A 137,942-nucleotide genomic window follows, 5' to 3' on the forward strand; every position below is an offset into this window, starting at 1 on the left:
AAAAGGCAAGACTAATGACATTTTGCTTGAGTCTTTGGTTTATTCTCAGAGTCGTGACACGATACTTGGCAATATTCACCTGAGATCACACACGGATTTTTTATTCTTTAGAAGCTCACGTGGTCCCAGGTGGAGGGGGGATCTCTTGAAGCTGGCTCCTTATTCCTTCCCTCTGCCCCAATAACTTACTATGAAATGTGAAAACATACAGAGAAGTTGAAAGAACCTCACAGGGGCCAGTTAACAAACCTACCACAATTCTACGGTGATCAGTTTTCTTTGATCAGCATCTTCAGTGCTACTTGCCTTCTCAGAGCCTGTTTTCAGTTTATGTGTCTCCTTCTAGGTCTTTCTCTGGGTACTATATGCATTTCCCTATTGTGCTAGTCTGCTAGGGCTGCCATAACAGAATACCATGGAACGGGTCTCATGATTCTGCAGCCTGGACATCCAAGGTCAAGGTGTGAGTGGGTCTGGTTTCTCTTGGGACAGGGGCAGGGGCTGTGGGTCCCACCCCCATTTCTCCTGTTGGACAACCCAGAGCTGATGCCTGGAGCTGATGTCGGTGGGGAGTCCTGTTGCTCCCGATCCAGGGCCCCTGCCACAGACTGCTTGAGTATCCCTAGGGCACGCGGTGGCTAGCTTAGTTCAGAGCCAGCAAGCCGAGAGAAGAGACAGAGCTCCGGGTGGAGGCCCATCACTTTTAGGACGTAGACTTAGAGGGGACGTATTGTCACTTTGCTATGTTCTGTTCCTTAGATTGATTAAGTGCACCCGCTCTGGAGGGGAGCAGGGTCTGGCTTGGGATTGATGAATGCATCACAGATTATGAACACAGATGCCAACTTCCAGGATGCTTTGATTCCTGCATGCTGTCTCTCTTAACGCCATAATTCTAAGGTGGCAAGAATCGTGCATTCCTTGCTCACCACCATACCCTCAACAGAGCACACCCCACTTGGGCCCCTCACACACTTGGAACTGCTTCTGTGGGATGCTTCAGACTTTTGGGGATGTGGGATAGCAGATGGTCTTGGGGTGCTCTCTACAACACGAAGAGATGTCTCATTTTGCATCGGGGGGCACATTCCCATCACCTGCGTTAAAGGACATGACGAGGCTGGGGTGCTGGGCTGGTTCCTTTTGAAGAACATGGGACTCTTGATCTCCGGATTGTAAGTTCAAGACCCAGGTTGGGCACTTAAAAAATACATACATATATATTTGTGTGTATGTGTATATATATATATATATATACCGGGCTGTCCGCCCTGGAAAACTGAGGAAGAAAGGCCGCACAACTTAAGTAGGACGGCAAGAATTCGAACCCAGTGTCATAAGTCAGGTCGAGAACCTTCTGTTGAAAACAAGCCCCCGTGTTGTTCCGACTGAGGGAAAGTACATCTGCGCAAGTACAGTCTGAGCCTCGGTACCCAGTACACACCGACCCCCACCGTACCCCGCTCCGACCGCGGCGGGGCCGGCGCTGGACACGTCCGGGCGCACCTGCCAGCGCCGGCCCCGCCCCGCGGCGGCAGGTCCCGCCTCAGAAGCGGCAGGCCACGCCCACCACGTGATGCGCTCCCCTCCCACTCGCGCGCGGCTCTTCTGAGGGCTGAGTCCTCCGCGGGCGGAACCATGGTGCCCCCTGAATGGGGGAAGACGGAATTACCGCCGCCGCCGTGGGCTTGGGAGTATGATTCATTCGACTCTCCTTCATGGTGCTCTGACGCCGGACAGGCGTCTTTCCAGCAGTGCTGGCCATCTCTGGGCCGCCGGGAGGACCTTTTCTATTTTGGAATCGTCCATTCCTTTGCCCAGTCAGTAGACGAGTCTAAAAGCGCACGCGAAGAGGGGGGAGCTTACTCGTGTAAGCGAGGGTACCTGTCTAGCGAAAGGCTGTGTCACGACCAAGAGCGTTCGTCGAGTTCGTAGCTTTTTCTAGGGTGTCCTGTAGGGCTCTGTGCTCATGCAATTTCAGTTACTAAGCCGGTCGCTCGCTCCTCCCTTGGCGTGGTCAGTGGTTTGGCCCCGCTGCGCAGCGCCCGCCGGGAGAAGCCGGGAGCGGCTGCCATGTTGGACGGAACCACCCGGCAGCACAGACGGGGGGAGCCGCAGCCCCCTCGTGAGTCTGCGGACTGAGCCCCGCAAGGGTGGTGCGAGGCTCCGAGCGCGCGCGTGTCATGGGCGCGCTGCTATCGCCGCCAATGCACACGCTTGCGCCTCCGGGGCCCCTCTGGGCAAGCTGCGAACATCAGGGCGTGGGCGCCCCCCCTTCTCGAGCCCCGTGGGACGGCCCGCCGCACGCACATGGCCCGGCGGCAGGCGCCGCGCGGTGCGACCTGGGAGAGTCGGAAGCGCGGCGAGGCCGGGCGAGGCGGCAGCGGCGGGCCCATGCAGGACGCGGAGAACGTGGCGGCGCCCGAGGCGGCCGAGCCCGGGGAGCAGCAGCAGCCGGCCGCAGAGCCGCCGCCGGGGGAGGAGCCGCCGCGGCCCGCGGGGTCCGGCGCGCAGGAGGCGGCGGGCGGCGAGGACGCGGAGGCCGGGTCGGAGCCCGACGTGCTGGCCAAGCCGGCCGAGCCCGCGGCCGACGGGGAGGAGAAGGCCGCCTCGGCCCCCGGCTCGTCCCCGCCGCCGCCGCCTGAAGAGACCCCCGCCCCGGCCGCGGGTGAGGCACCGGCGGAGCAGGCCGGGGACGCGGCGGCCGAGGCCCGGTCCGAGGGGGCGGGCGGGGACGACGGCGGCGCAGCCGACGAGCCCTCTTTCAGCGACCCCGAGGACTTCGTAGACGACGTGAGCGAGGAAGGTGAGGCGGCGTGCGGGTGGAGGGGGTGTCAGGGGCGTCCCCGCGCTGCAGCTGTCCTCCCGCGCGTAGGGACGGCCTTCTGTGGGGGTCTGGGTCCCCTTCCCTGTTTCCTCTCTCCGAAAGAAGGCGGGGCGGGCCTTTTGGGCACAACTTGGGAGCCTCTGATGGACACCGGCACCAGGACTTTGGAGGGTGGTGATGGGGGACAGCGCGCAAGCTGGAGCCGCGACCGTGCGTGGCAATTAGGATCGAGCAAAGCGGGACGCTCCACGTGCCTCACTATCGCGGGTGACAGTTCGTTATGTGCAGGCCCCGGGTGCCCCGAGGGACGAGCCACACTTGTCAAACGCTTGGGACCAAGTTCGTGTGGACACTTTCCCGGGTTCATGCGGTGCTGTTCCTTAAACAGGTTGGGGCAGAGTCGGGTTCCTCTCTGCCCCTGCTGCATGGAAGCTTCTGCCTCCAGAGAGTTCCTTCGCAGGACTGCTGAGTCTCCTCCCACATTCCTGTTTAGTCTGTTAGGTCTGTAGGTAGATCACTCTCCTCTTTTTGGCAGATAATCTTTTCTGAATTTAGTGTCACTCACATAGCTTGCTTTGGTTTCCTGTTTACCTTGATTCAGTTTACAGGTGTTACGTTTGCTTTTGTCCCAAGAGCTTGTCTCCCAACGACTTCTCTAGGTGGCTAAGCTCATTTGTTTTTATTCATTTATGTTTTGTTTTTAGCTGTTTGAGTCCTCTGAGCTCTGAGGACATCAGTGAATTCCTCTACATTATAGTAAGTTAGGAAAGATGAACCATCAGCAAAATAGCTCAGGCCACACCAAGAAAATCAGATGTCACATTAAGATACGTTTTTTGGGGGGCGCCTGGGTGGCTCAGTGAGTTAAGCCTCTGCCTGTGGCCCGGGTCATGATCGCATGGTCCTGGGATTGAGCCTTGTGAGCCCTGAATCAGGCTCTCTGCTCCGCGGGGAGTCTGCTTTTCCCCCACCTTGCTTGTCTGCCTACTTGTGATCTGTCAAATAAATAAATGAGATCTTTAAAAAAAAAAAAGGTACTTTTTTTTGAGGTATTGTGTCTGATCACACTGAGACTGAGTCAGAATCAATTTCAAGTAAAACAAAAAAAAATGTAGGGAACCAACAGCATCATCTACTTTTTTTTTTTTTTTTTAAGATTTTATTCATTTATTTGACAGAGAGATCACAAGTAGGCAGAGAGGCAGACAGAGAGAGAGAGAGGGAAGCAGGCTCCCTGCCGAGCAGAGAGCCCGACGCGGGGCTCCATCCCAGGACCCTGAGATCATGACCCGAGCTGAAGGCAGAGGCCCAACCCACTGAGCCACCCAGGTGCCCCCATCATTTACTTTTAAACATACTGGTAAAGAGCTCGCTGCTGTTGTCACTATCCTTATAGTCTGTTTCGTAAGCGACAGCATGGTATGAACAGCAAGGAAGGCTGCACAGCTCAGGAACACTTGGGCCACTGGTCCTGCTGCGGTCCCCTACCTGCGAGAAAAGGTGCTCCTTGTGTGGGAGAATTTAGAAGGAGGCTGTGTCGCTGGGATGCCCACCACACTCTCCCACCCTGCTCAACTTTCATTTTTATTGCATCAGTTTTTCTTACATTTTAAAATCTTAAGTTTTGGGTTGAAAGTTCGTTTTGAGCCCCTGAATGTTTACTCTGCCGTTGGTTTTTTAAAAAGCAATTGTTTGGGCGCCTGGATAGCTCAGTGGGTTAAGCTGCTGCCTTCAGCTCAGGTCATGATCTCCGGGTCCCAGGATCGAGTCCCACATCCGGCTCTCTGCTCAGCGGGGAGCCTGCTTCCTCCTCTCTCTCTCTGCCTCTCTGCCTACTTGTGATCTCTGTCTGTCAAATAAATAAATAAAATCTTTAAAAAAAAAAATAAAAAAAATAAAAAGCAATTGCTTGAGCACAAGATTACTACCATGTGAATTATTCCCAGAACTGAGCTGTGTGACAGTCAGGATGCTAATGTGGGCAGAAGCCAGCCAGGCCAAGTGTCTGCTGGGAGGGCCTTTGGGGGCCGTTGTGATCCTGATACTTTAGCAGAATGCCCCAAAAGGCCCCTTCCCTGGTCATGGGGCTCTGAAACTGAGCACATCGCTATCTGGTTGTGGTCAGTGGCCTAAGGACATTTTGTGTTTAACGAGACCTGCCCTGCGGGGTCAGAGTGAGATGCAGAGGGTATGGGTGGGTTCTTTTGAAAGTGGACAGGGTCTCACGAAGAGGCCTCTTTAGGTGCCAGCAGCTCCAACGTAGTCATCCTGATTCCTGATTCTGAGATATTAGACTGTTGTCCCGTTGCCTTGTTCCTGTGGTCATCGGTCATCCTTTTAAATTTTCAGCTGCCTTTGATGATCAGCCAGACAAATAAATAACAAATTTTTTTAAAAAAAAGATTTTTATTTATTTGAGAGAGTGAGCAAGCAGAAGGAGAAACAGACCACCCCCCCCCTCCACTGAGCAGAGAGCCCAACACAGGGCTCCATCCCAGGACCCTGAGATCATGACTTGAACTAAAGGCAGATGCTTCGCCGACTGAACCCCCCAGGTGCCCCCATGACCAAGCTCTTAACTCAAGATGGTTTCTTTTGCTGCCAAATATTATTTATCTTTACATTTGGTATTTAGTTTAGAGAATTGCCTCTTCCTGTTTCTCCTGGAGCCAGGTTGGGAATCCATTCGGCAAGAATAACCTGGCACATGGGTTGGTGACGATGAAGGACACGCGTCTCTCCGTCGTGCAGTTGCTGTGTTTCTTCACTTACCGAATGTGGGCACAGTCTTACAAACTAGACACTTAAAAGATTGTGGGAAGGAGGCCACTCTTTGTGTAAAAGCTGAACTTTTTATTGTAAACCTTGTAAATTCAGATCAGGCTAAACAGGCCACTTAATTGTATGGCAAGTGAGCTTTAAAAATGACCCAAGGAGCTGCATCCAGCCTCACCGGGAGGGCGTAGCTGGGACTCTGGTTGGCCTCTTTCCTTCTTTTTTCTCTTTGCTTGCTCTCAATTTTAGCCTTTTTGCAGTTTATGAGGCAATTCTTTTAATGTTTTCGGTATCATTTATGAAAGTATTTGAAATTAATTAGAGAGTTATAACAGGGCCAGCTTCTTGAAATTAAAAGAATTTTTTCCTTTCTGAAAGACCTTTTAAACTTTCTATTAAGGGAAATTTCTAGCACAAAAGTGTAGAAAATTCGTCTTAACTTGTGGGAATGAAATGCAGCAAAGGTTATTTTCAGACGTGTATCCTGTTTAGCATGTTGGAATTAAGAGTAGAATTCAAAACTTGGAGTCATAATTAGGTTCCGGGACACACGGTACAGAAGTAAAAGCCACCACCAGTGCTGCTGTTTTAGTTTAGGGACTCTGGGGTACCTGGACTGAGGCAGCTTCATCTGACCTTGTGCTTTAATCTGCTTGAGCTCCTCGTGTAGCCAGTGCTTTGTAACTTTATAGCTTTCCAGAGGAGCTAACTGGGTTGAAGGTTTGTGCAGAGCAGATAATGAGACGACCTCCCCTGACACACCATTTGACCTCGGAATGTTGGTCCCTGTCTCCAGCAGCGGGTCGGGAGTTCATTGGTGCTGGAGCTTCATGGTCCTGGAAGACTTCAAGGCCAGCAGTGGGCTGCGGATCAGACTGCCATGGGCCAGCGCCCAGGTGGCATCGCATCTCCTGGACAGAAGGCGGTCCTGTCCACTCCCACGCCTGCGGACTGTTCCCCCAGGCGGCTTCTGGTGTTCCTCTTTCTCCCATCCAGCCAGTTGTCTTATGGAAATGAAGCAAACCTAAGACATTTGAGTATTTAAGATTTGGATTTTATGATCTTAATTTTTAGGTGACATGAACATAATTTTCAGTTTTGTGTTTGGATTTTCAGTTTTTGAGTATAGTTACCAACATAATGGTTATCATGTACTGCTTACTGTGTCCCAGGCACACTCCTGAGCATTTGTGGGTTTACAGTCTGAATGGCTGGGGCCTCCCCCGCTCTCCGGGAGGCTCTTCATGGAACGAGGACACCGGCAGTAGGAAGGGGCATCACTCTGCTCTCAGGCGCTTGTGGGCTGTCTCATCTCATTGCTTGCAAAGGCTGTTGTACATAGTGTTGGGTCCTGTTGGGTTTGAGCTGTTTTGTCTTAACCTGAATGAGGAGAAAGTGCCTGCTTATGCATTTGATTCTGGGTGGGTCAGAGAAGGCTCCCTGCAGGAGGCTGTGGCCCTGCTTTTCCTGGAGAAAGGCCCCGTCCTCTTTGTTGGCATTTGGTATTATTACATCTCCAAAAAATTTCATTTGAAGTCTTCCATTATTTTCAGGAATGAATGGATGTATCAGTGGATAGAAGGGGCATGCAGAGTTAAAGTCTTCCTCACTTGTTTAAATTTTGATTCAGTTCAGGGCCATGATTTCTTTTTGCTCACAGTGAAAGCATTTATTCATTTTTTTTTACTTCTTGGAAATTTGTTCAACGTGCTAAACTAACATAGTAATATTTTGCTTGGTCCAAAAAAGTTCATTTGTCCAATTTCCTGTCCATACAGAGCTGCTGGGGGACATTCTCAAGGACCGGCCCCAGGAGGCCGACGGGATCGACTCGGTGATCGTGGTGGACAACGTCCCTCAGGTGGGGCCCGACCGCCTGGAGAAGCTCAAAAATGTCATCCATAAGATCTTCTCCAAGTTTGGGAAAATCACAAATGATTTTTACCCGGAGGAGGATGGGAAGACAAAAGGGTGAGTGGTGGCGGTCCGGTGGCTGAGGTCCCCGTGGATGCACACGGTGCACATCTCCCCCAGTGGTTCTGCTCTTTTTTGATTCCCCACCCTTAGCTTAGGGCTTCATACCCTTGGCAGGAGAGCCCGTGGTTCTGGAATTCGGGCGTTGTGGGTGGGCTGCTGAACTCTTTTTTTTTTTTTTTTTTTTAAAGATTTTATTTATTTATTTGACAGACAGAGATCACAAGTAGGCAGAGAGGCAGGCAGAGAGAGAGAGAGAGAGAGAGAAGCAGGCTCCCTGCTGAGCAGAGAGCCCGACGCGGGGCTCAATCCCAGGACCCTGAGATCGTGACCCAAGCCGAAGGCAGCGGCTTTAACCCACTGAGCCACCCAGGCACCCCAGGCTGCTGAACTCTTAAGAAATCAGCTTTTTCTTTAAATCTTGTGTCATCAGAGCGGTAATTGACATAAGATGCCTCCTGGATAAGGGGACCAGCAGACTGGAAGCTGGCAGGATTTCAGGAAAGTTCTGTATGTGGTATCTTACTGATTCTAAAATGAGCTTTTCGCCCCTCTGACATTTCCACATCTCTGAAATGGGTGGGGATGCTTCTTACAGTAAAGGCGAAAGCTGTAGTCACGGCTTCATTAGCAACTTCTCCCCTGCTGTTACCTCAAGTAGCGCATCAGTTAAAATTGGTAGTGTGAGGTCCGTGTCCTAGAATTTGCTTTTTTTTTTTTTTTAAAGATTTTATTTATTTGACAGAGAGAGAGATCACAAGCAGGCAGAGGGGGAGGGGGAGGCAGTCTCCCTGCTGAGCAGAGAGCCAGATGCGGGGCTGGATCCCAGGACCCTGAGATCATGACAGCCGAAGGCAGAGGCTTAACCCACTGAGCCACCCAGGCGCCCCTAGAATTTGCTTTTTAAAATCAGTGTGAGGTTTTTGTAAACATGACTCTGGGTTTTTTTATTTTCGGTGCTGTGTCGTACTCTCATATCACGAGGCTGTTCCATCAGTTGACGTTGCCAGTGTCGTTGTTACCCCTTTTACCCCTTTCGAACACCCTGAGACAACATGGGATTGTGCTCGGGCGGTTCTAACTGGTCCACGTGACCAGCAGAACATGAGTTTTCTTTGCTGTGCTGAAAGCCCTTGGGATGTTTTTCCGGGAGAGTGTTATGTGATACTGGTCTCTATACAGATCATCTTTTATGGGACAGGAATTAGAAGATGATAACGTTGATGCTTTATTTATTTATTTATTTATTTATTTTCAGCATGACAGAATTCATTGTTTTTGCACCACACCCAGTGCTCCATGCAATCCGTGCCCTCTCTAATACCCACCACCTGGTTCCCCCAACCTCCCACCCCCAGCCCCTTCAAAACCCTTGATTGTTTTTCAGAGTCCATAGTCTCCCCTTCCAATTTACCCCAACTCCCTTCTCTCCATCTCCCCATGTCCTCCATGCTATTTGTTATGCTCCACAAATAAGTGAAACCATATGATAATTGACTCTCTCTGCTTGACTTAATTTCACTCAGCATAATCTCTTCCAGTCCCATCCATGTTGCTACAAAAGTTGGGTATTCTGATGGAGGCATAATACATAATACTCCATAGTGTATATGGACCACATCTTCCTTATTCATTCGTCCCTTGAAGGGCATCTTGGTTCTTTCCACAGTTTGGCGAATGTGGCAATTGCTGCTGTGAACATTGGGGTACAGATGGCCCTTCTTTTCACTACATCTGTATCTTTGGGGTAAATACCCAGTAGTGCAATTGCAGGATCATAGGGAAGCTCTATTTTTAATTTCTTAAGGAATCTCCACACTGTTCTCTAAAGTGGCTGCACCAGCTTACATTCGATGGTTTTTTAATTCAGATTTGAAACCACCTAGGGTAGAAACCATTTTGTATTAAAAAAAAAAAAAAAAACTGCCAAATGCTGGTTATGATTCTTACGTTTTCTGTCTTAGAAATCAGGTGGAAGGATAACTTCTTTTTGACCAGCGGTTTCTTGTGTTTGTTACTCTGAAGCATCCTCTGAAAGCCTTTATGATTTTGCTTTTTATAAAAGATTTATTTGTGGGGGGGAGGACCAGAGGGAGAAGGGGTCCCAAGCAGATGCTGTGCTGAGGGTTCGGAGCCCAACATGGGGCTCAATCCCACAACCCCAAGATCATAACCTAAGCCAAACCAGGAGTCTGGCGCTTAGCTGACTGTACCACCCAGGTGCCCCTATAAATTTGCTTTTAATAGGCAATATCAGACTTCAAATGTTCTCAGATTTTCTAATGGCTTTATTTGAAAGCTGCCATGTGATACACTTGTGTAGTCTTAAAGTGCATAATTGTGTAGGTTTTGACATGTATATATCCATGAAACTGCTACCACAGTCAAGATAGTAAACATTTCATTAGTCATCTGTTGTCTGATTTGTGATTGTGGCATTAGGGACTTTGGGTCTTCTGTTAGGATTTTGTGTGTGTTTAGGGAACTGCTCCACCAGTGACTTGACTCTTGGGGATGTGACAGTAGATGGGTCACAGGCCTTAATGGTGCTTACAAGTCACATGCATGGTTTTGTTGTGTTGAGCACAGCCTGCCTGGTCTTACAGTTTGCACTTGAACTCTGTCTTGATTCAGGTATACGTTCCTGGAATATGCATCTCCTGCCCATGCCTTGGACGCTGTGAAGAATGCTGATGGCTATAAGCTGGACAAGCAGCACACGTTCAGGGTCAACCTCTTCACGGACTTTGACAAGTAAGTGCCAATGGGTGAGAGTCTGGGCCTTCACTGGGCAGGAGAGGCTCCGCATCTCTGGGACTATGCTGGTGACCCTTTGGGGAACTCTCTTCTCCAGGCCCGCCACCGCGGGCCCCTGTTCCCCTCCAGCCCCTGACACTCCTGGCCACCAGCACCCCAAGCCTACTCTTCCCTCCCCTGTACCTTCCCCTGAGGGGTTAAGGGGCAGCACCACACAGCCTATGGCCAAGAGTCTCCAATGTCGTCGTGTATGTGTCTCTTCCAGCCTCCCTGCTGTAGTTATGCTGTGTGTTGCTGATTAGTTTGTTTTTCTCTTGCAGGTATATGACCATCAGTGATGAGTGGGATATTCCAGAGAAACAGCCCTTCAAAGACCTGGTACGTGCGTGGGACCTGTATGTGCTTGAAAGGAAAGCTGGGCAGCCCTGTGGCTTGCAGGCTGAGCTCCTTAGGAGTTGCTGCTGCCGGCCCAAGTCGCTCGGACCTCCAGGAGCACAAGGCAGGAATATGGCTTCTTGGATGGAAATTGATGGGATGTCTTCTATCCCTTGCCTTTGGTTCTTTTTCCAGGGAAATTTACGGTACTGGCTTGAAGAGGCAGAATGCAGAGATCAGTACAGTGTCATTTTTGAGAGTGGAGACCGTACTTCCATATTCTGGAACGACGTGAAGGATCCTGTCTCCATCGAAGAGAGAGCGGTGGGTGTTTGCTGCCACATGGGGGCTTACTGTGTATTTCCGCAGCGAGGTGGGTACCCGAGCAGGTGAAGTGTTGTGTTCTTCCAGAACGCATCCCTGAGAATGACGTCCTTCGTTCTGGCTTTGAAATAAGCCACAAGATATGGGAAGGCTTCTTGTATTTTCTGGTTAAGAGGGAGGAGTTGATGCCTTGCAGAAGGAGGAGGCTTTGTGCTGTGTGCTGGGGTCACGTTCACACGGGCTCTGACTTCTCCCACAGAGGTGGACAGAGACGTACGTGCGATGGTCCCCCAAGGGCACCTACCTGGCCACGTTCCATCAACGAGGCATTGCTCTCTGGGGCGGAGAGAAGTTCAAGCAAATCCAGAGATTCAGCCACCAAGGGGTTCAGCTCATTGACTTCTCGCCTTGTGAGAGGTAAGCAGGGAGGAGAGGCAGGTGGGGTCTGTGCTCGCTTCGTGCCGGCCTCTGTGCTAACGGTACAGCTCGGATTTTGCAGTAATTTCAAACCTAACGGAAGTATCCCAGGAGACATAGGAGGGGCTCGTGTGTACCCTTTGGTGATGTTCCCCGCTTAGCGCTTAGTGGGTTTTGCTTTATTGTTTCTCCACCAGACACACGTGACTTGGTCCTGAGCCACTGGGAATTAGTGGAAGCATGGTGTCCCCACCTCTCCGTGCATTTCCAGTGGCAGGGAGAGCCCTTCACCTGTCCGCAGTGCTGGGTGAGGGTCCGACGTCATCTGCTGCTTCTACTTGAGTGTTACCTCGTTCCCGCATCTCACTTGGTCTAGTATCGGCCTCTGGAAAGCTTTCGTCCCCTCAGTTCCAGGTCTAGTCCGAGCATGTGTCCTGTGCCTGTAACTTCATTCAATGGCATTTTCTTGCGCGTGGGAGCGCAGAGGTCTGTGGCAGCAGGTGCCGTTATCAGGAGCTTGAAAGAGCACTTCTGGGGCCCAGCAAGGTCCTCCTTCCTGGGCGCTCACAGATGGCCTCAGGGCCCAGCATGCCCTGTGGGGCCCCTGCTCTTTGTGTCCCCTGCTCAGGGCTGTCCCCAAGCCTTCCCTGTTGTGTCCCCTCCTCTGTCCAGAAGCGGTCGGCCTCCGACCACGTGGCCTGACTTCATCTTAAGGTTGTGATAGCCCCCTGCGTCCCCAGGCTCTTGAGACATGGCTCTCCTACATCTGCTCTGCTTTTGAGTTTTTTGGTATAAGAATCTCCTGACACCAGGAAAACTAGAGAGAGGACTTTTGTAAGGTTTATATGGTAAATATCTAGCTTTAATGATTTCTCATTTTGCCATTTTTAATTCAAAACGGTTTAGGGCAGGGGTGCTTTGGTGGCTTAGTCGGTTAAGCATCTGCTTTCAGCTCAGGTCTTGATTCTGGGGTCTTGGGATTGAGTCCCGTGTCAGGCTCCCTGCTCAGTAAGGGGCCTGCTTTTCTCTCTCCTCCTCCCTCCTGCTCTCCTCTCCCTTGCTAGCTTTCTCAAATGAACAAATAAAATCTTAAAAGAAACCCTATCTGTTGGGGCGCCTGGGTGGCTCAGTGGGTTAAAGCCTCTGCCTTTGGCTCAGGTCATGATCCCAGGGTCCTGGGATCGAGCCCTGCATCAGGCTCTGCACTCAGCGGGGAGCCTGCTTCCCTTCCTCTCTCTGCCTGCCTCTCTGCCTACTTGTGATCTCTGTCTGTCAAATAAATAAAATCCTTAAAAAAACAAACAAACAAAAAAAAAACCCTACCTGTTTTGGGCATTTTGGACAAGTGCTAGGTTCCTCTAGGAAACAGGCATTGGACCAGGTGAAGGCGTGTGTTCTCTCTGGTCATGGTTCTTTCTTCCCGGCCGGCAGCCCTGACCGGTCCCCTCAGCATCTTCTGATGTGCACGTGCACCCACGTCCGGCCCTAGCACCCGTGTGTGCAGTCCGTCTGTCGTCCTGTGTGGCCCGCCCTTCCCATGTGGCGCTTCGGTGGTGGCTTGTGAGGAAGATGGGGCCGCTGGGCGTGCGTGTCTGATGCTTCCTCAGGGCAGCCCATAACTGGCTCCTTCCATCCTTGTGTTTCAGTGAACTGTGACTTCTCCATGATGGACGGTTCTTAGTTCTGATGAACTCATTTTTCTGGCATGTCTTCTTGGAGTTCTCACGACTTCACAGGCACTGGCACCTTCTGGGGACAGGACACCTGAGGTGCTCCTTACAGTGGCCATGTGCTGGGACCCGGTGTGCGTGGAGACTCCCAGGCCCTGTGTGCGGATGGCGAGTATGGGGAGGAGCCCCCTCTGGCCGGCCGGCAGCTGCTTTCAGCTGCGTCCCAGACTCCTGTGGTGTCTTTGGTGTGCATAGACCTCTCTTTGCTCCAGGCCAGCCCCCCTGGGCCGTCTTCCTTAATGTCTGTCCCTGGTGCTCTCAGGAAGCCCTTGTGTGAGGCAGCAGCGCCTGCTTCGTCCTGCAAAGGGGTGTGAAAGGACTGTTTTCCAGATAAGCAGTGAATCAAGCTGTTTCTGTCATTCCGCGTAGCCATGTCACATTGATGTAGACGTCAGGGATAGGTCTCTAGGGGGAACTTCGTAACTTGGGGGTGCGGGTGACTCCAGCCCATCGGGAGGCCCTCGGGGCACCTGGACAGCGCCCATCCTCGGCCTTTTCTCCTTGAGTTTGCCTCTCCCTTTTCCTGAGTCCTGTTTCGAGGGGGCCCTCTGGCTTAAATGGTTGTGCTGTGTGTCAGCAGAGTGAATGGGGGCCCTGGGCATAGACAAGCCAGCGTTGGGAGAGTTAGAAGCTCCAGGCACAGGGTTGGCCTCTCTGGATGAGTGCTGGCTTTTGAAATGCATGTGGCCAATCTGTTTCCTTCCTTGGGCCAACTAAACATTGACGAAAATCAAGAATTGCACCCCAGTCCGTCTGGAACACACACAGACTTCAGTTTGGTATCTGCTGGGTCTGCCAGTGTCCTGATTTTGTGGAGAAAGCCTTCAAGGGGGCCGCCCCTGGAGTGCCCTGGTGCCTCGCAGATGGTCTGCTCCATGGTTAGAGCGGTTTGTAGGGGGAGAGCCTTCCCGGAAGACAAGGTTTGGAGACTGTGCTGAGTCTGACAGCCGCTCCTAGGCCTGGCGCCATCTGCGGTGGAGGCTTGGTGGGCACCGGTGCTCACCTCACCCACACACAGTGTGACGTGTGGGGAGGAGAAGGTGGGATGGGGAGCGGGATCGTCAACAGTGTTCCCTTTGTGACAGGTATCTAGTGACATTCAGCCCCCTGATGGACACTCCGGATGACCCTCAAGCCATCATCATCTGGGACATCCTGACCGGACAGAAGAAGAGGGGTTTCCACTGCGAGAGTTCAGCCCACTGGCCGATCTTTAAGTGAGTAAATGCCGTGGCCCGTGGCAAGCATGTGGGAGCCTTCTCTGCTCACAACAGGGCCTGACACTTCTCTCCTCTCTCAGGTGGAGCCACGATGGTAAATTCTTCGCCAGAATGACCCTCGACACTCTTAGCATTTATGAAACTCCTGTAAGTGACACGGTTTCCTGGGGGCATGGTCTTTCCCTTGTCTCGCGGGCGAGAGGACGGGTAGAGCAGTGAATGTCTGCAGAATGAGGGGAGCCCAGCCTTTCTGCAGTTGCCCCTTTCCTGTGGCTGCCCTGATGTGCCTGTGCTGTTGCCATCAGTCTGGGATAGGAGGAAACAAACAGAAGGGCCTTTGGAGATGGGTACTTTGCTGCTGCAGGTGAACTGTTCCCTTGCTGTTTGTCTCCCGCTGGGCTTACTTGCTGGGCTCATTCCAGAAACTCTTGTTTCCTTTTCGAGAAAATGCAGGTGTGTTATGGAGAGAGTGGCGTGATTTAACTCCGTTGTAACCCTTGCTTTTCCGCAGTCTATGGGCCTGTTGGACAAGAAGAGCTTGAAGATCTCCGGCATAAAGTGAGTGAGTGTTGTCGCAGGTGGGCGGTAGGAGCGGGCGTCCCCTGCTCTGGCACTCCGTGCTTCCTCAGCTGGAGAGGACACTGTGTCCTCATTCTGGTCCCCAAGGGCGGCATGGCAGGCCCACCACCACTGACCTGCTTGTTGTGACTCTGTGGGGCTCACGGCCCACATTCCCTTCTGCATGTAGACCCTTTGTGCAGTCACAGGCTCTATTTTGTGTCCTACTGCTTCCTTGGGACTAGAGACTTGGGCTGCAGTCTTTGGGGAAGACGGGTGGAGGGTGAAGGGCTCCACGTCGCTGACAGGCTTCTGCGAGGTTTGCTGAGTGAGCAGGGGGCTTGGGTGGTCCTTGGTGAATGGCCCAACGCAGGCACACTCAGCTCATATGCCCCCTTGAGAGGGGCCTGTCTCTGCGGAGAGCTGTCAGCCATGCAGGGACATGAACGGTTCTCTTCGGGTTGAGTTCTCGGGTGCAAGGGTGGCTCATGATACGAGCTGCACCAGGAATTGGTTCCCCGTTACCATCACAGTAGAGGGAGTCTGGTTTGTGAGGGCACCTGCTCTTCCCTGAGCGCTGGGGGGTGTTGGGCATCCACTGGGGCCCAGCAGCTGCAGGGTGAGGTGGGGGTGGCTCCCAGGGAAGGTGGCTGTTGCTGTGTGGCAGCAGAGCGCCGGGCTGGTTTCTGGCCAGTGAGTCCCGTCTCCACTACTCTGCTCCCTTCCTGGCAGCGTCCTAGCCACTCCTCAGTTGACGCTGTGTTCTCTTTGTTTTGCAGGGACTTTTCGTGGTCTCCTGGGGGTAACATCATAGCCTTTTGGGTGCCTGAGGACAAAGATATCCCGGCCAGGGTCACCCTGATGCAGCTGCCCACCAGACAAGAGATCAGGGTTCGGAATTTGTTCAACGTGGTGGACTGCAAGCTGCATTGGCAGAAAAACGGGGATTATTTGTGTGTCAAAGTGGATAGGACCCCCAAAGGGACCCAGGTGAGTGGATATCCCCGAGCAGAGGCCCCTCCTTCCAGCTCCACGCCCACCTCCTGTTTAAAGGGTGTCAGTGGCTTGTTTGTTTGCACCTGTGGCTGTTCTTCAGCCCGACTGGCTTCTTGGTACCCTCACAGGCCCGTGCGGCCCTTGCCACATTCTTTTTTTCTTTTTTTTTTTTAATTTATTTGACAGAGAACACAAGTAGGCAGAGAGGCAGGCAGAGAGAGAGAGAAGCAGAGAGCCCGATGCGGGGCTCGATCCCAGGGTCCTGGGATTATGACCTGGGCTGAAGGCAGAGGCTTTAACCCGCTGAGCAAACCAGGCGCCCCTCTTGCCACATTCTTAACTGGAGAGTGTTTTCATCCTCTAGAAAAGCCTACATCCGTCAGCACCCCAGTGCCCCATCCCCTGGGCTCCCGAAACCTGCCGCTCCACCTTCTTCCCACACAGAAGTGTCGAGACACTTGGTGGGAATGAAGGCATGCATCGTGCGGCCTGGCCTCCCTCACCGAGCATGTTTTCAGGGCTCCTGTGCGCTGTGGCATGTGTCTGTGCCTCGTTTGGGGTCAGTGCTGATTGGTGCTCTGCTAGGTGGCTGTGCTGGCCCACGTGCACGTGCCTGTGGATGGACCCGCCTGTAATATGCACCGTCAGGCTGTCCGGGATGAGGCAGCCTCCTGGCTTCTGTTTAATGCCCGTGTCCAGAAGATCGCTGCAGGGTGTCTCTCTCTCTCTCTCTCTCACACACACACACACACACACACATGCACACACAAACACACATACCCCGGTGCTGGGCCTCTGGGGCGCTGCGGAGTTTGGCAGACAAGCTGCAGTGCGTAGCCCTGAGCCTCCGTGCAGGGTGTGGCAGGAAGGCCGAGGGACCCTGCTGTCCTGCACCGGGATGGCACCTGTGGGTGCCTCTGGTTGTGCAGGGTGCTGACTGGAACCTCCTGGGCCGAGTTCCGTCACGTAGATACTCACACACCTTTACTGACTGTGCATGTGTCCCCTTCCGTCCTGTTCTGTTGTCGTCGGGGTACGTTTTTCTCACGCTTTCAGTTTCCACAGTATCACCTCCATGTTTTCTCTCCCTAACAGGGTGTTGTCACAAATTTTGAAATTTTCCGAATGAGGGAAAAACAGGTGCCTGTCGACGTGGTAGAAATGAAAGGCAAGTTCCATGTGGTCCCTGTGGTCGGTGGTCCCCGTGTGCGGCCCTCTGGGCCCTGGTGCTCTGGGCTGTCCACCTGCACAGGTGGCTGCAGCCCTGACTGCGCGCACCGTCCCGGGCCTCAACACAAGCGTTTCCATTCGGGCTGCCATGCGGCTTGCTCTCTCTCTCTTCACACCCCTGTCGGGTTGCGGAGCAAGGGTCCTGGCCAGTTTCCTGCTGAGAGATGCACGGGGAGTGGGTTTTCCTGATGTTTACAGTGAGCGGCAGTAGAAGGGCTTTTCTCGGGTGATGAGAGCTTTGTTTTGGTCCTAAAACCGAGTGGGCGCTCTGGTGCCTCAGGTGGGAAGTGGAGCCTGCGTCTTTGGGGGGTTTTATGTCTTAGTTGTGTTTTGGTCTGGAAGGGAGAGGAGGACAGAGCAAGAGGGTATGGCCTGGGTGCTCTGTGCTGTCAGCCGCAGGGGACCGTGGGGTCCTGTATGGAGAATAGAGGCGAGCGCCAGCAAGCGGGGTGCACTTAGGCGGCATTCCTGCCTGGCCAGGCTGGTCTCACCCAAGTCCCCGCGCCCTCGTTCCTAGGTCTCCTGTTTGGTTTAACAAACTTAAGGATTTTTAGTGTTTTCTTTGGTTGAGGGGAAGGCTGTGCAGGAACATTGATTGGGAACGTTACTTTGTTACATGACCAAAAAAACCATGAGACTTAACTCTTTCTTGATTGCAGAAACCATCATAGCCTTTGCCTGGGAGCCAAACGGGAGTAAGTTTGCCGTGCTGCACGGGGAAGCTCCGCGGATATCCGTTTCCTTCTACCACGTGAAGAACAACGGGAAGATCGAGCTCATCAGTGAGTAACCTTGCCCCGTTGATGGGCGCATGGGAGGGAGGACCGACGGACGGGCCCTCTGGAGGGCCACTGCACACACTTTTTCTGCTGGCTGGGGGCGCTGCTCAGGCTGTCCCGCAGCCAAGAGGGCCCTGTGGCTCTGGCTTTCCTCGTGGTGGCTGCACAGGCTGTGGCCCCTCAGGGAGCTCCCACCAGGCTCTCCAAGAGAGGGTTTCTGAGCAGATACACTCTCCTTCTCGTGGCCACAGCTGTTGTCTCTTTCCTGGGGACCCCGTCTTGCTGTGCTCTGCTCCGCTTGCGAGGGGTCCCGCCCTCATTCCTTGGCCTTCCTCGATGACCCACAAATGCCTGCCGCAGGCCCTTCCAGGGCGTTGCATACCGTGGGGTGAACAGCTGTTTTTGTCATGTGGGGACCTCAGCAGTGGAAACGGGCTGTGTCCCCATACCCAGCGGCTTGGGTGCTGAGCTTGTCCTGAGGGAATTCTGGGAGCTCAGCGGTGTTTCCAGGAGACAGGGAGGCTGTCCCCACACCGACTGGACTGTTAATTCCCTGTGACGTAGAAGGAAAGAGGGGCCGTTCTAGGCTGCCAGGAGGTTGGCACTGTCTCTGATTAGAAAGCAGGTTTGTGAATAGCCAGTGTAGACACGCCTTTCTCTCCTGAGGGCTCAGGTTGCCCACTTGGAAGGGTGACCATGTGGGGCCTGCTGACACGTCCGTGGCCGTTCAAAGACATCTTACGGCTTTCTCTACCACCTTTATCTCGGTCTGAGAGTCCTGCCTGGTGGGCTGTGCTGCCGTTCCCCATCTCCCTGTCACTCTTCGGCCCCGGTCTGTGGATCCGCTGCAGGCCCAGGTCGGGCTGGGGTTCACTTTGTGCCCTTGACTGGAGGCCCGAGGGTAAAGGCTGAGTGCTGTCTGCTGTCCAGAGGCTCTGTGGGGTCCTTGTTGGATGGAGGCAGGCTGCGCGTTGGGAGAGATGGTGGCTTTCACGTTTTTGACCGCAGCATTTGAGAAAGGTGGTTTGAGTCACGGGATGGATGGATCGTAGGCTTTTTTGGGTCCCGTGTCTCTGCACTGGGTGAGAGGGGGAGTTCCTTGCCCTCGCGGAGACCCTGCGACCGTGTTTATAGTGACTCCTCTGTCCAACTTCCCTGGGAAGTTTTTGAACGCGAAACGTTAACTACAAACAGGAACGTAGCTTTAGAATGCTTCCTCTCTTCTTGAAGTGTATTTTGTGACAAAGTGAACTCGGCCCAGGGTTTTCCAAAATCATGCTCCTGGGCACCGGGCTGGTGTGGTGTACACGTGAGAACGTACTGCACAGGGCAGCGTGAGCCTGTCGCCTGTGCCAGCCACACCCTGCTTTTGGCACCTTGACAGACACTTAACAGATGCCCTTCTTGTTTTCAGAAATGTTTGACAAGCAGCAGGCAAATACCATCTTCTGGAGCCCCCAGGGACAGTTCGTGGTGTTGGCTGGCCTGAGGAGGTGGGTTTCTGCAGCCTGATGCCTTGTGCTTGTGGTGCCCAGTGCTCTGTGGGCCACTATGGGGCCTGATTTGGGTCCCTGTGGGTCACGGCAGTGCCTCCACACGGTGATGGAGCGTCCTCGTGTGAGAGGGCTGTCCCGTACTTTTGGTGGATGGGTTTATTGTGTTTCCATGTTGCCCAGACTTGGGTCGAAAGCAGGTCATGAAAGCAGTGCGAGTGTTTTCTGTCTGGAAGATGTGGGAGTGTTGCGATGTCCTCATGGTTGAACAAGATGTCTTCCTGGCCGGGCAGTGAGCTCAGTGGGAAACCCGCATCATCTCGCGGGAAGGCTGTTTGAGCAGACGGATGGGTGCGAAGCTGTCTCTGCGGCGTGAGCATGAGTGTGGTGGTGTTTACCCTCCATGCCCGTGCTCACCCGCTGTCCAGCTCTACGGGAGCCTGAGGCGCCCCTGTCCGTGGATGCGTCAGCAGAACGCACTCAGAGTTCCTGCTTTCCTGACCTTGTGGGAGGCACCTGCTGTGTTTTTAGATAATCTGGGGCACACACAGGGGGCTTCCACGTGCATTCCCCACGGAGCACTTCCTCCTCAACGGCGGGGCTCCGAGTCCACACCTGAGGAGCCTGAGGAGTAGGACGCCCGGAGGCTGTGGGCGCGCTGACTACTCTGTCTCCCCAGCATGAATGGTGCCTTGGCTTTCGTTGACACGTCGGACTGTACAGTCATGAACATCGCAGAGCACTACATGGCCTCCGACGTGGAGTGGGACCCCACTGGGCGCTACGTTGTCACCTCTGTGTCCTGGTGGAGCCATAAGGTATGGGGCCCTGTGTGGCCTGTGTGGTGTGGGACCCTGCTGTGCTGGGCCTTGTGTGTCCCTGCCCCCTGCCACACTGGGTCTCCGTGAGGTGGGTACTGTTAGTCACGCTTTGCTGCCCTGCGTGGTGGCTCCGGAAAGCTCTTCGGCATCACCCCTGAGATGGCTAGCTTTTCCACGAGCTGGTCGGCATTCCTTGATTTCCCTTTCCTGAGTTGGACCGCGTCTCAGGCCGGTTGCAGCCCGAGTCCAGCCCCCTTCCTCTGTAGCAGGAGCTGGGGGCTTTTTCGGATGTGCTTTCTCCCCACAGCCGGGAGCTCACCCACACGGGCCTCGGAGGCTCAGAGGCGGGGGAGGATGGGCCGTGCTGTATGTGCACTTTCCCAGTAAGATCATTTTCCCCTTAAGAAGTCCACGGTTTTGGACCCCCTTTATCTGGCGCCCAGCTTGCCAGGCCCTCTGCGGCCTCTGCTCGCCTCTGCTCACCTCTGCTCATTCGGCATGACTGTGCGGCCCATGCTTGCGCCTCTCCTGCCCAAGTTGCGGTTCCCTTGTGTGTGTGGGGTTTCTGCCTCAGGGATCCACTCCCCCGCCCTGCTCTGTTTTCCGGGTGCTTGAGGAGCACCAGGTCCCCTGAGGCCACTGTTTACAGTGTGTTTCTTCCTTTTTCCTGTGAGAGTGTGGTGTCATGTGGGCTGGGCCTTCTCTGGTTCTGCGTGGCACGTGGTCATTCAGTCGGGCTGGCTGGGGGGACGAGTGCCACGTGGGAGCCACTGGAGAGAGCTGCTTGCCTGAGGTCTGGGACTCCCTGAAAGGACATGAAAATGTGTGTGTGCACGTGTCATCAGTCTCAAACATCTGTAACTTGAAAAACTTCAAAAATGCCACACTCATGAGTGTGAGAAGCTGTGTCCAAGGTGGTTCTGTGTAGTATGCACGTGCTGGCGGGTCTGCAGCCGTGTTCCCATGCTCAGTGCTCCTGGGCTGCTGGTGAGCTCCGCCAAGCCTTTTTTTTCAGCCGAGTCTTTCTTGCCGGTAGATGTGCTGAGACTTGAACCAGCTCATGCACATGTGCAGAGCCTGAGCAATCAAGTCAGCGTGATTCTGTGTGACGAAGCACAAATGTGCGGGAGCTCAGACCCCACAGCCATCCCTGAACACTGTGTCTTGGAAAGAGTCTGTGTGTTGGGACCAGTGTGTAGACCGTGCCCGTGTGTGCAGTGCTGTCTGGTGCTGAGATCCTGTAGACCGTGGGCCAGTGTCTGGCACCCCAGGCTCCTGAAGGGCCCGTCCGCAGCAAGACGGTCCCGGTGCCATTCCCTTTGTCAGGAAAGACACCCGCTGAGCGGGACAGCGCGTCTGCTAACGCAGTAGCTGGGTTCTGGCAGGAGCACCCATGCTGGTGGCTATGGGGCTGCACTCCATGTCACCTCCCGTCGGGCCTGTGGACCGTGTTCCCGGGCTGCGGGCGGGCGCACCTCTCCACGGTCTCCTGGGTGCCGACGGCGTAGCTACGTGAGGGCTCCCAGACCATGTGGACGAGATGCTTGGTGTGCTGGGCTCTGGGAGGGCGCAGGGCCAGGAGCACGTCCTGCGGGAGTCACAGCGTGAGCAACACAAGGGCCTCTGCCCCCTGCAGGTGGACAACGCTTACTGGCTGTGGACGTTCCAAGGACGCCTTTTGCAGAAGAACAACAAGGACCGCTTTTGCCAGCTGCTGTGGAGACCGCGGCCCCCCACACTCCTGAGCCAGGATCAGATAAAGGTCTGGGACCCCCAGGGCCAGGGGAACGTGGACGCCCTCATGGCACTGACAGAGTCTTCTGTCAGTGTTCGGGTGGTCATGCCTGAGGAATGGAAGCGGGACGTTTGGGGCGCCCTTTGAAGACATGCAAGAGCCCTAGGGGCCCCATAGGAAGGAGTAGTTGCAGGGTCATATACATGGGTTTGTAGGTCGTGGCCAGCCGTGTCCTTGCCCTTCGAGGACACTTGCACTGAGCGGAGGGGAGAGGGTGTCCACGTGTGTGTGGTCACGGTGAAGTGTGCTGCCGGCGTCAGGGCCAAGCTTGCTGGACGTGGCTCCCGTGAGAGGCAGACGCTCCTGCAGTGAGACCTGCAGGCGGGCGCCGGTGCGTGTGCTCGAGGGCGCCTCTGTGCTTGTGATCCTGAGGCTGTCGCATGTTGACAACTCTGGAGATCCTTTGAACGTTTCAATCTTGAGTGTCTTGTCTTTGTTTTTGTTTCAGCAAATTAAAAAGGATCTGAAGAAATACTCAAAGATCTTTGAACAGAAGGATCGTCTGAGCCAGTCCAAAGCCTCAAAGGTTAGTCCTCCCGGACTGAGGGAGGAGCCAGTGTCAGGCCTTGTGGGGACGGCGGCATGTGCCACAGACGCTCGCTGTGCCGCTTCTGTGGGCAGACTGGTGGGCCCGGGCACACTTCCCTCCAGATGTGGGGGACGCGGGGTTGGTCCGGGTGAGGGGAAGGAGGAGGAGAGCACGTGTCCCCATTCCTGTCCCAAGAGCCTCTCTGAGTAGAGTGGTGCTCACGGCACCCAGGGCTGGCCACGGTGAGGGGTCTGTCAGCTTCCCCCAACTCCATGCACAGGAACTGGTGGAGAGAAGACGCACCATGATGGAAGACTTCCGAAAGTACCGGAAAATGGCCCAAGAACTTTATATGGAGCAGAAGAGTGAACGTCTGGAATTGCGAGGAGGTAACTATGAGCGGAAGACCCATGTTTTTAGAGCGTGCGTTAGCGGAGACGTTTTTCTACCCTGTCGTGTGAGTGTTCTAGTTAAATGTCGAGTGTTGTAAAGATCCTTAAGTTGTCAGGGACTAGAGTTTCCCATGGCCCCAGTCATCTGCAGGGAACCTTCCCGTGTTCAGACTGGGCTCTCCGCTAATGCGGGTATGTGGACGTGGGTGTGAGTGTGTGTGCACGCAGCTCACCCTCCTCGCCTGCTCACAGGTGTGGACACGGACGAGCTGGACAGCAATGTGGAGGACTGGGAGGAGGAGACCATCGAGTTCTTTGTTACTGAGGAGATCATTCCCTTGGGAAATCAGGAGTGACCCGAGCACTGTGGTAAGATCTCGTCAGGTGGGGATGAGCAGGACCCTGATATGTTGTGTGGTCCCTCAAGTGAGGAAATTCCCAGGGTCACATCCTTGGGGTCAGGATGTCCCTTGTGTAGCAGCTGCAGGGGGCCCCTTGCTCATCCTGGCTGTCAGAGCTGGAGCTCTCCTCTGAGGGCAGCAGGGCCTCGAGTCCCAGATTTATGGCAGGGCGCCTTGTGAGTGGGGTCTGGTTGTGGATGAGGACACAGGCTGGGGAGGAGAAAGGAGGCCGGCCATGGACCATCTCCAGATGTGTAGCTGGGAGATGGCCTCCGTGTGCCTCGCAGAGCCAGGAGCCTGCAGAACTTGGTTAGTCAGGTGAGGCAGGGTGCTTCTCAGTCACCTACGGGGCGGGTCCTCAGGCGAGGCTCTCGCTGTGGAGGTTGCCCCCTGTGGCATCTGCTCCTGCTCGTCTTGGGCATCAGGTTGACACAGACCTCCAGAGTCCCTTCCAGATGCCTTCTGAAACTATGTAGTCAGCAACAGCCCATCAGGGCGCGCTGTCGGGGGTCGCTATTGCTAACGTGCCTCTTGTCAAGGTGCAGAGCAGAGAGTGAACGCCTGCTCCCTTCTTGCAGCATCCCTGCGTCGCGTGCTGGAACCAGGTCGTCCTTCTGCAGGAAGCCTGCACGATGCCTGAATTCTTACCTGTGCTTTCTCTTGCTCTAGACTGTGTGCCCGGATGACCCCATCTCCACACATTACTGTGCCTTTAGCCCCTGGTCTCCATCGCAGGGGAGGATCAAAGGCACTGCTTTAAAGTTTTTCTTGTTTGGGATTTTTAGAATCACACCACCAGTGTTTGTTCCTCACACTTGTGCGCCGCTGCGGGGGCCCTTCCCGTCCTCCTGAGGTGCACAGCCAAGCGACCTCCCCTCGAGGACTGGTCCTGCCCTGCGCGCAGGCCTGCGTGGCTGTGTCCCAGCTGCGTCCCAGGCGCCGCAGGGAAGCTGCGCCTTGCAGGCGCCGTTCAGGTTGTGCCGGCTTCTCAACGGGCTGAGCGTGGAAATAAAAGCAAACCTGTACGAAAACGCTGTCTTTCTCCTGTTTGTACATGTAGATAGCGGCCTTGAATCTGGTGCCTGTCCCCCTGCCCCCGGCCATGGCAGCAGTCTGGGCTCAGCATGCCCACTGCTGCTGGCCCCCGAGGCTGACTTGGCGAGGAGGGAGGCCTTCATCCTCCTGTGGCTGTGTTTTTCCAGCTGAGCTCTGTAAAGTACAATAGGGGCCCCGTCCCTGCAGAAGACGGGCTTGTCAGCTGTTGTTTTCTATGCTTATTTCACCTGGTGAGAAAAACCCCTCTAGACTTTTTCTTGGAGTCGTGCACGTCTGAAGTTGTCTGTGAGAATTGTCACTTCAGCCACTGTTGTGTGGTGCTCTGAATATCTAACTTCACATTCCTCCTGGAACGGGGGCAGACGAGGACGTGTAACCTTGGCCCTTGTTTATTTGCAACATCTGCTATGGTCAGTGCCTTTCGGCTGCCGTGGTTGCACTTCTTTCTGTCTGTCCGGGAGTCCGATGCTTGACATGGGCAACAGTGAAGCATGGAATGGGCATGCCACAGACGCCCAACCAGGGCTCACATGGACCTGAAAGGTTCTGGGATTGGAGGCTAAGCTGTCATCTGCAGGGCCCGGGCAGTCCCTGACCCATGGGGGCTGCGCTGGAGGAGCAGGTGGGCAGCCTGCCATGACCCCGGGCCCGGCTGCGAGGCACAGTTGGTGTGCCGTTCCCGGTTCCAGCCGTTGCCATCCTGGCTCCCGTCAACACGTGGGTGCCCCGTGTTCGTGCTCACGTCCTTTAAACCTCAGCCTGCTGAGCCCTAGGCTTTACATTTGATGGTGGTAAGAAAGAAAAGTTCCAGGCTTTGGTCGTTTTCCCAGATTTTTAACAGAGCTTTCAAAAAATTTACTTTTGATTGTTTTAAACTTGTTAGTTGTAATTGTTTTACATAATTTGTTAATAAAAGAATTTCCGAAACACGTGTGCTTGTTTTGTTCTGTTCTGCTCTAGAAACAGGTTTCCCAGGCCAGGCCCAGGCAGAATGGCCTGACCTGTCCTGTGTGTCAGGGGCGGCCTCTGCTCTGGCTTTTGGCTGGGGCATCAGGGTGGGTGCAGCCCCAGCTCCCCCAGCATGGACCAGCCATCCTGGTCCTGTTTCCAGAGGAGACCTTTGCTCTCTTGCGGGAACTAGAGCCTTGGGCTCTCCGGCATCTGCCTGTGGGTCACAGGTTGGAGCCTTCGTGGAAGGGAAATGTGGGCATCACCCTGGGCAGTGCTCTCTGTTCCCCTTGCGTCGGTGGTGGGGCGGGGACATCCTGGTGCTCAGCGCTGACCTGCCGCCCGGAAGAGAACAGGGCCAGGCTGGGACAGCTGTGCTGACCTGGGGGGAATCACTTGAGCTCAGGCCTGGCCCCCACTGCTCCACTGACCTCTGCACCTAGCACGCGGCTGCAGTCTCCCAAGCCAGATTTCTCAGGTGCAAACTTACTGGATCTGGCCTCTGAGCGACTTTCATCCAACGCAGGAGTGGCTTGTTCATGCCAGTCGTTCTCCCCATGAGGGCACACCGCCCCAGAGGCTGTAGGGAAAAGCGGGGCACAGTCCGGTGCACCTGCACAGATGCCTGATGGTCAATGCCAGTCCGGCCCAGGGTGTGGTGGAGATGAAATGCAGCTAGAAAGATGTCCTGAGCAGAAACCAGAAGGTCACTTCAAGGTTGTTCTAGAAATGCATTCATGGGGAGAAGCATTTGTAGTCGAGATTACTTTTGTTAAATAACTGGTGGGATTGGTTCCCCGTTGGTGGAAACGCTCCAAGGCCAAGCCTCTGGCTCTCAGGCTTCCCTATAGAGTAGGTGAAGCAACCCAGGAGCCCTGGGGTTTGGCAGTGAGTGAGGGCAGAGACATGAAGTCTGGGCCAAGGTCTGGAGCCCGACCCCGCATGCCCAGCATGCAGCTGGCTTGTGTCCTCCGGGGCCCAGGCCACCCAGCTGCTCGGGGCCTCCCGAACCACGTGTGCAGTCCCATGTGTGCGACAGTTAAGGACTGGCTGGGCTCCTGGGGCTTGCTGATGTCACTGAGAGAGGGCGGGTGGGGGAGTGGGGGCTCTGGGCAGACAGGTAGCCTTGCCTTGCCTGCCAGGAGAGCAGGGAGCACGCCATGCCTGCCGGCCCCACTGCTGGCCCCGCGGCTGGCCCTTCCCCCAGCCCGGCCATGAGAGAGGTGGAGCCCAAGGACCAGCCCCTCATGGTGAGCATCCCCCCTTGTGTTCCCAGGCTGCCACCTCCTGACCCTCTTGGTGCCTTGTTGGCACGGGTCAGTGTGCAGGACTGTGGGTTCCCTTCCAGGGCCTTGCCTCTACTCCCCTGTCTCTGCCTCTCCCCCCACCCCCTGCCAGCCCTATGATTCCCCCAACAAGCTCCAGGCCCTGCGGGGGGCTTCAGCCTACTTGGTGGTTGGTGAGCTGAGGTCAGTTACAGGGAGACCCTTGTGGAGCAGGGTGCGGGGCCCTGGTGCATTGGGAGGATGGGGAGCAGCCTCTGGGGGTGGGGGGATTCTGGATGGCAGCCGCCACGGTGTTCTGCCCACAGGTAGCGCTTCGGATCCGTCCGCTCAGTGACACAGAACTGGAGGAAGGGGCCGCTGTCATTGCCCACAAGGTGGGGGATCAGGTGAGACCACAGGGGCACAGGGCGGGGGCAGGCACGGGGCGTGTGTTCACGGGGTTGCGATGCTCACTTACATGTGCTTTGCCAGCTCAGCTGTTCCCAGCTATTCCCCACACCAGGCAGAGCTAAGAGGAACACAGGACCGTCCCTATCCTGCTTGCTGTCACAGAGGATCAAGCAGGGCAAAGGGGTCACTCTCAGACCTGGAGCAGTTCCCAGAGGAGGCGAGAGGGGGCAGTCCTGGCAGAAGGGAAGTCAGCCCCCAAGGTTGAGGGCGGGGGGGGGGGGTGCGAGTGTGGCTGCTCTGAGGACACAGGGCAGGAGAGGCAGAGGGGACCAGAGCCCTTTGGCAGGTCTAGCTAAGGGTCTAGGGCCCTCGTTTGAAAAGGGCCCCAGGTAACAACGGTAATAGCGGGTTCTGCCGGGACCCCGCTGTCCCTGAGCTGTCCCTGCAGGTGACATGTGTCGCATCGCAGAATGAATGCCAAGTATGGGCTAAGACAGATTTTGTCAGATGAATTGGATTTTTCCATTTGTCATTAGCAAGGCAGTTGTAATGAGGGATTGAATGTCGTGCCTAGGAGAAGGTTTGCACGTCAGAGGCAAAGTACCAGGATGTTGGGGAGCCCTGGCTGCCACCCCCCCTACCAGGTCGGGCGCCCCGTGCTGACCTGGCAGCTGGGGAGCTGTAGAGGACGCTGTGGGACAAGGAAATGGACAGCCGTCTCGGTGGTGCGGACACCTCAGGGTGCGCAGGGCAGAGGCTGCGGTGAATTTAGATCCATGAGCAGCCCATGGTGACAGTCATTACACTGGGGGGAGCAGAGTCGTGCAGGGACAAATCTGGCTCAGGTGTGAAGAATGTAGGTGTTCTTTCTATGGAAGCAGCATTGCTTCTGCTGAGTTCATGTGCTAAGTGAGCTGGGGGTCAGGGATGCGGCGGGAGACCCAGCCGGGCTGCTGTCACTTGGGGACCGGTGACCGCCCGGAGCAGGGACTGCCTTGTGCATGGTCAGAGGAGGAAGGGAAGGCCCTGTCACATAACTCTGAAGGCAGAATAACAATTTCCTGGGACCGATAGTGGTTCTCAGGGTAGTGTCATTAGTCCCCAGACCTTGGTGCTGGCCTATCTGGAAACGACGGATGTCCTCCCGGGGAGCGCCCCCACTGTCCATGGTACCTCCTGTTTTCCCTGATACTGGAAGTCATAGGCCCCCTTTTCGTCCTGGCGGTCACACACCTGGGAGGTGACCGGCCCCCAAGCGAGAAGTGTCCCCTGCTGGCCCTGGTCCCGGGCAGCTCCGTGGGCATGAACGCTGCCCAGGGGTTCCCGCAGGTCATGATGAGACTTTCTCCCACTCCTCTGGCTTTGGGGATCTGGTGACTTGAGGGAAACAGGACACCTCTGGAGGGCAGGGAAGGAAGTGGCCTTTGTGAGTTGAAGCTTCATGTTTCCCGGGGCCATTGTCCTTCTGAAGCCTTGGAACTCGGGACCTGGCTGGTCTGCTTGGCACAGGGGGAGCTGTGTGTGCGAGGTCCCCGAGGCCCTCTCTGCCCTCCCTTCCCCCCCAGGCCGCCTGCTCTGCTGTTCCTTCCATCGCAGGGTCCTTTCAGAGCCCACCTGGGGCCTGGCTCCAAGGTCCCCTTGCTCCGGAGTGCACGAAACACAGCTGGGTTTTTAAGAACTGGAGGGAGACCCCTGTAACTTACAGGTCACCATTTTAAGCTGAGCAAGTCAGTGGCTGTGAGGACACGCAGCCCTGGGCAGACCTCTGTCCAGTTCAAAACATTTCCGTCTCCCGGGAAGGGTCCCTTGCCCACTCTGAGCTGCCCCCCACCCTCCCCTGGCCCCCGCTGGCCAGCTTGCTGACCGAGGCCCACGGGGTGTGGCCTGGTCCTACACAGGCTGGTGGTTCTGAGGCTCATCTGTGTGGTGGCACATCCACGTTTCTGTGTAACACCATGTTCTGATGGGACCTCAGGCCAGCCAGAGGCAGAGAGACCCGGGCGAGAGCCCCCGTATTGTCTGCCGACCCGTTTCCCCCGCAGGGGCACCTGGCCTCTTCTCCCGGTGTGTACGCGCTCCCTTTGACTGGGCAGCTAGAGACGTTGCGCCCCTCCGCCCCCAGAGATGTCCCTGCGTGTTCCCTAAAAACACAGATATTCTGCGACCATGGGACAGCGACCAAAATCACGAAGTTGATACTGATGATACCTCACCAGCACGTGTGTTTATGGCTGGCTCTTTTCTCTCAATCGTGTTATTTTATAGCAAATTTTAAAAAGGTTTGTTTTTCACGTATGAGAGCCATTGCAACTGATACTTCTTGGATACTGAGCATGTGATCGCTTGTGCCCCTTACGGCTGTGGGTTCTGCTCCCAAGTCCACCTTATACATGGGAAAACAGCACCCAGGTTGGTGGGGAAACTTGCCCGAGGACTTCCGCTGGTGAGAGCCTGTTCTGAACCTACCTGGTCCCCCAACATTCTGGCCTGGCTGACAGCGCGCTCACCTGGCGGGAACTGTGTGGATGGGAGCTGCCCCCACCAGATCCCTTTCCTGAGATCCTCTCCACAAAGTTTGAAAGTGGTTAGCTTATGTCATGGAAAACTTGTTGGCCCGAAGCCGGGGCAGGCCCCGGGGGCTCCCAGCCCTGCCTGACTCCCCAGGAGCCTCTGGGCAGCCCTTGCCTCCTGAGGCCTCTGTTTCCAAAGCTGTGGACAGAGGGAGGGGTTGACCGGGTGGCCAGTGGGGGTACGGGTACACAGGTTGGCCAGGCTCTTGGTCTGCCCAGTTGTGCATGCAGGATTCACCCAGCGCCCATGCTCCCCACCAGCCCAGGAGCTCCTCCCGCAGTAAACAGAGCTGGTTGGTCTCTAATTGCTCTGCCCCCATCCCCAGAGGCCCTCCTACACCGTGCTTCATAATTATGTATTTGTATGAGATGGAAGAGGCCCGGGGGAGGGGGCCACCTTGCACTGGCTTGGAGCAGCAGAGGGGACTGCAGAGCTTGGGGGTGGGCAGGAGGGGCATGGGCGCACACTTGGGTACCCCGGGGTTGGGGGGGTATGGAGCGCCCCTTCTTCCTTTAATTCACCAAAGGGCCCCATCCCTATTGAATGGGTGCTGGGGTACAGAGCTCAACAGGCCCGGGGCAGGGGTGCAGGAATATGGATGGGAGGTGGAGAGGATAGGAGGACCAGACCCCCACCCCCGTGCCCCGGCTGAGCAAAGAGGCCTGCAGCCCTCCTGGGATATAGACTAAGTCCCGGGCGTTCCCAGGCAAGGACCAGTCCTGGGGTCCTTCCGGGCACATGGAGCCCACCCTGATTCTGTGAACAGCCTCTCCTCTGATGCCTCCCTCCCCCGCCACAGACGGTGGTGCTCATGGGCCCCAGCGAAGATCCCGAGGACACGCTGCGCACACACCGGTCGCGGGAGAAGACCTTCATCTTCGACGCTGTTCTGGACCAGCATGCGTCACAGGTACTCTGCGGCCCACCGGCCCCTGTGAGCTCCCACGGGGGCTCACCAGACCCTGGAGCCCTCCTGGGGAGGACTCAGTGGCCAGGTGGTCCCGTCCACCACTTGTCACAGGAGTCTCCCTGCTGAATAAGGAAGGGGCTGGCACTTGGGCTGTCCTGAGGCAGGGAGCGGGAGGCACCACACACGGGGCCCTGGGTTCATGCAGGTTCTCATTCGTCCATCCAGACAGGGCGGGGTCCCCTCCGCCCTGTGGCTGGAGCATGCTCCCCACCCACATGGGCCCCCATCCAGCGAGGGAGGCAGGTGCTGAGTCAGCACTGTCGTGGGCACCAGCAAGGCACGCGGCGGTGAGCCGGGATCCAGAGGAGGGGCAAGCCAGCGGGGACAGCTGCAGGGGACCAAGGGTCCTGGCGTGAGCCTTAGCTGGCCCCTTCTGCAGACCGGGCGCGGGAGCTCTCACCTACACCCTCCCCCAAGGACGAAAGGCTGTCTGGCTCATCCCCTGACCCCCACCTGTGAGAGGGATCTCATTGCCCCACGCCATAGAGGGGAGCCTGGGGAGCCCGGCAGAGCAGGATTGGCACCTGGGCTTCTGGAGATGGGGATGTCCGCCAGGGAGAGGACATCTAGGGGATGTTTGGTCCCGAGACCTGTCCAACCCTGCCCACCCTGTCCCTGCCCTCTGGGCCCCGGCATGGCTTGTCTCGGATGCACCGGCCGCCTGGGGGCCCCGGAGTGGCCCCCCACTTCAGGACACAGCTGTAGTTCTATTGATAACGGATTTGCTCCACGTGGCCGAGCCGGGTGTTGTCCGAGCGGACATGTGCTCTTACTCCCAAGATCTTCATGGGGCTGGAAGTAGGAGGGAGTTGAACAGTGGCCCCTGCGGAGGGCTGTCTCACGTGCATGGTCCTGCCAGCCTCTCGGAAGCTCTCCACGCTGTCCTGAGATGGGGCCCCATTGTACAGATGGGGAAACCAAGGCTGGACGCTAGAGAGTTGCAGGCCAGGTCCCAGCCCCTGATGATGGAAGTCCAGAGTTGGGGAAAGCAGTACCCATGCCCAGATGCTATGAGCTGTGTTGCCAGCCAGGGCTACTGGGACAGTTCTGTGATGTGGGGAGCAGGGTCCAGACGGGCACCCAGGAAGGGCAGCAGATACGGCATTGTCATTTCTGTCAGGTCTAGCCATACATACACACCTGGAGGTGTCCTTCCTTGAATACCCCTGTGGGCAGGGAGCTCACTACCACACTTGTTGCTCGGTGTTGCTACCTTATGTGGGGTTTTGTGGGCCTGAGATTTGTCAGGCCCATCCCGGTTTTATCCCATGATGTGGAGTCCTGATGCCCTTGCAAGTCCTGTGCTGCCTTCTAGTCCCAGGCACTGTGTCTGACTTCTCTCGGCTCCTGAGAAGCCCGGAGTGGCCCCATCCGTGTCCATCGCCAGACATGTGACAGGCCTCATGACGGGAGCTGTCATGCACGCTTGTGTGTAATCCTCCCCGATGGCTTCTCCAGGAGCCCGGCCCTGTCTCACGCCCTGGGGTGGCAAAGCAGCAGGATGGGGACTGGAGCCCATGCCGTATCTAGACTGGCCCCTCCCGACAGTCCCTGGCCATGGGCAGACACCACACACCGGTCCAACTCTGGCCGGGTCACATGTCCCATGGTCTGTCCTTCCGTCCGTCCACAGGAAGATGTGTATCGTGCCACCACCCAGCACCTCGTGGAAGGTGTCGTGTCTGGGTACAACGTGACGGTGTTTGCCTATGGCCCCTCAGGTACCGCTAAGGGCCCGGCCCCCAGAGGGGGCGGGGCTGACAGCCACAGTGCTCTCCCTCCCAGCACAGAGCACCACCCTGCACCAGTGTGTGTTGCTCTCTCTGCGCCCACTGGCTCCTTCCATCCTCGTTGCGGCCCCCATGGGCAGTGAGTGCCACCCCCTTGGCACACACGAGGAAGCTGAGACTCAGAGAGCACACATGGCTGGTAGGCGTGCACGTAGGTGTCCAGCCACCTCTGCCCCTTGCTGCCCACGAGAACCCACAGACATCTCCACAACTAGCAGTTGGGCTCCACAATGGTCCCCAAAGCTTAGCCACCTCTCACGTCCTGAAAGCCAGGATGGCAGAGGTTGGAGCAGATGGGAAGATGGAGGCCTGGGAAGCCCTTGGCCCAGGGTCATGGCCTGGGGACGTCACTCACGCCGTGGATATTAACACACACCTACTGCCTGCCAGGATCTGGCGGGGGGGGGGGGTCTTTGGGGAGCAGGGGCAGGGGGCAGGTGGCATTCCTGTTGATAGACACGAGCCCGGCCCCCGTGTCCGGGGTTTCTTGTGCAGGGGAGCCATCAGACTTCCACGGGCTTCCCTTTGCCCCCGTTTCCGAAACAGAAAACGAGCATGTCTGAGTGTTCAGGACCATTTGCCTAAGGTGGCGGAGGTGTGGACCGTCAACTGGTGGCACGTGTCCGGGCAAGGTAGGAGCCCGCCTCAGGAGTCCCCGCCCTGGCGGCTGTCCACCTGCCCACAGGCGCGGGGAAGACCTACACCATGCTGGGCATGGACACGGAGCCCGGCATCTACCTGCGGACCCTCACCGACCTCTTCCGGGCCATTGAGGAGGCCCGCGACCATGCGGACTGCAGTGTGTCCATGTCTTACCTGGAGGTGAGCCTGCCCGCTGGCCTCCTGGGAGACCTCCGCCCTTGGGGCGTCGGAGTTCTGCTGAGATGTACCTACTGTGCTGTTCTTGCCCCACAGCTGCTGCATTTCCCCCTTGTGTCTCTCCTCCCAGATTTATAACGAAGTGATCCGGGATCTCCTGAACCCATCCTCGGGGTTCTTGGACCTGAGGGAGGATTCTCGGGGCAACATCCAGATCGCAGGCATCATGGAGGTCTCCACCTCAAACGCCCAGGAGGTGAGGGTCACCGGGGCCCATGGAGGGAAGGGGGCCTCGGCCTCAGCCGCCACGCTCGCCAGAGCTCAGATAATGCAGCCCCACGTTGTTTCCCTGCTAATGGGGCAGCACACGGTGCGTTCAGGGCAGACATCGCTGACCACTGTTCCCTCTGCGCCCAGATGTGGGTGAGGAGCCCGTTCCCACACAGCACCCCAGCCAGTCCCAGCCCGTCTGAAATCCCCCATGTGCTCTGTGGTCCTAGCACCTCCTGGCACACAGTGGGCACCCCGCCGAGGCTGGCTTGCCTGGTTCCTGCAGCGGCTTGCACACAGATGGGTTCCAGCCTACCTGCCAACCTCAGCGAGCCCGTATGCCTGTGGGGTTCTGTGGCAGAAGGTTCTAGAACTGGTCCTGGCTGTGTGGGGAAGATGTGGGTGACCCAGTGACGGGGTCTGCCATGGGTAGAGGAGGGGGAGGGTGACACCAGTGTCTGCCCTCTGCCATCCCGGCTGGATTGGTTAGCTCGATCAATGGGTCACTCCGAGGCATAACCGAGACACTGCTTCCGCCAGACAAGGTTCTGCAAAGAGCTGCCCGATGGGGGCCGGGGGACCAGCCCTCCGGTGGGCCCCACGTGGTGTTGGGGGAGTGTGTGGCCCCCTTGCCCAACTCTGCCTGTGTCCTCAGATCATGCAGCTCCTCACCAAAGGCAACCGGCAGCGCACGCAGGAGCCCACGGCCGCCAACAAGACCTCCTCTCGCTCCCACGCAGTGCTACAGGTCACTGTGCGCCGGCGGAGCCGCGGGGCAGACTCGCTGGAAGAAGTGCGCGTCGGGAGGCTCTTCATGGTGGACCTGGCGGGCTCGGAGCGGGCGTCACAGGTTCTCTGACCACCCCCCACCCAACATACCTGTGGTTACCCCCACCTAACATCCCTGCAGTTACTCCTCGCAGTCTATGAGCGGGGCCCTGCCCCTCCTCGTCCGCCAGCGTCCGCAACTCCCAGTGTGGCGCCTGCTCATGACCTGCTTACCGCGCACATGGAGTCTCAAATGTTGCGAGGCAGAGCCCGCAGGGCTGGTACCTGCAGGCTTGTAGGTCTTGAGTGGCATGCTGTCCTGACAATGAACCACATCCAGACCCACCCCAGTGCCAAGCCTCTGGGGGGAAGACAGATGCTTGAGCCGATGAAGAAGGCCTGAGGAGGCCTGTGTTTAGAGATTGGGGTCCATGCAGAGGCTGTGTGATCCCAGAGGAGGGCAGGGTGCTGGCATGCAGTCTCGGGGCTGAGCCTGAGGGCGTCCTTAGGAGTTTGGTGGGATGCAAGGAAGGGCATGTCAGGTAGAGGGAACAGTGTGTGCAAAGCGTGGCTGTTAGGAGGACGGCACCCAGTTTACTCCAGCCCAATGTGGATGTAAGCCTGACAGTCTTTCTGAGTGTCCCACCTGCCTGCCCCTGAGCCCTTGGTTCGCCTGTCCTTAGAGGTACTTGTCACTCGAAGCGGGGGCTGTGCTTACCTTCTGCCTAGCCCAGGGCCAGGCACAGAGTATGTGCTGGATGGAGGCCGTGCTCACAAAGTAGTGCTGTCACCAAATGCCCAGGCCTTTAGCAGGTGTAATCCATGTAATCCCCCCAGCAGAGGATAAGGTGGGCCACAGATGTGGAGGCTGGGCCCCAGGCAGTGTGGTGGCTTGGCGGTGCACAAGATATTCAGTGTTAGATCCAAGCTTTGGACCCGGGGGCATCTTGCCCAAATCTGTGCCATCTGCTGCTGTGTTAGCTGGCCCCCGGTTTGCACTGACACTCTCTGTTTGGGGTTTTATCATGGGGTCGTCACATCTGTTCATGCCCTGCCCTTGGTGTGCCTGTAGCTGAAGTGAGCAGGGCCAGCGGCCAGGGGCAGACTGCTTTGAAATGCCATGTGTTCATAGACCATTTGATGCACAGTAGGGCCAGGAGACCCGGAGATGACTGCCATTGGGAAGATAGTCCTACTCACAGTTCGCAGAGGAGGGCGTGTGGGACTTCACGCGGGGAGGCAGCAGGGCCGGTCAGCAGGCAGAGGAAGGCCGCACTGTGGGCGAGAGCCTTCTTGTGGTTGCCCCAGGAGGAGCAGGTGTGGCGGGGTGAGCAGGCTCAGGATGGCTAGTTAGAGTAATTTCCATGACTCTGGGGCACAATGGCTATTTGTCTGGTTCCCGATCCTGGGGGATTCATGTGGGGTGACAGTGGCCCAGAGCGAGGTGGCAGAGGTGTGGGCTCTGGGTTGGTGGTCTGGATTTGAAAAGCTTGTTCTATATCACTGGGAATTGGCTAATGCTGAGAGGGGCAGTCCCTCCAGGATCAGGAAGGAGCCCAGTTGTCAGAGCATTAGAGCACCGAGGGAAGGGCATGGCTGACCCATGGACAGATGTGGGTACAGACAAGATCACATAAAGGGGCCTCGTGTGACAGAGGTCTGGGACTCTGGCCTGTTCTAGCTGGGCCCAGCTGTGTCCTCGGGGCAAGATAGAGAGGGTTGCCAAGAGGGGTCCAGGGTCTGGCTCTTTGCTCTCACTCTGCTCCGACTTGCTGTGTGCCTTTGGGTAAACCACTGTCCCTCTCTGGGCCTTGGTTTGGGTTTAGGTGTATATTCAAGTGGCCTACGTGGGTTACTTTAACAATCTGCTTGGCTCTCACGAGCTGTTGTTTCTTCATAGAAAATCATTTGTGAAAGCCTTCGTTCCAGGGCACGAGGTCTCAGAGAAAGCCCCCTAACTCTATGACAGACATGTGACATGAGCAGCCGCCCTGGCTCTGGCCACACTAGCAGCTGTGGTCCCGCCCTGCACCGGCTCCCCCATAACAAACGTAGTAGCTGGCATTTACCTCTCGCCTCTGGGGGCCTAGCCTGACCTGGCCTGTTGCACATGTTACACACTAAATCCTCCCCATTACCCCATGAGGTTGGGAGAGTGAGGAAGCTGGGGCAGACTGGGAGATCTGTCCGAGATTCTCAAACCATGTTCTAGGTTGCCTCCCAAACCCACACCCTTAATGAGAAAAACATTTTTTTTTTTTCTGATTTCAAATGTATTAGAAGCACAGTGCAGAAAATGTGGAAACTACAGATAAGGGGAAGAAAGTAAGAGACCGTGCCGTGCTTGCACTCAGAGGTGTTTATCCTAAGGGCATTTTGGCTTATCTGTGCAGCCCACACCACGGGCTGGGTGCTGCCAGGGTCCTGGGCTCTGGGGACACTTGGCTACCAAGGAGCCTGGGGTCCATCAGGGAGTGAGTGGGCAGACGTGGAAGGCAGCAGAGAGCAAGGCGGTTGCCGGGCAAGTGAAATGGTGGAAGAAATAGGATGGGGGGCCGGCTGCTACCGTCCCTGCTTCGGAGAGCCAGGTGGGGTTGCCCCTGCAGGAGGGGACGCCGAGCCACGGCCAAAGGATGGGCAAGTTCCGGTGTGGGGAGTGCTGTCAGCATGAATCCCGGTCTGTGTCTCATGAAGGTGGGGCTCCTGTGCACAGACAGCCCCCACCCCTAGTTCTCATCTCACTTAACGAAAGCTTATAGTCCCGGTGAGCGTAAGCATGCGGCACTGCCTCGTCCCCTCCTGTAGCCATCTGAGCCATCCAAGCGTGCCATCGGAGCCGTGCAGGCCCGGGAGGGATGGGCCAGCACACGGCCCGGACCGGACCTCTCTTCTCCAGACCCAGAACCGCGGCAAGAGGATGAAGGAGGGAGCCCACATCAACCGCTCCCTGCTGGCTCTGGGCAACTGCATCAGTGCACTCAGCGAGAAAGGCGGCAGCCGGGCGCAGTATGTGAACTTCCGAGACAGCAAGCTCACAAGACTGCTGAAGGTACAGCCCATCCGCCTCGTAGGGGGCGTCCCTGCCAGGAGGGAGGCCCGGACCTGGGTCTCAGGGCCCTTCCAGGGACCCCTGAAGGCACGAGAACCCTGTAGGAACCATGACTGGTCACTGCCTGACTCCCGCCCCATCCGTCTGAGGAGGGGTCAGCCTGGGCTTGCACACTCCCAGTCACAGGGAGCTCACTACCTTCCTGATGCTGCCTGTCCTATCTTGGATAGTCTAACAGTGAGACTTTCCCCTCTTTTCTGAGCTGGACACTGTCCCCACTATTTATATAGCAACGGTATAGGTGAACAGGCCAGCAGAGCAGTACACAGACGTTCCCGTAGACTTGGGTTCTCAATCTACTCTGTTCTCATTAGAGCAGAAGTCTGCGGGGGTGGGCCAGGTACAGATCTCACTTTGTCCTGGCGTCCCCTCCCTGAGCACCAAACCCTCGGGCCTGGCATTGCCTGCCTTTCTCAGGGTTTGGAGCAGGAACCGCAGAGGGCTGGTCCAGAGGGGCCTGGGACAGGAGGTGGGGTCCCGTTCCCCTCACCTCCACCAGGGCCTTCTGCTGAGCAGGACGCCCTGGGGGGGAACAGCCGCACAGTGATGATCACACACATCAGCCCGGCCAGCACATCCTTCGAGGAGTCTCGGACCACCCTGCTGTACGCCTACAGGGCCAAGAACATCAAGACGCGGGTGAGGCCCCCATGTGCCGAGTTCTCACTCCACGCCCCCTCTGGAACCTCTGGGGGTGGTCCCCCTTCCACTCCGGCTCCTGGCAGTGCTGGGTGTGTGGCGCCTGACTTCTCTGTTCGTCCCTTCTCTTCTCTGATGAGGACGCAGGCCTTGGGTTTCGGGCGCCCCAAATTCAGGACGGTCTTGTATTGAGATCCCTAATTACACCAGCAAAGACCCTTTCTTCACATGAGGCCCCAGTCACGGGGCTTGGGATGTTTCCGACACGGACTTAGCCATCCTCCAGGTGCACTGTGAGCTCCAGATGTCCCTGGAAGGTGGGGCCTGTTATCCTGTTCTGCATCCTGGGCAGCCAAGGCATGGAAAGAGAAAGAAAGCCACTTGAGCAGAGAGGCTCAAGAGAGAGAGAAAGCCACTTGAGCAGAGCAGGCTCACAGCGCAGGGTGGCCCGGCTCTGGAGACAGTGCTGCAAGCACCGGCTTCTCTGGCTCTGGCTGCTGTGCTCAGTGCAGAGGGCTCGCGTCAGGAGGCTGGGCGTGGGTTTCGGGATGCATGTGGGTTTGGGGTGCACGGCCGGCGGCCAGCGAGGAGAGCTGTGATCCCCACCAGCAAACCTGGGTCGAGCCCTCCCTGCCGCACAGCCCTGAGCTCAGTGGCGGCACGGCCTCTGCTCTCAGCCAAATTGTGAGCTTCGCTGCGGGTATGGGGGGACAGATCAGTATGTCACTTCCGACTGTGCTCAGTGCTCTAAATGGCAGCCACGGGATGCTACAAGGGCGAGTGGCTGGGGAGACAGAGCTGAGAGGCTGGGTCGAGGACGCTAGGCCTCAAATGTAGGAGGGCAGGGTGTGCAGATGGCAACCAGCCCTTCCACCCTCCAGACCCGCCAGAGAGAGACTCGGGCCCAGGTGCTCGAAAGCTCCAAAGTGCCTACAGAAGGGGACGGCGTGTGCAGACGGGTGCATCCTGCCGTGGACTGCTGTGCGGCTTTGGAGGGAATGGGCTAGGCCTCCCAGCCACAGCGCAGGATGAGGAAAGCAAAGTTAGAGAAGAGCTCTGGGGGGTGCCGGACTGGCCCAGTAGGTGGAGCTGACGAGTCTCAATCTCAAGGTCATGGGTTTGAGCCCCATGTGGTGCTGGAGCCCTGGTCTGATGTAATTTACATAAAAACCCGAAGCCAAGCCTCTACTGAGAAGCCCCGTGTGTGTCTGCAGATGTGTACGTCTGCAGAGAACCCCAGAGGGGACGGTCCAGAGGGTGCCGATCAGAGTGATCGCAGCGCTTACCCAAGCAAAGGGGCTTTCAACAACTCTTGACAGATCATGGGAAATTTCTTGACTATGGCAAAATATGCATGACATAAAATTTGCCATCTTCACCATTTCTCAGCGTCCAGTTCAGGGGCACCGTCCAGCTACAGAATGTTCCATTCCCATACATGGAGACCCTGTCCCTGTGATGCACGGACCCCCAATCACTCCCCCAGTCCCGGTCCCACCATTTGCTCTCTGTGTCTGTGAGGCTGACAACGCCGGGTCCTCGTGTGCGTGGGGCTCCCGGCGTGTCCTTCTGTGTCTGGCTGGTGTCCTCAGGGCTCGTCCCCACAGGGTAGGAGTCCGGTTCCCTCTGTCTTTAAGGTTAAGTTGCATCAATCTGAATTTTCCTAACCCAATGTGCCGTCGATCTTGTGGCATCATGAGCACGTCACGTGGCGGGGCAGTTTCCGCAAGTGCTGACCTCAGCTGTGGGTCTCCCCCCGCCCCCCAACCAGGTGAAGCGTAACCTGCTGAACGCGTCCTCGCGTATCGCGCAGTACACGGACGTCATCTCTGATCTGCGCCGGGAGATCGAGCGCCTCAAGTCCAAAACTGAGACTCCGGAGGAGGAGAGGAGAGGTGACCCCGGCACCCGGGATACGCAAGGTAGAGCCGAGCTCCTGGGGTCCCTGTGGTTTTGCTGCTGCCTCCCCCCCACCCCCGAGCTCGTGGCTGTGGCCATGGGCTTCAGTCCTCACCTGCCACGCACTGCCTTCTGTTTCCGGCCCATGTAGGGGGAGCGGCCGCCTTCCCTGCCTTCTCCTGAGCACCTCCTTTCTACCTTCCTGTCCTTCCCACCCTCCCACTTTTTTGTTTCTTTCTTCCTCCCAGATCAGTTGCTCTTTAAAAACACAGTCTTCCCTTCCAGAATAGTTTTAGATTTACAGAAGAGCTGCAGGGATAGTACAGAGAGTTCTCCACGCCCCTCAATGTCAGCATCTAAACTTGTATTTATTTACTGAGGCAAAGCTCACACAACTTAGAGTTCACCATCTTCGCGTGCACAGCTCCGTGGCGTTCGTGGCTTGTCTGCGGTGCCCTGTGGCCACCGCCTCCACCTGGTCCCAGAGCAGACCCTGTGCCCGTCACGCAGTTTCTCTCCATTCCCCCCTTCTTCCCAAACCAGCCTTCTGTAGACCTCCCGTATGGGTCAGCCTATCATAACTTTTCCAAAAATTATAAAGCTAACCGGTAGGTAAAAAAAAAATGTGTCCTTAAAAACACCAGGAGAAAAGTCAGGTATAGGTCAGTGTATGAATATATACTTTCCTTGCCACTCTCACTCGCTCTGCCCTCCCACGTGGCCCCTTCCCATCATCTCGAATGGAATTCCAGACATCGTGTATCACTGTATTCAGAAATAGGTCAGGATGTAATCCCCAAGATACAAGGACTTGGCCAGCACAAAACAGCGGTGCCTTTCCCACACCTGAGAAGATACTCCCGCATTTGCTGGTGTTAGGCTGGGTAGGCAAGCCCAGCCGTGTCACCGGGCCACACCTTGAATATGGTCTCTTCTGTTCAGTGGCCGTCCACTGAATTCTCTTCGTGGTTTTCCTTTCGATTCTTGCTCAAGAACCTGAGTCGTTTGTCCTGTGGATTTGCCGCCTGCTCTGTGCTCTGAGGTCCTATAAGTCAGACATTGTGTCTAAGCACTGGGAAAAGGGGGCGTTCTCTGAGGTCACTGCTGTCATTTTGATGTGAGCCTGTCGTGTTCTGTGCGGCATCATGGACACTGGCGTCCAGAGAGGGCCATGTGGTTTGTGTGTGTGTGTGTGTGTGTGCGTGTGTGTGTGTGTTTGTGCGTGATGCAGGGCGTCGGCTTTGGGCTTTTCTATAAGTGACACCAGCCTGCGTGTCCTGGGGGCCGTCCACCTGTGCGGTGGATCTGCCACATTCTTTCTAACAGCTGCAGAGCATTCTATTGGAGTCTATCTCATCCCATCTGATGGGTACTTTGGGGCTTTCTAGCTACTCAGCCTCCTTGGGCCCTTGTCTTAGGTGACTTGGAGGGCTCAGGGTTCTGTTGGAGCAAGAGGGTGAAGGAAGTATTCAAAGGGAAGGGGCTGTGGTTAATGGAAGACCGAGGCCCATGGGCCAGTGGAGGGTTGGGAGGCCAGTGGGGAGGAAGATGGGGTGGTTGTAGAGAATTTGCAAAGCTGGGTGGTGACCAGGATGTTCGGGGTTGGGGGTCAACAGGGATGCGTGCCGCAAGGGCTTTCACCCGGACGGGCTCTTAATTATTGGGACGGGTCCTAGGTGTTCTGGGGAGACAGGCAACGTCGTGAGGGGTGGTAGTCTCCTGGTGAGCTCTGAGGGGATGAAAGGCCCCCTTGGGTCCTGCTGTGGTGTGCCTGGGGCGGCAGTGGTACCCGGGTGTGTACGCCTCTGTCAGGAACATTTTGAGCATTTCCAGATCTTGTTTGTTTTTTTTTTTTTTTAAGATTTTATCTATTTATTTGATAGAGATCACGAGTAGACAGAGACGGGGGAGGGAAAGCAGACTCCCTACTGAGCAGAGAGCCCAATGGATCATGACCCTAGGATCATGACTTGAGCCAAAGGCAGAGGCTTTAACCCACTGAACCACCCAGGTGCCCCAAGATCTTGTTTTATTTTTTTAAAAAAGATTTTAATTATTTATTTGACAGAGAGAGACACAACAAGAGAGGAAATACAAGCAAGGGAAGAGGGAGAGGGAGAAGCAGGCTTCCCGCCAAACTGGGAGCCTGATGCGGGGCTTGATCCTAGGACCCTGGAATTGTGACCTGAGCCGAAGGCAGATGCTTAACTCCTGAGCCACCCAGGCGCCCCAAGATCTTGTTTTAATGACTAAGTAGTCTAGTCTCTGGATGCAGTGCTCGTTTTGCCCATCTCAGATCACTTGGTGTTTGAGGAAAACGTGCTCCTTGATCACTGCCCTCCAGGTCAGGGGAACAGACCGTGTGTGGCCAGAGTGGAGCTGCAGTGGGGCAGCCAGGGAGTACTGTCCGTGAATCACGGACAACTAATAGGTAGGAACTTACATGGGAAACAAAAAGAACTAGTTTGCTCTGTGGAGCTGACATTCTGGCAGGAAACGGGTGTCAGATATATCACAAAATGTTTATCACTTATCGATATGCAGCCGACTATGACAGAGAAAGCAGGGTGTTACCAGCACAAGTGGCAGGTGGACCCAGACTAAGAATCTGAGAGGGTTTCTCTGAGGAAGCGAGGTCTGAGCTCAGATGTCTGGCCCAGCCACACCCCTCCTTGGGTGTGAGACTCCAATCCTGAGCCTGAGAGTGAGACTCAATCCTTGAGCCTGAGACTGAGACTCAAATCCACGGTAATCTGACCCCAAGCCCGGGAAAGAGAACATCTAATCCATCCATTTGATTATTTATCCATCCACCCACCCATCTCTCTAAACATGTATAGAGTTCCTTGGTGCAGACCCTGTGTTGGCGGGCAAGCAAGGCGTTCAAGCTGGGCTTAGGTGGCACTGCTCCTGGGGCAGCTGGCTCTCTTCCCGCCCCCAGTCATGATCCCTGCCCACGATGGAGAGGAGGATAGCCGCCTGCAGATGAACAAGATCCGGGCGCAGCTCATCGGGGCCTTCAAGGAGCAGCTGGAGATGCGGCGCAGCCTGGTGGAGCTGGAGAACACCAACATCGAGCTGCACGTTGACGTGTCCCGCCACCTGCTGACCATTGCAGAGTGAGTGTGCTCACATGCCAGCCCCACGGGGCGGGGAGGCCAGCCAGGACACCACGGGCCGCTGAGGGGAGCGTCTTTGTGCTACAGCCTGCAGGGGATTTTAGTGGGGGCACCCTGTGTTCCTGGGCAGGACTCCTGGCCCAATCCCCTCTTGCTGTCCTTCCCCTGTAGCCAAGCTGGGCCCAGTGGGAGATCCAGGTGGGAGATCCGGGCCCCTGCGATCTCTCTGTCCCAGTCTGGGGTCCAGAGCCAGCCCTGGCAGGTTAGGATCAACCCTAATCTTCTAGATTCACAGAAGAGGACACTGAGGTTCAGAGGGGATGTGGGTTTGCCCACCCACCAGGCCAGGACCCTTCTGCTGTTCTCACATCCTTGCTATTTGTACGTACCTTGAATAGACTGACCACATACGGAGGGACTGTGCCGTTTGTCACCTGGAGCGGGACGCTTTTGAGCGGGGGAGGGGTGCTAGTTGCAGTCACACCAGGAGTGGGGTTGCCCGGCCCTGCCCTGCTCAGACAGGGACGCCTGGGTCTGCTGCTTGCGGTCACCTACGCTGGGTGCTTTCTTGTCCCATCCTCCCCGCATTTCTCCTTCTCCTGCCACTTCCTCCTTTCTGTGTATTTTCTGAGTTATACACAGAGCGTGATACCTGCACCAGAGGAATTCTTCCACCCGGAGATCCACTCCATCCACGCACTGCCCCCAGCCCTGCTCCTTCTGTCCTCCCTTCCCGCTGTCCCCCCCGAACGGTGCCCACGGTGGTTCACAGCCTGCCGGTGGCCCTCTGAGGTTTTGCCCTGAGTGGAGGTCATCAGACTAATCCTTAGAGCCCCAGTGTGCTCTTGCTCCCCAAGGCGGCCCGCCGTCCCCGGGGCAGAGCTGAGGCCGGAGGCAGCAGATACCTGTGTTTCATCGTCCGACAATCCTGTGTAGTGTTCACTGCTTCTGTTTCCTTCTGCTTTTTGTTCGTGAGTTTTTGTGTTTTACAAGATCGGAAAGACAAGGCAGCAGACCTGTTTCTGCCCAGGCCTTTGGGTACACCAGCCCGGGCACGGCTTGCACCCTGATCTCTGGCCTCTCTGTTGTGGCTGCAGCTGGGAGCAGGAGAAGACCCACGAGCACGTGCACAGGGACAGGACACCAGAGAGGGACGAGGAGCCAGCAGAGGCCGACGTGGATGGGGATGAGGGCGAATCCTCGGAGCCCCACGAGGTGGCTCTGGCCAGAGAGGAGGTCAACATGCTTTTGGCCGAGCAGCGGAAGACCGCGGCCCTCAAGGTCGGGGAGGGGGCTATGTGTGCAAGGTCATGGCAGTGGTGTGACCACGGTACACCAAATGGGGCCTGCCACTGCTGTCCTGTAGATGGGGACCAGGCTCAGGGAGCTGAGATGAACTGTTCCACGTCCCCGGGGACAGGGGAAGCCGACGGCGGAGTCCCTGCCCTTCATGCTGGTGATGGCCGAAGGGGGTAGCAGGGGTCAGGGCGCAGGAGGGGCTGCCTGGGGGACAGAGGAACCAGTGGCTGTGGAGACGGGGCAGCTCCTGCCTATCTGCACAGACAGCCGCTCTCTCTGTCCAGAGTGGCAGAGCCTCCAGCTCGAGGGGTCCTGTTGGCAGGTGCTCCCCACGGGCCCGTGCTTGCTTCGGCCTCTTGCTCCGTCTTCCCCAAGTCAGGTCTTGGGCACAGGCTGGAGGGACACGGTCAGAGGAAGTCAGTCCGGCTCCTCCCTGCAGAAAGGAGCCTCTTGCCCAACCATGAGTTGTGACACGGTAGCTCATCGTCTCGTGGTCCCTATTCTGGCATGGCTGGAGAGCCCCGGTGTCTGTGCGGTGGTCACCATGCACACTGTCTGTTCGGAGAGCCCTGTGGAGGAGGGGTTGGGGTGCAGGCTTTGGGTTGGTTGGTCTGCCCTGGAGACCTGTGCTCCTGGGTGAGTGGTTTAAGCCCTTGGGAACCAGCTCACCTTGGGAGGGGCAGTCCCTCCAGGGTGGGTAAGAGCCCAGATGTGAAATCATCAGAACACAAGAGATAAAGGGTGTGGTTAGTGCAGGGTGATGGGCACATGTCCTCGGAACCCATAGTTCCCCCCGTGTTCTTGTGAGCATGGTTTGCAAAGCTGAGCCCCCTGGCATGCACCCGCATGGGAGCACAGACCGCAGGCACCGGCCCTGAGTGCTCCGTCTCCCTGGCAGGCCGGGCTGGAGCGGCGGCTGGCCAACGCCAAGAGGAAGGTGTCGCAGCTGGAGAGGCTGCTGCCCACGCAGGCCGTCAGCGAGGACCAGCGGGAGGTACTGCGGCTGCTCTGCCGGGCGCACGAGCTGGAGGTGGAGAACACGGAGCTGTGGGCTGACAAGCTCTGCCGGGGGAGCCTGCTGCGTCAGAAGGACCTGGTGATCCAGCGCCACCACCAGCACCGGCTGCTGTGCGAGCGGCTCATCCAGGACCTGTGGCAGCTGGTGCAGGGTGAGGCTGCCGCCCTGGTCCCGGTCAAGCAGAGTCCTGGTCTCCCAGGGCGTAGAGGCAGACCCCCGTTGGCCTTCACCCCGGCCCTGTCCCCTCACCCTATACCCCATCCCTATCTCCCACCATGTCCCCAGCCCCTGGCTCTGTCCCCCTGCCCTGTCCCCTGCCCTGCCTCCTGCCCCTGTCCCCTGCTCCTCTCCCCTGCCCTGGCCCTGGCCCTGTCCCGAGCCCCTGTCCCCCACCTTCTTCCCCATCCCTGTCTGCTACCCTGTCCCCGGCCCCTGCCTCCTGCCCTGTCCCCCACCTTGTCCCCTGCCCCTGTCCCCTCCCCTTGTCTCTTGCCCCGTCCCCTGCACCTGTCCCCCACCTTGTCCCCCGCCCTGTCCCCAGCCCCTGTCCCTGGGTGTGAAACACTCTCCGTGATGTAATCTAGGGAAGGCCAAGCACAGCATGTCAGAAATCCGCTTACATGGGGCACCGACTGTCCACAGGGAAATGTGTGTAGCCCCCCGCCCCCAGAAAATCCTCCTCCATCAGGTCGGAACATCAGCCTGCAAACTTCCATAAAAAGAAGATGCTGTCTTTTGCATAAGTAGGGGCGTCTCACCCATCCGCCTGTTTTCCCGGGTCCCGCAGGTGGCGGCGTCGAGGTGCCAGAGGCCCTGGACCAGCGCTTCCGCCTGTACTCGCGGGAGCTGGGCGCGGGCTCGCTGAACCACCTGCTGCTGCTGCACTCGGTCCTATCCAGCTCCCTGCAGGTGAGTCCGTCCAGGGTTCTCCCCCAACCAGCCCCGCAAGGGAACCAACCCTCACACGGGGGGAGGAAGCTCAGCCTCCACCAGGAGCCGGTGCAGACAGCGCTGGGTCAGCTGAGCTCGTGGCCGGGCTTTGGGGAGGTTTTGGGGGTGCCTTGAAGGTTTGCGGGGAGGTGGTCTGGGTCCAATGCGCCATTCACACCGTGGGCCCGTGCCCCGTGGCAGCTGCAGACTCTGTGCGGGAGACAGAGGGCTGAGGGGAAGGATGCCAGAGCGTGGGGCGGACTGGGGTGCCTCGGGGATCCTGGGAGAGACATCTTCTGGGGAACCTCAGTGGGTTTTAGCTCTCCTCCGGGGCATGCCGGCAATCCACTGTGTGGTTTGGGGCATCAGGGGCTGATTCCGGGGTCACCCTGGGGAAGAGGCCGGGGGACGGCTCTGCATGCACTCTGCCAATGCTGCTGTTGTCACCAGCTCCACCCCGCCTGCCGCTCGGGCCCCTGCCCCCCTGCTTCATCTTCTCAGGAGAGAAAATAGGGAGCCCCCAGGCTTCCAGTGGGCGAGGGGCAGTAGCCCAGAAGTGTAGCACGGGGCCTGGTCCAGGGATGCGAAGGTGTGTAAAGCCACTTCCCACCCCTGGTTAGGCATCCCTGGTACCTGCATCATCTGTGGCTTTGGGCGCCATGCAATCTGAGAGCTTTTTGCGCGATCACAGAATGCGGCCTCTGGGGGCTCTCCTCCCCTCTGCCCGTGTGTCCTGTAGTGTGTGCCAGGGTCCCCAAAACCACCCTCAGGCTCACTTCTCTAGACTCGCTCCCGGGAGCTCAGAAAGGGTGTTACACTGAACCGCAAGTCTGTCCCCAGGGACCATGCGGCCCCTGGGACCACCATCTACTCTCTCTCTGTGGGTTTAATGACCCGGGGGCCTGACAGTCCTTGTCCTCCTGGGACTGGCTTTCTTCACCAAGCACAATGCTGCCCTCCAGGTCTGTACCTGGGGAAGCCGGTGTCAGAACATCCTTTCTTAGGCCCAGGGATGTTCCATGGTATGGCTGGGCCACCTCGCGTCTGTCCTGCCATCTGCTGATGGACATGGGTGCCTCTGCCACGTGGCTGTTGGGAGTGATGCTCCGTGAACATGAGTGTCAAGCACCTGCTTGAGTCCCTGATCCCAGTTCTTCGGGTGTATGTCCCGGGGGTGGGGGGTGCTGGGTCACGTGGTGACTCTGTGTGGCTTCTTGAGGGCCTGTGGGCTCTGAGGCTGCTCTGACAGTGTCTGTCTGTGTGCCACCTTTGCTCAAGGGTCAAGGCTGTGCCCTGGCACTCCCTGGCTCTCGCCCTTGCACAGAGTGTCCTTTCTGTCCCCAGGATGGCTCGGCTCTGAACATATCCACCCCGCCACCGGAGGAGGCCAGCCAAGACCAGCCGGACGACAGGAAGGACCTCCCGTGGGGTGCCCACTTTGAGCTGCCGCTGATGCCGCTGGAGACAGACAGGTACCCGTACTCTCCCCTCTGCCTTCTGGGCATCGCCGTGCTCTCGGCAGGCACAGTGCGGCCCCAGGGAGCATGGTCCCAGGATCTCGTCTCGGGAAGTCTGCCTGAGGTTCTCTGAGGCCTATTTCAGACAAACGAATGGGTCCGGGAGACCCTCGTGGTGCAGGGTAGTTACAAGGTTGGGAGGCTGGCCACCAGAAAGGCTGTTTTCACTTTGTGTGTGTTTTGTTCCCTCGTGGCCACTGTGCTCCACTGTTGCTGCTTTCCCCCTCTCTTCCGCTGACTTTAGCATCAGTGCCTTTCACACCAGAGCAGACCTGTAAAGCAATCGCTCACAGCCTCAGCCCCCGGTTTTTACATTAGTGTTGGTCGGTGCCTGTCCTGTCTTAGCCGCCCGTCTGCCTGATAGTGTGACCTGGGCGAGGGGCTTATACCGGGTGCCTACGTCTCACAGTGTGGAGGCAGGGCAGTTGCAGGGGGAGGAGGGTGGCGGCGCACCCTTCTGTCAAAAAGCCTCTTCCTGGCCTGCACACCCCAGTCTGTGCCATGCGCCTGCGTGCCAAAGGGACCCCCCCCTTCCTCTCTGGAAGGCCACGGTCCTCTGCACTCAGGGCCCCTGCTGACCTCCCAAAGGCCCTTTTCCAGAATGGTCACGTCAGGGGCTTCAGCACAGGAGCTCTGGGGGGACCCAGTTCAGGTCACCGCTGTCCCCTGGGCCCCAGGCGTCGTGACCTGTCCCCCCCAGAGTGTCTGTATGCAGCTCTACAGCTGGGACGCCTCCGTCCGTGACCACGGTGTCGTTAGCATCCCCAGGAAAAACAGTGGGATGTCTTCATTGTCGTCTCTGATCCTCGCCAGGGACCCATTTCCCCAGTTTGGCCCCCAAATCCCTCTGCCGCTGGCTCGTCTCATTCAGGGGCAGCGAGGGCCCCATATCCTTGTCTTGCTCCATGCCCTTCAGGGGAACAAGAACAGCAGGGCTCCAGCCTTGGGGCATGTGTGCATATGTGTGTGTGCACGTGTGTGCGCATGTGTGTGTTTCTTGGGGCCAGGTATCTCCCATGTGTGCAAGTGTGTGCATGTTTGCAGTGTCTCATGGGGGTGCGTGTGTAGGTTTGGGAATGCGTGTGCGTGTGCATAGGAGAACAAAGCACCTGTCCCCCCCAGTCAGGACTAGATGCCTCTTCCACCTGCTCCTGGGCCCACACCTGCTTGAACTTGCCACTGACTTGTGGGTGAGGAAAGACGAGCATCGGCCCCATGCTGACATTGGGCTGATTGCAGGCTGGTTGCAAAGTGAGCCCCTCATCTCCAGTCCTCAGTGTAGAGAGGAAGGGTCTGCCCTACAGTAGCCCAGACCATGGGGACACAGCTGGTGAAGCCCCCTGCCTGCCGTGAGCTGGAATGCGGGTTCCATGTTCCAGACGGCACGAGAGGAGCTGTGTTTCCTGGCAGCCAGGCTGGGTGGTTGATGCCCATGGCCTAACCCAGGGCAGCCAAGCCAGTTCCCATGCAACAGCTGAGGCCCAGCACAGGGGCCCTAACTGGGCAGAGTCCCTGGGATCCAGCCCATGGCCCGTGGGCAGCCAGCCCTTGAGCCATGCTGACCAGGGTTGAGTCCCGGCTATGTGGGTCACCTGCCCCATGGTCCCGTCCAGCGGCTGGTGGGATCACCAAGCCTCCCTGCAGGGCCATGCATGCTGACATGGTGGGGCCACATGATGCAGGGCTGCCATTACACGGACCACCTAACGGGAGGGGTGCAGGAAGGAAGCCCGTCAGCCTGCCTCACATGCAAGCTGGGCTCCCGTCCTGGACTTGGGCCTCTGCCCCAGATCCCCTCTAGTTTTCGGTTGCTCTTGGTCCTGACTCAGAGTGCTTTTGGCTGCAGAATTCTCAGTGCGGTGATCTAACCAACACAGGTGTGTACACAGGAAGAGTGGACTTGGGGCTGTGGTTTACATGACTTGATGATGCCCATGTGTCTACATGGGAATAACGTCTCCCCTTAGGGTCAAAGAGGCTGCCACAGCTCCACAGATCATACCTCCAAGAGGAAGGGAGGGCTGGGCTCTCTTTTTCATCTGGGAGAAAAATCCCTTCCATCAGCTTCCCCCGTAGATGTCCCTAAGTCAGTGAATCAAGTGCTCTGCTATGCCAGTTGCCTACAGAGAAGGGAACGGAGGACTATGACAGGCCAAGTCTGACCATGTCTCAGGGCTGGCCATGTCGTCACACAGAGTTGCTCTGGCGCTCTTTACCAGCACAAAATGTTGGCTGCTGCAGGGGCAAGCAGGGCATCTGCACACCTCACCACGTGTTCATTGAACACTGGTGCCAAACAGTGCAAGTCGAACAAGATGGACACGACCCCAGTCCTCGACCTGCTGTCTCTGCAGCTGCAAGAGGCAGGCAAGGGGAGGGTGCTCTCTGCTCCTGGGCCATGTCCTGAGTCTGGGGCTGGCAGAGGAAATGTTCCTGCCCATGTCAGGTGCTGCCCTTGGCGGGAGGAAGCTGGGGCGCTCTGACGGGTATAGCGGGCCCCCTGCACCAAGCACACATGCTGTCTCACTCTATGGGTGCAGAGGGGGCTGGAGAGTCTCCAGAGCTTGCTTGAGGTTTGCCATGAGGAAATGCAGGCCAGGCGTCTGTCTCTAGTTTGGAGCACTGGCCACGGGGCATCGGCCTGTGCTCTCCTGACAGTGTGCAGAGGCCTCCGCGGTGCACACGGTGCTCAGAGCTCAGACACCCGCTGTCGTCCAGCCAGCGGTGAGTTGGCAGTCTTCCCAGCAGCTCGGCTTGTCACCACTCGGATTTCGTAGATGAGAGAGCAGAGCTCAGGGACGTGAGTCCACTGGTCAGGGAGCCTGGGTATGACGCGTGACGCTTTGTTCTTGCAGTTGCTGATGACCTGCCTCAACAGGATGCTGCTAGCAAACCCCGTTCTTGCAGAGTAATTCTTTCTGGAAGTTCTGGCTGGAAAGTTGTCACCATCCCTCCCCCTTCCAACGGCCAAAGTCTTCCACACACAGGGTCCTGGGCCAAGTCCATGTCTTTGTTCCTCCTCTCCTTGCTGTGCCTTGGATGTGCCAAGCTGGTCCCTGCCCCAGGGCCTTTGCCCATGCTGTCCCATGCCCAGCAAGTTCTTCTAAGCACTCAGCACAGGTCTTCCATTGCTGTTCTTTGGGCCTCTGCTTAGACATTTTGCTCCTGTTGCATTTGTCCCATGGTTGATTGAATGCCTGCTCGGTGTGCTGCAGCCCAGTTCTGACACTGACCACCCAGAGCTGGCATAGACCCCACCAGTTAGGGCCTCTGTCCTCTACACGATTGCCCCCATGGCAGAGGCCAGCTGCAGGTGGAGTCCCCGGGCCACCCATGCTTCTGATCTGCTGACCACCTCTTCTGGGGATTCTGCAGCCCCCTCAAGTCTGATAAGGACACTGAGCTCACGCACCCAGTGTGTCTCCTGGCCTTGCTATGGCCTGACATAGGCCACAGTGTCCTGGGGTTCAGGCCCTGCTGTCCCTGGCTGGATGAAGGGCCGCAGGCCCCGGCAGCTAGCTCAGCAGGTGCATCGCGTGTCCCCCACTGCAGTGGCTACAGGTCCTTGGAAGCCACACCATCGAGAACGCTGGACAAGCAAGATTCCCTTCTCCCTCCACCATCCCTCCATGTCCTGCCGACCCCTCCAGCTCACGAGGTTGGTGTGCGGCCCTAAGTGGGGCCTGGGCTCTGGGGAGGCCTCCCCTGCTCCTGCGAAGCAGTGGGGGTGGCTATGAATATTCACGTCTTTCCTACAAACTACCTTTAAGGAGCTGCTAGTTTCATGACCAGTGAGCACATGCACTCTGGGTCACCCTGCTCCACGGGGAGCCCTCTGGCCTAACGGGGGTGCTGGGCATCTCAGATCCATTGGGAGAAGCCACGTCCATGGCTCCCCGTGTGAGATGCCCTGGGCCCCTCGGCCCTTGGGAGCAGTGACCTGTGCCTCCAGGGTGTCCTGGTCCCGGGGATTGCTTCTTCACACACCTGCCTTGGCCCTCCTTCCACCCCACTGACCTGGAGTCACTGGCCCTGAGTTGGTTTCCGGGGCGTAGGCAGGGGCAGACCAACCAGGTGGCCTGGTGACATCTGACCATCGCTGGCGCTTGTTCCTACAGCCATCGAACTCCCTGAGTGTGAAGAATTTGGTCTCCAAGCTGTGCTCCATGACCAGCCCAGACCTGGGCACCTCGCGGGCAACAGCGGAGGCCAGCAGCCCGGCCCTGAGCGCCCAGGCCCTCGAGGACATGGCCGTGAGCACCAAAAGCATCGCTCTCATCGCGGCTGCCCGGCGCTTCAAGGCACAGGACCGTGGTTGGGGCAGCGGCCACTCCTCCCTCCACCTTCCGGAGGAAGTGGCCCTGGACTCCAGGGACCTGAAGGCCAATGTCACCCCAGCCCCGAGCCCAGCAGACCGGAGGTGGCCCCTCGCCAGCCCGGGCAGGGACCACTCTCTGGAGAGGAAGTCCAGGAGGAAGCGGTCCCCATCCCTCACCTGGAGTGTGCAGCCGGTAGGTGGACATTGGTGGGCCTTCTAGCCCAGTCCCGGGGTTCAGTGGAGCTGGCAGAGAGGGAGGGTCCCCCAGGCATGCCCACCCCTTCAACCGGAAGCCAGGTGCGGGTGTGTTCCCCACAGCCACGCCACAGTGCAGGCAACAGCTTCCCATCTCGGGTCCTTCCCTAACGTTCTGCCGTAAGTGTTCATGTGTGCACATGGTGTTGGCATTTTAGCCCTAAAGTGCCCTGCTAGGTTCTAGCGCATGTCGGCCACATAGCAGCTGTCCCCACATGGTGTCCTGTTCCCACGGGAGCTTGGCACTGAGTGCGGCACACGTGGCCCCCCCACTGCCGGGGCTGAGCTCCACACGCGGTCCCGTTGCACGGCTACTGACGGTCATCTGCTCCCTATTCATGGCCAAGTAGGTCGTCTTTCACTTCTGACCCTGTGGGCCTCCCTCTGTGGGATGTTCTTCGTTTCTAGTTACCTTCCAGGGACGCTGGATGGTGTCGACCTGTGGAAGTCTCTTCAGCATTTAAGCAAAATCCCACACATGGCAGAGTGCCACACTGACCACTCACTGGCCACACTGACCACTCCCTGACCACACTGACCACTCCCTGACCGCAGTGATTGTGGTGGTGTGAAGTTACGGTTGCGTGATGGGGAGGATGGGTTTGCCACGGGTTCTAGTCCATACGGAAATGGCGAGGTTTCTTTCCATCCTACACTTAGTTAAATAAACTGGAGGAAGTGAGCAGGCTTCACTCTGGGCACGCTGGCTGGTCGCCGGGGGCCTGGCAGACGTCATTCCGCCTCTGCCAGCCACACAGTGGACATTTGCTAACTCAATCTGAAGCCACCCCGCAATCACTAGATGGGATTAAAGGTGGGATCATAGCAGGGGTCAGAAGGTGAGCGTACCTGTCACAGCTCTCCGAACAGAACCAGTAGAATGTGTATGTACACACATGACACAGATGCTCGCACACTCAGACATGTACACACACGCTCATACTTACACACTCATGCACGTGCACACACGCACACACACATATATGTTCACACACGTGCACACACACACACACACACACACACACAGGAAGGTTTACTATAAGCAATTGGCTCATGTGATTTATGAAGGCTGACAGATCCCAGAGCCATGGCTGGCAAGCTGGAGACCAGTTTAAGTCCAAAGCCAAGAAAACCCAAAGCCCCAGCTCAAGACAATCAGGCGGGAGCTGTATCTCTCACTCCCAGAACAGTCAACAATTTTGTTCTATCCGGGCCTTCAACTGATTTGACGAGGCCCACCCACACTTGGCCAGCAATGTGCTTTACTCAGTCGATCTATTTAAATGTTAACCATTTAACCGCCCCCCATTGTGGGGGGGCACAGAGAGGAGAGGATGGTAGGGGGGACAACCAGCAGCCAGAAGAGGATCATGGATTTGTTCACTCATTCATTCCTCTCTGGCGGTCTGAGGGGAACACTAGCAGTGATCCTGCTGCTCTCTGTGTGTGTGGCTTTGGCTCAAAGTGACCTTGGCAGGTCACCCCTTCCACGCCCACTCCCCATGCCCTGGCCTAAATGTGCTTGTCCCTGCAGGTGCCGGACCCTGCCGCTGACAGCCAGCCGCCCCCAGCACTCCCACAGCTGACAAAGCCGTCTGGGAAGAGCTTCTTCCCCGCAGTCCCCACGGCCTCCAAGATAAAGCCCAGTCTTAGCGTCCACACAGGTACAGGATCAGGAAGCTAAGCTAGCAGGCTGGGGCTTTGTTGGCTCCTCCTGCCCAGGGCAAGTCATTGGGAAGCGTGACGGTGTGGGCTGCTGTCAGTTGTCTGTGCCTTGCTGTTAGTTTCAGGTTTTCAGGGCCAGGTGTGGGCCAAGGCCACCGGGCCCATGAGATGCCACGTTCCCAGAGGCGCTCAGTTTTGCTTCTGGGCCACCTGGCAACCTGACGGAGTTTGAAACACTCTGGGTGGCCAGCGCGGTCCGTGTTGGCTCAGGTTTGAGTGCTGGCTCCTGTGGTTATATGCCCAAGACGTGCTTGTGGCAAGGGCTTGGGAATGCAGACAAAACCATTGACAAGAGAAAGCCACCTGTGTACTCGGCCGAGAGGTGACCCCCATCCCCCACCCCGGGCGGGTAGGACGCGAACCCTGGCCCCTGTGTGGGCCACTGGGTGTGGCTGGTGGACACTGGTGAGGGTATCAGTGCTCCCACAAGGGTGCCCACAGGCTGTGCCCAACCTGCACCAGAAGGACGTCAAGACCCAGCTTCTAGAAGTACCACCATTTGGGATAAACGGTCTGCATCCTGTCTTTCTAAAATCTCTCCACTGATCTTTTCAGTGATGCGTCTTTGTCATATTTGCCAAAGTATCCATCCCATAGAGGCTGGGAAAAACCCACAAGCAGGCCAGTCCTGGCCATGGAGGAGCCTGTTTCACTGGCCACATGATCAGAGCTCACAGTGACGCCACACTTACTCTGTGCCAGGCGCTTGGTGGGTGTTAGCCCACTCGTCCCCGTGGCCCAGAGAAGAAAACTGAGGCACAGAGGTTCAGGGCATTGCACGAGGTCCCACGCTGGGAGTGCAGACCCACTCCCTAGTACCCAACCACACTCCTGTGCCTTCCCTCGTGCCTTGTTTCTATGTCAGAGTATGTGTGGGTCAAGGAGGGAGTGTGTCTTACGGCCATGGCCATGGTGTGACAGCCACATTCTGTCTTGCTCTGGGTGTACACCTTGCACCACCCGGTTCGCATCCGCGCTCTCAAACTCTTCAGAAATCTCTGGCCTAGGGACGGAGTTTGGACACCCCCCCCCCACCAACCCCATGATTTCTCGGTTCTGCTCCTGGGACTGTGGGCAGTGACACAGGCCCATGATAGGACAGCAAAACCTTGGAAGCTCTTCAAGGGTTCTTCATCCGTATGAAAGCTTTGCCACTTTCAGAAGCTTTTATTCACTCGTCTTCCTGTTTCCACTGTGCTCATAAACAGTCACCCAGTCCCGGAGAGGCCAGCAGCGCCAGGCGTGGGAGCTCTGTGGTGCAGGGTTGGGCGCGTGCTCACCATCATCCTCCTAGCAGGCCCTCACCTGGAGAGGCACCGGAGGGGGCACACCTGCCTAGGGCAGCTTGGGAGAAGCCTGGCTGTCCCCACGTAGCCAAAGCCTCACAGCCCTGTGATCTCCCGTCTCCTGCAGACAAGCCCCTTGGAACCTGTCTCTACAGCTGATTTACAAAGGAGCTTGCTTTGCCTCCCATTTTATGATGAAATTACTCATGCACCCAGACGTCGGGACAACAGCACACAGACCTCCGGTGGGAGCTTCCCAGCATAAGCAGCGGCCATCCTCTGCCGACTCTGCTCCTGCGTTCCTGCGACACTTTTCCATCCACTCATGTGCTGTTTGCTTTCCTGGAGTGCTCTCCAGAAAATCCCCGAGCGGGCTGCCTCCCCCGTGCGTCTTCGGAGCACTTTCTGTCTGTAATGACTGACTGTTGCGCATCACGGCTAGACAGGTTCAGTGGCTTCCCGACGTCTGCGTACAAAAGAAACCAGCGTTTTCTAGTAAACCAGAGTGGGCTGAACTTGGCCCCATCAGTGGGCAAGAAAGGGGCACAGGCGGAGCCCCCAGCTCATGGGAGGTGCTGAGCCCTGCTCTGTGGGCTCCCAAGCAAAGGCTGGGCTTCTTGCACAGGGTGTGGCTTCTTGAGCAGGGCGTCCCGGGGCCATGGGATCATCGGGGCTCAGACCCTTACAGCTGAGTACTAGTCCATCTCCCACAGGCCCCATGCTTGCACTGTTGCCGGTGGTTTGCTCCTCCCAGCTGTGGTGAATCTCTGTTTCCGGGTCTTTGGCTAACTCTGGGCATGGGTCTGTGTATCCTGAGGCAATTCTCTGCTGAATTTCCTGGGATACCACAGCCACGACCCCCACTAGGGCCAAACCATGGTGCATCACCACCAGCACTCCTGAGTCTCTGTCCTGTTCTGCAGGCTCAGCCCTGTCACCTCTCCTGGGCCCAGACCTCTGACTCCCCGTTCCTTCCCCGATCCCCCAGCAGCAGTGGGCCCAGCTCTGGTTAAGTGTCAGGAGAGCTCTGGCCTGTGAGGGGATGGCAGCCCGAGAACAGAACAGCCCCCTCTCTCATGGGGACATGTGCGCCAGGAGGAGGCAGGTGCTGGGATGAAAACAAAATGACCAGGGTGGACCGCAGGGCCGGGGATCTGAGCTCAGGCCATCAGGCGGCCTCTGCACGGGGTGCCCAGCTGTGTCTTGGGGAGACACCCTCTTCCTCACTGCATCCTCCTCCACTCAGTAACCCCAGGATACCCACCCCACAGCCGGGTCATGGCCAGCTCAGAGCAAACAAGGGAAGGAGAGGGAAGGGAACCAAAGCCAGAGGAGGGAATGTTCCAGAAAGGGCTGGGCTGTGGGAGTACACACCAAGAGCCCAGTGGGCATGAGATAGGCACTCAACACGCTGCATTGATCGTGATGTCCCCTTGTCCCCAGGACTCACAGGGTGGCCCTAAACTAACGTCCTCTCCTCTCCCGTTCGCTGTGTAGACGAGAAGAGGCCCCCAGTGCCCGAGGTCAGCTTCACCTTCCCCAGTGCCACGTGGCAGAGCAGCCCAGGCCCGAGCAAGGTCCCGCTCCGGCCCCGGGACATCCGAGGTCAGTGCCTGCACCATCCCACAGCTCCTGTGCCCCTGTCTGCCCCACCCCCCAACACACCCATGCTGTGCCCACAGCAGCCATACCTCCCCAGTGGCTCCCTGGTGGGGGCTCGGGTCCTGAACGGGAGCAGGAGTACCGTGCCAGCCGGGTGCTCATATTCAGGAACAGTGATGCCTGTCCCGTGACTGACGGTTAGAACAGCCCCCAGGAGGGCTGTTAACTTTGCACATCGGCCCATGGTGTTGTAGAAGCACCAGTTTGCCCGTGACACCGCTGGGCCTGGGTGCTAACCTGGAAACCCCAAGGGCACACCCCATTCCTCTCTGCCTGTGTCTCAGAGACACTGAGGCTGCAACCCAGAGACGGTTTAAGCATGTCAGCTTCTGAGTGCATATGACCCTCTCCCCAGCCTGGGAGGCAGGTTCTGCCAGAGTCCTCTCTGGGGGTGGGACACGCCATCTGGCAATGTTTTCCACCCCCCACACCCCCAAAATCAACACATAGCCGAGTCGTCGGGAAGGATGGATATAAATCATCAGTAGGCCTAAAACCCACCAGGGTGGGAAGTTCTTCCTTATGTCTAACTTCAGTCCCTATTGCTGTGCCTTTAACAGTCGCCTTCCTGTTACTGTTTCAGAACAGGTCAAGAACTCGTTATTAGGCTCTATTTCCAAGGGTTCTTGGGGAAAGGGTCTCAAAGGGGTTTGCTGGCCGTGCCCTTGGGGGCAGTGGCACCAGCCAGTTTAAACAGCATGGGGGATGGGAAGCGCTCCACGAGGGTGCCCCCACCCTAATTGCATGCATCCTTTGTCGTGGAGAAAGTGGCTAAGGGGGGGTCTCAGGACAGGCCTGTATCACTAGTGTATGGGGAAGTGGGGTCCCAGGCTGGGGAGGCACAGTTCCACAGGGGCACGGGCAGAGCTGGAAGAGGGAGGCGTGCCCATGCAGGTCCTGAACCCAGTGGGACCGGCGGCTTGGGCCAGGCCCGGGACATCCGCACCAGGGACCTGGCAGTGGGGACTCTGGCTTTGCGGGAGTCGGCCTTGACCACGAACTAGAGTCTCCCTACCCCTCCAGGGTCCACAGATAGTGGAGGCCGACACCACAGTCCATTGCCCCCCAGTGCCCCCCGCAAGCCCCGGGGCAGCGCCAAGCGACCACGAAGGCCACAGTGAAGATGCCAGCCAGTGGACCAGTCACTTGGGGGCAGGCGGAGAGCGGCTGCAGGAACAGGGCTCTCTCCCTGGAGCTGAGTTCAAGAGATGGGGTCCTGCCGGGGACCCTTTGGGGGCAGCTAGCCAGCTTTCGACAGCCTTTTGTGCCGGCGGCTGCCTCGCTAACCCCCTCCAGAGGGAAGGCCGTTGACAGGATGTCAGAGCCCTTCTGAAGGATCGTCAGGAGGAGGCAGGCCTTGTTGGTGTCATTCCTTCCTGGTCATGGGTATTCCTCCCAGGATCACTCCACCCTGCTGGTTCTACGGCGGGAGAACGTTTTCACTCTTCACCTGATGGGGCGAGGCCCACCCACGCTAAAGAGGGTCCTCTGTCCAACGGAAGTCTCCTCGCTGACTGGAATGTTAATCTCATCTGCAGAACACCTAGGCAGCATCACTTACCCTGGTGTTTGACCAAACACCCAGGTGTGGTGACCTGGCTGAGTTGATGCTCCAGTGAACCCCCACTTTCCACAAGCCTTGGCCAGCCAAGGGTCAGCATCCCATCCCCGTGTGTCTACAGGCTCCAGAACAAGCCAGCATCGGGAATGAGAACACCCTCCACTCCTGTGACCTCCCCACCCCCTCACTATGTTCTCACGTCCCTCCCCATGTGCCCCCGTGCAGAAGACACCATGGCCAGCCATCGGGAGCCAGTGTGTTGGCCGCGAACCCAGGAACTGAGGCTCTAAGGTTGCATCAGGATAGAAGAGTCTGGGAAACCTGGAGCACCATCCGCGGAGTGCCAAGCCGTCACCTTATCTGGCTCTGCTTTCAGCACTTCTGTGGCTTTCAATCCACTGCCTGTATGATGGGCTCTCACAGGCATCCCGTGTGTGGGCCGTGGGGACCGGAACCGTCTCCCTAGCAGCAGGATCCCTGCCGGCTGGGGCATCCGGTGGAAGCAAGGGGCTCTGGGAAGCCACTTGTAGCACTTTGGGGCTTGGGGCCGAAAGGAGGTGGTGGTGGGGCCTCACAGCCCACCTGGGAAGTGGGCTGTCTTGGACGCATGGGTGCCTAGCACAGGGGGACAGCTCATATGTGTTGTGCAAACGCCACAGCTGGACGCCACAGCCTGCCTCTCCTCTCGTCGTAAGACCCACTGTCAGGGAAGGCCTGCAGGGGGCTTGTCCTTCCTGGGCCTTCTGGAGGAGTGTGTGGAGGGGAGGTCTGTCCCACATTATCTTTGGGGGCTTTGCTGCCTGCTCTGAGCAGACCTGCTGGGGACACCCTCTGATGCCCACCTCCCCTTCCCTGGGGGGCAATGCTGAGCCTGGAGGCAGATATAACTCCTTCTTTTTCACCCTGGCCCCAGATCCTGGGTAGGGCAAAAATTGCTTGTTGCCCCCCATTTCTGCTCGCTTTCTTCTGGGATAATAGAACCCCCAATTTTTAGTTGGTTACATGGTTTCCCAAATAAGGACTGGATGTTCCACCCTCCTTTGCAGCTGCATACGGCTGTGTGACTAAGTTCTTACAGATGGGGTACGAGCCAGAAGCAGCTGCTTCCAGGAAATTTGAGCACAAAGGATCATTAGCACGTTCTTCATGCCTCTTGCCTTCTTTACTTCCTCAGTCCTACTACCTGGAATTTGCATGTGATGGCTGGAACTCTAGCCACCATTTTGAGGCCTTGAGGACAAAGGCCAAGCCCTCAGGAGGATGGAGCAGGCAGCTGGAAGGAGCAGAGTTGCCTCTCAGCATTGTTACATCCCATCCCCCAGATGCGGACTTGATAGAGGAACAAGTGCACCTCATCTTAACTGATCAGGGAAGGGAAGCCCAGGCAATTGCCAGTTGTGGGTGGAGAAGTCCCTGGTACTTCTGGGGAGTGACATCAGCAGATTAGAAATGACAGGATGGCGGGACGAGGCTTGGGGTCAGGCACAGACCCCAAGAGGTTCCTAGGCTGGCATAAGTGTGCAGAAGAAACTCCTGCTCTTCCTACACTGCATCTGGAGCTGAGCTGAAAAGAGAGCTGTGGCCTGGCCCACGCACCTGAGAAAGGGCTGAGAAGGCACTTACATTTGGGGGACGGGGGATGGGGATCCCAGATGGGTATTAATGTTCTCCAGCCAAACAGAACTGCCAGGGGGTGCGTGTGTGGAGGTATTTAGTTTAGGGAACTGGCTGGTGCAACTGTGCAGGCTTGGCCAGTCCACCATCTGCGAGGTGAGTCAGCAGGGGACAGCTGGGGCAGTGCCCTCTTCTCAGGACAGGTCAGCCTTCTTTTCTGCTCAGGCCCTGGGTTGATGGGACCAGACCCACACACTTTACGGAGGGCCATCTGCTTTATTCAATGTCTGCTGATTTACATGTTAATCTCACCACAAAACACCCCCACAGAAACATCCAGAATAACACCTGACTTGTGTGAGCACCACGGCCCAGCCAGGTGGACACATGAAATTCGCCATCATGGGAGGTGACACAAGACCGGGAAGAGCCAGGCTGGAGAGGGTCACCTGCTCTGTGCTGGTCTATGACAGCCAGGGAGACCCCTGAGCTCAGGGTCAATCCGGGGGACAGAGGCTGGGGGCAGATCTTGAATTTGGCCCAGTTTGAACCCAAATGACCAAGGAAAATTGTATAAGTGTCTGAATGTCCCCAGGGGTTGTCTGTGGGTACATGGGAGTTCAGGTGATTGCAGATTTGCACCTGTGACATGAGGGTCACACTGTGATCTCACCACTTTAAAAAGACAGAAAGTTATATAAAGGGAGCGATAATACATCCTCTCCCACCTCCTGCCTTCTCGGAGGTAAGTCCTCTTCAATGACTGGGGGCATGTGCTTCCCAGTTTTCCCACAGAATAACCCAAATTCAGAAGTGTCTCCACTTAGGTCTCCACCGTGGCAGAGGCTGCCACAATAGGGCACGGGTGGCTTCTGGGGGAGGTGATGCCAGGGGGCGGGGAGAGAGGAAAAGACACCACGCATGGGCATCACCGTGGAGCTGCTGCCAGCAGTGGGAGGGGGAGGCTGCCGGGACCTGGGCTTATAGGCAAGCCTCTGGAGTGGACGCCCGAGCATCAGGGGACGGGATCCAGGGGGGCACTGGCTCTGCATTAGGCTGTGTTCGCAAGTGGCCAGGGCGTCTCGCCCTGTCCCCAGCAGTAGAGGAGCCCCAGGGCAGAGAATGGAAACTCTGGTTCAAAACTTAGAGCAAAGTGCATTTCGGCACTGTCCACAGGCTGCAGGTGAAGGCCAAGATGAGGTCTGAGGGCCAAAGTCATCCGGGACAAAGAAATCCCTTGCACACACACTCACTCATACACTCACGTGCACACACACTCATGCACGCACGCGCGTACACGCCCACACACGCACACCCACGCACCTGTCTCCCGCCTCCCTCACTGCTGTTGCTCATCCTGTTCTGTCGGCTTGGAAGCCCTCCCCACCCTTCCCTGCCAGCCTCTGGTCCTTACCCAGGAGGCCGCTACCTCTTGCCTACTGGGCAGGGGACTCAGAGCCTCTTCCGTCACTGAGTGTACGCACATGTGATGACTGTCTTTCTGCGAGTGTCCCCGCCACCGCACCTTCAGCACCACAGGCCAGGCCCTGCCTTACGTCTCTGCATCCTCCCTGGCCCGGAGCAGGTACCTGGGATGGCTGTGGAATGAAAGGGTGAGTGAATGAGCGGGTGCGGGCAGGCACGGCGCTCAGAGCTGGGGGTGCAGGGCCGGGGCCCTGGCCTGGGACATCTGTGTGTGCGGGGAGGATGGTCCCCTCCGCAGCAGTGTGATGGGCTGGGAGATGTGCAGAGGGGCACACAGACAGAGCAGCCATCTGGGGGCTTTGCTGTACCCGTGCTGGGACCCAGGTGAGGCAAGGAAACACAGGCACTGAAACAAACCCTGTCAAAGAAGGGGGAGGGTAGACCATTACCCAGCCCCTCACCTCACTGCAAGCCTCTGGGGGGTGTCATCTGCCTGTGGCCCAGGGACCTAGAGCACTGCCTTGGTTACTCATGACTAGGTGACTGGGCTGGGATTTGAACCAGGGTGGGTGGCCTCTTCCCTGTCACCCCTGGAAGCCAGGCCAGATATGCTGGGCAATAGGGAGCCACAGCATGTTCACAAGCAAGGGAGAAACCTGAGTGTGTGTCTCTCTCTTGCATGGAACCTGGTGCTTCCTGTGCCGCAGCTGGACGAGGAATGGGAATGTTTGCGAGTCCTTTAACACTTGCCAACTGGGTGAGATCCTGCAGGGGCTGGGATGTGCAGTAGACACGACCCTGTGAGCCTATAGTCACCTGAGTGTGCCAGGGGGACAGCCGTGGAAGGAGATCCTAGAAACGGGTCACAATGCGGAGCTTGGGGGTACATGGGCAGCAGATCCCTTTTCACTGCATCCGTTTTCTACCTATTTCAATCTTTACTGTGTTCCTGCATGACTTCATGTGGGAAAAAAAAGGAATTATTTTAAAAAAACAGCTGTGATTCCATTATCTGCTGGTGTGGGCAGCTCTCTCAAATATACCAACTGAAAAAAAAATAGAGGCTCCGAACAGTATGTATGAAATGCTTTTATGTCTATATGATGACAATTATATAACATATGCCAATGTGGTGGATGTGAATTATTTCTCAAAGAATTCCCAAGCCACAGAGACAGAAACCCGTGTTGCAAGGCCCAAGCTGCTACTGAGAGAGCCGGTGGGGCTGGGACAAAGGGGTAGGACTCAGCCCTTGACAAGGAGTCTTTGTTCTACAGAAGGATTCTGTTCTACAGAAGGATTATCCAAGTTTCTAGGGCTGCTACGTCCCTGATTAGAACCCCTGTCACTGGGGCGCCTGGGTGGCTCAGTGGGTTAAAGCCTCTGCCTTCGGCTCAGGTCATGATCCCAGGGTCCTGGGATCGAGCCCCACATCCAGCTCTCTGCTCAGCGGGTAGCCTGCTTCCTCCTCTCTCTGCCTGCTTCTCTGTGTTCTTGTGATCTCTGTCTGTCAAATAAATAAATAAAATTAAAAAAAAAAAAAAAGAACTCCTGTCATAGCTGTGTGTGTGCCTATGTGATTGTGCATGCTTCGAGCCCCGATCCGGTCCACGGGGCCCCTTCCAGGAAGGGAGGGAGTTTTGCGCCGCCCTTGACCTGGTCAGAGGTCTTCCTGGAAGGTTTGCTCTGAGGCTTGGAGGGTCAGCTTTCTCCTCTACCTGTGACCCGAGGTCCAGGTGGTACAAAGGTACCAGGCGGGTCAGGGAGGGAAACAGGATCCAGGGAGGCCCAAGGCGGGGCCAACAGCTCCCCCCGCTGGCACTAAGTGCCGAGGACGCAGCCACTCCTGGGCAGCCACACACTGTGGAGCCCACGTTCTAGAGAAGGTGGGGAAAGAGAATGAGTGGGGAGAGCTGTGATGAAAACAAGCTACAGGGACAGAGTGCTGGGCAGGCTACTTTAGAGAGGCAAGTCAAGGAAGGCCTCCGGGAAGAAGTACAACCCAGGTCGGGGGCAGAGCAAGGGGCAGGGGGCAGACGGGTGATGTTGGCTCTGATGAGGTAACGCAGTAAACACAGAAGCCCTGAGCGAGACTCGGGAGGTGCAGTGGCCTCGGTGTTTGTGTCCCCCCCAAATTCCTATTTTGAAATGCTGACCCCCAGCAATGATGGCATTAGAATGTGGGGCCTGGGGGGGGGGGTCTTGAGTCATGAGGGAGGAGCCCTCATGAATGGGACCAGTGCCCTCCCTGGACCCCTTCACCACATGAGGACACAACAAGAAGGTGCTGGCAATGGACCAGGAGGAGGGCTGTCCCCAGAATGTGGCCGTGTGGCCCCTTGATCTTGGACTTCCAGCCTGAAGGACCGTGAGCAATAAATGTGTATTGTTTCTAAGCGTCCCTGTCCATGGGATCTTGTTCCAGCAGCTGGAAAGGACTGAGATAGGAAAGCAGTGAAAGGCTCCCGAGGGAGGTGTGGGCACTGCAGCAGGAGAACCAGCAGGTCCTATGGGGGACTGGAGCTTTGACAGAGAACACGTAAAGTCTTGTGAATTGCCCCTGCCTGCCTGCAGGGCAGATGCTGTCCCATGAACCTGCCAAAGAGGCGACTCTGCTAGAAACACCCCATGTTCAGCACTGTGTCGTGCTGAGGCTTTGCTGCAAGATGAGAGGGACATGGGGGAGAAGATTCCAGAATCTTGCCTGGAGAGAGATGGGCAGGGCAGAAGCCCCCGCTGGAGAGTGCTGGTGGGTTTTCCTGCAGAAGATGGCGTAAAGTGTGGGTGGCCCAGAGGAGTGATTTTGCAGTTGTGCAAGCAGGGACAAGCCCCTGATCACACTGGTGATGGAAGCCATCAGGTGACAGGACCTTTAACCGCTCTTGTACTTCTTCCTGAAAAAGAGTGACGTACTCTCTGAGCTGAGTTTGTACGGGTTAGCCTGTGTGTGGATCATGAGGGCTTGGATACGACTCAGCTAGTGGCTCCTCCTCCCGCCAGGGTCCCCTGGCTTCCTGTCCATCCCCCAGGGCAGCCTTTAGCAGGCAGGACTGGGGGGCTGGGTTTCCCTCTAACAGTGCTTCTCTGGCTCCATGAGCCAGAGCCATGGGCCCCTCACCGTGGCCCTCCAGGGGCCCCCTTTCCTTCCCTCTGGGGACTCCTGCTGCCACTTGAATGAAATGGAGCCTCGGTGGCCTCTGTCCCCTACTGGCCATTCCAGCAACCTGGAGGGTGAAGCAGAAGGCAGCAGAGAGGGTTTTCCAGGACTGGGTTTAGGGTGTAGTGCATCAGGCTTGGCCAGAGCCCTGGGGTCCTGGCAGTTGCTGATCACTTCTGATGCTCCATCTCCAACCAGCACCCCTTTACCCCCCATGAGTTCAAGAAGGAAGCACCTTGCTGGCTTCCCGACAGCTACGCATCTCTCACTCGGCACGCCCAGCACCAAGTTCACAAGGCTTGTGCCGTTGACTGTTCTCCAGCATTTCCTACCTCTCTTGGTGGCTCACCCTTGACTCCTCAGCCCTCTTCCTCCATCAGCCAGTCCTAAGCCCACCATCTCCATTCCAACCCTGGTCCTCTTCCCCCACCCCCGCCCCTACACTGCCGCCAGGCAACAGCAGCAGCGGGACCCCAGTGCCTCGCAGCTGGTCTCCCTGCAGAGAGGCTGTCAGGGGCCAGCTCTCCGTACACACCGTCTCTCTCATGCATAACCGCTGCAGGAGGGGAGGTTATCATTTCCAGCATTATCCAGGTAAGGACGTGGGGGCTCAGAGAGACAAGAGGTGGCACAGGGGCTGGGAAATGGCTCCAGCATCCGTGGCGGGGCCCTGGCACCTGGTAGACATGGAAAGCAACGCTGCAGTGAGCCCGGGGTGGGGCAGGGGGCACAAGTAGCCAGGACACATCTGCTCTCTGGGATCTTCCCTCTGGCCTGCAAAGATTCGGGTTGATTTGGGGATCCTCACTCCTCTGCTTTGTTCTCCCATTCGTCCTTCACAGATGCTCACCGATCTGGTGCCCAGCAAGTTCTGGGGATCTCCCCGCTGCCTCTATTACAGGCAGGTGACACTTCCTGGCCCGGGGCCACAGCCACTTTTCTCTTTTTCCTGTGGCAGTGGTGGTTAGGAAACCAGACATAGCCGTCAGCGGCTTAGGACATCAAGATAGCTCAGACCAAAACACCGAGACTGAGCCAGCCAGGCTGGGTCAGCTTGGGGAGGCTGCCACCTCTGCCCCGGGGGCCAAGGCAGGCCACAGACAACCAAGTTGCCGTAGAGACAGATAGACAGACAGCTGAGGTCTGCCAGCTTTGTGCCCAGGGCCTGGTGGAGGGGGAGAGGGACGTCATCCTCTGGCTGGAGCTGGCCTGCTCACGGGTCCCTCCTAGCAGGTACGTCTCTGGGCCTGTCTCTGGGCCCAGGCAACCTCTGGAGTGCTGGGCGGCGCTGGCGCCAGTCCTGACTTTGCTTCTGCTCCTGACTCTGCGGCTTACACAGCTGTGTGTCTTTGGCTAGTGGCTTCACCTCTCTGAGCCTCTGCTACCTCATCTGTGACGGGGAGAGAATACGTAGCTCTGTCAGAGAGGGAAACAAAAATGTAAGTGCAGAGTTAAGGTGAAGAATTGGGTTTGGGTTTGGGTTTGCTTTTTTTAATCAGGGTGAAACTGACATAAGATGAAAACCAGCCATTTCAAGTGAACTCTGGAGCGGCATTCAGCGATGTTCATGGTGCTCGGCCACCGTGTCTTCCAGCTGGTTCCGCCACACGTCATCACTTCCAAAGGAGACCTGGCTGTATTCTGCTGTTGCTCCCCCTTCCCCATCTCAAGGGAAGGGCTGGTTCCATCTCAGCGCCATGTCCTGTCCACTGAGACCCTCACCCTGTTTCCTGAGCTGTGTCCTGGTGCTCACCAAATGGCCTGGGAGCTTTGCTTGAGATGCTGGCTCTGGCTCCTGGACATCTGAAGCTCTGTTTCATCCAAACAAACTTTTACCGACCAACGCCCCCTCCCCCCAGATGCAGGGCAACTCCTAGGGGAATTCCTTAAAATCTACAACATGCTTTATCCTGGCAAAAGATCTGAGAAGTCTGGTTGTAATTAAACATTTTAACTTTTATTTCCTGGGCCCACTCTTATTTGACTGGGGATCACTTTCATCTTTCTGCGGGGGCGTTTGTAACCCCCTCTGTAGGCTGCTGTTTGCAGGCATCGTTGGGGAATTGCTGGCCTAGAGGAAATATTAAACGAGCACCTCTGAATGCAGGGCCCCTGGCTAAATGATTTTATCTTCGTCGTGCACCACTTCTTCATAATTAAGAAAACCTTGGCTGGGAGAAAATTACATTTAAGAAGATTGTTTTAAATAAAGATATTTAACTCACACATTAACATCTGTCCTTTTGAATGGGAAGTTTACGGAAGCTTTGACAAACATAGCCACGTAACTACCAGCACCACAATCGAGATCTAGAACAGTGTCATCAGCCCTAACGCCTCCCCCTGCACCATTGTAGTTACCCTTCCCCTAACCCCAAGCCCCAGAAGGCAACTGCCACTACAGTTTTGTCTCAACCAGAATGTCATCTAAGTGGAATCACGAGGTGTGTGCTGCTCTGAGGCTGACCCCACACTAGGTTCATCTGTGTTGTCTGTATGGATGTCCCACAGTTTTTCTGATTGTTTGCTGGTCGAAGGAGTTTTGGGTTGTTTCCAGTTTGGGGCAATTATGAGTAAGCCACTAAGAACACTCATGTGCAGCTTTCTATGCAAATAGAAATCTTCATCTTTCTTGGGCAAATACCCAGGAGTGGGTTTGCTGGCTGGCGCGGTAGACTTCTGCTCTCACTTTTTACAAAACTGCCCAACTGTTTTCCAAGGGGCCAGGCCATTTGGCCTTCCTCCCGGCCATGTAGGAGAGCTCCAGGCTCTCGGCACCTTCCTCAGCACTGGGTATCGTCACGTCTTAAAATTTTATTTTAACCATTCTCTATGTAAAGGGAAATAACATTTTAGGGGCACCTGGGTGGCTCAGTGGGTTAAGCCTCTGCCTTCAGCTCGGGCCATGATCTCAGGGTCCTGGGATGGAGTCCCACATCGGGCTTTCTGCTCGGCGGGGAGCCTGCTTCTCCCCTTCTCTCCCCACCTGCCTCTCTGTCTACTTGTGATCTCTGTCTGTCAAATACATAAATTAATTTTTTAAAAAAGGAAATAACATTTTAAGTAGTTTATTATTATATAGTTTTTGATAAATTGTGTCCTCACCGAAAAAGGACATGTTGGAGTATTAACCGCTAGAACCTCAGATGGGACCTTATTTGAAGACAGGAACTTTAAGAAGGAAATCAAGTTAAAATGAGGTCGTTAGGGTGTGCCCTCTTCCACTGTGACTGTGCCCTTACCAAAGAGGAAGTGTGGATACAGAGACAGAGGGAAGCAATGTGAAGAAACACAGAGAAGATGGCCAAAAAGCCCAAGAGAGAGGCCTGGGACAGATTTGCACCTTGCAGCCTCGGAAGGGAGCAGCTCCTCCAATTTCCAGCCTCCAGAACTGAGAGGGATTTGGTTTCTGGGGATGAAGTTCCCTGGCCTGTGGCACTTTGTTATGACAGCTGAGCAAGCTAAGACACATACAAAACAAAACAGGTGAAATAAATATCTTATATTTAACCTACCCATCACCTACCACCAACTTAAGACCTAGAATGTAACCACTACCTTCTTTTCTCCCTGTGCACCTGCCCCATGTCATCCCACCCCATGTGCACCTGCCCTGTGCATCCCGCCCTGTGTGCACCTGTCCTAGGGCACCCCATCTTGTGCACACCTGCCCCGTGCCATCCTGTCCCATGTGCACCTGCCCCGTGCCTTCCCGCCTCATGTCATTCCGCCCTGTGTGCACCTGCCCCATGCCGTCCTGCCCTGCGTGCACCTGTCCCAGGCCACCCCGTCCCATGTCCTCCCGCCCTTGTGCATCTGCTCCATGTGCACCTGCCCCGTGCCATCCTGTCCCATGTGCACCTGCCCCGTGCCATCCCGCCTCATGTCATTCCGCCCTGTGTGCACCTGCCCCATGCCGTCCTGCCCTGCGTGCACCTGTCCCAGGCCACCCCGTCCCATGTCCTCCCGCCCTTGTGCATCTGCTCCATGTGCACCTGCCCTGTGCCATCCCACCCATGCTGGCGCTGCCTGCCTGCTGCAGGGGGACCTCTTCCCCTCCAGGGAGAGGAGTGAAGAGGACTTATGGAAACTGGAGGCTGTGGAGAGCGACCCACTGTTTTGAGGTGTTAGCTGGGGTGCTAGCTGGAGGGGGTAAAGGGTACTGGTTTTGTTTTTGTTTTTAAGCTGGGAGAGGCCTGACCACGCGTGGTTCAGGTGGAGGGGATGATCCAGGTGGAGCAGTCGGTGGGCTTGTTTGTTAGCGGTTCCCCCCGCCACCCCCCCCCAGGAGATACTCCGAGAGGTCAGGGACTTGCTGTGTCTCAGGACCCAACTGGTGGGGACTCCGTGCTGACTGGCCGCTGGGCAAGGAGTGAGGACAGAGCCTCCGCTCGGAAGGCAGTCTGCGGTTCCCTGCGAGGAACCGCAGAAACCATCACGGATTGGAAAAGTTCTGTGGGTGGCTGGTGAAGGCTGCACAAATGTGAATGTGCATGAAACAAGTTAAGGTGGTTAAGGTGGTGAATTTTGTCACATGCGTATTTTACCCTCACTAAAGAAAACACATCGGTGAGAACAAGGGTCATTTGGCCTAGGGCTTTGCTACCTGCCCGCAAGGTGAAGGCACCACCCTCTGGACGGACCTGGGACAACCTCGGAGAGGTTCGGTCACCCGCCCCAGGCCCCGGCCGGAGAGCGTCGCGATCCTCTGCCAGCGGTCCGGAGGTCGCGAACGAGCCGGGCAAACAGCAAGCACTCCGTAAGCGCAGAGGGACAGCGCTGGGATCCAAGCGGTGTCCCGCGCCAGCCTGGCGCCCGCCTCGCCCGGACCCGCTGAAGGCGGAGCCAACGCCGCGGCCTGCAGAACTGGATTGGCTGCTGGGGAAGGGGGCGGGCTCCCGGAGCCGGGGGGCGGGGCCGATCGAGGGTCGTAAATACGGCGCCACATGGCACGGGTTTGGGGGGAGGGACCTCTGAGTGTGGAGGGCGCAGGCGCATTGAGGGCGGGAGCGCCTCAGCCTCCGTGGCCCTTCCGTGGGCCGCGACTTCTCGCGAGATGTGGAACGGGAGGCGGGGCTCCGGGCTCCGGGGGCGGGGCTGGCGGAGGAGGGGCGGCCTCGGGAGGGTCGGCGAGGCGGCGGCTGCTAGACGACGACGACGAGGTGAGGTGAGGTGAGCTGAGGCGCGCGAGGCGGGGGCGCGGGGCGACGTGCGGCGCGGGGATGCGGTGCTGCGGGGCGGCGGGCGGGTCCGGGCTCCCTCCCTCAGCCCGCAGGCAGGTCCGCTGCGGCCTCGGGCCGAGCCCCCGCGCCAGCCGCTGTGTGACCTTGGCCCGGCTCGCACCCTCTCTGAGCCCCCGGGCGCCCAGCGCTGGAGGGCGGCGGCGGCGGGTGAGGCGCCCCGCAGGCGCGCTCCCGGTCCCCTTGTGGGGCGCCGCGGGAGCGTGGACGCCAGCTCGGCGGTGCTCGGAGCGGGGCCCCCACGCCGCAGTGCTCCGAGAGCTCTGCGCGGGGACCCCGGGCCGGGCAGGCGCCCCCACCCCTCCACCCCCACCGCCGCGCTCCCGGGGAGTTGCGGCCACCTCCCGCCGGCCTGCGAGGCGCGGCCCCACCTCGGGGGACCCCAGGCCGCCGCTGCGGGGCCGCGAGGCCTGGAAGGGGACCCCTCCGGGACCCTCTGCTTAGAAACAGCGGGGCTGCGTCTCCCGCGCGAGGAAGCCGTGCCCTGGCCACTAACAGAGGGACCTCCACCGCCCGCTCAGGCTCCTGGCCGCGGGGCATCCCTGGCGAGCCACTGGCGCACGCCGAGGTCCGGCTGGCGCGGAGCACAAGAAGACACTGTGTGTCTGCGATTTATTAAATTATTTACTCTCTGCTTGCCCTCGGACAAGCTCAGGAGGCCCGGGCTGAACGCGGGCAGGCAGACGCACCTTGAGGGGTGCTGCCCCCGCCACCGCAGGGTGTGGGTGCAGGCCTCGGTCTGGGGGTGGGGGGAGAAGGAGAGCGCACAGGGACGTCAGGACATTTGTTTTAAATGGAGGTGGAGTTACATACGTTGTGTCGGATGAAGGTGTTACAAGGGCGGGTTTGATACACTTGCGTGTTGCAATCTGTCCTCCCCAGGAGCGTACCCACACCTAGCACAAGCCGGGCTCCTGGGCGTTTGGACTGCGTCTGCATGGAATTGCTTGGTGGTTTTCTTGCAAATTAGCTGATAGGACTTGGGGTGGGTATTTGCAGGTCTGCAGTTCGGTTGGCTGTGACTGTGAGCCCGCTTCATCCAGCAAACACTAAGCCCCTGGTCCTTTGCAGGATGGCCAGTTGGGCTAGCTGCTGGTGATAAAGTTAGGCTGATTATGATTCGGTGTGACCCGTGCTTCTAGGCAGTTATTTACAAAGTGTGAAGAAAGGGGAAGAGTGAAGTTTATTTCCTGGTGTTGGAGTTTTCTGTGGTGCTGATGTGGGATGGATGTGGGGGCCTTGAAGGACGAGTGAAGGTTGGAGAAAACATTCCAGGTGGAGGCAGCAGGGCATGTGGAGACATGGAAGGGAATGGGGTGTTGGGGGGGGGGGCAGCAAGTCCGTGGATTCATTGAGAAAGGGGGTTTGAGGATTGGGGTGGAAGCTAAGGCCAAAAAGATGTTTCTTTACCGAAGAGCCTTGAATGCTGTTCTAGACTTTGGGCTGTTATCCTGATCTTCAGGGAGGGGGTGGTCAGGGTTTTGGGTGGGATGTGTTAGGTCTGTGTTTCAGAAAACTAGGGCTAAGTAACAGGAAACGTGGATTCACAGTCTGAGGAGCTGGAAACTGAGTTGGGTGCCGTTGTAGAGGGGATGGCTTTGGGTTGGAGGCCGAAAGAGTGGATGGAGAGGGTCATCAGATTCGAGCAAGCAGGAGAACCCACAGTGTGTGTTGCTCTGTAGGGTGTGGTGAAAGGGAAAGGAAAAATGCTAGAGTAACCAAGGTTTCTCACTTGGCTGCTCGAAGGACAGAGCTGCTGCCCGTGATGGGAAGTGCTGGAGCTGGTGTGGAAGGGCATTTGGGTTGTAAGCTTGTAGGCTTGCAGGGTCCATAGTGTTTATGGGCCTCCTGGATGAGACACCCTCTCATGGACGAGTGTCTGGGGCAGAAGCCTAGGGAATACCAGCGAGGAAGGGATAGGTGCTGGAAGAGAGGTGTGTCTGATGGCCGACACTGGGCCTGTACTTCATGGCCATTACTGCGTATCACCACAGCTGGGAGGTGATTACCTTCTAGAAAGGTCCTGAGGCTAAGGTGTGCTTGTGGAGGAGAGACCGGCTATTGATACTGCTGAAGCAGATGCAGCTAGTGTACCATTAAAAAAAAACAACAACCAAAAAAAAGACCCACAACTTATATCTTATTTTCGATTTTGTGTTGTCTCTCTCCCACCAGAAGCTAGCTGTCGGTTTCACACCTCCTTAGTGTGTCTGTGGCTGCGGCCAAGGGCTGCTGCTTCTTCAGTCACTCGCGCGTACATGGGCCTCATGATAGCTGACACAGCAACTCCGTTCTTCCTGCAGTTAACCCAGGTGGCGGTTTCTGTAACTGCTTACAGAACTTGACAAATATTTCAGAGAGGTATGGGAAATGCCAGGCATAGCTGGGTAGGGGGAGAGGGGCGGGATGCAGTGAGTAGAGTTGATGGCTCCTGGAACACCACCAGCTGGCACTTGCCTCTCCAGGCAGGAGAGTGAAAAAGTCTTTGGGGAATGTGAGTAGCTCAAAAGAGAGGACCTAAAAATAGTGACACCAGGGTGCCCCCGGTAAGGAGGCTCAGGTGGAACCTCACTATGGTTCAAAGCTTCCAAGTTCTTTTGGCACCCTACCTCTTAAATAGGAACAGATAACCAAGGACATGTGACGACACCTCTCATTTGGAAGGTAGAGACCCTAGCTCGCACTTGCAGGCGGTGGAGGGTGTGCAGGAGGAGGACTGAACAAGTGGGCTGTCACTAACATGCACACAGAGAGAAGGAGCACTGTATGCAAGAGACAGAGCAGGCCACTCTAGTAAGAAAAAAGTAAGTGGGGGGAACACTTGAAGAACCAAAAAGAGAAAACTCTTGGATATAAAAAAACACAGTTGGAGAAATAAAAAGCCCAGTTGGTGGGTGAAAGATACAGTTGAGGAGCTGGGGAAGACAAACCTAAAAGCAAAAATGAGAAGTGAGAGAGAAAAGGGAAGGATCAGAGCAGGAGGCTGACATCTGAATGATCTGTTTCAGTAAAAAGAGAGAAAATGCTGTCCACAAAATAATGCAAGAGAATTTCCTAGAACCAACTTCGTGAGGAAGGGGGTTCCCTGCGTGGCCAGCACTGTGTGTGAAAAGGCAGGTGTCCTTCGCTCTCCCCATCTGTTCAGTTCCCGGTATGGGTCCTTGCAGGGTGGGGAGCAGGTTTGCACAGTGAGGGATGCCGCGTTTCCACAGTAACGAGTGAGAGTTTGGGAAACAAGGGATTTATCTGGAAATGCTTTCGAGGCCATCAGTTTCAGAATTCGGGTAGTGAGAGTGCAGATGGAGAGAGAGATGTGCACACCCACTCCAAGGCCTGTTGCTGTGAAATCTCAGAACTCTGGGATGAGGAAGATTGTGGTAGCTTCTAAAGATTTTATTTGACAGAGAGATCACAAGTAAGCAGAGAGGCAGGCGTGGGGTGGGGGATAAGCAGGCTCCTGATGTAGGGCTTGTTTCTAGGACCCTGAGATCATGACCTGAGCCGAAGGCAGAGGCTTAACCCACTGAGCCATCCAGGCACCCCTGATTATGGTAGCTTCTAGAAAAAGAATAAGAACAGGTCACCAGCAGGTCATCACAGAACGGTGCAGAACACTGTGGGGACTTGTCCACAGCAACGCTGGAAGGTGGAAAGCAAGAGAGTGTGGCCTTCAGAATTCTGAAGGAAGATACCTTCCACCTCGAACTCTATACTCAGGCAAAAGAGGGTAGAATAAAGGTATTTTCAGACATGCCCCAAAAGTTCCCATCTCACGTACTTTAAGGAATCAACTGATAGACAGTGAGGTGGTGAGTCTGGAAGGACAGAGCCAGAGGAGACGGGGTTTTCCAGAGAGGAGGTGGGGAGGCCAGCGTGCACACCTGTCCGGAGCTGACTCCCCAGGAGAGAGTTCTTGGGGAAGGTGAACTTGACATGGCACCCGGGCGCTGGGACATCTGGAGAGGAGATGTGGACAGCTGGCGGGGCTGGGTTGGATTGGTGATGAGTCCCTGGAACACAAAGCAAATGAGAGCACAAGACTGTCATTAGTTCCAGGGAAAATAGACTGTTGTGCAGGAAGAGAGAAATAATTATGGTCTACGGCGAGGCGAGGCTGTGAACAGCCTTTGCGCGGTGATCGTTTATGTAAACACCAAATATTGTTCTAATTGAAACATATTGTGCCTGTCTGGAGATGGTGTAGGGTGAGTAGGGCCTGGGTGTGTGAAGGGTGGGGCGGGTGGAGGAGACACTGCGTTTCCAACTGCACCCCCACCCCGGGCCGTGCTGGAGGCCCTGACCTAAAGCCAGTCCCCTGCTCTTCAGAGGCGATGGGAGCCTGCAAGGTTTGGCCAGCCTGGTGCAGGTGGGTAATGGGGAAGGGACAGGCGCTGCTGGGGTTTGTGGCAACCTCCCCAGCACGATCTCACCCTTTAACATACACACGTGTGCGGAACGTTGATAAAGACAGTCACACCGCGCTTCCGGCTCTCCTGGGTGAGGCGGGCAGAATTTCGCTCGTGTTTGGTGCTGGGCTCGCTCCCTCCTGGGCCCTTTTCCCTCACTCCAGAGAGGAGAGTCGACTTGTCTTGGTTTCCTCTTCATTATTGTCATTGTTCTCTGGATCCTGTCTCCTGGCTGTAGTCGCCTAGCAGAGGCTGCGTGCTTCCTTGAACTGTATTATTTTTCTTTTACTTACTATAAAGGGGTTTTACAAGCATATTCAAAAGTAGGAAGAGCGCTCTTTTGAATTCTTCGTTCCCTTCGCCGGGTTTCGGAAATTATAAAATCAGGGTCAGTTGTGTTTATCTGTTTTCTGTTAGCAGAACAGCTCTTTATTAAGTACCTACTGTGTACCAAGCACTATTCTAAGCCTTTGGGCCACCTGCCTTCTCAAGTTTATGTGTTAGTGCAGACAGGGAGCAAGTAAGCCCGAGAACGTGCGGTACTAAATGCGATGACACATGCCACAGAGGAAAAGCGGGTCTGGATGATGGGGGGTGCAGGGTGGGGAATGACCAGGGGAGGTCTTGCTGATGAGGTGAGCTCTGAGCAGAGGTCAGAAGCCAGTGCAGGGTTGAGCCACTGGATTCCCCAAGCGTGCATGTCTAGGCAGAGGACAGTGGATGCGGGCCAGGCAGTGGGAGCCCACGAACAGCAAGGAGGCCACGGCAGCCAGAGTGGGGCCAGTAAGGGGGCCAGCGGAAGAGATGAGAGTGTGGGGTCCTATCAGGTAGGGCTTGTCAGCAGCCACTGTAATGACTGGAAATGGGAAGCTGTGAGACTCAGTGATCGGAGGGTTTTGAGCAGAGAAGTGGCATGGTCTGACTTGTCACAGAACAACCATGCCGCCGTGTTGAACATGGGTTGTGTGGGCTTGAGCTCAGAGAGCAGGTTGGAGGTGGCTGTGGTCATGAAGGTGAGAGCTGAGGCTAGCTGGAACAGGGTGCAGGGGATGGGCGGGCACCAGAGGGACTGGAAGAGGTTAGAGTCTGGCTGTATTTCAGAGGGAAAGCTCCAGGCAGGTTCTTAAACCAATTATGGTGAAATTTATCATCAATATTTTCCCATGAAATAATTTATTTGAATTAATTTAACTCTGAGAAATGAGTGCTCACTTGGACTCCAGAGTTAAATTCCATGCAGCAAATCCTTGAGTCTTGTGAGGAAGGTGGAAGGTACAGGAGATGCAATCCCTGGTTTCTACGAACTCGAAGTTTGGGAATGCGGGGCTAGTATGCATGCCTTGAGAGCCCGTCTACGTGGGGAGATCAGTGGGGCTGAGGGACCCGGGGCCAAGAGACCAGTGTGAGTGGACAGCCGCCATGCCCTGGGCCCAGCTCCTGGGGGAAGTTATTTTACCTCACAGGCCAACTTCGGGCTCGATTTTCATTCAGGTCTCCTGGGACGCACATTAACCTTCTGTTTCATCAACATGACCATTTATTACTTGTTATTATGTAGATACCCTCTCAGATGTAGTTCTCGGGGTTAACTGAATACAAATGAAGTAATTCTGTACACAGATGAACCCAAGTTCTGGTGACTTCAGGTGAATGTCTGTTTTACTGTGGGGGTTTTAATTCAGCTCCAAAGATGCAGGCACAGCCCAAAGAGTAAATGTTGAGACCACTCACGGAAACTTTCCAAATTTCTGTTGACTAAGTGATGGGAACTTCAGTGAATTTTTTTGCTTTAGGTAGTGTTTGCAAAGCTGGAAAAGAAGGGAGTAGTTCTGATATTTTTGCTAGTCGCATAAATGCATAAAACTGGAAACATTCTCGGAGTTCTTAGTGAAGTCCGTGTCACTTGATTTAATGCTCAGAAGTTGGTTATTTGGACAAGAAGAAGCAAATTTTCTCAGAAACAAAGTATAAAAATTTGAGTGTCTGCCAAAACCCAGGCAGTCATGTATGGGACAGTGGGATCCTAAATCAGTTGCCAGGGCTCAAGTGCCCGGTCTCTGCAGGTGCTGGCCATGCAGGCTTGGGCGAGTTGTCCAAATGTTTTGCCCCAATTTTATCATAATTAGTGTGAGGATTAAATAAATTAATACATGTAAGACCTTACCATATCACTTTTGAAAACATATTAGCCATTGTTGTAATTACGATAAAATTAGTTGAAAGTATAGAGACTTCTTTGCTGATAATTGACTCCTGGTAGAAAGTATGAGTAATTAAAAAAATAACATATTAATAGAATACAAATATTTGAGGGTGCGATAAAGATGAGAAAATAAATAGGCCAGCCGCCTAGTCCAAAGAGGATGGCTTAATATTTTACAAAATAGTTCATATGTTATCACGTTCATGTTCTCAGTAGCTCTGATTAGCAGAAAGACCTTAACCGGTGGTGTTTTGTGGTCAAGAAGCTGAGACTCAGACTTGAGGTGATGTATCAGGCCACTCAGCAGAGCCTGGCCTGGGCCCCAGGATGCCTTTCCTCTTCCTCCTCGTCTGTGAATGTCTGTCGGACTTGGGGCTGGTGTTTTCATCCTGTGTTGTGGAAACTGGTGAGAGCTAGTTAATTGGCATTCATGTTGGAAAGGTTTAGCTTCTGGAGAGTATCTCCATTGCCCGGATTTCCTCCTGGCCCTGGGCACGCTGTGATTTCTTTTACTGGATTTGCCTTTTGAAACCTTCCTGTGAGTGGAATCACGTGGAATGTACTCTTCTGTGTTTGAGTTCTTCTGTTCAGCATAATATCCGAGAGCTTTCTCTGTGTCATTGCGTGTGCTGATTCATGAATCCGCGGCTCGTTCTCCCTTATTGCTGGGTAGTTTTCCACTGAACGAGTCCACCCTAGTTTGTGTATTCATTCCCTTGGTGAAGGACCTCTGGGATGTTCTCAGATTGGAGCTATTTGAGTAAATCTGCAGTGAGCATTCTTGTCCACATCTTCGTGTGGACATTCCCTGCATTCAGGGGCCTGGTCTCTGCTGCTGTATCTGAACGGCATCAGCCAAAGTCATTGAGGTTCTCTCCTATGATCTTCTAGGAGTTTTCTAGTTTTGCCATGTACATGTAGGTCTTTAATCCACCAGGAGTTCGTTTTTGTGAGGGCAGTAAGGTCTCGGTCTGGATTCTTTTATGTGTTTGTTTCTTTGCGCGTGGACGTCCGGTTGTTCAGCGCTCATAATTGAGGCAGGCTGCCTCTGCTGCCTTGGGTTGCCTTCGCTCCAGACCACTTGACTGTATTTATGGGTCTGTTTCTGGGCTCTCTGTTGTTTTCCAGTGATCTTCTTCTCTGTTCTTTTGCCAATACCACGTGCTCTTGTTTGCTATGGCTTTCTGGTAAGTCTTCCAACTTCATTCTTCTTCAGTAATGTGTTGTCTATCCTGGGTCTTTTCCCTCACATATAACGTTAGAAAGTGTGGGTAATAAAATAACTTCCTGCGATTTTGATTGGGATTGCACTGAAGCTGTACATTGGGAAGACCTGATATCTTTTTTTTTTTTTTTTTAAAGATTTTAAAGACCTGATATCTTGACAAACATTGAGTCTTTCTGTCCACACATGGAATATCTCTCCGTGCATGTTACATGTATTTTGTTAGAGTGATACCTAAATATTTTATTTTCGGGAGTTCTAATATAAATGGAATTGTCTTGTTAATTTCAAATTTCACTTGTTCTTTGTGGACAAATAAACTAATTGACTTTTGTATATTAACTTTGTATCCTGCAAACTTAGCTATAGTCGCTTGAGCCCCTAAAATCTTGTAATTGGAAAACCATAAATAATCTAAGATTTTTATCATATTTTGGTGGTCAGTTTGATTGGTCTTTAAATAGAGTCCCTAAGCATTATTATGGCGTATCCACTTTCATGGTTCTTATAGAACCTTCTAGGAATTGAAAAATATGCTGGATGTTTTTTAAATACCAACTGTTCTTACTTTTTAAAAAAGTTTTAACATAAAAAAAGAATTTGGTCTGTATGCAAAAAGAGTTGATACCAGCTTTATTGGCAGTGGTCATAAAAAGGGAACTAACCCCGGGCATCTGGGTGGCTCAGTGGGTTAAAGCCTCTGCCTTCTGCTCAGCTCATGATCCCAGGGTCCTGGGATCAAGCCCCACATCGGGCACTTTGCTCAGCAGGGACCCTGCTTCCCTTCCTCTTTCTCCACCTACCTCTTTGCCTGCTTGTGATCTCTGTCTGTCAAATAAATAACTAAAATTTTTATTGAAAAAGAAAAAAAAGAACTAACCTAAAAGTCCCATCAGTTGGTAAATGGGTAAACAGTGATGTATCCATATGATGGAATACTGGTGGCCATATAAAAAGGAGCTTACGGCTGACATGAACACCACCCTGGACAGACCTCAGAAGCAGTTTGTGAAGAGCCTGCCCCCCACACATACCTATGTGGTTTCACTAGGTGCTGTTGTAGGAAAGGCAGAACCAAGGCCAAAGAGTAGTTGCCTAGAGCTGAGCGTTGGGGGAGGAGGAGGGAACTTCAGAGAGTGATGGAAATGTCCTAAACCTTAATAGTGGTGTACATTTGCCAACTCCTCAGACTCTACAGTTAAAGAGACTGAGTTTTACTGTGTATAAATCAGATGTCAAAAAACCTGATTCAAAAACAAAAGGAGAAACAGAGATGAGTTAACCAGGAAAGAAGGTTCTTTCAAAGAAATAGTGCCAGGACAGTGGGGTATCTATATGGGGAAGTTAATCTCAACCCAGCCTCTGGGATTGTCCTATTGGCTAGTGGCTGCAAGTCTCTCATTGGACGTTCTTTTCTACTGTGGCAAACAACTATATCCATTTCTTAACACTTTCTTTTTTTTTTTTTTTTTTTTTTTTAGATTTACTTTTTTATTTTGAGAGAGAGTAAGTGTGCCACAAGTGGGGGAAGGGGGCAGAGGGAGCCTCCTCAGGGAGGCTCCTGAGCACGGAGCCTGACGTGGGGTCCAGTCCCACGACCTCGAGGTCATGACCTGAGCCGAAGCCAAGAGTCAGATGCTTCACTGACCTCCCAGGCGCCCTCCATTTCTTGACACTTACTGTTTAGTTCTCACTTGTTTGATCTCTTCTGTCTACAACACACATGCACCCTTACAGTGCAAGTGACGAAGCAAATATGCATATGAGGGTCCCCCAGAGAACAGAATCCGTAGGGTGTGTATAAAGAGAAGTGTTTAAGGAATCGGCTCATGTGGTTACGGAGGCTGAGAAGCTCAGACCCAGGGGGGCCAAGTCCAAGCCTGAGGGCAGGAGATTTCTGTCCCGGCTCAAAGATAGGCAGGCAGAGGGGAGACTCTCTCTTGCTTCACCTGGTCGATCTGTTTGGGCACCGAGTAGGTTGGGGAAGCCCCGTCCGGGAGCGCCGTGGGCCTGACGCCGTCTACAGGGTCAGAGGTCAGTCTCGTCCAGAAACAACCCCCCCACACATACCCCAGATACCGTGTGGCCAGCAAAGGGGACTCAGAATCAACTGGCACATGCCTCCTGACCTGTGTGCCCTGCAGTCACCGGTTCTGCTGCTGAAGTGTGGAAGGTGCCCTGACGCAGGTCCTCCCGCGGTGTGGCCATGGGGTCCCTCTCCCCCACGAGAGTGACACACCCCGGCCTGGGAGGGAGCTCAGCCCCCATAGACCGCCCTGTAGTCCCCTGATGTTTGCGCGCTGTGATGTGAGGGCCCCTTCAGACCAGAGCCTTCCATGGGCAGCTGGCATGAGCTCCTGCCTGAGCGTGTGTGAGGAGTGTTTAGCATACCCTTGCCCAGCTGAGACACCGCCCTTTCTGCACAGCCGCCTCGTGTTGGGGTTAAAGTTAACCTGAAGCCTGATTGTTCACAGGGTGCTGACAGGGCCCTTGCAGAATACCAGCCCTCAAGGCGAAGCTTTTGGGTGACACTTGGCTCCCCATTCTCTTGGTGGAGGCAAAAGCCAAAGGCGGACTCCCAGCAAGCCGCCTCAGCCGGACCTCTGGGTCTCCAAAAACTCTGAGGCTTTTTGTTAGCTGCTTTTTTGAAGTCGTGGGAGATTTGTATTTGGAAATAATGTCCTTATTTTGTGAATGAATACTCCTTTGAGGTCAGTGTTGTTCCCTGACTTGGTTCTGCTGGGCTACCCGCTTCAGTTCTAACATGCCCCCCCCCAACACCCTGTGTGCCGTCCTCCCCAGAAGGCAGCAGAGTGCTCCCCCAGAGCCCTCCTTGACTCCCGCTAACTCCATGCCTGGACCAGAAACACGCAGGTCCCTCTCCGTGTGGCAAGGTAAAGCTTGTTGGCAGTGCTGTGTGGTCATCTCTGTCCCTGCTCTGTGCACCCCTGAAGAGCTGTGCACCCTGTTTGAAGCAGCACAGGCCCTTCCTTCCTTCTTTCCTTCCTCGCACAGGCTGTTTCATACCCTCGGCCTGCCTTGTCTCCACAACTGCTATTTATGAGGCTTGTTCGAGGCTGAAGAGGATAGCACCCAGGACTGCCCTTGTTCCCTGACCTTGAACATGACCCATGGCCTCAGTCTCATTGGCAAGTGGTGTGGAGGGGCTTCCCACATTGGTCTGGAAAGGGCTGGAAGGGGTTGCCCCTGAAGCTAGCCTGGTTCTGGGGCAGAACTCCAGGGCAAGGCAAGGCTTCCAGGGGCAGTCTCACCGATGAAGAGCCAGATGCACGGGATTTGGGGAGTCCCAAAGGGAAGAGTCATCTTGTTTCCATACACCCACCCCATCATTGTACGTTTCTAAAACTTCAACATTCAATAAATAAATTGCAGGTAGAGTCAGTCCGTTGAGCTTTTGTGCAGGGTTATGAGGTTAAGCCGTGTTACCTACGGCTGTCCCCCACTACAGGCCTTCCTTGTCTTTGTGCGTTTTATTTACTGTCATTCATGTGTTTTTTACACCGTCTCCTGCATTTAACCTTATTTATTCAACAGTACTTCTCGACAGTTCTTCCACATCCGCTCTTATGGCTCCAATTCTTTTTCCAATATTTCTATTGTGGTAGGACATGTAACGTAAAACTCACCATCGTAACCATTTTTAAGCCTGTTTCACGGAGCCTGGAGCACCATCACAGTCACAGTCACACTGTGTAACCGTCAGCACACTCCATCTCTAGAATTCACTCATCTTTCCAAACTGATCCTCTGTCCCCATGGAACACTGACACTCCCATTCCCTCCCAGCCCCCTCGGGACTTCACAGGAGTGGGGTCCTACGGCCCCTGCCTTTTGTGCCTGCCTGATTTCACTCCACAGAGGCTCCTGGAGGTTCCTCCACATTGTAGGGGCTGCCAGAATGTCCTTCCTCTTGGGAGCTGTGCAATACCCTGCCATATGTGTGTACGCCACACTCTGTTACCCGTTTGTCCTCCCGGGCACACCGGGGTAAGTCCACCTGTTGGCTGGTGCGGATCATGCTGCCTGAGCATAGCCTCACAAGAACCACTTGGAGACCCTGTTTCCAGTCCTTCTGACTATAGACCCAGAAGTGGAATTGTTAGGCAATGTGGTCATTTTATGTGGTTATTCAAGTTTCCATTTTGGGGGGAACCTCCTTACTGTTTCTTACTGTTTTCCACAGTGGTGGCACCGGTTTGCGTTCCCGTTGATTGGGACAGAGGGTTCCAGTTCCTCCCTGTCTTGGCCAATACTTACCTTCTGGGCTGGTTTTTGTTTCATTGAAGATTTTATTTATTTTTTCTAAGTAGGACTCGAACTCATAACCCTGAGATCAGGAGTCGCATCCTGCACTGACCGAGCCAGCCGAGCCCCCTTTTTGTTTTATCAGTTTTTGGCTGGAGCCATCCGAATGGGCGTGAGCTGGTACTTCCCTGCATATCCCCGATGAGTGGTGTGGAGCATCTTTTCTTGTGCTTAGGGGCTGTTTGCCTGTCTTCAGGGAGCTGTCTGTTCAAGTTGTTGCCTTTTCTTGAACTGGGTTGTTGGATGTTATTTTTCTTTTGAGTATTAGGAGTTTTCCATTTTATTCTGGTATTAAGCCCTCATTAGATACATGATTTGCAAACATTTTCCTTCCATTCTGGAGGAATCTCCCCTGTGGATAGTGTCCTTTGATGCCCAGAAGTTTCTTATTTGCATGAAGTCCCAATTGGTTAATTTTTTTCTTCCATTGTTAATGCCTTAATTTTTTTTATTGCTATGTATCTTTTATGAAAGGAAAAAATGTTTTTTTCTCATGGTAAAAACCAGTCAGTGCTCAGTATAAACAAAAACAACTTTAAATACAGAAAGCCATGAAGCAGTAAGCCAGAATCACCCAGACGCCCACCGCCTGAGGGTGCTTGCTGATGCTGTCTTGGGGCTGGTGCTGGTGGCGGGGCCTTCTTCCCTGTGTGCCATCCGTGCTTGCCTGACAGCCAGCCCCTGACCCAGGACTGTTCCCTACAATGACCCACAGCCCACTGAGTGGTCTAGTCTGATGCAGGTTAGGACCCTCATTATAAATAAGTTAGTTGACTCGCTGTTTACAACATAAGCCATAGATTCACTGAGTGGATGAGAAGAGCCACATAGGGGGGCTGCCTGCGTGACCTGCTGCTGGCCCAGGGCCAGGCTGTGAGACATTCGGGGCCAGAACGGGGCTCCTCCTCAGCCGGGGTGCTTCTCCGTGCCCAGTCATACTTACGTAGGTTATTTATGGACTAAGAACAAAACTGTAGAGTTTGAGTGTATTAGAGGCTAAAAGATGATAGTGTTTGGTGCTAATCCACCAAATAAGGAAAAAATCAGAGCGACTTTAAATGGTTCCGGTTAAGAGAAGACAAGCTTTCTTTGCACTTAGAGAACCACGTTCGGGACAGGTAACAAAGAAACATCCGATGTGCCTGCTCTGCCTCTGTTCCGGGCAGACTCACCCAAGGGTAGCATCAAGGGCTGGTTATAGGCTGATTGGGGCTCACTCGGCTGTGACCTCTGACCCCAGGACAGTGCCTCTACATCTGTCAGGTCAGAGAACACGTGCTCGTGTGTGACAGAGAGGCACCTGTCAGCACCTGGACTTCCACGGAAGCACAATCTTTCTAAGCCCCTTCTGTTCACCAGCTTGGACTTAGACTACGAACTTCGCACGTGTGACTTCAGTTCCTGGGGAGAGATGAATATGTGGTGGGGAGTGTGTGTGTGTCCTACCAGGGTCCTGTATGCGAGTGCCTCCTACAGCAGAGTACCATCCAGATCCAGAAGAAAGGAGCCGTGGGGCTATATGACCACGTGGATGAGTCTCAAAGCTCGCTGTGTGATTCCATTTATAGAACACTCGAGAAAATGCGAACTAATTTATGGTGACAGAAAGCAGATGAGTGGCTGGAGGGGAGGGATGAGCTGGGGAGAAGGGTGAGACGGGGCAGGCATGAGCTCGGGGGGGTCAGTGGAGGTGTTCCCGCTCTGACCGTGGTGATGGGGTCATGGGCACACACGTGCGTCCAGACGCCTCAGACCGTCCCCATGAAGTCGGTGCAGTCTCTTGGGCACCACTTGCACCTCCCACAGCGGTTCAGAAGAACGGGGACGTTCAACAGCGGAGCCAGGGAGCCTGCGTGGGGCTTGACTTCCAGAGTGAGGCTTGAATCCAGATGCTGATGTGACCCCTCCGGGCCTCCAGTCCCTCAGCTATCGGGGGTCATGCTGCCTTCCCCAAAGGCCACGTGCAGAGGGCCTGGGGGAAAGGACATGGGTAGCACACTGCTCCCAGCACCTCGCACTTGGTGGTGAGAGCCCTTTAAAGGGCAGCTCCTAGCAAAAAGATATTACTTGTATGTATCCTGTGATCCTAAAAATAATCGACCATGTCTTTGCTTGCAATTCAACTGAAGTTGTCTGACGTGACTAGTAGAGCGTCCGTTTCCCCCAAACTATTGTAGGCCCTGGCATTTGCCAGTGTACATGTCCTCCTTGCTGGCTGCTCTTGGCATTCTCTGTGCACAAGTGACAGCGCGGTCCCTGATGTGTGGTGGTGCCTGTGTACATGGATGGGACGCAGGGTCTCTGCCCCGTCTCCACAGAGCTTGGGAGTCTTGCTCTGAAAACACAGCTGGAAGCCAGGCTCTCAAGCTCGTGACATTTTCCAGCACGTTTTCCCTTGGCTGCTTTCTCAGCCTTTGGCGAAACTATTTTTTGTTTGTTTGTTTTGTTTTGTTTTTTGATATGGTTTCACCTTCATCTCTAGAACTGCTCAGCCTTTTACATCCTCTGGAAGGGATGGTCTGGAAAACTTCCGTGGCCCGTGCTTATGATTTAGCTTTACAGACAGGCTGTGATGTGGTGAGATTATAACCATTCCTGTTCTCCGGACGGCCGTGATGCCCTCAAAGGGCGCTGGCCAACCTCTGGCAGCAGCCGTGTAGGAGATGAGCACCTCTAACTCTGATGTTTTCACAGCACAGTGACTCCCTTCATCCCTGGGCTACAGCCGCGTTGGGTTTTCCCTCGCCTCCGGCTGGGTAGCCTTTTCTGTAGGGGGCCCTTGAGAGCACTGGGGGCTCAGGAAGGACTCATGAAGGTGGCAGTGACCAGAATGTCATTTTTTTCTCTGTCACTTGCCTGTTTCAGCACCTTTCACATAAAGCCCCACACTGCCCCTTGTCTGCCGGCCTTTGTACTGTGAGTGTGTGTTACTTTCTCCATAAGAAAAAAAAACAAAATGAAGTGAGCGTGAACAAAAACTGCACAGGTGGGTGGAGATCGCTTCCAGACTTCAGCCTCATGAACTTTTAGGTTCATTTAATGAAAATGCATCGGGTCCCAGGTGCAGAGTTGAGCATGCACAAGCAATACAGACTCAGAAGGTTCAGACAGGGAGAAGTCAGAGAGCTCCCCAAGATGTGCTCTGTCTGAGACTGCTCAGATGCCCGCTGATCCTGGCAGAGCTCCCAGTATGTCTGAAAAGTGGACACTCTGGCTTTGGGCCCCTTTATGGTCGTGCATCTGTTGTCTCGTTAGGCTGGACCCATGTCTGAGTTCTGTCTTCTGAAGCTGCACAGGGTAAGTCTGTTCCCTTCCCACGGGACAGCCCTCCTGCTGACACGAATCTCTTGTCCAACCAGAGGATCCAACCTCCTCCCCCTTCCACAGGTGCTGTGGGGGAACAGACCCTGCGAGCCGTCAGAAGCTGGAGGAGAGGCAAGGGCCCCACTTGGTCTTAACAAGTGGATTAAGACACGTGCTCGTCGAACGTTCTACGGAGAGGAGGTGAAAGCCGGAGAGAGGGGTACAGATCTTGAACTTTTCCAGAAACCTCAAACTGTCAGGTCACACTCACTGAACACGGGTATGATAACTTGTATTCTACCCTCCACACCCTGCAAGGGGCTGGAAGATGGTCCAAGTCCAAAACATGGATCTCAGAACAGAGAGGTGAAGGGGAATGATCTGGCTGGAAGGGATTAGCATCTTGTGGGACCCATGAGTGTGGCCAGCATCCTTCCTTAGAGCTGATGTCCCGGGACTGCACTGGGCACAGGGGCCAGGTGTGGTGGGTCTCTAGCTGTAGGCGTGTGTGTTCACAGATGAGTACCACCTTTGCTTTTCTGTCCACTCATCTTTTTTGCCTTGTGTCCAGCTCTGAGGTCTCTGTCCTGTATCATTGGTTCTTTTTGATCTAGGTGGATAGTTTGACATTCATCGCAATCTCAGTGTCCATCTCTGATTTCCAACTCATCTTTCCAGCTAATTTGTTCATCTTTCTGAATCTAGATTCTGCTCTCAGTCGCTGGCAGGGTGGGCCAGCTCTGCCGGTGGCGTGGGGGACTGCCCCTGCGGAGGAGGTAAATAGACTGACATACTGGGGGATCTGGCAGGGGGCTAGGGAGTACGCTGACCCTGGCAGGTGGCCATTAGGGGCTAACCTCCACTGATTAATATGTGACTAATGTTTTCCATCCTGGAGTGGGATGGGAAGCACAGTCACCTCCGTCCATCCCAGTGATGATGACCTGGGATGGAGGGCAGGCCCAGCTCCCCCTGCGTCCTCCTTTTGTAAGGGGAGGGGAGTCCAGGTGTGACTGTGCTGCTCTGTGCCATCTTCTTCTGCCTGTTGGTGCCCAGGGGGAAGGTCAGCTCCCTGCCTGGCCCTGCTAAACCATGAGGGCAGAAGTAGTTTTTCCACTGGTGTCTGGCCTAAGTAGTGCAGGTGTCTCCAAAAAGATGTTCCTGCTGTTGGGTCGCTGTGAGGTTAGGGACGGTGCTCAAGGCCCTTCTCGCTCTGTGCACCAGTCGTAAATGGGGAGTGGGTTCCCAAGACCTCCCTCGGGTTGGGTCATTCACTGGAAGAACCTACGGAGCTCATGGAAAGGTGTATTCACTGTTACGGCTCGTCACAGCCAAGGATTCAGATGACAAGCCAAGGGAAGAGACACAGAGGGAAGAGTTGTCCCCTCCCTGGAGGTCTGGATAGCACCAACTCCAGCTACCGCTGATGGGTGACAGCGGGTGGAGTGCGCCCCCACATCTTCATGGGTGACAGCAGGTCAAGTGCGCCCCCACATCTTTGCGTCCACAGTCTCTCCTCGGGCTTTGTCATCAAACAAGTTGACTCCCCACATGGCTGACCTTAGTCCCCAGCCCCCAATCACATTGTTAGCCCAAGGCTCCCAGTAAACAAAGCCACTCCCAGGAGGTGCGTGCCCTAAGAGGCTCCGTCCTTTACCGCAGCTGCTCTTGCCTGTCCTTTGCCAGGGTTCTTCAGCAGCTCTTCCTGGAGCTTTTCTCCTATACCTGTTGGCTCTTCAGGGTCGGAGGTAGTGCCCTCTGGGATAGGGGACAAGCTCGTCCTTCTGCGGCTTCTCAAGTAGCCAGGTCCTTGGACTGTTCTTCCCGAGCCTTCCTGTGCCTGTTGGTTGTGTCCCATCTCTGGTTCTGTTGTGAGTGGGCAGATCGGCAATGGCGCAGCCCCCTCCAGATGGAACCAGAAAGGAAACCCAGGGTGGCCCTGTCAGTGGTGACGGCACATCCTCTCATCTTCGGGCTAGCGTCCCAGCACTAGGTCAGACACAGTTTCTTCCCTGTGGTGTCCCTAGCCCTTCTCCAAGTACCTGGGACAGAATTGGGGCTCAGCCTGTGTGTCAGACAGGACTGGCTCAAGGATGGGCTCCTCTGGCATTTCTGGAATTGACCTTGACTGTGGTCAAGGACAGCCTTCAGTGGAAGTTGTAAGGGAACCACAAATCCAATGTCCAGCCTGCTTCTCCCCATGCACAAGGGCAGCCGCTTGCCCCTGAGCCAGTGGGCCTGCCAGTGGGCCTGCTGGCCGACCTTGCCAGGGTGCCATCCCAGCACCCGCTGTCATTCACAGCTGCCAGTCTGCCCTGCCTCCCTTTGCCCTCCCGCCACCCTTCTGTTTTTGAAGATCAGGCAACCTTTCCCCATCTTCATCTGTGGCTCTGCCATGGTCTCACTCCTGTGGGGTTACCAATGGTGCTCTTAGGGCCTGGAAGGCTCTTGCATGGGCCCCCTTTCAGCTGCCCCATGAACCCTTCCTGTCCCCGCTCTGATCTCCAGTGCGCCCGTCCGTTCCATGTAGAGGGGGACAGAGATGTGCACAGTGTCCAGCACATGTCAGCCACACAGAGCGGCCTATCTTTGATGTGGTTATTTGCATTAGATGTGCACAGCAAAAGGTTTTCCTCAGGAGCTGGGACGCCTTTTTAGCATTTTTGTAAGTTGTAGCATACATTCAAATTGAACCTTGTGTTTTGGTTTTGCTGAGTACCTTTCCTTCCTCTTCCACATTTCCTGACTATGAGGGTCTGTGTCCCTGCCCGAGCCTGGTCTGTCAGCCCTCCCTTTTCAGTTAAGTGACGAAAGATCTCCAGTGACCTCACCAGCCACCCTGTCCTCTGGGCCCTTCGAAGCAGCACTCAAAGTGGCATTCATCCCTCTATCCCATGGAGGGGCTGAGACTCAGCAGAGGTGGCCTCGTAAAGCCCAAGTTGTGGAGGATGGAGTGTGAGGGGTGAGGCAGGGACTGGGACCACGAAGGGGGGTCTGAGTCATCGGCAAGCACCGTTTGTTGGAGTCAGAGTGCAAGAGGACACTCTAGTTGGACCATAATCTTTAATATAGCTCTGTGTTACCTTTCCAGGGTGCTGAGTGCAGTGTCCCGTCTCCATGAAGCTAACGTGACAGCATCCAGGTGAAAGGCCCCCCCCCTGCCCTGTCCACGGACAGGATGACCAAAACCCGGCTCTTCCGCCTGTGGCTGGTCTTGGGGTCTGTCTTCATGGTCTTCCTGATCATCGTGTACTGGGACAACGTGGGCACCGCCCACTTCTACCTGCACACTTCCTTCCCCAGGCCGCACCCCCTGGCGCCGCTGCCCACCCCCACGCATGGGGCAGAGAAAGAGTTCATGTCTGACGTGGACGCGTTTTTGCAGAAGCTGCTTGGCGGCAGCCTGAAGCAGAACGCCCCTTCGGGTAAAAGGACGGAGCAGCCCTCCGTGCCGGCCTCCAACAGGCCCGTGCTGAGCAACGCGGAAGAGAGCGTAAGGGGCTATGACTGGTCCACCCGCGACGCCCAGCAGGGCCCGGACCCGGGCGGGCAGCAGGCCGAGAGGCGGAGTGTGCTTAGGGGGCTCTGTGCCAATGCCAGCTTCGTGTTCCCCACCAAGGAGCGCTCCTTTGACGACATTCCCAACTACGAGCTCAACCACCTCATCGTGGACGACCGCCACGGGGTCATCTACTGCTATGTGCCCAAGGTGGCCTGCACCAACTGGAAGCGCGTGATGATCGTGCTGAGCGAGAGCCTCCTGGACCGTGGCACCCCCTACCGCGACCCCCTGGACATCCCCCGGGAGTACGTCCACAACTCCAGCACCCACTTGACTTTCAACAAATTCTGGCGCCGCTACGGCAAGTTCTCCCGCCACCTGATGAAGATCAAGCTGAAGAAGTACACCAAGTTCCTGTTTGTGCGGGACCCCTTCGTGCGCCTCATCTCGGCCTTCCGCAGCAAGTTCCAGCTGGAGAACGAGGAGTTCTACCGCAAGTTCGCGGTGCCCATGCTCAAGATGTACGCCAACCGCAGCGGCCTGCCCGCGTCCGTCAGTGAGGCCTTCAGCGCGGGCCTCAAGGTGTCCTTCGCCAACTTCATCCAGTATCTGCTGGACCCGCGCACTGAGAAGCTGGCGCCCTTTAACGAGCACTGGAGGCAGGTGCACCGCCTCTGCCACCCCTGCCAGATCGACTACGACTTCGTGGGGAAGCTGGAGACCCTGGACCAGGATGCCGCCCAGCTCCTGCGGCTCCTCAAGGTGGACAAGCTCCTGCACTTCCCCCCGAGCTACCGGAACAGAACTGCCAGCAGCTGGGAGGAGGACTGGTTTGCCACCATCCCCCTGGCCTGGAGGCAGCAGCTTTACAAACTCTACGAGGCCGACTTTGTCCTCTTTGGCTACCCCAAGCCCGAAAACCTACTTAGAGACTGAAGGCGTCGGGGGCAGTCCTGGACCTCCAAACCAGCTGGGCGGGTGGGGCTTCTTCCAACCCGGGCCAAGGGTCCTGCCGCGCCACGGCCTTCCTCCCGAGGATGGGTGAGGGGTTGCCGTGTGTATTTTTTTATGGCTTTGTTCCCCTCCCAGTCTGGCCCATGGCACAACTCCACAGCGCTCCCGTTGACCAGGCAGCTGGAGGCACCTGGAATCGACGGTTCCCACACTCCGGTTTTTCATATCACCTGCGGTTTTGCAATCTGGACGTACTGTTTATTCCACTGCCTGTATTCCTTGAGTACTGTGTTAATATTGTTTTTTTAAGATTAATATATTTCAGATATTTAATATGAAAAGTGGAGGAGAGGATGGAGTAAAGGTCACATCTGCTTCTGCTGCCTGCTTCCGGGGTTATTCTGGTCGAGCGGCAGGTGCTCGGGAAGGGGCTCCGAGGGATTGGACCTCAGAAGCTCAGGTGAGGGCAGGGAGTTTTCATGGTCATCTTCAGCAAAAAGGAGGAACCTGTGCTTGAAATCAGGCCTCACCTGTATTTTTTTTTTTTTTTTAAGATTTTATTTATTTGACAGAGATCACAAGTAAGCAGAGAGGCAGGCGGAGAGAGGAGTAAGCAGGCTCCCCGCTGAGCAGAGAGCCTGATGCGGGGCTTAATCCCAGGACACTGGGATCAGGACCTGAGCTGAAGGCAGAGGCTCAACCCACTGAGCCACCCAGGTGCCCCCTCACCTGTATTTTTAAAAGGGTGGCAGACAGATGCTTCGTGAGCCAAAGCTCTCTGACCATGTGTTATCAGTGAGAAGGGAAAGCAGTTAGAAAGGGTTTTGTCCTTGAGACCTTACCTCTCGCAGTCATGGAAGCAGGATGTTAGCTGTTCCCATGAGGCTATAAATCCTGGACGTGCTGTCACAGGGACAGGATGAGTAGGAGTCTGACCCGAGAATCCGTTCCCTGCCGTCAGCAAGGTGAGGCTTGGGTGGGATTGTTGTCAGAGACTTAGCTGGTCGGCCTCAGCTCCCATGTGGAGAGTCCCCTTGAGGATGTGACTGACCATGGGATCCTCACGTTTGGTGGTCCCAGCTCCGTAGCAGTGTCCGTGTGGGCCTGTCTAGGAAGGCCCTTTCTGCACATCTCATTCAGACCGATTCGCAGTTGTGGCTGGGAACCTGTAGTTGGTGGGAAATGTGCGGTCATTCCACAGTGTGTGCGTCTCAGGTGTGACCTCGTCTCCTTAGTCTGTAGCATTTGGGTCCTCAGGGCCCAAATTTCCGGGGAGCTGGCCGCTCACCATGACGTCCTCCTGCCAGCTCTCCTTCATGTGTGGTGTCCTTGCTCTGATGGCTTCACGATGGCACTAAAGTTTGAGCCATGGCCTCTGGGTGCCGGCCTCAGACTCGGGCTCCCCAAGGCCCCAAACCACCCGCTTTCCTTTCTGTAAGTTCCCCTTTTTATAAAACAGTTGGCAGCGAAGGTGCTCCTACTCGAGGAGTCCGATTTTAGAGTCACTGAAGAGCCATCACCACGTTGAGGACTCCTGGGACGTAGCTGTCCATGGCACTGCGATCACTGGGCTTCAGGTCAGTAGGCAGATGGGGTAGCTCTGCCTTCGGGGAACCTTGTGACCCTGCTGTGTGAGACGAGAGCGGGGACCCGCAGCCCCAGGCCAGTGGGCCGCAGGCCTTCAAGCACAGAGCGTCAGCGAGCGAGGTGAGGTAAAGGCGGGTGTCCTGAGGAAGGTGGTGCATGAGCCCGGCCTGAAGGATGAGGGGTGGCTTGGATGTCCATGGTAGAGTGTGTGACGTCAGCACAGGAGTGGGATGTGTCCTAGACAGGAGGTACTAACCACTGGTGTTCATTGCCAAGCGCCCTCACGTGTCCTTCCCTGTCCCCTTGGTCCTGTTCTCTGGTGTGGACGCTGCATGGCAGAGGTCAGGTAGGGCCAGGACTTGGAGCTGGTGGGCTTCACCGCCACCCCTAGGATGTGGATGGGCTGTGAGTGGAGTCTGGTGGCCTTGACTGTCAGGCCCAGGAGTTGAGGTCTTACTTCGGCAGCAGCAAGCCATGGTGGAGGTCTGGGGATGGAGGAATTTGGATTCTTTGGAGTCAGTGTGGCGTTGGGTTGAGGCATGGAGGCAGCTGGGAAGCCGGTCAGCAGGCGACGGCTGCTGCCCTGCTCAGAAGGGGCCTGTGCAGGGATAGTAGGGAGACGGACAGACAGGAGGAGGGATGGTATTCTGGGGAGGTTCCCTCCCAAGCTGCTGCTGTTCTTGTGTATGACAAAAGAGAAGCAGGGAGAAGTCAGGGGAATGTCGGGAGAACACAACACAGATCTTTCTTCTGACCTGTAACATCCTCCTCACCGATACGTGGTCAAATACACGTAATATAGAATTTATCTTCTTAACCACTTAAGTATCTATTTCGGGGACATTAAAGGCATTTACACCAGTGTGCCGCCCCCATGGCCATCACACTCTGGAACTTTCTCATCTTTCCCCTGGGTGAAACCCTGCGTCCATTCCTCTCTCTCCCTGCCTGGCGCTACCCTCTTGCTCACTGTCTGGGACCCTGGCAACTCCAGGGTCCTCACAGAGGTAGGATCCTGCAGTGTCTGTCCCTTGGGCTCTGGCTTCTGTCACCCAGCATGCCGTCCTCAGGGTCTGTCCCTGTGGTGGCTGGTGGCTGCTCATCCTTGCTTGTCAAGGTCCAGGGTGTTCCTCGGGGTGGATGGGCCACCCCATGGCGTGTGTCCCTTCTCCCACCAGGGAACACTTGACTGCTTCCACCTCTTGGCTGCTGTGAGCAGTGTGGCCGTGCTCATGGCTGTGCACAGATCTGTGTGAGTCATGACTTCCATTTCCTTCGGGTGAGTACCCAGAAGTGGGCTGCTGAGTTCTAGTTGACCTGGTCAGCATTGGCAAACTGCATCGGGGTGGGGAGACACACAGACAACATGTCACATGGCTAGAGGTGAGCTGGGAGGCTGTCCTGGGGAAGAAGGACAGTATCGGGGACAGTTTCCGATCTCCTTTGCGTGTGTTAAGGACACTGTAGATTTCAGTCCTGGGCTGTAATTTTGAGGAACTGGTTTTCATCAGAATGGGCCATGATGTTGAAATCGCAGTTCTAGAACGCGTCTTTAGCCGCCATCATCAGCGTGGCTCTTGGCATCTGTCTCTCGTGGTAGTTTCTTGCTGAAATGTGTTTGTTTCAGGAATGTTCAGACAAACATCAAAATTCACGGGGTGCTGGGCTCAGAAGGGCAGGGCCCAGCTCTGCACTCCTTTATTTGTGGTTCTGCAGGTAGTTACACTGTAGGTCAGCCTCGCTGGGTGTTGGGGCGCATGTGTGCAGGGACTGTGGGAGCGGCTTCCCGCGGCGACCACACACCTGTCCAGATTCCTGTGCTGCCAGCTGGGCCCGACCTCGGGGGTCACCTGGGGGTGACCCAGGACGTGATGGCAGGGAAGGTCCTCGTCAACAGTTGCCCTCCTTCCACGGGCGGTGGGAAGAGGGGGGGCCCCCACCTTGTCCCTCTCTTGGGTGCCTCTTTCCCTGACCCACAGAATTGTGTCCTGTAAAGAAATTATTTTTCTTGTGCTAAGACACCATAAACATTTTTAAATTGATACTGCGGTTAGCTCATCTAACCATCAACCTGATTCTTCGTTTCTGCTTAGCTCTCATCTCCAGCCATTGCCGACACATTTGCACGCTGCCCTAATAACGCCCTGATGTGTGGTACAGGATCCTCTCCGCGTTGTCATGAAGCCCCCAGCATGGCCACCAGTGCACTTTGTCTGTTTACAGTCGGGGAGAGGGACATGGGAGAGACTCACCCGATGCCTGAGGCACGCATGCACACGTGTGTGTGTGTGTGCACGCACACACATGCGAGTGAGAGACACCGTTAGTCCTTGTTCCTCTAGAAACGGTATGCGTCTTCATGGGTCGATGCAGAGTTCCCACTTACGGCTTCTAGTGCACACCTAGGGGGCCTTGTGTTGCTTTTGCCTTCTTTTGAAGGATTTTCCACTATTAGAAGAACTTTAAGTCTGTTTTCAGCAAGGGTCACGATCTCATTTCCTTTTCCTGGTGCAGTCAGTGTGTACCTGGGTACCTGCCTCCGTATGTTCGTGAAGGTGGGGCTTTCACCCAGCTCTGCCGCTGACGGGGAGCAGTTAGAGGAGCAGGGGCCTGCCTCAGGGCCGCCCACCCCCTAGTGCAGGGCTGTCACCAGCCCATCAGCAGGCAGCATGTGGCAGGGAGCAGCAGGAGCAGGGATTCCCGCCCCTGGGGTGGGACAGGAGCCTGAGCGGGGGAGGTAGAAGCCTGGAGGAGAATGGCTGTGCAGCCTGCCTGTCCCGTGAAGCTCCGTTTCAGAGCATGCATGGAGCCCCCTGGGGTTTCCAGAACCGCTGTCCCATGCTTCTATTTGCAGCTGAGTCTCTGCACACAGCGGTGGGCAGGGACAGCTCTGGCTGCAGTCAGAGCCTTCCTCCATGCACCTGCACCTGGGGCAGGGCTCGGCATGCCGCAGGTCGTGGTCAGGGAGGGAGAGAGTGAAGGGGTGGGGCCCTGAGCCTCTTTCTGAACCGGCCAAGGAGGGCTGCCATCATCCTGTCTAGGTGTTTGTAAGGCGAAAGCAACCACAGCTGGTGGAGTTTCAGTGACCGGCACTGAGTGGGCTTAGAGTTCACTGCTTCTGCCTTCTGGCACTTTCTAAGCATCGTGGGATCTGTGGGGTCCAGAAGGGTGGCTTGCACTGTTCCTGGAGAAGTTAGCTATCCCCCGTTTCAGAAAGGAATAGTGTGTGTTCTTTTCCTTCCTGCGTTCTTCTCTCCCCTGAAAGATGCTATGGCTCTGTCCCTCTTCCCAGAGAGGGTGAGGACTGCCGTGTCCATGCGCAGCTGCAGGAACAGCCCAGTTTCCTCTCCTTCCCTGCCCTCATCCCAAGAGGAGCCTGGAGTGGAGGATGCAGGTGGGCTGGCTGGCTGGCCCTGGTGGCTAGAGGGCCAGGAGCTCGTGGACCCCGCTGATGTGGGTCCAAGCCCCACGAGTGATGTGTGCATCTGCTGACTGTGCTGGTCACCTTCCCCAGCAGGCCCTTCAGAGCCCCTGGGTACCACTTTGGCTGCACTGTGAGGGGGACCTAGCTCTGGGCCAGCGGTGCCAGCCTGTTTGTAGCACATAGCACCGGATGTGCTTCCCGATGGCCACACGGATGTCCACAGAGCCTTTAGTTTCTCTGGGGGGAAGCTCAGTTTCTGGCAGGACTTTTCTCCTCCACGTTTGCTCTTCTGACTTGGAAGGGGATGCCGCTCAGGGCCACGTGAGACTCCTGGCGGACAGGTGTCTGTTCTTGGTGGTCCTGCCCTGCGGGGAACAGGTTCCCAGATACCACGCAGACCCATGGGGGTCCGCTCACCTAAGCAAATTCTCTAGCGGTAATTATTGCCCATTTATTTTTAAACTACACATCCTTTTCTGCCCACCCCGTAAAACGGTGGTAATGTTGACGATCAATCTGAAACTAATCAGATGAATGACCCCTTGCAGTAGATGCCTACTGTGTGTGCCGACATGCGTTCCTCCTGGTCAGAGCGCCCGTCTCCCTCCTTCCCTTTCCGCTGGAAGAGTTGGGCGGGCTGTCCCCACCACATCTGAGCTCTGGTGGGGTGTCCATGTGCTCAGGAGAGGCAGGACTGTGTCACACCCCCACGTGGACCCATCAGACCCAGGGCCCACGGCCAGAAGTCTTCGTGGAGCTGCTTGGCCAGGCTGGTGGGACAGAAACAGCAGAGCCGCACCGAGAGTCAAACCATGCGGTGAGGGCTGGAGGCTGTGCACACCCGAGGCTGGGTCCCCCTGTGCCTTGCCACACCTACAGGTGTGGGCCCAACATGCTCCTACTTCCTAAAGCTCCTACAAGCTGGGTCTCTGGCATTTAACATACAGGATCCTGACTCCTACACTGTGTAATCACTACATTGGCATTCTGAAGTCGGGTTAGAGCTGTTCCCTTAACCAAGAGAAGCCATTATGACCTCTGGGCACGTGGGGTATGGTTCATGCAGGTGTGAGGAATTCGCATGACGAAACTTTGTCTTCTTACTCCACCAAGACCTTGGAACGAGAGGTCCCCTATTGGGATACCACTTCCAACCAGCAGAGAGGTTCAGTAGGAACCTGGGCTATCTCTTCCCTTGGACTCACTTCTTCATGCGTCACCTGGAGGGGAGGTAAAAGAGAATGGGGAACAGTACTACTGGCTTTGAACTCCTCTCTGCGCATGACCACCCGTGCCTCTGATGCGGGCCGTGTGTCACGGATGTGTGGGGTGACTCGGCGGGTGATGAGGGAACCCAACCCGTCTGCCTGCCTCCTGCGCTCTGTGGATCTCAGTGTCAGAGCCTGGAGCCTTGCCTGGAGGCTGGCAGGCGGGTGAAACGGTGAGCCACACACGCTCAGGTGGAGTGGGACCTGAGCAGAGGCGGAGTGGGACGTATGGCTCCTCGGGGGAGGGGGTGTTGGACCTGAGCTCAGAGTGGGAGCCTGGGCATCCAAAACTGTCTTGGCACTTTGGAATGGGACACCCTCAGGGTGGGTGGACACGGTGCCAAGCTTTGAAGAGAAGGAAGGTTTGTTGAGGGGCAAATGGGGGGGCTGACCCAAATGGTTAGCAGGGGCACCCACAGCAAAGGGGTCTGCAGGCTGGTTTGTGAGTCGTTTCCTTACACTCAGAGCTTCTTTCTACTTCTGCGTGGTACACGTCATCACACGAATAGGAAGGTTTCTGTACACACGAGACTCGAGAACACCACTATCCAGGAGATTGGCTAGAATAAGCCCTTTTGTAAGGGTGTGGAGAGCGTGCTCCATTCTGCACCTGGTTCTCAATTTGTCTTGGGCTGAAGAGCCCAGCCAGGCTTCTGGTGCCTCCATTTCTGTGTCCATGCACCTGACCTCACCCACCTGACGAGCGGTAGTAAGTCTGTCGAAATGCACTTTGAAATTCTCGCATGAGCAATAGTGACGTGCTGTCTGGGCACCTTCGTGAACGGCTAGCTGCCCTTTCCAGTCTTGGGGCAATGTTCTGCTTATAACGTTTCAGAGTTTCAAAGCGGAAGGCTGTGCTCCGAGAGTGCCCTGACCTGTCGGCTACTCTGCTCAGGAATTCCCACATGCCCTGGAGGGAAGTCCGGGGCGGGGAGGGAACCGCACCCACCCTGGTTGGGTGCAGCACCCACAACTCCCCAGGTGCGAGGGGCAGGGCCCAGGAGCTTCGTCCAGGGAGCGGGCCAGGGGCCGGGCGGTGACTTCCAGCCTCGGAGCTCCTGCCCTGGACTGGAGTCCATTTCTTATGTGAACCTGGAGTGAGAACCTTTAAAATGCCTTTTTTCAGCCCGTAAAGCTGTTCTTCATTTGATGGCTGACCATCCTGTTTGGGAGAATGGGTTTCTCACAATTAAAAAAAAAAAAAAATTGACCTCATGGATGTGTTTTCTTGGATTAACCGAGGGTGGCCCTGGTGGCGATAATTTCATTTCTTTTTAAAATGCTGGCGGAAGGGGCACCTGGGAGGGCTCCACCGGTGAAGCGTCTGTCTCAGGTCATGATTCCATGCGGGGTTCAAGCCCCGCATCAGGCTCCCTGCTCTGTGGGGAGCCTGCTGCTCCCTCTGGCTCTCTCCCTGCTTGTGTCCTCTGTCTGACAAATACATAAATAAAATCTAAATTTGTTAAAAAGATAATAAAGTGGTGGTAAAATACACATGACGTGAAATTCCCCGTCCCAACCATCTCTCAGCACACAAGTCTGTGGTATCGAGAACATCTGTATTGGGCAGCTGTTACTGCCGTCCGGCCCCAGAGAGCTCAACCCCTGCTCTTCCAAGGGTCACCTGTCGCCGGCCCTTCTGTGTCCAGCTTATTTCACCATCATCGTGTCCTCGAGCTTCACCCGTGTCGAGCACATGCCAGAATTCCCTTCCTCTCAAATATTGCAGTGGGGGGATGGGGGGATCCGTCACATTCTGTTTCCCCGTTCATTCACCGGTGGACACAAGTGGCTGCCCCTGTTGGCTGTGCAGATACGTCGCCTGTGGGCGTGGGGTGCAAACTCTTCGGGTCCTTCTGGGCCCAGACCCGGGAGTGGGAGTGCTGGGCCATGTGGTGAGTCCGGATTTCCTGTTTTGCACAATTGAATTTCAGTGCTTGTCGTTGCCACAGACACTAACAGATGAGGACACGTGAATGTCGCCCGTGGTTGGTCTTCCCCGGCATGCGAGCCTCCTGAACCCTGCGTGCGGTTCCAGTAATGAAGGCAGGGCTGCTGCCCCCGCCCCCCCACCGCCCCGTCCCCGGCCCGTGATGTGCTGCGGCGGGCCCCGTGCTCACTGGCCCGGGTAGGCAGGGGTGGTGAGGGAGACATGGGCCTCCCACCCCAGAGCAGGACCATGCAGAGATGTCCCCCTCACCTGTCATGTCTCACGCAGGGCATTGCCTGCGGAGGAATTGGCCCCCTCGCACCCCCGGCTGGGCACAGACCACTTCTGACCAGTGGCTTGGGAGACCAGTTTGGGGTGATGCCACCGTCAGGCCGGCAGCACCCGGCACCTTGGCTGGCTCCCGGTAAACGGGAAGGTCACACCCCTCAAGAAAGCTCCACCAGCTGAAAACCATAAGCAGAACCTTGTCACTCAGGACCCTCAACCCACCCGCACCCCCTCCAAGCCCCAGGCTCCACCGCGGCCCGTGTATTTCCATGCATTTCCGGGTGTCCCTCCCCACTCCTCCGCACCAGGAGCCTGGGCTGGTGGCCATAGGGACCTGCCCCCATGTGCATACGCGGTGGTGCCTCACTGGGCCTGTCGGGGCACTGAGGGAGGGAAAGGTGAGAAGTCAAGGGACCCCAGACCCAAGCGCGGGGGTCAGAGCTGCAAAGAACGGTCTCTGTACTGTCCCTGCTCTCCCGTCCGCGTGCTGCAGCCACTCTGTGCCCTGCTAGACAAAGGAAGGGTCCCAAGGCTCCAGAGAGCTGGGGGTCTGGACACAGGAGATCCTGATGCTGGCTTTTGGGTGGGTTTTCCTGCCACCGATACGGAGGACAACAGTGTCCGAAAGAGGGAAGAGTCGGGACAGTGTGCTGGGCCGAGGGTTGGGAGAGAGCACCGGATCCAAGACTTCTCTGAGATGCAGGCGCTGCTGTCTACCGCCTGGTGTGTGAGCATGGAGTGAGCCCTTCTGTGCACCCGGTGCAAACACCAGAGTTCCTTCCTGGGACGGTCCTGGAGGAAACTGCCGCTGGCAAGGCCTGGGGGCTTGAAAAATCCCGATGAAACTGCTTTTGCCCTTTTAGCTGGTTTTCTTCCAGAATATCTTGCTTCCAGGAGGTTTCCAGAACGCTTTGGTTTCAGAACTTTGAGGCACAGATTCCCAAAATGGATTTGAAAGTGTCAGGTTTCCATATAGATTGGCTTTGACAGTGGTCTAGGCTTCTAAAAGGTTTGGTTGAAAAATGTTTTGGTTCGAAAAGTTTCCAAAAATGTGTCTCCAAGCACAGAGCGCCTGCCGGGCTCCAGGGAGGGGCTGGAGGGGAGCACGGGGTGGGGAGAGGAGGTGTGTCAGTGGTGGTGGATGGACTAGGGTGGGCAAGGGCCATCCCCGCCGTGCGGGGGGAGGGGTGTCTGTGTGCTCCGTCCTCCATCAGGAGTGGGGCTTGGCTCACGCCTGGCTCTGGTGAGTGTTTGTGTCCTCAGAAACCCGTTCCTGCCCTTCTCCCCCAGCCCTCCCTGCAGGGCATTCTGCGGCTGGGTTCCTGGCTCTTTGCAGGGGCCCCGTTTGTCCGGACCGACCGCAGTGTGCAAGCCTGGCTTCCGTGTTCCTGTCAAACGGGTGTCCGACTCCTGGGAGAAGGCTGTCTAGAGACTGACTACTCCTTTCAAGAAAGGAGACTTGGGGGCCCCTGGGTGGCTCAGTGGGTTATCCCTCTGCCTTCGGCTCAGGTCATGATCTCAGGGTCCTGGGATCGAGCCCCCCTTTGGGCTCTGCTCAGCGGGGAGCCTGCTTCCTCCTCTCTGTCTCTCTCTGCCTGCCTCTCTGCCTACTTGTGATCTCTGTCTGTCAAATAAAATAAATAAAATCTTAAAAAAAAAAAAAAAAAGAAAGGAGACTTGTAAGGGAAAAGGCATGTGAGTGGAAGCTTGGGGCTTTGTGCAAGGTTCTTGTTAAGTCAGGGGCTCAGCCAGGACTATTGGTCCCATTTTCCAGATGGGGAATTCGAGGCCCAGAAAGGCTGCATAACCATCTCAGATCCCACCATTACTCCAGGATCCACAAGTTCTGACCTCAAACCTCTTGCTTTTGCCAGACCTTTCAAAGGCCCCCTCAGGAGCCTGGTTTGCCATCAGGGCATGTGAGCCAGGCCCCTCCCATGACCTGTCCGTGTCTGCGTGTGTTGGCCCCGGGGTCTGCCTTCCCAGGCCCAGTCTTTAGAGGAGCCAGCTGAGCCCCGGACCGTGGCTCTGGTGTCTTGGCGCTCGCCCTGTTGACAGCAGAACATGGGGAGTCGGTGGGAAGGGCGCAGAGCTGACAGCGGCCTCATGTGCTGGGGTGGGGTGATGTGGGCGACCCAGAGTCTTGGCAGAGAGGCTCAGAGCAGAGAGGAGGAGAGAGGAAAAATCCAGCACTTAGGAAAACATCGCCAGCCCAGGGCGTGGCTGGGACATGAGGACCGTCATACCCAGGGTGCGGCCTCACCAGGGAGCCAAGAAGATCTCGCCTGAAATGTGTCAGTTAATTTGGGGGCCTCTTCCCATCCAGTGCAGTTCACTTCACTTGGGTGGCAGCCTGGGAGGGCTGGGCATGCCTGCGTTCAGGGCTGCTGGGTCCTTATCTGCCAAGGATGTCTGAGGCCTCCTGCTCCAATTGTGGCCACAAGTTCCTTCCAGGAGCCAGTTCCGATGCCCCTCGAAGGAGGGATCTCATGGACACAACCCAGAAGAACTGTCCTGGTACAAAGATATCTGTGGAATATCAGCCCAACGGGGTGGAGGATGCCTGGCTGCGTCCCCCCCCATTCTTACATCTTTCTGGGAAGCGGGAGCCCCGTACCCACAGCCAGTGAGAAACCAGACAGCCCTGGCTCTCCATCCCCACCCCCCTCTCCACCCTGAGCTTGAACTGCTCGCTGTCTGGCCACTGATCCACACATGTGGAGGTTACCTGGCCTGGAGATGGGCCCGGGCCCAGACATGGTGGGGGAGGGGGGACAGCAGCCTCAAGTGAGTCATCAAAGAGGGCCCAGAATCCTGGACTTCAGTTCCTCTGGGCTTCTGGCCACAGGTTGTAGGCTGAGTGTGGGCAGGGGGCTACCCGCGGAGCCTCCTGGCCCTGGCCTGACCTGCTGGGGGTTTGGGGCTCAGTGCTGGCGCCTGGCTCCCCAGGGACCAGCCAGCTCCTAGGGCCCCACCGAGGGCCTCTCCTGCTTTGGTGTCTGCCAGCCTCCTGACACGCTGTCCCGATGAGCTGGAAGGACCTGAACATTGTCTGGGGCAGCAGCGGGGAGGTTACTGGGTGTCGAGGTTGGTGCCACGTCCTCCCACGGAACTGCTTGTGGGCTCCTGTGGGCAGGGCCGTGCTCCCTGGGTCCCGTTCCTTGGGCCGGTGTCAGCCGCACCTGGCCAGCTTCCCTCCTCTCTGTTGCCTGCCTGGCTGCTGAAGGCATTTGGGTTGGCTGCCCCAACAGCCTGGGACCCCCCCACTCTGGAGGGATTGAAACCCCTGACTTACCAGGGTCCCAGAGAGGGCTGGAGCCAGCCACCGGCCAGGGTCCCTTTATGTGCTCCTGTCCTCAAGGCACAGAGACTGTACCGCCCTGGGGTGGCCACCTTGGCTTCTCCTGAGTGTGGGGTGTCCTCTGGTGGGAGCACATGAGGGCTGCAGGGGACCACGGACAGAGGAAGGACAGTGAGAGGCCCCCTGAGGTCCTAGCCCTTCACCCCACTGCTTGGCTCCCGCCATACCGGGCCCACCTGGGTGCGAGGCCGCCCACGGCCCACCGTCTGTCCGACAGAGGCCAGGCTTGTGGCGGCGTGGCCAGCAGCCTCCTCGCAGCCTCCCCTGGCCACTTCTAACCTGCTCTTCCCCGACAATGCCTTCAGGCCGTAAAGGCCTCGGGCCTTCTCTAAAGCCCCCTCCCTCTTGCAGACCCTCTCTGCTGCTACGTGGGAACCACACAAGGCCCCCATGGGAGCACAGAGGTTATTTCATAGGACTTCCCTGAGAAGTGGCTTTTTTGGTAGACCCGCCGCCCCTTAACGGTCATCTGTCGGAAGAAAAAGCACATGTAACATCTGTACAGGTAAAGGAAATATTTGAGTTGGAGGAGCCCTTGGTGTGGCCACAAGTCCACGGCAGCCTTGCCTTGCACACTTGTGTGGCAGGGGGGGCTCACTACCTCACTGTCCCTTCTTGGTCGGAGAATTGGCTGTTTGTAGCTTCCAACGAGCGTTGAGCCAGATCTGCCTTCTCTGCTGGGACAGAACGGTGGCCTCATCCACATGAAGTGTGTTTAGATCTTGGAAGACCGCTGCTGTGTCTGGTCTCCCTCAGTTTTCCCCAAGAAAGACTTGCATAAGGCTGGCAAGAGTGGAAGCTAGAGCCGGGGTGCCGACCCCTGACTACTTCAGGGGAATTGCGACCCCACCCCTCGGCCTCTGCCCCACTGCCTGGAGAACTTTCCAGATGGGCAAGAAAGAAATGGCATTACTGTTGGGGGTCTGAGCCCTTCCGGGTCCTTCAGCCAGTGAAGACGCTGACATCTGCTCTGCTCAGCACACGGATAATGTTTTGAGGAAATGTGTCCTGTCCTGTCCAAACACCTCGTGTTATCATACAAGAATTGGTCACTGAGAGTCGTTTCCCTAGCCCTGTGCCCTGGGAGGGTGTGAAGTCAGCGGCTGGGCCTGCAGCCTGGCCACTGGACTCAGGAGCGTGTGCATGCGTGCATGAGTGTACACAAATGTCTGTGTGTGTATGGTGTAGATTTGTGCACACATGTGTGTGCATGCGTGCGGGTGCATGCACGCCTGTGTGCGTGCATGTGTGCTCCAGCTAGACAGAGGGAGGAGCAGTTGAGGTACCACCCAGAAGAGCACGGAAACGCCACCACAGGCCTCACCTGGGCCTCACACGGCTCGTGATCAGGGGAGCAGAGAGAGCGAGGAAGCACGTGGATGGAAGCTTGGAGCAGACCGTGTGCCAGGGAAGTGTGCAGCATTGAGCACTCTGCCAGCGGCGTGGAAACGCACCCACAGAGCGGGAGAAAAGCCTTACAGAGCATAGTCTGATGAGCGAGGAATGTACAGAATATACAGAGACCTGAAGTCCAAGAGAGAAACAACCCCTTTCGGAAATGGGCAAAGGACTTAATGGACCTCTCTCCAGAGAAGACAGGAGCGGTCAGTGGGCACGAGAGGAGCTGCTCAGCATCGGCGACTGGTCAGGGAACGGCTAATCGAGACCACAGTGAGCCCTCCCCTGTCCCCCAGCAGGACAGCTGCGGAAGACGGGCAGGTGCTGGCGAGGCTGCGCACTCGGGCCCCTGGGCCCAGCAGCCTGGTATCCAGGGCTTGGGGAGGTGGGCATCGTCTGAGGCTCAGCCCCTGGGCCGGGGAGGATGTCCTTCTCTGGCTTCCCCTCAGCCCCCTCCGAATCGACTGGGGGGCTCGGCCAGCAGGAACAGGCAGGGGTGCCTGGAAGAGGGCTTTATCTGTGCAAGCCTGTCTCCGGAAGCTTGGGGTGTGTAGGGGAGAGAGAATCCCAGGACCACCCACCGGTCACATTTTTGGGCACGGGGATATCGTCACCAGGCTGGCCATGCTCACATGTGGTGGGGTCATTACCGTGTGTGATCAAGGCCGGGCGCCAGTGACGGGGCTGGAGCAGGGCCAGTGGTTCCGGGACCTCCTGCTCACGGAGGCCACGTGGCCTGGAAGTGTGCCCGACCATCCCCGCTTCCCCCTGCCACAGCCCCTGCTCCTGACCCACAGGTTCAAAGCAGACACGTCTTCCTCACCCAGTGACTTTGATCGAAGTTTTGTTTAAAAATACATTTTGTTTTTCGAGAAAAGGAGCACAGATAGATTATGGAGAAGATTGCAAAATTACAATGAGCTTTTTCAGATAGAAACACAAGGTTTTGAAGAAATCTCTCTTTTTAGCAACTACTCTGTGCTAGTAATGATGGTTTTGGCCGCTGTTTGTCAAGGTCTCCTGATAGAATCCTCCAGAACCCTTGGGAGTCACGTGGTGATTTAAAATTTGGGAGGAGGGAACTGCCTTAAAAAGCAAAAAGCGGAAGGTGGAATTAAATTTCATAATGCACTTGCCCCAGTAGATCCCAAATATGGTCATTTCAACTTGTGAGTCCTATCAGAACAGTTTGTGAGTTAGTTTATGTTCTGGGGGACTGGGGGGTTTTTGTCCCCAGATGCATTTTACCCTTGTAGGGTGCCCAGGTAAGATCAGCTCATTCCACATGCTCAGTGGCCACTATAATAGGCTGTAGAACTCTTGACGAGTGGACTCAGAGCTATTCCCGTTTTATACACGAGGAGACTGAGGCTCAGAGTCACACATCAGGCCACCGCCCAGCACCTGCTCCAGGATCTGGTGCTTTTTCCAGCCGGGACCTTCCCAGAGACACTGTCCTGGTCCCTTTGATTTCTCTTGGAATGACCCTCAGTGCTTCCACAGAGATGCCCCCTCTCCCGCTGTCCACAGGGGACCCTACAGCCTTGTGCACAAGGGAACGTGAAGAGCAGGGGCCCTTTGAACAAGAGGGGCCTGAAGCTCAGGTAGTCTGGGTCCTTGAGGGGCAGCGTAGAGCTGGGCTGGCCTGGTTCCCGGCACCTCCCACCAGGGGGCAGCCTCGGGTCAGAAATGCGGACTTGGCAGGGCACTCCAGGGGGCTCCACTAAGCAAGCTGGTGCTGACCTCACTGGTCAGGTGCTGGGCAGTCGCACTGCTGGTGACTCTTTCTGGGCCCAGGGCCACATGGTTGCTCTGGAGGAGCAGACTGACGCCCTATGGGCAGAGATCCTCTGTTGGGGGCGAGTGGGATGTGCCCAACCCCACCCTGAAGCTACATTGTGGCCACCAGAGCCCCGGGTGGCCAAGCGAGGACGGTGCACGCAGAAGGCAGGGAGTTGGTCACCCCGGCCTGGAACGTCCTCCTATCCCTCGTCTTCACAGTGCATGCCCCCAGGCCCTTTACCCAGAGTGGGAAGCAGCCAGGTCCACCTAGACAGTGACAGGGCAGGGCAGGGCTCAGTCCCCAGGTTCACCAGCTCCCTCACTTGTCATCCCCGAGGAAGGGGACTCTCTGCCCTGGGCAACTTGTGGGGGATCCAGGGGATGTGTGTCTCAGCCTCCCCAGGCCCTGGGGCCCTGCAGATGTGCCCCCTGGACCACCAGTCCCGGGCCTGTCTTTGGGCCTCCTCTATCCTGGAGGTGGCCTGGGTCATCCTGACACATGGACATGGGTGTTTGCCAGGTCCGCGATGTTGCCCCAAGTGTGGCAGGACCCAGCCCCTGCCCCCCAGCATACACCTGTCTACCTGGGGGGCCCCCGGGGGTGGGCACTGGAGTACCTTCCCACGAGCTGCTGCCTCTGCCTGGGCCTCTGACCTTCAAATCCCATTTTCACGCCCCAGGGAGCCTACTTCTGGAAGCCTCCTTTAGGGAATCCCTTGGCTAACGCAGAGGGTCCTTTTGTTGGGGACAAAGTCCTGTCCCAGCTTCCCGGAACGGGGTCCTGCTGCATTTCAGAGCCATGGTCTCGGTGTGGATCCGTCAGTTTCACTCAAGCAATGTCTCATCTCTAGAATGTTCTGTCCCTGTCTTTCCTGGGGCTTCTGCCCACTGGCTCCTGGCCTGCTTTGGTCTCTCCCAGACATGCCTCCTTTCCAGGCCCCTCCTCCAGGCTGCCTTCCCGAGCCATGTCCGAACTCCTGCCGCACCGGAACTTGGAGCAGTGGCTCTCCCCACCCCACCTGAATCGATACTCTGATCACCTCTTCCGTGGGACATTAGTAGTATTGTCCCTACTTTCCAAGAGAGGCATCAGCTACACGCAGTTCACTGCAGAAATCCCCACGTGCACAGCCCAATAAATTCTCACCTATATGTCTCCTGTGTAACCACCACCCAGACCAGGCTACCAAATGTTCCCAGCTCCTGCGTGACTGGGGCCTCCCGCTTCCTTTCCCTCCGCTCTGTGCAGGTCATTCTGCTTGCCTCGCCCTGTGGCTGGGCTCTGAGTGCAGTTTTCCTCAGATCTGCAGAGACACCCCTGCCCCGCCAGTGCCAACAGAGCCCCTGAGTTCCTCAGCCTGATTGCAAAGGCCCACACCAGTCACTCCGGCCCTCACGCCCCGTCCCGCCTTCCCACACCCATGGCATTGCTGTTGTCCTCGCCGTGTGCCCTCCTTATTTCAAGCTCAGCTCATTGTTCGGGAGCAGCTCTCGGCACCGGGGAGGGCCCTGCCCTCGTGGTGACCTTCCCCCCGTCCTCCTGAGACACCCTTGCTCGTGTCCTTGGACCTGGCATGGAATAAGTACCCCACGAACCCTCGGAAGAAAACGTGTGGGAATTTTGCCTGCATCAGTCATGGTGACAACAACCAACCAAAACTAGCTTTAGCAAAATCTAATTTAAAAAAAATTTTTTTATTTTTGATGCCTGGGGTCCAGATGGTGATTAAACACAGGCATCTGCTTTCATTCCCTTTGTCGCTTCCCATAAATGACAATAATAAGAGATTTTTACAGATTTTGAAATCTGCAGGTATGAGGAGCACAGGAGAGAATGTGACAGCAGCAAATGTTAGAAACCAGAGCAGAGATGACAAATGGTAATGACACGCCGTCCTGGAGAAGTAAACCATCAGCAGCCGTGGGAAAGCCGAGCCCAGCCTGATTTGTCCCCTGGATCCTCAGAGGGGCTGACAGGAGGTGTTACCAGGATGCGTGAACGGGGGTGGGGAATGCGGCAGTTCCCAGACGCCTCTCCCCAGCCCAGCCTGAGAGGGAACGAACAATGCTGTGTGCTCCTGGGGACCCCAGACCCCAGGGAGAGTGAGCATCCTAGACTGACAGCAGATGGGCACAGACTTCCACGTCACTTGGAAAATGAGTGTCTTCTCTGGAAACAGAGCGGCCCTAGAGGAGAGACTCAGCAAGGACCCTAACAACAGAACTCCACGGCCTGCTGTCCCGCCAGCCACCCAGCCCCGTCCAGGGCTCAGAGTATCCCGAAGCCTCCTAGCCCCCCAGATGGTGGTTTCCCCCTCGCTCTCTCCTGGTTACTCTCTCTGGGGGGATGCCAGCATATGTCAGGACACTCAAGTGGCCCTGAGGAGGGTCACGGGCCAAGGACCCGAGACCCTCACCTAAAGCCAATGGGAAGCGGGGCCTCCTACCCCAGTCGGGCCTTCAGATGACAGCAGGCCAACCAACGTCTGCCCTCTCGTGGGGGCAACCTCGTGAGAAACCGTATGACCTCACTCGCAAATTCCTGACCCACAGAAACAGAGAATCGGTGATTGCTTCTGTCACTATTGTTCTAACCTCTTATTCTGAAATAATTACAGAATCACGCAAAGCTGCAAAAAGAGCACAGAAGGGTTTTCCCCCAATAGCTGCATCTCACGTGATCACAATGTCCGATCCGAACCAGGAGGCTGACGGGAGTACAGTGGGCCTGTCTACTTCCATGTCCTGAGCTCACATGTGTGAACACGGAGCCACCACCACAACCAAGACCCAGACACTCCACCCCCATGCAGACCCCCTCGTGCCACCCCTCCATTGTACAGCTGACCCCAGGCCTGCTGTCCCTCACCTTGGCGACCACGAGTCTGGCTTCTGTCCCTGTGGTTTTGTCGTTTCAAGAATGTTACCTAAATGGGATCATAGAATTGGTCACCTTTTGAGGTTAGCATTTCTCACTTAGCGTGGTGCCATGATGCCACAAGAAAGTTCACGCTGTGTGTCCCCGTGCCGTATTCTGTGGGATGCTCCTTGGTGGGTGGGCTGCTCTATTGTGGATGTCCTGCCGGTGGCCCACGAGCTCTGGTAGCAGGTGCAGAGGCGGGCTCTGGTCTGTGTTCACCCGGGGGCTGGGGCTGTTTGCCACATCTTCTTCAGTGAAATGTCTCTAGGTGTTTTTGCCCATTTGGGGGATTTTGTGAGTTCTTAAAGTACCTGAGATAGGAGTCCTTTGTCAGGTATGTGGTTTGCAAACATTCACTTCTGGTCTATACCTTACCTTTTCGTCCCTCAGGAGGGTCCTCTGCAAGGCAGAGTATTTGGTTCTCATACGGTTCGGCTTACTGATTTTTTTCTTGTCTACATTGTCATTTTGGTGTTAGCACTAAGCTCTAGATCCTGAAGATTTTCACCTGTGTTAGCTTCTGAAAGCTTTATATTTAATGCATGGTCCCTTTTGAGTTGGTTTTCTAAATCAGGTGTGTGTTGCGTGGATTGAAGTTTGCTTTTTGCCTGCGGGTATGCAATTGCTCCAGCATTGTTTATTGGAAGGCCATCTCCCCTCCAGGAAATTGCTCTCACACTTTTGTCTGAAGTCAGCTGGCCGTACATCCACAGGGCTTTCCGTGGCTTCTCTAGACCATCCCATTGGCCACTGTGTCTGCCTTCTGCCCCTCCCACCCAGCGCTGGTCACTGCCACTCTCTAGGAAGGCTTGAAATCAGGTACAGGGGCTCTTCTCACTTTTCTCGTTGAAATTTGTGTTACCTCTTCAAGTCCTTTGCCTTTCCCTATCAATTTTAGCATAATTGTGTCTATAGTTACAAAAAAAGAATATTTCTGTAATTTTTATAGGAATTGTATTAAGTGACACCTTCCCAATGTTGAGCCTTCCAATCCATGAGCATGGTATATAGTGTATCTTTCCATTTATTTTATTTTTTTTCTTCAGAGTTTGCAGTTTTTAGCATTGAAGTCCGTGTTTGTTTTGTTAGATTCACATCTATGCATTTTTTTCTAAGAGTGAGAGAGAGCACGTGTGTGAGCAGGGGTGGGAGGGAGGGGGCAGAGGGAGAGAGAGAATCTCAAGCAGACCGCATGCTCAGCATGGAACCTGACATGGGGCTTTATCTCTCGACCTGAGATCATGACACAAACCTAAATCAAGAGTTGGAAGCTTAAGTGCCTGAGCCACCCAGGCACCGCTGGTATTGTATTTTTGACACAACAAAATGATACAACAAACACAGATACAGTAATACCATAAACTTAAAAGAATGAAAGCATTCTTTTTTAAAAAAAAAACACTTTTTTTTAGTTTTTCATTTGACAGACAGAAACCACAAGCAGGCAGAGAGAGAAGGGGAAGCAGGCTCCCTGCCGAGCAGAGAGCCCAACATGGGGCTCAATCCCAGGACCCCGAGATCATGACCCGAGCTGAAGGCAGAGGCCCCAACCCACTGAGCCACCCAGGCGCCCTCAGTAATACCATAAAAATAACATTCACTTCTTTAAAAGTGGCTTCATTGAGATGCTATTAGCACCACATAAAATGTACCTGTCCTACATGACTTCTACCAGATTTACAGGATTGCACCATCACCACTGCAGTCCCATTTCAGAACATTTCCATCACCCCACAAGCTTCCCCCAGCCCATCGGCAGCCACCCCCTACTTCCACCCGAGCGCCTAGTGTCCGTGTCTGTAAATTTGCCCTTTCTGAACGTTCCCATATATAGAGCCCTACAATACAGGGTCCCCCGTGTCCAGCTGCACTCAGCATCGCATTCTTGAGGTCCACCCACATCGCAGGGATCCATCCTTCATTCCTTTCTTGTTGAATAGCGTTCCATTGTGTGGATGGACCACAATTGGTGCTTCCCTTCCCCAGTGGATGGATGTTTACATGGCTTCCATTTTGGAGGCATTATGGAGACACTGCTACAAACATTCATGTACTCAGCACGTGGACGTAGATTTTCATTTCTCTTGGGTCAATTCCCAAGCATGGAATTGCTGGGTCGTATGCTAAGTTCATATTTAGCTTTATAAAAAAGCTGCCAGGCTGCTTTCCCTCTTTTCCCCCAGTTCATGGCTCATCTGTTCATTTTCTTAATGGTGTCCCTTGAAGAGAATTTTTTTTTTTTTTTACAGTCAAGTCCAGCATATGGATTTCTCTTTTGTGGATTGTGCTTTTCTGGTGGTGTATCTCACTCCAGATCATAGTGATTGCCACTATTTTCTTATAGAAGTTCTCTAGCTTTCGCTCTTACATGGAACATTTTGAGCGATTTCTTGTGCTTGGCGTGGGGTTTAACCTTTGTGTTTGCAATACCCCATGGTTCTAGCGGCATTTGTCGAGAATACTGTCCTTTCTCCATTGAATTTTCTTGGTTCTTTGGTTTGATCTTGTCTTGGTTGGTTGAAAGCCAACTGCTCATAAAGACAAGGGCTGATTTCTGGGCTCTCAGTTCTGTACTACTCATCTATATTCCTATCCTTGTGCCAGTATGACAGTGTCTTGATGCCTGTGGTTTTATCGCAAGTTTGAAGTTGTGTCATACCGTCCCTCCAGCTTTGCTCTTCTCTTTCAAAATTGTTTTGGCAATTGTTCTGGGTCCTTTGAATCTCCGTATAAACTTTGGGATCAGCTTCTCAATTCCTACCCAAAAAAACCTACCAGGATCTTGATAAAGCTTGTGTTGAACTTGTAGGTCACTTTGGGGAGAATTAAATATAGAATGTCTTTCCATCTAAGTACTATTTGTGTCTGTGATGTTTTGTTCTTTTCAGTATACAAGCTTTGCCCTTCTTTTGTCACATTTATTTTTAACTACTGTGTTATTCTTTGTGCTACTGTAGATGGAATTATTTTTATTTTCAGAATGTTCATTGCTTGTATATAGAGCTATAATTGATTTTTGTATATTAATCTTATATCCTGCCACCTTGCTAACCTGGTTTATTAGTCTGATAACCCTTTTGGGGGATTCCTTGGGATTTTCTACATCAAGGATTATGCCTTCTGTGAATAAAGATAGTTTTACTTCTTCCTTTGCAATCTGGATTTCATTAGTTTCTTTTGTTTTGGTTCATTTTATTTGTTCCTTATTTCCCCTGGCTTGAGTCTTCAGTGTAATGTCAAATAACAAGGATAACAGTATAATGTTGAATAACAAGGATAACAGTTGAATAACAAAGCTAGAGGGGGAAAAATTCTGTCCTTCACCATTAAGCACAGTCATTAGCTATAGCTTCTCATAGATGCCTATATAAGCTTGAGGAAATTCCCTTCTATTTCTAGTGTGTTGTTTTTATTATCAACAGGTGTTAATCTTGGTCAGATGCCTTTCCTGCATCTATTGCCACAATCATGTGGTTTTTTTGGTCCTTTATTCTATTAATGCAGTGTATCCCATTAATTTTGAACATTAAACATAGTTTTGAAAATAATTTTGGACATTAAACCAACTTTGCATTCCTGGAATAAATTCCATCTGGTCCTTTGTACGTGTTGCTAGATTCGGTTTGTAATATTTTATTAAGGATTCTTGCATCTGTGTTCCCAAGGACGTCAGTCTGCAGGTTTCTTGTGATGTCATTGTCTGACTTTAGAATCAGGATAATGTTGCCCTCATCCTTTATCTTGTGATGGATTTGATATTACTTCTTCTTGAAGTATTTGGTAGAATTTACCAGTAAGGCCATCTGGGCTAGACTTGCGTTTGTGGGAGGATAGTAACGCAGACACCCCAGCTCTCTTACAACTGTTCTTTACCTATCCATTTACCTCCATCCATTCGAGTCTTTGAATCAAAGGGTTAGGCAGTGTGAAACAGGATATTGATTTTTTTTAAGTATTTAGAAAATATAGTCTGAAAACTTCTGCCTTTTGATAGGGATGTTTAGACCCCAATTTACATTTAATGTAATTATTGACATAATATCTATCAACTCAATTCTGCAATCCTCCAACACTAACTGAGTGTTCTACAAGTCAGTTCAGTTCTGACATGAAATCCCTGGAGTCAGTGCAGACCCCACAGGTGAGCGGCCCCCACGTCAGACATCAGCTGCAAGTCCAGGGCTCCCGGGCTGCCTGCATGCCTTTCTGACTTGGCTGCCCATTAATTGGCTCCCATGACCTCCCTCAGGGTCAGTACTTCACTAGAATGACTCCTAGAACTCAAGAAAACACCGTACTTAGGATTACAGTCATTATACAAAGAATACCACTTGGAAACAGCCAGATAGAGGAGATGCACAGGGCATGGTGGGGGTGGGGGAGAGGGAGAGGGGTGCCCAGTGTTCCACACCCCCTCCAGATGCACTACCTTCCCAGCACATCTGTGTCACCATCTGGAAGCCCCAGACCCCCTTGTTTGGGGGTTTGGATGGGGTTTCTCTGCTTAGGCATGGTTGATTAAATCATTGGCTGTTAATGATTATGCTCAGTCTTGGGCCCTCTTCCTTCCCTGGAGGATGAAGTTCTAACCCTCTAACTTTGGCTGGTTCCTCTGGGGACCACCCCTCCAAAGCTGTCCAGGGCACTGCCCCATCCTGAGGCCCTCATTAGCATAAACCCAGGTGTGGGCCACAGGGGCTGATTATGAAGAACAGAAGGCATCAATCAGGAAATTCCAAGGTTTTAGGAGCTCTGTGCCAGCAACAAACGCCAAACCACTTGACTCTTCCACAGTTAGGTTTACATCTTTAAGTTTGCTGTTTATTTTTTAGATGTCTCCCAACAATTTATTTCCTCTCTTCCTCCTTCACTACCTTCTTTTGTGTTATATCAATGTTTTTTAGTGTGCCATGGAAATTTCTCTGTTGACTTTTTAAACTCTTTTTGTTAGTTCTCTCTCTCTCTCTCAGTGATTTCCCTGAGGATTGGGTGTACCTCTTGATCACAATCTGCTTCTGATTAGTCCTGACTTAATTCCAGGGAAACACGGAAACCTTGCTGCTCTCAGCTTGTTCTCTTCCCACTGCCCTGTGTTGTCGTTGTCCACACACGACATTGGCAAGGTGTGTGCACACAGTCTGGTGTGTTAATGCATGTCATCGTCCCCAGAGCTGTCCATATCTCTCTGCGGACTTGAGTGACCACCTTGTGTTATTTTTTTATAGCCTAAAGGATTTCTTTTAGGTCTTACTGTAAGACAGGTCTGCTAGCAACACATTCCCTTAGACTTTTCACACCTGGAGATGGTCTTCCTTCATCTTCATTTTGGATGGATAGTTTTGCTGGATATAAGATTCTGGGTTGGCTTTTTTTCCCTTTAGCCATGTCACTCTGCTGTCTTCACCAGCTTCTCTGGTTTCTGCTAATAAGTGAGCTGCTAATGCTATCGTTCCTGAATATGTGAGGGTGGCTCTCCTCTTGCTGTTGCTTACTTTTCTCCCTGGTTTGATTATGACCTTGTGGTTGCCTTGAGCCAGAGGGTGCAAGCAATAGCTCAAACTTTGCAAATTCCATTCAAGACCCAACTCTGGGAAGCAAATGCACCAACCAGCCCGTCCTTGCTGATCTGGGCAGTGAGAAAAAGTGTCCAGCCAGAAGACCCTCCAGGTACGTCTGGGGTACCTCCCAGAGATGGAAGGGCGGACTCCAGGATCATGCACACCCCAGGACCACACTGCACAGGGCAGGGTGGTTCTCCAAAGGGAAATTGGCATGTGCTTGGAAAGGGGCAAGTGAAACAAGTGTCCCCTCCCACTGGATGGGGAGGAATTAAGGAAGGTGACAGTATATAGGGAGAGAATCAGGAGAAGGGCATTTGAGCAGAGTGGTCAATGGGGGCCAAGGTTTGGAGACGATACAGTGGGCGAGTGGCATGTACTTTTGTCTGCCCTAGGACAGGCTCACAGAGAGCAGGAGGGACAGGTGACACCACCACGTTGGCTCACATAGGTTCATGGTCCACATCACAGTGTTGCTGTCATTTCACCAACGCTGCTCAGCAAAGGTTGGGCATCCTACCCATTGTCTGATTGAAGCAAGCGCCGACTCAGAGCCTTATCCGAGGCTGGCCCTGACTCCCGTCTTCTCCAGGCCTCAGTTTCTCCAGGGTGCCTTCACCTTCCCAGGGCTGCTGAGAGGCCGGAGCGTGGGAAAGCACTCAGCTACACGTCCATGGCCAAAGACACGCCAAGGCCATTGTGCCAGCCCGGTCTCCTGGGCGCTTGCCACACTCTGGCGCCCAAACAATGCCCGCCTCTGAGTGGAACTGCGGGTGGGCCGTAACCATGGCGAGGGGCCCTGCGAGGCAGCAGCGCCAACTGCCTGTCCAGGGTCAGCCCGGTCTGCGGCCCTGGTTACGGCTTTGTCCCGCGGGCTGGAACCGCTCCCGTGCTAGCAGGCTTAGAATGGCTGGCTGTCAAGGAGGGCAGTGCTTACCAAGAAGGAATGGCTCTTGGCTGGAGAGGGGTTGAGGTTGAGATGAAGATGGGGAGTTGTTTCCAGGGTCCTGAAACCACAGCCAGGTTTGGGTCGGAGCGTGGCCTGGGTCACTACACTGCTGGCGGTGCCTCCCCATAGGACTGCAGGGAGCCGCTCCACCCCCGCCACACCCCCACCCTCTGTGCAGGGCCCCACAAGGTGCAGGGCCCTGGTGCTCCCGGAAGGAGGCTGCCTCTCCAAGTTCCGGGATGTTCCAGGCAGCTGGCCAGAGTACACGGGGTCCCCTCCAGGCTTCCCTGGGCTCTCTCAGAGCCTGGATACGGCTCGGCCACTGGCTCTGCCTCCTTCCTATGAAGCGTGGGCTATGAGTGTGGAGCCTCTGTCTGGCCCAAAGTGACCAACACCTCCCCAGCTGAGGGGGTCAGAGTCTCCCCAAAAAAGACCTCTTTTTTTTTTTTTTAAATAAGAATAAAAACTCTACAAATGGGACTGAATATATGTATTTTTCCAACTGCAGCCACCCAAATATCTAGAAGACTCTGGAATCAGATTGCCCAGGTTCAAATCCCAGCTCTGCCGCAGACAAGCTATGTGACCTCAGGCAGGTGGCTCCCCTCTCTGTCTGAGTTCCATCAGCCACGAAGACAACCACCTAGGGCTCTTGTGAGCAAAAGCAAGGTCATCACTACGTGGTTAGAAAGGACACCTGTTCTCCTGAGCTGTCAAGGGCCTGGCCCCACTTTGGGCCTTTAGGGTCCTAGTTCTTCTGAGTTCCCCAACTGCCCTCCTCTCTGCCAGGTCTGCCTTTAGCCCCTGAAATGCTCATGAAAACCCCAGCCAGCAAGGGTGAGAGAGAAGAGAGGGAACTTAAGGTGGTGCTACCTCCCACCTCCAAGCTGGGGACAGGAACCCCCTGGAGGGGCCTCCAGAGGAGGTGGGAGGTCAGGGAGAGCTTGGGGGAAGGAGAGAGGCAGGGTGGTGTTCCTTCCCCAACCAGTAATCCTGTCCCCCTTGGGTCCCCCCACACTTCACTTCCCCATTGGTCTAGGCTCCCTAGGAGGGAGAGCCTGGGGGAGGTAGGACCAGTCCCTGCTGGAGGGACTAGGGGCGATCTAGGGTGGGCAGTTTCCTCCTATCTGGTCTTCCCACCCATGGAAACCTAAAATATGGCTGGGGGGCTGAAATGCAATGAGGCCAGCTAGACCCTATCCTAAGACCCCCTCTGCATACCAGAGGCACTGCTCCCCAGCAAAAATCCAGGACCATGCATGATACAGAGAGGGGACCAGTCCTCTCTATAGGTCCGCACTTCCATGGCCTGACAAGCCTTGACCCCAGGAACCACCAGGCCACTGGTCAGAGGGGAGAGACCCAAGGTCAGGCACACACATCAGTGCCACCTCGACCTCCTGGAGGAGAGCCATCAGGCCCAGAAGACCCAGGGCTGGGGGCTCCATGCCGACTTGAGGAGCACCTCCCCCAGTCAGCTGGGAGTCAGTGTGCTGGGCTCCTTTGGTAATATCCATGGGGCCTCAAAGCTGGAGCTGGGGTGCCCTGCAGAGAAGGGGTGCAAGCAAGGGTTGTCATGCTTCCCTTTTTGTCCCATGGCAGTCTTGGGGCCATGGAGAGGGCAAAGAGGGAAAGCCTTTCGGCCTTATCTAAGAGCAGTGCTCCCAAGGGAAAAGGACCCCACTGCCCAGCTATAGAGAGGACACGATCTTTTAGCAAGTACCCCAGTGATGAGAGCCCTCCACGTGCCCTCTCCCATCTCGGCCACCCTACTTATCCCACTTTGACCTCAGCCCCTGGGTGGGTAGAAGCCACAACCCCTGCCCAAACCCCTCCTTCCAGGAGGTCCCTCCTGCCCAGGGTTCCTCTCCTACCCAGCCACTCCCCACAGGTCCCCATGGCCCCCCAGCCTCCCAGGGTCCCTTCCCCCTGGGCCGGGCTGCTCATCTCCTCCTGCCCGGGGGTCTGCAGCCACCCCTGGGGGTGTGGGGCTCAGGGTCGTCCTGGCCAGCACTCTGGTGCAGAGGGCTGCTCTGCTTGGTGCTGAAAAGACAGCTCCGGCCAGCGGCCAGCCAGCATCAGAGGGAGGGAGCTAGGGAGTACAGCCCCACTTGTGGCTGGCCTCTGGGATGCAAGGCGACCCTTGACAAGGGGGTTGGGGGCCCAAGTCAGATGGTGGGGGGAGCTGAGGCCAGAGTCCAGGTCCCACCCCTGCCCCTCGCTGTTGTCCACACCTTGCCCCCCTGGCCACTCTCTGTGTGACAAGTGTCCCCTGCCTGGCAACACCAGGGCCCACAGCCCCCAGGCTCCTGGAGACACTGCTACCCCATTTCACAGGAGAGCAAAGTAGGCTTCCAAGAAGAGCTGTGAAGGGGTGGCGAACATTAGTTAGGGATGCATGAGCTGGAGTGTCCAGGTGTGGTTCCAAGGTTGGCCACTTGGGCTGAAATGCACAGAAACCCAGGATGGGGTGGGAGGAAGCCGTGGGGCAGAGCGCTCACCCTCCAAGTCCAGGGAGCGGCGGTTTGCAGGTGTTCACTGGACGCATTTCCACTCTCTGGACTTCTGAAACTTTCCGTGATGAAATGTCAGAGGGAGAAATGCACACTTCACCTGCCACCCCCTCCCCAGGTCCCTGTTGCCACTCGCAGTAGCTGCTGCAGCCAGGTCTCCTGAGCCTTCTGGAGCTGGTCGGCAGTGGACAGTCAGGTGTGTACCTATCTCTTCTCGTCCCACTGTGGGGCAGGCCTTCCTGCCTGTGGGCTGCTGTCCCCATGGCTGCCGGTGTGGGATCTCTGCCAGAGACATCTATAGGTCCCTCGGGAGAGGCAGCATCCACACCTTGTCGTAGGAATGGCCCTGGGGGCCCGAGGAGGTGATGGGCTCAGCTGCTCGAGGCCATCCCTGCCCTAGGCAGGGAGGCGAACCGGGGGTGTTACTTTAGGCCCCCAGCACCCCCAGGGTCATGCTGGACATCAGCCTCCCTCTGCACCCATGCACTCATGGCTGCTGTTCCAGGACCTGCAGGAAGGGCAGAGGGGGAGCCGATACCCAGGACACCCCGTGGAGGCCTGGAGATGTCCACAGGGCCGGGCAGGGAGGGAGCAGAGGGGCTCACGTGGACAATGTTCTCTTACGCTTGGGGGTGCCAAACGTGCCTCGTAGCGGCCCCATCGACAGAATTGGAAACCAAGGCTCCTAGAAGTGGTATTTGCTCGAGCCCACACGGCTTCTGTGCATTCATTCCATCCTTCGGCCCGGTGCCAGGCCCTGCGTTCTGCCAGCAACTGGGGGGCAGTGGGGGAAGCTGGCCATTCCCAGTGCTCCCAGTTCCCCCCCCTCCCCCAGACCTCGAGTCTTGGGCCTAGGTTCTCATTCTGGGAAAACAAAGAGTGGGTCTTTGCCACCTGGAGCTGGGATTGAGGGGAAACCCGTGTTTGGAGCGCCCTCTGCTGGGTGGTCTGTTTCTCACTGGGGACCGGGAAGTTTTAGGAAGGGGCTAGGCAGGAGGGCAGGAAGGCACTCCCAACCCTCGGGTATCCAGGGAAGACAAAGCAGGGTAAAAGTTGGCTTTAGACCACAGATCTCATACTGACTGCTTTGCAACTGATACTGGGTCTGGGCCTCACCTTGGTGGCTAGTATTTCAAAGCAGGTATCAGATGCATTAACGTCAGATCTTTTAAAATTGGAAGATCTGCCCACTCTGCACACTTCCCTGGGCACAAGGAAGGAGCTGAGCATGGTGGGCCATGTGCTTTCCTGTAAGCCACAGACCACACCAGTCCCTATTGCCCTGTGCCCACCTGCCTCATTGAGTTACATGGCCCTGTGGGCATGTGCACTCTCTCCTCGACCATCCAGGGGGCCTGGCACCCTCAGCCAGCTGGTGGCATCGGAAGCCTGTGGACCTGACCTTGCGAGGGCCCCCACCTCCTGGGTGAGGCCACTGTGCTTCCCCACACAGCCCGGCCCAGTGGATCCCCCCCTTGCACGTACACACACGCACACACGCTGGTGACTGAGAGGGGACTCTGGCCCTCTGAGGGCTTGGCTGAACCTGCGGGGAGCAGGGGGCTGTCCTGGGGGGCCTCTTTCAACTCCTCCGGCTGGGGCACCCCACCTTGCTGATGTCTAAGGGTCTCTGAAGGATCTCAGGGAATGTGTGGCCTCCTTCCAAGGAGCCACTATTATGGTGCAGAGGAGGGACAGGAGGAGTGGGAGTTAAACCACCTCTAGAATTTGCTTCAGTCACTACTGAATGGTAGGTAGTGAGCTACTTGTCCCTAGAAGGGTTTAAGCGGGGTCTGGTTCCATGCACTCATTTATCTAACAGATATTTATTGGTGTGTGTGATGTGCCAGGCCTTGCTGTAGGTGTGAGGACCCCCATGGTGAGCTCCCTGGTTGGCCGTGTCATGGAGCTGGCCATCGGTGGGGAAGGACAGCTGTGCACCTGTGATGGGTGCTAAACCCATGAACCACTACATGCTACCTGGGATGGGTAGTGGCAAGGAGTGAGCCCGGCTGCGTGCTGGGAAGAGCAGCAGGAAGGGGCTGGTGCCAAGGCCCTGGGGCAGAGATGGCTCCCTGCGGTTCAGGATGAGAAGGGAGGCAGACAAGTGATGGGGTAATGGTGTGGGTGAAGCCAAAGTTGCAGGGCTTTTGGGCCGCGGTGGGGGAGATTGGGCTCCTTTCCTTCTCATGAGTTCAGGGACCATCTTATTAGTCGGAGCTTCTGTGCTTCTGGGGTCCCTATTGGGGGGTGATGTCTCTAGCTTGTTCAAAGCTCTGAGTGGTTCTCTTCAAGTCAGGCATTTATTAGTTCACTTACATCAGCACACCTCTCAGAGCCAGGGGTGTTCCAGGCCGCCGGGGCTGGGGACTGGGGGATGGCCTGGTCCCTGACCTCCAGAAGAGGCTGTGTGATAGGGGTGCAGAGCAGAGGCCAGCAGAGACTGTAAAGCCCAGCCGGAGGTCAGGGAGGGCTTCCTGGAGGAGGCCTCAGCTGAGGGGCCAACCTGAGGGCTGCAGAACTGCACTGGGACACAGTTCCGGACAGGCCCGACAGGCATCCACACTGTGTGCTGAGGGCAGGGGGAGTAGTGGAAGGGGTCATCACAAGGCATTCCACCCCCAGGGCAGGACTCCCTGAGCTCATAGCTCCCTGTGCCCCTTTTCACAGAAAGGGAAACTGAGGCCCACGAATGCAGGGGTCTGAATTGTCCCCTGGCAGCTTGTCAGTGGGAGTGGGCGAAGGGTTGATGCGAAGCTGACTCGGTTCAGGGCCCGTTGCGGAGGGACCGATGTGCACGCGCACGTGCATGCGTGTCGGGCCTGGATCTGGGGGCTCCATCCCTCATTTGCTGAGCAAGCCTTCTCAAGTTACTCAGCCTCTCTGAGCCCGTTTCACGTCTGCAGGACGAGTGTTACTCTGCATACCCGCCCGAGCTCCCGGGAGACGGTGTGGACCTGGCCCCCATGCAGAGCCCGGCAAAACTCACACAGTGTGTCCTACTCTGAGCCACAGGCCATCTCCAGGCTTGGCACGCCCAAGTCTGGCATCTCATTTTACTAGTTCGTCCTCCCACCTTGCATGGCTGTTGGGGAGACCGACTTCACCGTGATGGGAACTTTTGGTGTGTAGGGAAACTGAGGCCCAGGGAGCCTGAGCCACCAGCTCAGGTCACAGAGCAGCAGGGGCCTGGCACCCCAAGCAGAGACGCCTCCATCGCTGGCCTCAGGGTCCCCGAGAGCAAAAGCAGCCTGGCCAGATCACAGACGCAGGCCAGGGCGCCCCCTGAGCCACGCGGTGTGGGCGACTGCCTTCCTGCCACCACAGGTCTGCCCAGGGTACAGGCTTGCCTGCCAGCCCCCAGCCTCCCCATCGTGGACACAGGAGGCGGGGGCAGGGCGGGAAGGGGCTCCTGGGCCAGCTGGGCTGTGGACACCAGCAGGGAAGTGCACGGAGACAGGAAGGAAGCTGCACTGCTGGAGTCTGGGGCCACCATTGTCTCACCTGGGGGTGGGGGTGCTGAGATGGCCCCTCGGGCTCAGGAGGCAGGCGGGCCCCACCCCGCGGCTGTCTCCTGCACCCTAGCCTCAGTTTCCCAGTCTGTAAAGCCTCAGAAGGCCAGATGCGTGTTGTGTCTGAAACTGCACAGCAGGTGACATGTGCAGCCAGCCCTCCAGGGCTTTGCCTGCCCAGACCCACTCCCGGGCTGAGGGCTCCGCTTGTCCCCGGAACTCGCCCAGGGTCAGACCGCAGGAAGGCAGAGCTGGAAGTGGGACCCGGGCTGCAGGCTCCAGAGTCCAGGGCCTTCCCTGCTCCCAGACAGCAGCTCTGCTGTCTGCTACACAACCTGCCTCTTCCTTAAGGAGCTCCCTCGTTTAGGCTACACCCTCTTTCAGGCTACACCCTCAGGGAACCTCATCCTGGGCTGTGACATCAGCACTTCCATCAGGGCAGAGTGAGGGGCAGGTGATGGGTAGGTAGAAAGATGGACAGACCGATGACGGATGGGGGGAGAGAGTCACTGGGATTGACGGCAGCACTGGGCGGCTGCCCCGGACGAGATTGCCAGGGCTCCCTCCCTTCCTCTACGTCCACCCTGCCCCCACCCTCACACACACGCACACACACACATGCACACACGCACACGTGCACCTGCGTGCACACACACACACAGCAGGGCTGGGAGCACGTCTCACTTCCATGGGAGCACGTCTCATTTCCAGGTGGGACAAGGAGAAACAGGAAAGACTCCTTCCTTCCACCCAACAGGAAGCAGGGCGAGGAGGCTTCGGGACCTCCCAGCAGACGGTCCTGGACTGGGCAGGATGCTCCCCCACGAGCTGAGCCAGAGGGGGTGTGCCCAGGGGTCTCGCAAGGGCAGCTGGCCAGGAGCTCCCCCATCATCCGATGTCCTCTGACACCACTCCCCTTCCAGGGAACAAGGGGAAGAGGTGAGGGGTCAGACCATCCCCAGGACACACACAGGTCTCGGGGAAGACCCCACCCCCATCTCTGGTGGGGAGACTCTAGGGCTGCGTCCATCACCCCACCTCACCCTCTCCAACCCCCCCAGAGCAGCGGAGCCCCTGCAGCCTGCTCAAACTTTATTGAAGGCGGAGCTAGAATGGGAGGGGCCGAACCACACACCACTCCCCTCAGCTCCCCCAGCGTGGGCTCCACCAGACAAGGGACGGTTGCTGACTGAGGCTCCCTCCGGGGACTTCGGGCACAGCTCAGTGGCCCCCGTCCCTGCAAGCAGCCAAGACACCTGCCTCAGCCCCAGCCCGGCCCAGACCCCAGCACAGCCTCAAGGGTAGGACATGTTCGGTGGGCCCTGCTCCCTCGGGCCCCCTCCCAGGCTGCTGGGGCCTGTCGGGGACAGAGCTGGGCAGTTGGGGGGGCAGGTACATTACCACCAGCTCAGGTCCCTCCTGGCCAGCTCCACCTGGGCCAGGCGGTGGTCACTGAGCACCTGCACCCGGGTGATGGCCGCCAGCGGCCTGTGGCGGTGTGCGAACTGTAGCACCTTGTGCTCCTGGGCGTGGACATGGAAGTGCTCCGCGTCTGAGCTGACCTCCATCTGGGGACAGGAGGCTGGTGACCCACAGCCCGTCACGGAGCCCAGGGCCCCTCAGCACGTGGAATCCCCCATCGTGCAGCCCCCCCGATGGGAGACCTGCACCCCCGCCAGATGGACGTCTCTGAGGGGGGCAACCAGCTGCAAGACTCCCCTGGTCTTTACCCAGAATCCTCCGCAGTACATGGGGACACAGCGTCCTTCCTGCCAAGCAGCAGCAGGATAGCCTGGATGGCCTCCCGGCCCCCTTGGGCCTCCCCCTGCCCCCACGGGCCTCCCCTCTGCTGCCCTCATCACCTCAAAGGGCTCCCCCGGCACCAGCGGGAAGACACTGGACACCTCCTCCTGGCCCCAGCGGCCCCCCTGGAACGTGTTGCCCACCACGGTGGCGCTGGAGAACCGGGGCTTGACGTGGAAGGCAATCTCCCCCGCCTCGGACAGGAAGTTGATCTCAAACCTGGGGGGGGGGGTCATGGGAGTTGTGGGACAGCAGGTAGCTGGGGAGTCACCCCACCCAAGGCTGAGAGGGGCTTCCTTGGGGAGGGCAGTGACCCTTACTTGTCCTCTCCAGAGTCAGAGTGTCCCTGGACCAGCAGGCTCCAGCCAGGGGCCAGGCCCCCTGCACAGAAGGCTTCGAACTGCATGCAAAAGGGGGGCAGAGTGTCCCCCACCTGTCCAGGAGGCCCCAGCCCACCTCACCCCCAGCACGGACTCTTCCCCGGGACCCTGGCCCAGCGTTCCCTTCACTGCAGGGTGGTAGGTGTCCTCTGAGCCACACCCCCTCATCCTGCAGGCCTGGGGAAGGGGCACCTGGGTACGGGGGGGGGGGGCGGCTGGCCCTGCACCCTTGTCACCTACCTGCAGCGCCATCTCGCTTGCCTGCTTTTGCGGGCGTGGAGCCTGAGCCCAGACTTATAGGCAGGTGGGCAGGACACGGGAGCCCCACCCCTGGGACAGCGGGCAGACTGACCGGCCCCTCCCTGGCCCCAGCCCTCTCCCCCAACCTTATCAACACATATGCTAGTCAAGCGCCAGAAGCAGGGTGGCAGGCCCTGGGCCCCTCCCCACCCCCCACTTCACTTACTAGGGTCCTAGGAAAGCACTTCTGCTTCCCACCCCGAGCAGCTTCCTCCGGGCTCCAGGGACCCAAGCCCTCATCACTGCTCAAGGGAGAGGAGGTGGGGGAACGGCAGGCCTACCAACCCGGCCTGGGCCTTCTGGGGGCCCGGCCTGTGTCCCTCCCAGCCCAGCCCAGCCCAGCCTCCCCGGCTGCCCTGCTCCAGCCAGCTCAGCTGGCCCCGTGGGGCACTGTGCCGGGATTAGGCTGGGGCTGTGGTCAGCGCATTCCTGGGCTCTGGCTGATGGAGTGGGGGAGGGCCTTTCCCATACCCCAACGCCCCTGCTGGCCTGGAGCCTCAGCCCCTCTCAGCTGAGCTGGGGAGGAGGCCTGCCCGGGGGCCCCCAGAGAGTGTGTAGGGGAGGGGTCAGGGTCTTTAGGGGTGGCTGGGGGGCCACCTGGCTGGACTGTCCAGGGAGCGGGCCTTAAGGGGAGCCAGGCTGGGCCCGAGGAGCGCTGGGGCTGCTACATGCGGTGAGTGTGTGTGTGTAGGGAGTGTGGGTGTGTGGTGAGTGCGGGATCCCATGCAGTTTCCCTGCCCAGTGCATCTCCGGGGGATGGGCACCCATCTGCACACCTCAAGCCCCGGGGATAACCTGGCTGGCTGTCACCCCCTTGTTACCCTCAGCCTCCCCCGTGTGCGGGCCAGTCTTGACGAGGGGAGGATGCTAAGGCCGGACTGGAAGCTGAGATGGCCAGGATGGCCCGTTGGCGGGGCAGGGCACTGTGGTGCACCCGGGCCAGGCTGCAGGGGGCAGCACTGAGCAGTGGCGGGGGGGGGGCGGGGGGGGGTGCTGTCCTGACTCCCACCTTGCAGAGCCCTGTCCCAGCCCAGCCTGGCTGTCCTAGGGTTCACAGGCCGCAGACCCCTCGCAGCTGCCTCCCTGTGAGGACCACGGAGAAGGGAGGCCCTGCCACAGCTGGCCAGCAGGAGGGTGAAGCCCATCCGTGCCTCTCCACCTCCGTGTCCTGTGTCCTGTCCCCTGTCCCTAGAGTGTTGGGACTGGGCAGTCAGGGGTCCAGAGAAGGCTTGAGCTAGTAGCCTCTGGGCCTCAGTCTTCCCAGCTGTGCCCTGGGCTCAGCAGTCTTGCTCTGCCGTGCTAATCTCTCCCCCCCTGTGCCTGTCCCCTCAAAGGGAGAGGGCGGTCCAGGCAGCCACAGCCCTAGCTGCACACAGGAAGCTGGGCCATGGTCACCTTACTTTGGGGTCGGCGGGGGCACTGATGGAGGAACCTTGGGAGTCAGCTGTCTAAAGCCCTAGCCAGGCATTAGGGGACCTTCGAGTGGGGCTTGTCCCCCAGACTCCCTGGACAGAAGGCCTGAGCTCTCTGCCTGAACAAGAGCACTGGTGTGGGGTGAGGAGGACTCAGGAACCCCTGCCTGGGCAGGCCCGCTGCTCCCTGAGTCTCCCTGAGCCTCCCCTTTTGAGCATTGGGGATTTGCAGGAAGCCAGGGGGCCTCGAGGGCGCAGGGCTGAGAGCCTGGTCGGTCCATGACCAGCCTGGAGACCTCCCAGTAGGCCTACCTACACGAAGCAGGCCCTGGGCCTCCACGCACACTGTGGTACTTGTTCCTGATGTAAGCAGACACATGGCCAGGCTGTGGTCTTGCCCGGCCTGGGCTTTGCAACCTCTCCCATGAGGGGCAGGAGCCAGAAGCAGTCTAAGCTTCCCCGTGGCTGCAACCCGAGAGGCCCGAGTAGGGCCGGGGAATGGAAAGAGGGACATAGAGGTTCCATGTGGTTGGCCCAGCCCGTAGGCACCCCCCAATGTCATGGAGTTCAGGTGGGGCCACAACCTGGCCCCGGGGGTCAGGGCAGCTGTGGACAGTGCACCCCCACCCCGAAGTTGCTGGCCAGGCAGCACTGGGCCCTGGGAGCAAACAGAGCTGGCAGCCCAGGTGCCTCCCCCGCCCCCCTCCCGGATGTGCGGTTTTGCCCTGGGCTCTGGACCTTCACGGACTCAGAGGAGGCCGAGGCTCTTCACCAGGACTCAGCACCGCATCCAGTGGGATGGGGCGTTGTCTGGGCTGGCTTCCTGGAGGGGGTGGCGCCTCAAGCAGGCCTTGAAGAATAAGGACTTAGAAGGGTGCTGGAGGGTGAGGTCTCAGGCCTTGCACGGGGGCGGGGCGGGGGGATCGCTTGGGAAGGATCTGACACACCTTCGGGACAGTTCTCAGCGATCCATGACCTCACCTCTGGAGAACAGCCCACCTTCCGTGGGCGTGCCGGAGCCGGTCAGTGCCCCGGCTGGCTCAGACTGGAGGAAGCCCCCAGAGTCCCTCAGGGAGGGTGGCGGCGCGAGAACACCGGTGCCCAGTCTGCTGCTCCTCTCAGTGTGGGCACCCAGCCCGGCCCAGCCGTGGGCGATTCCAGGTCATTGGGATCTCGAGCCAGCCCTCCCACGACCCCCACACCGTCCCCCACCCGCATCTGGAACCGCTTGCTGATGGCATGGTCAGCACAGACAGTCTCCACCCCGACCTGGCAAGGGGCAGTGCTGGAACTGGGACATGTGGCCTCAGGCTGGCTGTCCCCCTGGCTGGGCCCTTGGTGGCCTTTGGCACATAGCAGCTGGTTCTCCTCTCTGCTGGGACTGTGACGCGATTGTGCATTCTGGGGCAGCAGGGAGACCCAGTTCAGTATGTAGCGTGCTGCCAGTCAGGAGGCTGCGGGCCACCATTGCCCAGATGGGGAAACTGAGACCCAGGAGCCCCATGGAGGGCTTCTGTGTCCCTCTGGAGCCCCCTGCCAGCTATGCCCAGCCAACACCCGCCCCAAGTCCCACCTGCTCACAGCTTAGCCCCATCTCTCATAAATCCCTCCTTGCTCTCCCTCCTCTGAATCATTCGCTCACTCAGGGCAGCAGTCACGTACCCCAGGCCATTCATGGAGGCCCTGCTGTGTGCCAGGAGCTGCCAGGTACCCTCCGGGGTCAGTAGGAAGGAGGCAGGTCTGAGCCCGACCCATGGCAGCCCTTCTCTTGCTCCGTGTGGACGGAGGCCCCCAGGCCCAGGGGAGGAAGATGTGGGGGCGATCGGGGAGCTGAGCTCATCGTGCCTATGGTGGGTTACTTCTACGGTGTGCCCAGTGCAGTGCCTGCCACACATGTCCCTCGCTGGGAGAGGGAAGCAACCTCTCACTCATTCACTTGCTCAGAACACATTTCTTGTGCACCTGTGATTTGGAAGGCCCTGAGCAGTTTCACAGACATACAGGCAGCCATGGTCCCCGCCCTCACAGAGCTTCCAGTGACTGAGGAAGGGGCAGGCATTAAATGACTAATCCAGTCTTACGTTATCCAGTTATCAGTTTCTGAAGGGAAATCTGGGGAGGGACAATTGTGTCCAGGGGGGCCTGGCCTGATACCAGCAGGTCAGGGAGACTTCCTGGAGGAGGTGACTTTGAGCTGAGCCCAGAACAGGAAGGGCTCACCAAGGATGGGGGAGCATGTGCAAAGGCCCTGGGGAGGGCAGACCTATGGGAGTGTGAGGGGCCAGGATGGGGCTGGGGAAAGCATGTTGCCACCCCGTCTTTGCTGTCTGGCTGGGGTCCAGCCCTTCCAGCCTCCCCTGCCAGGCGCCACCTTCCCTTTCCCTAATTTGGCCCGGCATTTTTCCTGGCCAGGCCACCCACCCAGTGCCTGGCCATTGTCTGGGTGTCTCCTGCTTCCCGCCCTTGAGTCTCTTATCACCCGGAGAATCTGCTCGCTTGGGGGCATTTGGGGGCTGATAAGGCTTTGCTGGAGCCAAGGACAGGCAGGCGCTGCCTGTTCTGACGCTACCCCTTTGCTGGCATGGGCTGGCCAGCAGTGGCCGAAGGATACTCAGCAGACAGGGCCCGGCCTCCCCACTTCAGGGACCACAGGGCTGCCCCTTCTACTCTGCACCTTTCCCTCTATTCCCTACAAATCAGAGCAGACCCATTTGCTTCTTACAAGCCCCTTTCTGGGCCCCAGTGTCTCCATCTGGGGTTGTGGGATCGTGGGCATGGGCCAGATGCTCGGCCAGGGGACAGAAGCAAGGCTGCCCTGGCCAGGGGAGGTTGGGGCCTGGCTGGCGCTAGGGGATCCTCTCGGGGGACACTGGCAGTGAGCGAACCAGGATGGCAGCCATCTCTGAGGGAGCTCAACTAGCCTGCCCCAGCCACCCAAAGGGCTGGCACCCTGGGCCAGGCACGGGAGGCCATGGGAGGCCCTTGCAGGGCTGGGGGCCAGCTGTGCAGGGCAGGGTGGGGGTAGACATCTGGACTGGAGGGGGGCTGTGATGATTTCTCCAGATGGGCGCTGGGCTCCAGGGTTATAAACACGCAGCAACAGCCGGGACTCGAGGAAGGGAGAGCTGAGAATCCGATTAGATCAGAAAGCAGCTGGGTGGGGGTCCTGGAGCCGGGCTGTGGTGGCTTAAAGGTAGGATACTGGAGCTTCGATAATCCCAGGGCTCTCCCCTGGTAGCAGGCCAGGGTCTGGGACACCGGATGTAGGTTCAAGCCCCCACTGTGTAGACAGGGCGGCCGTGTGACCTGGAGGTGCGGCCCCTCCCGGGGTTGGGGGGGCGAGGCACGCAGGGAAGAGGCGCAAACAGCACAGACTCCCATTCACTACACAGCCTTGTGGGGGCAAGATGGACATGTGTTGCAGCAGGACAGATGAATGATAAATAGCTTGACAAGGGCACGGAACATTCTAGATGTGTGTGGGCTAGCAAGAAAGGGAACTAGAGAGCTGGGCAGTCCGTTTTGGTAGGTACTGACCACATGTACCCATGGAGCTGCTGAAATGGGTTTTACAAGACTCAGTGCAAAAAAAAAAATCTCATTAATAATATTTAATATCGATTACTTATTAAATGAAATTATTTTTGGATATAGTGGGTTAAATAAAATATATTATTAAAATTAATTCCACCTGTTTTTAAAACTTTTCTTTTCTTTTCTTTTTTTTTAGGTAGGCTCTACACCCGGCACAGAACCCCACGTGGGGCTTGAACTCATGATCAAGACCTGAGCTGAAAACAAGCTGGCCAAGACCTGAGTTGGACACTTAACCGACTGAGCCACCCAGGTGACCCTTTTAAGCTTTTTTTTTTTAACATGGCCATGAGAAAAGGTCAAATTAGTTCTGTGGCTTGCATTTCGTGTCTATGGAACAGTGCAGAATGGAGAGGGTAGGAGGGAGGGGTGGGAGCACTGGGGCCAGAGCTGAGAGGGGGCTCTCAGGGGAGGTGACCCCTGAGACCTTGTGCTGAGAAGGTCGCAGCCCAGGAGACCTGGGAAGAAGAAGCAGACAGAAGGAATAGTAGGTGCAAAGGTCCTGAGGTGCAAGCGGCCAGCAGCTGCGTTTCTGGAGTGTGGGAATGTGGGGCAGGGGTAGTATGAGGTGAGGTCGTGAAGGTGAGCGGAGGCCACGTCTGTGAGACTGACAGGCTGGGGCCACACGGAGAGACTCCAGTGTCCCGCTCCCCCATCCCCCAGGGCCAGGCCAGCTGATGGGGAATGAGCTGGTCTGGGTCTGCCCCGACTCTAGAACCCTCTCGGGACGGTTCAGGCCCAGCATAGCCAAGAAGCCCGCGACCGCTGCCTCCCCCTTCCCTCTAGACACCAGGATGTCGTTGCCCTGTGCTGTGTCCTCACAGCCCAGTCCGGGCCCGCTGCCACCTCCCCCTCCCGCTCAGGCTGACCCCCGTTGGCTTCCAAAGCTCCCGCCAAGACTCTCGGGAAAGGCCCAGGGGAGCCGCCAGCTCCCGAAATAACCTCACACCAGTTCCAGGACATCTGCAGAGGGGCGGAGTGCCGGAACCCGGGGCTATGAGCACCGCTGAGCCCCCGCGGGCTGGGGGCTGGGAATGAGGATGCAGGGGATGGGGACAGGGAAACAGAGGGAGAGCAGCGGGTGGTCGGGGGCAGGGAGCCCCTGTCAACGCCCCCAGGCCAGCAGGCCTCCAGAGTACAGAGGAGCTGCACCCAGGAGTTGGCGTCGGGTGGGTGGGTGGCGCTGCAGACGATGGGGGCTGGGTAGAGGATCAGGGCCAGGCACTCGTGCCCTGAGACCAGGCTGGGCCCCTCAGGACTCAGACGTCTACAGGGCTTATCTCCTCGCCCCTCCCCCCCGCTTTTTCCCAGGTGGGAAACAGGGTGCAGAGAGGCTGAGCACGTGTCCGGGGACCCCAGTGCATGAGCAGCAGGCGAGGACAAGGCTGGCCAGGCGCCTTTCCCTCGGTGGCCTTCACGCGCTTGGTCACTGTCCTCCCAGCTGGCCGACAGGCTGACAGAATGTTCTCCCCCAGCACTGGGTCCCCAGGGGGCTGGGACTGTCTTCAAACAGCGCGGCGTGCGGTGGCCAGGCCTATGGAATTTCCCCAGCCTGAGGAGCACTGAGGCGGGTTTGGGAGGGGAAACCGAGGCAGGAGGGGGCCGCCCTGGGCCCAGTGTGGGATTTTGGGACAAGAAACTGAGGGTCGGTCTTTTGAGATGAAAAGGGTCTTCCCTACAAGTCCCCCAGCCAGATCCCCATGATCCGCCCATGCATTCAGCAGTTCCCTCTAGAACGCTCGCCGTGTGCTGGGGGCTGGGAGACCATGGCGGACACGGGGAGCAGGCCGAGGGAAGACAGGCCAGGTGGGCAGAGGGGAGGCGGGCAGCCCAGAGTGGTCCGGGGCTGTATGGTCAGCACCAAGACTCTGCAGTGTCTGGGGAGCCCCCAGTCCACAACCTCTCCCAGCAAAGAGAGGCGCTTCCTACTGAAGACCCGGCTGGCTGCTCGGTGGCCCGTGGCCGTTCCCTAGCCCCCACACCATCCCCGCCCCCCCAAGCAGGCAATGGTGGAAACTTGGCATCATATTTCTCAGGATAGAAAATAAAAGCAAAGAAAAACCACTCGCATGTGAGCTCCTGTGGTGAGGAAGAGCCTTCCATGGGACATTCAAGTGAGGGCCACCGTAGGGTGCCCCAGGGAGCCGTGAAATGTAGGAGGACAGGCTGGGCTGACAGCAGCCTCGCACCTCACGGAAGGACGCCCACCCCGGGGAACAGGGAGCTGTCCTGGGGGCTGGTCAGGGTGACCGGACAGAGCCTGTGGTGCCTTGGGCGGGGGGGTCAGGAGAGGACCCAGTGGAGAGGGAAGCCGGGGTGCGTGGCCAGCAGGGAGCAGGAGAATTTTCAAGGGGAGCTGATCCCCAAGATCCGCCCCCTCAAACCACGGCTCAGCAGTTGGGGGGGCCTGGGGCAGACAGAGTGCAAAGAGTGGGCGGGAGGAAGTGGAGACCCTCCTCCCACCACGGCCTTGGCCTCCCCACCCCAGACAGGCTCAGGGCCAGCTTACCAGCTCACTGCAGCCACCGGGGCCACCCGGGTCACTCCCACCCCTGCTCCCCTCTGTGCTCTGACTGCTGCTGCCACTTCCCTGGGCTGGGACGGACACAGCATTCTTTCAAAAACATTTCCTTTGCAAAATAATCCTTCGAAATATGTTTTTGGAAATGGACTCCTGATCTGAACAGGAAGAAGTTAATTATGGTCCCTCCCCAGAGGGGTGTGGGGGAGGAAGCCCGGGGGTCAGGAACATGAGTGAGGGCCAGGACGGACGCTGCCCCGCCGCACCCCAGGCCTGGCCTCAGCTCCCCTTCCCCAGGACCCCTGGTCCCCTCTGCCGTCCCCACCGCCCCACACCCATGATGGCTCTCCAAAGCCCCAAGCTCCCCAGCCCACAGATGGGGAGACAGAGACCCGGGGAGGGCCAGGGACTTGGCCAAGGTCAGAGTTTGGAGGCAGAGCCCCTCCCCTGCGTGGCAACCACGTGGATGTGTGGGTGAAGGTGTGCGTGTGCAGGTGGCAGAGGAAGGCTCGTGGGGTCTGTGGCGTTGGCTCAGCTGGCCGGGGCGGTGGGGGCTCCAACTTCCCCACCTGCCAGGTCACCTTCCCAGGTGCAGAGGCACTGGTTGGATTAGGATCCCAGGGGGAAGAGGGTGAGGGCTCCCTTCAGGCACTTGTCCTCAACACCCCCAACCACCGTCCACACAAGGGCCACCTGGTGTGCCCGACAGACCGCCTCTGGGTGCCTCTGGATACCTCTGTCCCTCTCCGTTCTGACGCTCTGTTCTGGGCCCTGCATCTCACAGGTACAAGGGCTTATAGTGATCTCGGACGCTGGGGTGTCCGGACTCCTGTCCAGCCGGGGGGCCTTCCCCCCCAGCCTCCAGCACCGGGGTGAGAGTATAGGTCTCAGGCAGGAGCCCCGTCCTCAGATCTGCCATCCCGTCACCACCGCTGTGCGAGAGCCGGGCGAATGCGTCCCGTCTTCTGGTCTGGGTTGCCGGGTGGGGCCGACGGGCTAAAATCAAGATCAAGGCATCGGCAGGTTCATATTCCTCCTGAGGCTCTGCTTTCTCCAGCTTCTGGAAGCTGCCTGCGTCCTCGGCTGAGGGCCGGCCACAGGTTCCAAGGCCACAAGAGCACCCCCCACCCAGTGTCGGTGGCCGGCCCCACCTGCCTCCTGACCCGGGTGCCGAAGACCCCTGTGATTGCACTGGGGGACACCCCCGGGACCCTGGATGCCCCCTCCTTCTCTAGCTTCGCCGAACCACATCCTCAACGCCCCTTTGACCGCGAAAGGGGACATCGTCACAGGTCCCAGGCAAGAGGCTCTGTTCCGCCTGCCACATCGTCCTTCCGTGTTGTCTGTCCGTCTGCTCACGTGTTCCTCTGACCTCTGACTGTCCTGTACTTTATTTGCCTGCCTGTCCGGTCGGCAGGCCAGCCGGGGGTTATCTTTCCATCTCCTGCCTGTCTGTCGGGGCAGCCATTCTTGCGGTCATCCGCCCGCCCATCGGTCCATAGAGGGCAGGACGCGGCAGAGAAGCACCAGAGAGTCACGGCAGGCGTGGGGGTCACAGGCTGGGGCCCTGAGCCCTTCCACTCTGCCAGGCTCAGTCTGCCAGTCTTCCTCTTCCTCACAGCTCCTTCCTGAAAGCCACCGCTGTCACCAGCCCCCAAAGACAAGCAGCTTCCTCTGTCCAGAGAAGGGCTCCCTGAGTCCAGAGGGGCACAGCTCACCCTCCTGGTCTCTGGCCCCCACCCCGTGGAGCTGGGGGCATCTGCTCCGTGGGCTCAGACCCGGCGTCGGCCCCAAGGGCTGTGGAGGGAGCCGCTGCCCTAGTGGACAGACGGTTGCAGGGCCGCAGGGCCGGGGGGGGGGGGCGCTGACCCCACGCACTGCTTCTCTGCCCCTCTGGAGTTTAGTGCGGGGGCAAGCCTTGGGTCCCGGGGGAGGCTGTGGGAAAGGCCCCCGCAGACCCCTCGCTGGCTTCAGGGTGTCTTGTGGGGGAATGTCAGTCACCCAGGGCTTGGGGAGAGGGTCCTGGACCAAGCCCAGGATGATTCGATGAGGAAAAAATGCCCCCAAGAGGACAAGCTTGCCTCAGCTGCCAAGACGGCCACGCTTGTCACAGCCTCACTCGCCTTATCTCCCCAGTGGGAGGAGCAAGGGGACGCCAGGCTCCCTGGCCCCTCAAGGGGACCCCAAACCAGAGGCTGGGACCTCTCTATGTCTCGCTGTGTCTGTCTCTCACTGTCTCCCTGTCTCTGTCTCTAACAGTCTCCACGTCTCATGTCTCTGTGTCTCACTGTCTCTGTTTTGCTCTGTCTCTCATGGTCTCACTGTCTCTGTCTCTCACTATGTGTCTCACTGTCTCTGTGTCTCACTGTCTCCATATCTCTCTGTATCTATGTCTTGCTATCTCTCTCACTATCTCTGTCTCTGTCTCACTGTCTCTCACTGTCTCTGTCTCGCTGTCTCTGTCGCTTCCTCTCTGGCTCCCTCCACTCCCTCCCTGACCACACTCTCCCTCTCGGAGCCTCAGAGACACAGAGCCCCTGCCATGTAGTGTGAACCTCTTCTCCAGGATGGGATCCTCGTGGCCAGTAGGAGTGACCTCAGGGCAGGCCGTGCCCCCCGTGGGTAACCCCCAGAATCTGCATCCCTTCCTCTGCCTGCCTAGGTGTTCAGGGGTGGCCCCCTAGGGTCCAAGCCCAGGACACGGTGTGGTCAGGACCCATGACTCAGCCAGCATCCCGGAAGTCCTGAGCACAGGGGTGGGGTGTATGTGTCTGTGGACAGGTGTGGATGTCTGTGGACAGGTGGGGTGGGTATATGGACAGGTGTGTGTGTGTGAGTGTCTGTGGACAGGTGAGGTGTGGGTGAGTGACTGCGTGTGTGGCTGTGTGCACGGGTGGCAGGGTGTGAGGACTTGGCAGAGACAGATGCTTCATGTGTGCGGGTCCCCGCAGGGCCATGGTGGTCACCTGGGCCTGAAGCCTGCCCTGCAGCTGCTGGCCTGCTCCATCCCCCGTCCACTCTCCACGTGGCCTTCCGAGGTACAGGCCCGAGAGGCCACCTCCTGCCACCCCCCCCCCCGCCGGCACGTGGCCTGTGAGCGGCAGGCAGGAACGGGTGTGCCGGGCTCGTGGGCCGGGGCTGCTGGAGGGCCCGGAAGGGAGGCGGGCATCCCAGAGGTCCCCGGGGGGCCGGGGTGGGCCGGGCAGGCGTCCGGGCGGTGTCTCTCAGGGCCACGGCAATGCCCACGGCCCTGCCTCCCGCCCCCGCGGCCTCCCCCAGACCCGGGCTCCCCTGCGTCTGGGAGCACACCGAGTCTGTGGGGGTCACATCGCTGAGGGGTCCGGCTCCAGTGTAGCCCTCACCGGCGTGGCAGGCACAGCTGGAGAAGGAGTCCGGACGCAGGAAAGACGGCTGACCCCGAGCCCCGTGTGTGTGCCTGACTCGGGGCCTCAGCCGGTCAGGAGGGCGCGGATCGCCTGCTTCCGTCCCCACCCGCTCGTCGAGCAGCTCCGGGCCCTGATGGCCCGAGGCTCCGGGCAGTGGCTGAAGCCCAAGGGCTCTGGCCCTCCCCAGTCCCCTGCCCCTCATCAGGGCTTGAGGTCCCTTTCCCCTCGTCTCCTGAGACCCCGGGGAGGCCAGGGGGGCCGGCGTTTAATGAGGAAAGGGAGTGACCTGCTCTCCCGTGCCAGGGACAGCCCCCAGGGCCCTGCCCCCTGCGCCTGCAGCTCCCAGGGGAGCAGTGTGGGCCCCTCATCTTGCTCCCGAGGCTGCCGCGGCCCCCACACTCCCCCGCACCTATGAAGCCGGTGGGGCCACAGGCCGGTGAACGGGGTCTGGGAGGGCCTCCTGCACATTTGGGACATTTTCCATGTGTGGACCGTGGAGGGGGCTGGGGGTCCAGAAAAGAAGAGAGGCTGGTGGGTGGGGTTGGGTGGGGGAGCAGGCAGGGAGGGTCGCAGGCCCCCTGTTTCCCGGGCCACTTCTCGGTCCCCTGCCCGTCACACCCGCAAACATGCACATGCACACACATACACACGCCTCACACTGTAAATGCTGGTGCTGGGCTAGGAGAGGCATGTGGGGCGTCAACTCTGGGGCGGTGACGGACCCTCACCACCTTCTTCCTCCCCGCAAAGAGCAGCCCCGCTCAGCACCCAGCACGTGCGTGGCTGCCCTGCCTGCGGCTGACCGTGGGGGCCCACTCGGACCGCAGGCCTTTCCATGTAGGCAGCAGGCTGGGTCCTGGATCCCAGAGGCCAGCCTCTGTATCTGTGATCTGGTTCATGCTCAGATCCCCCACCTCAGTCCAGTTCTCCTTGAGGTGGGGGTGGGGCGGGCCCCGGGGCCCAGGGAGTCACGCCCGGCTTCTGGAGGTCGTGGCTGGCAGGCGGGACTAGAGCACAGGCCAGGCTGTGCCCAGGGTGGGGGCTGCGTCCTGTCTGTCTGTCCATTGTTTGCAGCCAGAGTGGAGGGGAGGGGCTGGGGGAAGGCGGGATGTGGGAGCAGGGGTGGGGCAGGGAGGGCCAGACCTGTTAACAAGCTTCTTCCCAGCCCCCAACCCTTCTTACCTCCCCAGGCCCTTTCCAGGCGGAAAATTCAATTAGTTTCGAGCAACTGCTTTGCTTAAGAGCCAGAGAAAGGGGTGAAGAGGGAAGGGGGTCTGCGTGGCGGCTGGGGTGTGCACTGAGGGGATGCAGCAAGGGGACATGGGAGGCCAGCAGCCTGCTTTATGTCTGCGTGTTTCTGCTGAGTCCCTGTCCTGTGGGCCTCCGTCGTGTGACTTTGTATGTGACCGTGTGTCCCTGGGTCCTTGTGTGCCCGCTCCCGTTCCCTGCACAAATGCGGCCCTCACAGCCCCCAGCACCCCCGCGTGTGCAACGGCATCAGTCCTGACTGCCAACCCCCTGTCCTGGCTCAACTCCAGGCTCTGGGCTGTCGAGAATGGATGCCTGGTTGTGGGCGGGGGGTGGGGGGTGGGGGCGATGCACACAGACAGACGGGGAGCATTGCCCCCTGCAAAATGCAGCAGGCCACCACCCACGCTCAGCTCCCCAGGCTGGGTGCTGATCTAGGCCTCATACACTCTAGCCTTCTAGCCACAGGGCCTTTGCACATAGCCTCCCCCCATGCCTGCCGGCTTCCCCTTGAGGAACCTTGCCCCAGCGTGGCTCAGTCCTTGTTTTCACTCTCCAGTCATCCCTGGGCGTCACAGCAAGTAGCCAAAATCCTTTGTGACGAGGTGGGGGTAGTCCTGCCAGGACCTCTGTCTGTCCCTGTGCCCGGAGTTGTGCTTGGTAGATGTTGGCTGAGTGAGGAAAGTACCAGGTGCATACAGAGGCTTAGAAGCACCCTTCTTTGCCTAGCAAACTCCTGTGCACCTCGCTCCCAGCACCCGCTCCTCTGGGATGTGCAGAGTGCTCAGAGGGTCAGTGGGAACAAGGCACTGCAGTTTGGCCCTCTGCTGGGGCTTCTGCGCCTGCCTCTGGGACCTGCTGTCTCCTGGCCCTAGCCCATGGTCTGCCATCCTGCCTCCCTTACTCTGACCCAACGACCGCACGGACTCCCTTCTTCCTGCTAGGGTCCCACTCAGAACGCACATAGGACACGTGGGAAAGGATCTGGTCCATGTACCTCTTCGTGGAAGGCCTCTGTGCCACCCAGGGTGCCAGATGGGGCCCAGGAGGCCCGTCTGACCCAGTCCTGTGTCTTGGCGCCTGTGCCCCTGCTGCCCAGCTGGCCTTCCCCCTGGGCCCCTGCTCCCGCTCTGCTCCCCAATTCCAGGGTCTCTGAGGCTGTGAGGAGTGGAGGGGGGCCACCTGAGCCGGCACACTGTGGTGCCCTGGACACAGATGGGGCGGCAATTCACAGGGAGACCGGGGACATGGGGAGGGCAGCGACCTGTCTGCGTGCTGGACGCGGAGGGACCCCTCCCGGCAGGTACAGGGCCTTCGAGGGAAGGAAGGGGTTTGGGCAGGCCAGATGCGGGGAGGGGCTGCCTGCAGAGGAATGTGGCCTGGCCCCTCCTCTTCCCCCAGGAGGGACAGAGGCAGATGGCAGCTGGGGGGTTGAGGACAAGGGGGAGGCCCAGCCAGCCCGGCCCGAGGCCCCTCGTCAGTAGCTCTGGGGGCACATCCTTCTCAGGTTCCTGGCCCCCCAGCCTGCACCAGCTGTGTGCAGCTGGGGCCTCGTCCTAAGGAAACCCAATACTGGGGGAGGGGGCGGGGCTGGGGTCCAGGGCACCAGGCTGCTCCCGGACCACTGTGCATGGGCTTTTCCCCAGCCACTTGTGACCTGCTCGTCAATAGATGGTGACGTGTGCGAGCACACCAGCTGGGGGACTGGAGGTGGAAGCGCCCCAGAGAAGGCTGCAGGATGCTGGGTCCGGAGGGGGTGCCAGTGAGCCGCAGGAGCGAGAAGACGCCAGGCCCCACACCCGCCCCCACGGCCTGCTTTTCCCGGAACGTTCCTGCCCTGGCCAGCCTCTGGCACCTCCTTTCTCCCGTGGGTACCTCCCCACCTCCAGGAGGGGACAGGACTGAGCCTGGGGCTCTGCCCGTGTCCAGGAGGAGGAACTGAGGTCTGGAGACGCAGCCACATGCCTGATGCCACATGGAGCAGGCTTTGCTGTTGGAGGCCGGCTGCCCCCTCCACTCCCCCACCCCCCCCACCCCGGTAGAGGCTCTCCACACCCCCCAGGGCCCACGCCCGCCACTGTCCCAACACAAGGATGGGCGCACCGACCCTCTGCCCGGGCTGCCAGCTGCCCCCAGCTCCCTGGGTCCTGCTGGGAGCCCAGAAGGCATAGACCTGCAGTGAGGGGCTTCCACATGGCCGTAACCCCCGTTGGCGGGGCTTAGACACCTGCCCCGCCTCCTCCCTACCTCCCCTGCCCACCCCTGGCTGCCCACACGTTTCTGCACATCTCAGCTTTCAAGAGGCCTCTCCTTAGCCAGAGGCTGGGCCTCCTGCTCTGGGATGGGGGATGCTGTCTCCGCACCCCGTCCCTGGCCGGACTTCTCCACCCCCAGGTACAGACGGGTCCCCAAAGCCAGGCTGTTGCTGCCCCTGCGTCTCGCCAAGGGCTATCTGGGCCTATCACTCGGGCACCTTTTCTGGGCGTGCACGAGGCCTGGGGAGATGGAGGCCAGAGAGCACGTGGAAGGAGCCAGCAGGCAGGGTGCCCCAGGGAGAGAGCCGGGGAGACCCGAGGGCATTCTGGCCCCCACCCCCACAGTGTGGCCTGGGGCCTGGAGTGGGCCAGCATGTTTGTGGGGATCACGTGGGCTCCAACACCTGCAGGTCTCCCCCTCCCCAGGGCCCACAACCCCCCATCCCGTGGGCGTCTGGCTGGGTAACTGCCGGCCCCCTCAAGCCTGGGTGTCCCCACCAGGACCATGTACACGTGAGCCACAAGGGCGGAGGCTCCGCTCCATGCGCCCGGCCTGCGCCTGGCCGTGCGGGAATGCAGGGAACCAAGGTGGCGGCCCAG

At 56.8% G+C, this 137,942-nt stretch overlaps 4 protein-coding genes and 2 long non-coding RNA genes across 19 annotated transcripts; 5 read left to right on the forward strand and 1 right to left on the reverse strand.

Annotated features, from left to right (window-relative positions):
* The first annotated feature begins 2,336 nt into the window (after positions 1-2,336).
* On the forward strand, positions 2,337-24,424 carry EIF3B (eukaryotic translation initiation factor 3 subunit B). 2 transcript variants are annotated; one of them, XM_082714014.1, is made up of 19 exons: positions 2,337-2,806; positions 7,381-7,573; positions 10,211-10,330; positions 10,654-10,711; positions 10,904-11,032; positions 11,292-11,449; positions 14,265-14,396; positions 14,480-14,546; positions 14,911-14,957; positions 15,737-15,947; positions 17,049-17,121; positions 17,843-17,965; positions 19,377-19,455; positions 20,135-20,273; positions 21,913-22,038; positions 22,520-22,597; positions 22,881-22,989; positions 23,245-23,361; positions 24,063-24,424. In XM_082714014.1, the coding sequence occupies exons 1-18, from the start codon at positions 2,395-2,397 to the stop codon at positions 23,346-23,348; spliced, it is 2,358 nt and encodes a 785-aa protein (XP_082570140.1). In that variant the 5' UTR covers positions 2,337-2,394; the 3' UTR covers positions 23,349-23,361; positions 24,063-24,424. The 2 variants fall into 2 exon arrangements, with proteins under 2 accessions (XP_082570140.1, XP_082570139.1); XM_082714013.1 differs by having other exon boundaries at positions 2,338-2,806; positions 23,972-24,424.
* A 2,133-nt stretch (positions 24,425-26,557) lies between these two features.
* LOC309854232 (kinesin-like protein KIF19) lies at positions 26,558-58,738 on the forward strand (the record flags this gene model as incomplete). The annotated part of the gene is made up of 20 exons (XM_082713061.1): positions 26,558-26,647; positions 26,989-27,069; positions 30,444-30,554; positions 32,248-32,335; positions 33,090-33,226; positions 33,354-33,479; positions 34,149-34,343; positions 37,158-37,310; positions 37,887-38,009; positions 39,781-39,931; positions 42,850-43,027; positions 44,125-44,308; positions 45,225-45,495; positions 46,132-46,253; positions 47,619-47,746; positions 51,344-51,449; positions 51,910-52,302; positions 53,899-54,028; positions 56,873-56,980; positions 58,061-58,738. 20 exons carry the CDS (start codon positions 26,558-26,560, stop codon positions 58,156-58,158), a joined length of 2,973 nt encoding a protein of 990 aa, XP_082569187.1. The 3' UTR covers positions 58,159-58,738.
* Positions 58,739-65,768: 7,030 nt separating this feature from the next.
* LOC309854520 lies at positions 65,769-66,754 on the forward strand. Its single transcript, XR_014306280.1, has 2 exons — positions 65,769-66,027; positions 66,294-66,754. It is a non-coding gene; the product is annotated as an uncharacterized lncRNA (long non-coding RNA).
* A 3,042-nt stretch (positions 66,755-69,796) lies between these two features.
* On the forward strand, positions 69,797-93,582 carry CHST12 (carbohydrate sulfotransferase 12). 13 transcript variants are annotated; one of them, XM_082713779.1, is made up of 4 exons: positions 72,213-72,395; positions 73,043-73,147; positions 85,582-85,717; positions 88,589-93,582. In XM_082713779.1, exon 4 carries the CDS (start codon positions 88,676-88,678, stop codon positions 89,933-89,935), a length of 1,260 nt encoding a protein of 419 aa, XP_082569905.1. In that variant the 5' UTR covers positions 72,213-72,395; positions 73,043-73,147; positions 85,582-85,717; positions 88,589-88,675; the 3' UTR covers positions 89,936-93,582. The 13 variants fall into 13 exon arrangements, with proteins under 13 accessions (XP_082569910.1, XP_082569909.1, XP_082569904.1 ...); XM_082713785.1 differs by lacking the exons at positions 72,213-72,395; positions 73,043-73,147 and adding an exon at positions 69,887-69,961 and having other exon boundaries at positions 85,582-85,698; XM_082713787.1 differs by lacking the exons at positions 72,213-72,395; positions 73,043-73,147 and adding an exon at positions 69,888-69,961.
* A 28,258-nt stretch (positions 93,583-121,840) lies between these two features.
* Positions 121,841-122,652, reverse strand: GRIFIN (galectin-related inter-fiber protein; the record flags this gene model as incomplete). The annotated part of the gene is made up of 3 exons (XM_082715031.1): positions 121,841-122,011; positions 122,306-122,465; positions 122,567-122,652. 3 exons carry the CDS (start codon positions 122,650-122,652, stop codon positions 121,841-121,843), a joined length of 417 nt encoding a protein of 138 aa, XP_082571157.1.
* A 657-nt stretch (positions 122,653-123,309) lies between these two features.
* LOC309855099 lies at positions 123,310-128,236 on the forward strand. Its single transcript, XR_014306618.1, has 2 exons — positions 123,310-123,599; positions 128,069-128,236. It is a non-coding gene; the product is annotated as an uncharacterized lncRNA (long non-coding RNA).
* Positions 128,237-137,942: the final 9,706 nt, after the last annotated feature.

This window comes from Mustela nivalis, assembly GCF_964662115.1.
Source record: "Mustela nivalis genome assembly, chromosome: 19".
Lineage (NCBI taxonomy): Eukaryota > Metazoa > Chordata > Mammalia > Carnivora > Mustelidae > Mustela > Mustela nivalis.

Excerpts from the sequence above, each read along its gene's own strand:
- EIF3B (XM_082714014.1), top strand. The coding sequence starts at position 2,395 with ATGCAGGACGCGGAGAACGTGGCGGCGCCCGAGGCGGCCGAGCCCGGG. Across the intron at positions 2,807-7,380 it reads AGACGACGTGAGCGAGGAAG|AGCTGCTGGGGGACATTCTC; the intron begins GTGAGGCGGCGT and ends CTGTCCATACAG. Across the intron at positions 22,990-23,244 it reads ACGTCTGGAATTGCGAGGAG|GTGTGGACACGGACGAGCTG; the intron begins GTAACTATGAGC and ends GCCTGCTCACAG.
- CHST12 (XM_082713784.1), top strand. The coding sequence starts at position 88,676 with ATGACCAAAACCCGGCTCTTCCGCCTGTGGCTGGTCTTGGGGTCTGTC.